This window comes from Leuresthes tenuis, unplaced genomic scaffold (genome assembly GCF_036924035.1).
Source record: "Leuresthes tenuis unplaced genomic scaffold, fLeuTen1.0.hap1 SCAF_17, whole genome shotgun sequence".
Lineage (NCBI taxonomy): Eukaryota > Metazoa > Chordata > Actinopteri > Atheriniformes > Atherinopsidae > Leuresthes > Leuresthes tenuis.
Genome location: NW_027325371.1, coordinates 20,749,686 through 20,891,405, shown reverse-complemented (window position 1 = coordinate 20,891,405; position 141,720 = coordinate 20,749,686). Strand labels below are relative to the sequence as shown.

General features: G+C 42.0%; 10 protein-coding genes and 2 non-coding genes across 15 annotated transcripts; 5 read left to right on the top strand and 7 right to left on the bottom strand.

Annotated features, from left to right (window-relative positions):
• The first annotated feature begins 2,117 nt into the window (after window positions 1–2,117).
• Window positions 2,118–14,940, top strand: LOC140273106 (programmed cell death 1 ligand 1-like). The gene is made up of 4 exons (XM_072368626.1): window positions 2,118–2,199; window positions 2,331–2,693; window positions 3,124–3,236; window positions 14,794–14,940. Exons 1-4 carry the CDS (start codon window positions 2,118–2,120, stop codon window positions 14,938–14,940), a joined length of 705 nt encoding a protein of 234 aa, XP_072224727.1.
• Window positions 3,692–3,765, top strand: trnan-guu (transfer RNA asparagine (anticodon GUU)). Its single transcript has one exon. It is a non-coding gene; the product is annotated as a tRNA-Asn (tRNA).
• Window positions 7,138–7,211, top strand: trnan-guu (transfer RNA asparagine (anticodon GUU)). The gene has a single exon. It is a non-coding gene; the product is annotated as a tRNA-Asn (tRNA).
• Window positions 14,941–18,209: 3,269 nt separating the features above from the next.
• On the bottom strand, window positions 18,210–26,596 carry tspan34b (tetraspanin 34b). Of its 2 annotated transcripts, XM_072369530.1 has the most exons (9): window positions 26,295–26,596; window positions 26,144–26,216; window positions 24,306–24,383; window positions 21,237–21,452; window positions 19,781–19,855; window positions 19,580–19,687; window positions 19,365–19,496; window positions 19,182–19,274; window positions 18,210–19,076 (listed from the first exon to the last, which is right to left on the bottom strand). In XM_072369530.1, exons 3-9 carry the CDS (start codon window positions 24,360–24,362, stop codon window positions 19,017–19,019), a joined length of 741 nt encoding a protein of 246 aa, XP_072225631.1. In that variant the 5' UTR covers window positions 24,363–24,383; window positions 26,144–26,216; window positions 26,295–26,596; the 3' UTR covers window positions 18,210–19,016. The 2 variants fall into 2 exon arrangements, with proteins under 2 accessions (XP_072225631.1, XP_072225630.1); XM_072369529.1 differs by having other exon boundaries at window positions 26,144–26,596.
• Window positions 26,597–32,052: 5,456 nt separating this feature from the next.
• znf653 (zinc finger protein 653) lies at window positions 32,053–37,240 on the bottom strand. The gene is made up of 10 exons (XM_072369092.1): window positions 36,917–37,240; window positions 36,722–36,762; window positions 36,064–36,381; window positions 35,408–35,952; window positions 35,154–35,331; window positions 33,747–33,831; window positions 33,482–33,599; window positions 33,256–33,370; window positions 32,876–32,975; window positions 32,053–32,301 (listed from the first exon to the last, which is right to left on the bottom strand). The coding sequence occupies exons 1-10, from the start codon at window positions 37,198–37,200 to the stop codon at window positions 32,124–32,126; spliced, it is 1,962 nt and encodes a 653-aa protein (XP_072225193.1). The 5' UTR covers window positions 37,201–37,240; the 3' UTR covers window positions 32,053–32,123.
• Window positions 37,241–37,283: 43 nt separating this feature from the next.
• Window positions 37,284–39,482, top strand: swsap1 (SWIM-type zinc finger 7 associated protein 1). The gene is made up of 2 exons (XM_072369093.1): window positions 37,284–37,806; window positions 38,502–39,482. The coding sequence occupies exons 1-2, from the start codon at window positions 37,543–37,545 to the stop codon at window positions 39,036–39,038; spliced, it is 801 nt and encodes a 266-aa protein (XP_072225194.1). The 5' UTR covers window positions 37,284–37,542; the 3' UTR covers window positions 39,039–39,482.
• Window positions 39,483–39,892: 410 nt separating this feature from the next.
• epor (erythropoietin receptor) lies at window positions 39,893–45,104 on the bottom strand. Its single transcript, XM_072368484.1, has 8 exons — window positions 44,839–45,104; window positions 44,469–44,604; window positions 44,193–44,359; window positions 43,160–43,311; window positions 42,908–43,064; window positions 42,687–42,774; window positions 42,450–42,537; window positions 39,893–42,325 (listed from the first exon to the last, which is right to left on the bottom strand). Exons 1-8 carry the CDS (start codon window positions 44,936–44,938, stop codon window positions 41,585–41,587), a joined length of 1,629 nt encoding a protein of 542 aa, XP_072224585.1. The 5' UTR covers window positions 44,939–45,104; the 3' UTR covers window positions 39,893–41,584.
• Window positions 45,105–49,439: 4,335 nt separating this feature from the next.
• rab3db (RAB3D, member RAS oncogene family, b) lies at window positions 49,440–59,756 on the bottom strand. The gene is made up of 5 exons (XM_072368351.1): window positions 59,468–59,756; window positions 54,939–55,175; window positions 50,629–50,747; window positions 50,132–50,256; window positions 49,440–50,035 (listed from the first exon to the last, which is right to left on the bottom strand). The coding sequence occupies exons 2-5, from the start codon at window positions 55,173–55,175 to the stop codon at window positions 49,848–49,850; spliced, it is 669 nt and encodes a 222-aa protein (XP_072224452.1). The 5' UTR covers window positions 59,468–59,756; the 3' UTR covers window positions 49,440–49,847.
• Window positions 59,757–64,197: 4,441 nt separating this feature from the next.
• tmem205 (transmembrane protein 205) lies at window positions 64,198–67,245 on the bottom strand. Its single transcript, XM_072369228.1, has 4 exons — window positions 67,145–67,245; window positions 66,080–66,186; window positions 65,831–65,994; window positions 64,198–65,671 (listed from the first exon to the last, which is right to left on the bottom strand). Exons 2-4 carry the CDS (start codon window positions 66,177–66,179, stop codon window positions 65,369–65,371), a joined length of 567 nt encoding a protein of 188 aa, XP_072225329.1. The 5' UTR covers window positions 66,180–66,186; window positions 67,145–67,245; the 3' UTR covers window positions 64,198–65,368.
• A 1,523-nt stretch (window positions 67,246–68,768) lies between these two features.
• elof1 (elongation factor 1) lies at window positions 68,769–71,634 on the top strand. Its single transcript, XM_072369151.1, has 4 exons — window positions 68,769–69,022; window positions 69,519–69,641; window positions 69,719–69,789; window positions 71,063–71,634. Exons 2-4 carry the CDS (start codon window positions 69,526–69,528, stop codon window positions 71,125–71,127), a joined length of 252 nt encoding a protein of 83 aa, XP_072225252.1. The 5' UTR covers window positions 68,769–69,022; window positions 69,519–69,525; the 3' UTR covers window positions 71,128–71,634.
• Window positions 71,635–73,517: 1,883 nt separating this feature from the next.
• Window positions 73,518–83,738, bottom strand: cnn1b (calponin 1, basic, smooth muscle, b). The gene is made up of 7 exons (XM_072369150.1): window positions 83,450–83,738; window positions 78,397–78,518; window positions 78,231–78,297; window positions 77,685–77,822; window positions 75,939–76,055; window positions 75,612–75,758; window positions 73,518–74,023 (listed from the first exon to the last, which is right to left on the bottom strand). Exons 1-7 carry the CDS (start codon window positions 83,507–83,509, stop codon window positions 73,778–73,780), a joined length of 897 nt encoding a protein of 298 aa, XP_072225251.1. The 5' UTR covers window positions 83,510–83,738; the 3' UTR covers window positions 73,518–73,777.
• A 9,369-nt stretch (window positions 83,739–93,107) lies between these two features.
• Window positions 93,108–108,452, bottom strand: tlcd4b (TLC domain containing 4b). Of its 3 annotated transcripts, XR_011907984.1 has the most exons (8): window positions 108,130–108,452; window positions 104,631–104,783; window positions 103,231–103,320; window positions 98,247–98,305; window positions 97,254–97,348; window positions 97,074–97,147; window positions 94,653–96,995; window positions 93,108–94,481 (listed from the first exon to the last, which is right to left on the bottom strand). XR_011907984.1 is itself a non-coding variant. In XM_072368383.1 (7 exons), the coding sequence occupies exons 2-7, from the start codon at window positions 104,774–104,776 to the stop codon at window positions 96,647–96,649; spliced, it is 813 nt and encodes a 270-aa protein (XP_072224484.1). In that variant the 5' UTR covers window positions 104,777–104,783; window positions 108,130–108,452; the 3' UTR covers window positions 93,108–96,646. The 3 variants fall into 3 exon arrangements, 2 of the variants coding, with proteins under 2 accessions (XP_072224484.1, XP_072224485.1); XM_072368383.1 differs by having other exon boundaries at window positions 93,108–96,995; XM_072368384.1 differs by lacking the exons at window positions 103,231–103,320; window positions 104,631–104,783; window positions 108,130–108,452 and adding an exon at window positions 102,931–103,224 and having other exon boundaries at window positions 93,108–96,995.
• Window positions 108,453–141,720: the final 33,268 nt, after the last annotated feature.

Here is a 141,720-nt window from a genome sequence, read left to right as displayed (position 1 = left end):
TTAGCCTCTTAAACTGTTTTCTAATCATTGCCTTTTCGGTACTTAACTGGACAAAAATGCTCTGCTCCCCATTCTACTTTTAGAAACTCTGGGAACCACAAGTAAACCTGTAGTCTGAGAGCAAAGTGCTTTGTTTGGAAAATAGGGCACCATAAAATATCTAAGATATGATGGTGCTTGGTTATTAAGAGGTTTTATATGCGAGGAGAAGAATTCTAAATTCTATTCTGAATTTAACAGGGAGCCAATGAAGAGAAGCTAAAACTGGAGAAACATGATCTCTCCAGTTAGTTCTCTTCAGATCTCTGGCTGCAGCATTGTGGATCAGCTGGAGGCTTTTCAGAGAATTTGTGGGACAGCCCACTAATAAAGAATTACAGTAGTCCAATCTTGAAGTAACAAATGCATGGAGCAGTTTTTCTGCATCACTCTGAGACAGGATGTTTCTAATTTTGACAATACCACGAAGGTGAAAGAAAGCAGTCCTAGAAACCTGTTTTATATGTGCGTCAAAGGACAGATCCTGGTCAAAAATAAGTCCAACGTTCCTCACTGTAGTACCAGAAGCCAAATGTCATCTAGAGCAACTGTTTGATCCTGAAGCACTCAGGCCCAGAGGCAACAACTTCAGTTTGGTTTGAATTAAGACCAACTCTTTATTTGAGTATCATCAGCATAGCAATGAAAATGTATGCAGTGCTGTCTAACAAGTTTACCTAGTAAAAGAGAAATTCTGATGAAGGAAACAAGTTGGGGGGATATGCAAAGGAAAAATTTACAAAGATAAATACAAATATATGAGGTAAAGATACTAACAGAATAATATGAATGTGATCAGGGGGCCCAAAAAATACTGAGGTCATGAGTCAGAACTCCTAGGCGGGTTCAGGGGCATGCTTCCCTGGAAATCTTTTTAATTCTGTTATTTAAATCTGGTCACTCTTAAGGAGCAAAAGCAACATCATGACTTGTAGGCCTATTTTGTTTTGTTTGTTATCAGAGAACATCACCCTCATCCTAAATGATTTGCAAATGAGTAAAACTGGAGAATGAATTTCATCAAGTCATGAATTAGGAATAAAAAGGAATGAATTGTCCTGGGACAGAGGGATAATATACTGTATACAAATGCTTCATATTTCCTTCAGTATTTAAAATAGATACCCAAGCCCTATTACACTATCATGTTGATGATAGTGCCTAATCTGTGAATCTTACACAATACTTCAATTATCATGCATTAAACAGCTGACTTTTAAAACGTATACAGGTCTGGCATAGTCTCTTCCTTTTCTAGTAGCTGCTCTCCCTCTATCTCTGCTCCTCTTCTTGCTGCTTGGCCCAAAGATGAGCTTGGTTTGGCTCAGCCTTTTCCACCCTATCCTGTTTTCCCTTTAGTGAAGAATATAAACACAGTCAGATACTAAACTGATAGAAATGAAAACAACACACCATTTCAACATCATGTTTTCAGATGTGACAGAAATCTTAAAAAACCCTGAGGGCGGCGCAGAGCTTTTGAAATTTAAGGTAAAAATGGGGCATTCTGAGGCTTTTTGAAGGACCATTATGGTGACTCATGAAGTAAGGGCAAGTTACCACATAAAATGATTTAAATCAACACTGAATAAACGTTTCATTTTCAATCGAAGACGTCGCTGACATTTCAGTCGCAAAATGAATGTTGACTCAACCGGTGGAAATTTAACCAAAATGAAACTTTGATTTGATGTGTCCTTCCTATCTGAGTAGTACGCTGGGCTGCAATAAAAATATCTCCACATTTTTCTCAAGGTCATCTACCACTTAAACTGCTCTCCACCTACATTTTTAGCTTGATGTGCTCCTCTTGCAGTGACTGGTGAGACTGACTGACTCACTCACGGTAACAACATCAAAGTTCGACTTGTGTGTGGTAGTTACCATATAGACAGTGCAGGTTGTTGATGACGCGCAGCACGTATGCCCAAACTGGGCCACTGTTTTATTAAACAGCGCTACTCTTGGCTCTTCAAATATAAAATCACCACAATTTAAGCAATTTTTTTTTTTATTTAAAAAATACCGAGGACACGGTGAATTGCAGAGCAACGTGTTCCCTCGACCCACAACTTTGAATGCTCAACGACGTCTCCTCTCACAGGGAGAAGATGATCTGCAGCATCCTGCTGCTCATCATCCTCACTTCATGTGTCTGTGGTCAGTTTCCATCTTCACTTTATCAAGTCCAAATACTTTGATCATCTTCTGTGTTTGCTTAGATAGTGCAGATTATTGCTATCACATGTGAAAGAGTGTCTGCTCCTCTCTTTCCCTCTCTGTCTCCTCAGCAGCAACATTTGAAGTGAATGTGCCACAGAGCTCCTATCAGGCAGAGGAGAAGCACAACATCACTCTGGAGTGGATGTTCACATCCAAACCTGACAGCTCCTGGAGCTCCCTGTATATCATCTGGAACCTGATAACTGATCACAGAGTCTTATTCCTGTATCATGTTCATGAAGGTGTTGAGGTGTCAGAGTCTCAGGATGAACAGTTTGCAGGACGAGTCCAGAGTGACAAAGACGCCCTCAGAGAAGGACGAACCAGACTTCATGTGTCCAGGCTCAGGACTGAGGACTCTGGTCTGTATGTGTGTGAAGTGAAGACTGATGGTGGCTTCAGCTTTGGAAGATGTCGACTCAGCGTCACTGGTGAGTTCACATCGTGGATTTAATCTCCTTAAGATTTTTACTGCTGGTTCTTGTTCATTTGGAGTTTTTTCCTGCTGAGAGTTAACATGAGATTTAAAGCTCAGATGTTCCAGTAGTTAGCCATGAAGAACCACTACAGAACTAACACAGTTTATCCAGCTCAGAGTTTAAAGTAGCTGAGAACCAACAGTCTCTGTTTGTGTTGTTGTGTTGTTCATATAGACTCATACATATGAACAGTATCCACAACATTTTATTCTGTCAGCTGTTAACACAAAATCCAAAACTCAAAGCAAATGAAGAGAAAACAGACAAAATGCAGCAGAACAACAGTTTCTCTGACAGCAGATGAAGAATTACTAACAGCTACTAATGATGAGGGAAATGTTTTCTGTTTCCATAAATCACCTTCATGTTTTGTCCTTTACAGCAGCTGCTGATCACTCCCAACCTCAGAGACCGACTGAGAGTCCACAGCCAGACATTTCAGGAGGGATCGGACTCTACGCTGCAATGGAAGTGATAGGAGTAGTAGTACATGCAGTAGCTCTGCTGGTTATACTCCCTTGTCTTTGTTTAACATAATCCAATAACAAGAGGGCAAACTTCAGTAGTTATTTAACAGAACCCTGAAGCTCCATGAGGCTGCTTTTCCTGCACATCCAGACTGACCTCTGACCTTTTCACCTCTCAGACTGTCTTCATGTACTGAGACAAACAAACTGGATGAAAGATAGAGAGGACCAACATCTGAATAGAGACTAAGAGGACTCTGTAAAGTATTCTGCAAATATAATCACAGAAGAAGAGAAAAAGGCATCATTATCAGTGCCTGAGAGGCTGCGGCAGGAAAAACTCCAGCAGCTTAATAATCAGTCCAGTAGATGGCAGTAATGCTCCTCACACAGCTGGAAGGCATGAACGGAAGTGGTCTCTGTGGTGATAACAATTCGGTGATATGTTTTCATATTATGCATTGTTAATTGAGTTGTGACAGAGTCTCTGTGGCGCAATCGGCCAGCGCGTTCGGCTGTTAACCGAAAGGTTGGTGGTTCGAGCCCACCCAGGGACGAGTGTGTTTACCAACAGATCGTTGGTAACTCAGAAATACTGCTGCCATGTCTTCAGAACATTGTCTGTGTATATATCTCTTTCTATGGGCTGCGGTCCTTCACAACCAAACTGTACATTTTTGCTATCAGCAACCAGTTCTATGTTTGGTCGTAAATCGAAAGCCGCCGGTGTAACGTGTCCCACTGTACCCACAACCTATCAGGCTCTGTGGTTAGAGTGGGTCCTCCAATAACTTCCATTCCTATTCTCACTGCTCTGTACCCCCCATGCTCCCCGGGCGCTGGAAGTGGCTGCCCCACCGCTCCAGTGTATGGCATCTGTCTCCATGAGTGTGTCACCCCGTGCATGTGTGTGTTCAACAGGTGTCAACCTGGATGAGTCAGATGCGGAGAGTCATTTCGTGTGATAACATGACAATAAAGTAATCTTAATAAAGTCATCTTAGTTACTTACATTGATTCAAATGGTTATTAGTATGCCATGAGAGACCAAGAGGAAAAAAGTTTTGCTTTTTTTATATCTTTATGATAATTTAAGTATTGCGGTTGAAAGAAACATACTGCAACAATTTTTTTTCAAAAACATTGTTTATTTATTTTTTCTGGACTGTCCCTTGTGGTGGACATCGGGTCTTGTTTGATATAAAATGTAATGATGTAATGTTATAATACCGAATTCATTTTCATGTGGATTTCTTTTAAAAAATCTTCTTATTTCATAAACATTAAAATAGATGAAGACATCTGAATGATCTGGCTATTTTACATGAGGGAGGAAATCAGCACATTTCTGTCTGACCTATACTATCGCAATTTCTCACTGTCAACTCTTCAAACTACCAAACAGGGTTAGTTAAACATGGCACCAAAATAAACACATATTTACTGGAATATCCTTACTGGTACTCCCCACAATAAACATTTGAACAAGAATGTAAACTTAGCAGAACACCCAACAATGTTTGAATACTCAAATTTACGGCATCACACACAGCTCCAAATCACAGTGTATCATGAATGGTACAACAGGAAACAGTTTTTGGCCTTTGAAACACACAGAAACATGTTATGCTCGATGCACTTGACAGATGTTTTTCCTTTGCATCCCTCTCTTCTGCACCGTGATGAATGAGAAGCCTCCTCCATCTTTGGCAAATGGACTGCCCCGTATTTTTGGACATTGGCATTGGGCTGAGGTTCAACAGGCCTCCTCTTCTTTGTTGGAATGTACTCTTCATCAGTACTCATCTCTTCATCGTCACTGGCCACATTGTCAGCCTTGTGATCTCCCTGTGCCTGAGCAATCATCTCCTCAGCCAGCAGCAGCTTGAAGTCGAAATACTGCAGCCTCTCTTTCTTTGGTTTTCCAGAGACTTGGTGGTCTGACCTGTACTCGATCCAGCTGCCAGGTCAACAAAATGCAGGACTGTACGGATCCATTTTCTTGTGCGGCTTGACATAGGATAGAAGCTGATCATGCGGTCGCACAAATCGTAGCCGCCCATGTTTTTGTTGTATTCAGCTACAACAGCTGGTCGAGGTACAGTAACATGGAGCTTCTCTTTTGCTGACCATCTCATGCAACTGTCCTGGGGCTCTATCCCACGGACAGTGGAGGCCATCAAGACAGCCTTGTTATCCTGCCACTTTGTCACGGCAACCTCAGATGGTTTTTTAACAACTATTTCAGATTTACCTCTTCCTTGTTTTTTGTTGTTTCGTTTGGTGTCATCTGACATCTTTGATTTGCATGGTGCAGAGATTTGATTCTTCATAATGGTCCCCGTACCCAGGAGACCATTTGTTTTCAAGCTACCCTGTAGCTTGATGGAGGTGAAATACCTGTCAAAATACAGGTGTGTTCCTGTTGAAAGAGACTGTGCCAACCTGGAGATTGCATTCCCTCTGATTCCAAGTTGTTGGTCAACAGTGAACGTATTCTTGCCTTTGTACACTTCAAACTCCAGTACCAGACCATTGGGACTGGCAAGGAGAAATACTTTCAGTCCTGTGGGGTTTGGTTTTCCGGGCACAAACTGTCGTACAGGACACCGGCCTGTGAATGGAATTATCTGCTCATCTACAAATGCCTTCCCTGGCCTAGGCAGATTAAACAGACACTCTGTTTAAGAGAGGTCTCACCTTCCAGAGGGGATCACGCTTCTTCTCCTCATCAGAGACATCAAGATCATTTGTGACTTTGATGGACTGCCTGATCTTGAAGAATCTGTCTCGACTCATTGCATCAGCTATAACTGGGACCCTTGTCTTTGTCGCCCAGTACATCCGGATCCTAGGGTATCCGAGGCATGCCATGTACATAGACATGCCAAAGAAGGTTTTCAGCTCCTCTGGTGTGGTTTTTAGACTTCCTCCAGTGATCAACATCTCCTGATTGTTTGTTCGTTCTGACATTTCTTTAAAAACTTGGTCATCGATGTGCTGTTGGAAGTAGTCAGAGGGCTTCCAGTTCTGATGGATGTGTCCAGTGTTGTCATTAGAATTACTGTCTTCCACAATAGGGTTGAAACTTAAGTGATAAAGAAAGGAGAGGTATAAGTTCAATGCTCTTTCAGCAGATGTATTATTGAATATTTAAATCAATATGGTCAGTAGTTTGCCATATCAAGTTTTTAACTGATTGTGCACTGTGCCTATGTGTGTGTTAGAACAAGAGTGTGAACTAAAACTGCTCTCATTTCCATTGCTACAAACTGTAATAAACTTCAAAACACAATGGGTGTTTCTCGGCTCAGGCTCAGGCTCAGGCTCCTCAACAGCTGCAGTATCCTCCTCTGAACATTCATCTTCCTCCTCTCTCTGGGCCTCATCCATCTCATCAAATCTGAATCTCCCTCCACAACTCTTAGCAAAATCTTCTCTGCCTCACTTAGCCCTCTGCTCCCTGATGTATTAAAAATGGGGGTTAGTAAGTCCTGATGTCCACTACAAAGGACATTACATAGAAGTTATGTTTTGAAAGGGTTAAAAATACTGTGTCTTCATAAAAATGTTACTAAATTGAAGTAAAGACTTTGATATTAAAGAAAAAATAGATTTTTAACAATAGAAACATGATATCTGCAAAACATTTTCAACTAACCTCTCTTGTTGCTGTAAAACGTGGACGTTGAAATTCCCGCCATTTTCAAAAGACAGTGCATGTGATGTGTTGGCCACATCCCCACAACTGGGGCATCAAGACAGAGCCCAGGATGTCCTCTGAGAGTGACAGTAGGACTCAGATAGATTTTATAAGTTATGCCTGACTTAGAGGTCTCAGACTCATGTCCTGCACAGAGGACAAAAATGAATTGCCGGGTCTCGGGAGGATAACGATTTTCAGACACAATTATTACACTGTCTATCGAGTCTCTGTGGCGCAATCGGCCAGCGCGTTCGGCTGTTAACCGAAAGGTTGGTGGTTCGAGCCCACCCAGGGACGAGTGTGTTTACCAACAGATCGTTGGTAACTCAGACATATTGCTGCCATGTCTTCAGAACACGGTCTGCGTATATATCTCTTTCTACGGGCTCGGGCTCCGGCCCCGTCCTTTACAACGGAGTAGGAAACTTTTTCTATCGACTGCTAAGCAACCAGTTGTATGTTTGGTAGCAAATCGAAAGCCGCCGGGGTAACGTGTCCCACTGTACCCACAACCTATCAGGCTCTGTGGTTAGAGTGTATCCTCCAATAACTTCCATTCCTAATGTCGCCGCTCCGTACCCCCCATGCTCCCCGGGCGCTGTAATTGGCTGCCCCACCGCTCCAGTGTATGGCATCTGTCTCCATGAGTGTGTCACCCCGTGCATGTGTGTGTTCAACAGGTGCCAACCTGGATGAGTCAGATGCGGAGAGTCATTTCGTGTGACTACATGACAATAAAGTAATCTTAATAAAGTCATCTTAGTTACTTACATTGATTCTTTATCATTCAAATGGTCATTAGTATTCCATGAGACTGTGTATATTACAGTGGTCTCTTGAAGTGAAAGAAAGTTGAGCTGTTTTGACAATAACTAAAACCAGATTTATTCTGCGGGAAGCTCCCTGGGGTTGTAATTGCAAGACAGTTTCTCCTGAAATGCCTCAAGTCAAGATGAAGCACTGGTCTGCTACTCAGGCTTTGTGGACTCTTCTTTTATAATGAACCTTTACACAGAAAAATGTGAAAATGTGGTTAAAACATTTTTGAGATGCTTCATTATATTTTCACCAACAACTCCTTATCATCTGAGACTTTTAACTGTGATATCTCTGGTGCTCCCGCAGGAATCTCTACACTGGCACAAGGTCTCCATCTTCTGGAGAGAGTGCTGCAGGAGTGGTGACAGTGCAGCTCAGATGAGGTTTCTCTGGAGAATCATGCTGCTCTGCAGCAATCTTAGGAATTTTCTGAAGTAATACATGAATTATGGACCTCTATTAATCATTCAGTCACCAAGAGGTTAATTATGTGTATGTAACTTGAATCTTTATGGAAGTAAAAATTCTGCTCAGCAGCACTTCTCCCCTGGTGAAAAGTAAATGTGCCAAGAAAACATCAACTTTAGCACATTTGACAGTGACAACTGGGGAAACCGGGAATGTTCACTCTGACTTTAAATGTTTTCTGAACAATCAGGGATTCCGTGCAGGAGCTCAGTGGTCCTGATCTGTATTATTGATACAAAGAGCAGTGTGACAATGGCAGGTTCATACAGAATAAAGACACATTTAGATCCAAACACAGTCTGTAAACATACCTTCATGCTGTCTGCCTTGATAGAGAGTTTGGACCCAATATACTACAAATTATCATGTCTGACATTCCAAATGACGCATTATCTTAGAAATCTAATGCTGCTGAAAAGTACAGTACCTATCCAAGACGGGTGATAATGACAAAATGACTCACACATTAGTTGGATATATTTGCTCATAATCAAAGGCGCAAAGGAAAAAGTTTGTCCTTAGCGTTCAGTGTTCAGATGGGCCTGAGCCGTCTCTTCTTCCTGAGACGGCTCATGTCTGTAGAGATATGATATGCATGTTTGATCACTCCAATGCACTGTTCAATGCTGTTGTCTGCTGGGGGAGTTGCACTTAAGACAAAAACTGTAGGTGCCTGGACAAACTGGTGAAAAAGGCTTGTTCTGTGGTAGGCAGAAGGCTCGACCCTCTCGGTGCTGTGGTGGAGCAAAGGATGAGGAGGAAATCATATTCTGTTTTGGAGAACAATAAACATCCTCTCCACAGCATCCTGGCAGGACAGAGGAGCAGCTGCAGTGAGAGGCTCATCTCACTGAGCTGCAGGACTGAGAGGTTCAGGAGGTCCTTTGTCCCCACAGCCATAAGGCTTTTTAACAGTGACTGCTGACATCCATCCATTTTCTATACCTTCAATCCGTCGGTCAGGTAGCAGGTGGGCTGGAGCCTATCCCAGCAGTCATCGGGCGAAAGGCCTGGTACACCCTGGACAGGTCACCAGTCCATCACAGGGTCACATAGAGACAAACAACCATGCACACTCACACTCACTCCTACGGACAATTTAGAGTAACCAATTAACCTAACATGCATGTTTTTGGACGGGGGGAGGAAGCCGGAGAACCCAGAGTGAGCCCACGCATACAAAGGGAGAACATGCAAACTCCACACAGAAAGGCCCCAGCCAGGGATCGAACCTGGAACCCTCTTGCTGTGAGGCGATGGTGCTAACCACCACACCAGCTATTTTAATACCTCCCCTCATTGGGGGATGAATAAAATATTTTTCTATTCTATTCTATTCTATTCTATTCTATTCTATTCTATTCTATTGTAGCCACCTAAAAATCACTTTTATTTTGAGGCTTTTTTTAAATGGGGAAAAAGAGAACAAAGTGAGGAAAGGTGTGACAGATGAACCCCAGCAGTGTAATCCTATAGCAGCTTAACTATGGGATGTTTCAGGATCACCTGAGCCATCCCTAACTATAAGCTTTATCAAAAAGGAAAGTTTTAAGCCTAATCTTAAAAGTGGAAAGGGTGTCTGCTTCAGTTTGAATGTGGAAAAAGGTTTATTTTGGAAACATTTTAAAAACTGACATTATTCTGTCTTGGAAAACACTGCTAGTGGGAAACATTACACTGGTTGCTGAAAAACTGGCAGAAATGGACCTTCCAACGTGACAGTGACATGAAGTATTCAGCTGAAGTCGTCAAGTGATTAACAGAGAACAAAAATCAACATTCTGGAATCCGGACTTCAATTCCATTCAGAATCTGTGGTTGGAATCACAGACCAGAAGAGAGACAGAACAGAGGCCTTCAAACCTGCAGATCATCACACAATGAGGTCCAATTTTCCAGTGGAGGCATGAAGAAAGCAGTCGTGAGTACCATAACATACAATGAATGCATTAAAACTGACCTGGACAATAATATTTTGAGATTTCACAGAAAAAAAGTTTAAAAATGTATAATCATAAAACTGAAAAAGAGAGCAAAACAACACACAAGATGGTGACTGAGAACGGAACGCCATTGCTCTTTTTTAGTCTTATCACTAAATTGTGATGTCATCACCGATGACATCACAGTCTCTCTTCTGGACATCACTGATGATGACATCACTGATGATGACATCACAATTGATGTCACCACTGATGTTGTTTGACATCACAATTGATGTCACCACTGATGTTGTTTGACATCACAAATGTTATATAGGCCAGACATTTTCACTCCTTTTTCACAGTTCGTCAGGAGTTTATCTGAAGAAACACGTCCAGTTTTCAAAGCAAATTTGAAAGTCACAGCAAACGGTTTTCACATCGTCTAAAAAATCAACACTTAGTTACTATCTTAAATAGTAATTTTGACAAACTCTTAGAAACAACAAGCAAAATGAGTCAAACCAAGATATCATCTGCTCCACTTCAGTGGTGTGACATGGTAGAGGACGATTTACCTGAGGATTTCTACACATATACCATTACTTTTGGCGATAAAGAAAGTTATGAGGAACCCACCAACAGGTTGGAAAAAGAACAATGCCAGGCCTCTGAGGATTCCACGTCTCCTCAAACAGTAAATGACGAAGAGGAAAAAGAACCATCCCAGGTCTCTGCTGCGGCTGTGACTCCTCATTCCGAGGACGTCCAGCTGGTGCAGGATCATCCCCAGGCCTCCAAAGTACGTTGCGTCACGTGGAAGTTTCCAAATTCACAAACCGACAAACAAGCCCAGGCCTCCAACAAATATAACATTACTTTTGGCAGTAATGAAAGTTATAAGGAACCCAGCAACAGGCGAGAAATTTTAACATCAAGCCTAGAAAATGACCTGTTTGAAAAAGAACAATCTCAGGCGTCCTACAAATATAACATTACTTTTGGCAGTAATGAAAGTTTGGAGGAACCCACCAACAGATCAGAAATGTTGGACGTGTTGGAAAAGGAACAATCCCAGGTCTCTGCTGCGGCTGTGACTCCTCATTCCGAGGACGTCCAGCTGGTGCAGGATCATCCCCAGGCCTCCAAAGTTCGTCGCGTCACGTGGAAGTTTCCAAATTCACAAACCGAGGAGATTCCCTCTAATGCCTCTGCTGCCAACGAAGATTATGGATCAGAAAAATTACAGGAATCTTACCAACATAATAAGGACAAGATCAACTATTTATACCATCGGATGGATATTGTCAGGACTAAGCTGCTGAAAAAGAATTTCTTTCTGACACGAGAAAAAGACAGAAGAGTCGCAGCAGAGAATAGCTGCTCCATTTCTGAGGAAAAACTCAAGGACCTGGAAAACTGTTTGACGTGTGAGCGTCATCTCCGTGAAAAGTGTGAGCAGGAGCTCAAGGAATGCAATGACGTAATTGCAGAATTGATTGAAACACCAGTATCTGAAACTGAATATCAGTCAGTTGTAAAAGAGGTAGAGAGCTTGAAAGAACAACTCAAAGAAAAGACTGCCTCCAATATCGATCTTGCCTCCAAACTAAAGGCACAGGAGGAGGAAACAAAGACACAGGAAAAGAAGGTGGCAGAACTTATGAAGGCTGTATTTCTATCCGTCATCATCAAGCCAGAAGAAAAAACAGAGCTGTACATCCTCCCAGAACTCCATTTAGATCAGATACGTCTTCCACCAAAGAACATAATTGTAGAAGAGCTGGCTTCACAAGTGGAAGTATCGAATCCAGAAGTGGATGGAGTCAACAAAACAGAACCACAAGAGATCCCTGAGCAACCAAAAGAGAACGTTACATCAAAGAAGCGTCGGCGCAAGAACAAAAAGATGCCAGAAACCATTGTAAAGAACCAGCCTGAAGTCATCCAGGAACCTCAAGACACGGAGGACATTTCATCAGCTTTCGTTGTCCAGGAACCAGAGAAGATTTCTGAACCCGTGGAAGAAAAGGAAATAGAAAGGGCTTCTGAAGACTCACAGGAAGTGATTCCATCAGATTTGGCTCATCAGGCTGGAGTGCCACAACCAGACGTGGTCCCAGAGCTGGTGAGTGACATCGAAATGGAATTAGTCCCACAACCAAAAGATGTCTCAGAGCCACCAAAAGAGAAAGTTTCTTCTAAAAAGCATCGGCGCAAAAGCAAAAAGACGATAGAGACCATTATAAAGAACGACCAGCCTGAAGTCATCCAGGAACCTCAGGACACGGAGGACATTTCATCACCTTTCGTTGTCCAGGAACCACTTCCAAAGCAAAATCAAGAAAGAACTTTCATTGTCATCGAAATGGAACCAGCCTCTAAACAGTCAGAGGACTCTCCAACATCAAACCCCTCACATGCCACAGAAGACTTGTCTCTTCAACTTGCAGTACCAGAACAAGCAGTGGACAAGTTTAACCCCTCAGAAGAAAGACCAGAGCTGCCTTCAATGTGGAGGCGCTACAAAAAATATATGACGCCTAAACATCGCTGACAATACAAAGACAACAACATCAAGAGAGAAAGTAGCAGCAGCGTTTAGTTTCGCTCACAAGACTAGTCACCCAATGAAATCTCTATACATCCTGTTACAGTAACATCAATAAAAATACTTCAAATGTATCTATCTTTTGTACGACTCTATCTTTTCATCCTGAACAACTGCACTGACTGAAAGTATCAGTGCATTGTTCTCACATCTGTTCAGAGCATTATTGTGTCATTCAAATAAGAATATGAATAAGATCCTACACAAATTATTATTAAATTGATTTATGTGTTTAAATAAAATAAAACGTGAAAAAAAAAAACTACGCACTTGTTTGGATTCTTTTATCAAAATAAGAAACAATTAAAAGGTCATTTTCTTCAAAAGTTATTCTTCCAAAGACAAATAAGGTATTTTTGATATTGTTGAGGGTTTGATTTCCCCTTTTATTGTACATATTTATGCACTGTGCTTACATAGAGTTGATACACTCCTTTTTGAAAGGAACAAGCATTGACCGCACAGTGTGAAGGGTTAGAACACTACATGCTTACAGGGGGAGTCAAAACAGGTCAAAATATTAGAACCATGAATAGATTTTACTGGTGTTAAAAGATGAGTTTCCCTGTTTAGTGTCACGACAGCTGGAATGTACATCAGCATATGAATTAGTGTCTAACAGGAGGACTCCACTCTGGACGCAGCAGAGGACATCTTGAGAAAGTGGAGCCAAAGAGAGTAAAACCACCAAGCTGCTTAAAGCTGCTTGATCTGACTGCTCAGGTGTTTTTTGTGTGTTTGACCCATCAAACTCACCTCCATCCTCTTACACATGAGGAAACTCTGGTGCTCTGCTGCATTTCTCAATAGAAACTGAATATATGTATACATGTGATTTTGTTTAAAAAGTTAGATAACGTATGTGTGGAACACTTTAACTGCAGGAGTATTTGTTGGAATGAAACGATGCAAAAAGTTCAATAAACTTTTAGTAAATTGTTGCTCGTGTTCTTTAGCCTCATCAGAGCCATGTTTCCTCTTGCCTGCGGAAGGATTAAAGATCTTGGACTTTCTATATAAAGACGGTGGAACAAAGAGTAGATTTTATTCACCAATCTGACAACATCATTCACAACAAAAAGTACTCTTCAACAGGCCTAAAGTGTAAAAATTTACAATATTAACAATATTATTGTAATATATTATATTAAAGGGAAAACAGGATAGGGAGGAAAAGGCTGAGCCAAACCAAGCTCATCTTTAGGCCAAGCAGCAAGAAGAGGAGCAGAGATAGAGGGAGAGCAGCTACTAGAAAAGGAAGAGACTATGCCAGACCTGTATACGTTTTAAAAGTCAGCTGTTTAATGCATGATAATTGAAGTATTGTGTAAGATTCACAGATTAGGCACTATCATCAACATGATAGTGTAATAGGGCTTGAGTATCTATTTTAAATACTGAAGGAAATATGAAGCATTTGTTTACAGTATATTATCCCTCTGGTCCAGGACAATTCATTCCTTTTTATTCCTAATTCATGACTTGATGAAATTCATTCTCCAGTTTTACTCATTTGCAAATCATTTAGGATGAGGGTGATGTTCTCTGATAACAAACAAAACAAATAAACCTAAAAGTTATTATGATATTTTTGTTCCTTTAAGACTCTGAAAATGGCCAGATTTAAATAACGGAATTATAAAAAATGTCCAGGGGAGCATGCCCCTGAACCTCAGTATTTTTTGGGCCCTGCGTACGGCCCTGGTTAAGATGCTATAGGCCTAAATTGCGGGAGCTCCCGCAGCTTTCTTGCACTTTTCTTTACTAATCTCTTTACTCTTCATTTAAAATAAAAGTTGCGATTAGGAGCTTTGTAAATAAATAATGATCAGATCAGATCAGCTGTGCAATTGGCACCATATGCGCCGTGCAATGTATGGTTCTGGGCCAATAGAGTCTGCGTGGAGTTCAGGAAACTGGAATGAAGGGTAGGGCAAAACAGCAGCATTCCTGTCGTTGCCCGAGTGGAACCAATGTTCCCTTCTCCCGTCCCATGCTGGAGTTTTGCGAGCAGAATAAAGTGTCTCTTCCTGACTCTATTTGAACTCTATTTAAACAGACACTGGGCCGAGTTTTTGCGGAAAGCTTTCTCTGTGTGCGGAAAGCTTTACCAGTGGACGATACAAAACTGTTTTCCTGGCTCTATTTGAAGACGGATGAAGCTGACATTGGGCCGAGTGGCCCCAGTGTCCCACTATCTCGTTGATATAGGCATGTGATTTATACACTAAGTCTAAATGCAAAATAATGAAGTTGAAACAGAACTCCTTTCTCTTCTACTTGTGTTGATTTGATGGTAACATGAAGCAGTTTTCACTGCTGTCACTAAAGGCTCTGCGGCCGATGCCATTAGGAACTTAGGGGCAGAACAACAAACAAACAAGAGAACATCTGCACAGTAAAAAATAGAAGTACGGAAATGTACTTAAATGGGTACAAACCCATGTCGCACCAGGCGTACCTTTTTGAGAGAATTCTGTACCCATTGGTGCCAGTACACTTTTGTAACTCATCAAATTGTACCAGTTCAAGCACAATTGTGCACCTAGCATGACAAAAATGTACCTTCATATGATAAAACAAAATTGTACTGATAAAAGGGTACAATAATGTACTTAAATCAGTATCCCCCTGTGACAAGCTGTTCTGGACTCTAAAGAGACAAAAATGTACAACAATTTCTTGACTGTTCATTGCCATTTATTTCCTCAATTAAAACGTTGTGAAATATAGTGTAGCAAATAACAATTCTTGCATAAAATTGTCATTTCTTAAAAAAAATGTAAAGGCTCATATAAAAGTATAAAGGAAAAAAAGTAAGGTTGACCCATGAATCCTTACTCCTATTGAATGCTTAAGATGCAGCAATTACTCAATTAATGTGGCATATTAACATTTTCTGACCATTAAAAAAAACAGACCACACACCTGACCAATAAGTCAAGGCCAAGGAAATTGACTTGAACAAAAAACAAATCCTTAAACTGAGTATCTCAAGACACAAACAGTCTGTCATCGACTAAATGCGTATCAAGAGCTTGGTGGTCTAATTCGTTTCCTGGACTGAGAAGAGTCCAGTCCTTATCAACTCTGACGTGGTAAGCATGGAAATGACTTTCATAAGATTTAGGAACCAACAGTTTTCCACACAACACCCACAATGTGTCCACATTCAGTATGTACTTGGTTTTAAAGAACAAAGGGATGGCTTCTGTGTGCTCATGCCCTACAACAAAAAAGTGCATATTTGACAGCATTGATAGATACAGATGATACACGCTGAAGCACTTTATCCTCAAAGTGAACATTTTCAAATCTCTGGTTCTTCTGACTTTTCCTTGCGGTTTCCGGAGTTTGATTCGCGGAGGCGGGGCATGACGTAGGCCTACGCTACACTTTCAGCCAATGGTAGGCCTGAAACTGTTGTGACGTCTGCCTGGGCGTATTTTGTAAGGCGAACTGCAATGAGGGTGCCTCAAAGCAGCTCGACTCCTGCATTCCTCCGTCTCATAAACATTTGTTCAGAGGATTCTAAAAGCACCATAACTTGTTAAGATATAAAGGTTAAAGATATAGCATAAACTTAGGATATGAAGACATCAAAAACAATATAACATAACATAACATAATGATTACGAGTCTCAAAATTCAGATGGATATCTGTAAAGTTATGACATATGAATAACGAACCAATCAATGCTATTTTCCTGTGTTAAACATGGAATACAATAAGAAACAGCAGGAAAACATTGGTTAATGGTTGCATTATTTCATATAAATGTCATATGAAAGTTGTTCTCTTCATTTTGGGTTTAACTATTCAATACTATGGACCACTAGGGGGCAATGTGGCTCCATAAACTGATTAATCATTTTCCAAAATAATCACTTCTTTGGTATCCTTCCACATATGATCATGAAAAGGGTATTAAAATGCAGCTTGTGATATGACTGAGAACATGAAAGAACTTGTACAAAGATATAGAACACATTTAATACAGTTTTAAGATTCAGCTGAAAGTGAATCTCAGTGCGGTTATTTCAAAGGTTTTGGATTTGGGCTAGTGTAGACTTTATTTTAGTCTAATTATATATTATATATAATATTATATTATATATAATATTTTAGAGCTCTACCTGGCTCCTGTGATTTCATTCCGTGCATGATCAGGGATGTATTCCAGACAGGAGGTTCAACTACACCTTTGATAAAAAATGACAGGAGCGCTTTCACAAAAAGGAACATTTCAGGCTTTAGTATTGCAAAAAAGTGAGATTTTGTATCATTTTCGTATTTGCAATTACTGAATTAGTGTGGGGGACATCTGATTAATATGAAAATATTATTTTCTTTAGAAATACATTTTATGATCATATTCAGAGAGCTTCCATCGTGTGCATAACGGGGTTGACGAATAACATTGCCCAGATCTTGAAATAATGACCAATAATAATAGAGAGCTAATGCCTGAGATGGGAAAATGTGTTTTTCTGATAGTTAAAAATATCCATAATGCTGTGGGATATACATACAAATTATACATCTTTGTAAAAAAAATCAAATGTCAAAGTATGCTGTATGCTGTATGCTGTTATCAGAAATATATACGTATAATCAGTAAAGACATTTTTATTCAAATACAATTCAGAACCTATGACATGATCAAATAATACATTCACGATAAATATATTATCAGAGATACATGTTTGGTCAATAAAGTTGAAAAACAAAAAAAACACAAGCAAACAGGCCTTCTCCCCCTGCTGACTCACTAAAATAATGGCCCTCCGATTCGTCTATTGAATGGACTGAAAACAGTAAAATCGGGGTTTTCACCATGAAACTACAGCAGCCCGATTATCCAACCAGAAATGTGTGGATTCCAGCAGGAAAGTTAAACTCCTCCCTCTGCCAGCATATACTAAGGCACACTGAACTATTCTGTACAGACACTGCTGAAGATCTTCTGCAACTGTCACACATTGTTCATTCCACTCTGAAGTGGATTCATCATTATCCTGACAGTGGTAGACTGGTTCAGTAAGATGGCTCACTTTGTGCCTCTATCCAAGCTCCCATCAGCCAAAGAGACTGCTGAAGTAGTTCTGCTATGGATAGGACATCCTATCCATAGCAGAACATCCATAATATTTTTGACCCACCATAGAAAAAGGGGTGGATGGATGTTTTGGCCTCAGGTTCTACCACCGCATTAGGCTACATTTCAAGCTGAATTAAACTATTTTACAAGTCTGAGGAGGAAACATGGCAACATTTCCTTGGCGGTATACCCATATCGTTTGCTTTAAGCAGGCATATCAACTCTCTGAACTGTAAGCTGCACATTTCAAAGATCAAGTCTTAAAATAGTAGGAGGAAGTTTCTTTCCAGACAATGAGCACAAGATGAAGCCAGAGTCCAAACTGATGTACCACTAACACAAGCTGAGAAACTGCAGCTTCCTTAACAGAAACTCTCATTGGTGTTGGCTGACGCAGAAGCAAAAGCTCTCTTATCTAAAAAGAAGATATTATTATTATTTGCCTCAACTCTTACTGATGCAGTTTGCTTTTAAACTGGAGCTCATTCATTTCAAGTCAATGACGTTCAACTTGTATGCTTGAACTTCCTTTAAACTTTAGCAAAAGATGCTCCTTTAACCTTTATGCTTGTGCAAGTATGACGGATGTGAAAGGTTAGGGGTTGTAGATCTTTTGTCTGATTCTTTTCCCTCTTAAAGACTACTCTAATTTCCACAAACACAAGAAAAAAGTTCAAGACCTCTCATCAGTCCACAAACACAGGCCTTTTTCATGGAAATATGTACTTTATTCCAAAATCAATCACTTTTCAGGAAAAAACAAATTAAACAAATGATGCATCTCGGTTTTACAAGCAACATCATGGCAAAAAAAAAAAAACTTTCACAGTAATGCTTTCTGTCTCCAGCACTAGCGCCAGCTGTGCTTTCATTACTACAGTAACTGAAACATGTAACTCCTCATTAGCTGACCAGGTGATGAAGACGATAGCTCTCCTTGACATTTACAATAACTGTTTAGTGAAGTGCTCTTAAGAAATAGATTATTCATATTTATAAAGTGATTCTATTAGATCGATTTAACGGTAGAAAAAATATATGTTATTGCATTCAGTAGTTCTTGATTGCACAAGACCTGACATTCAACGTCTTGAGTGACGAGGCACCGCAGGAGGCCATATAAGAAGTGTAAAGACTCCGGTGATTAAAATGATCCTTCCGAGGCCTTTACTGTGGGTAGCTAGGCCATTGTGGATTTTATTCTGCAGTATAGGATCATTGAGACAGCCATGGCACATATCTGAGAGGGAAATACATATTAGTAAAGAAGCAAATGTGTATCAGAAAACATCATCTTCATCCCTCATATAATTCTTTGTAGCGTGCTGTGAAGTTAGTGTCATACCTCCAGGGCTGCGATCCCAAGGGCCACTGCCACAATAACCACAGTGTTTTCATCAAGAAGTTGCTTGATCATTGGAAAGCAACCTGAGACCATCTAATTGAAACAAAAAAGTCAAGAGAATATTAACATTGAGTATTTGAAAACAAACATTTTTTGCGTCATCTGTATGGAAGATGTGCCTACCTTGCTTTCTGCCATAGTTTGATTACATGGGTTAGAAGTCAGACAGCACTGTGGTGGATATTTCATCTCGTGGTCTGTATAATACGGAGAACCCTGAAAGTCTGAGTGGTTGTAGAATCCACAACATTTTAACTGCAAAGAGAGTCTGTGTTACAGAAAGCTTTGGAGTTGTGGGGTCAGAGAGAATTCGTCATTAGTTCAGAAGAGTTTTGTACCGTGCTCATTGTGGTATTCCACAGTCCCGTGATGTCGGGATTTTTCCCGTAGTCCTTTTTGATGTTTTTAACAGCTGCCCTCCCAGCCTTCGAAAACAACTCGTCTGCCTAACATAGAAGCATATAAATGGTATTTCATTCATTGTCTGGTTGATTATCTGCGTATGATTAAGTGCTTCACCAAGGTCCTAAATTACTTACCAGAGGTCTGAATGCCAAAATCACGATTGCTCCCGCAACCTCTGCGATGAAGACCAGCAAGACTATGATGAAGAACTGAGGAAAAGATCACAATCGTGCATGTTACTGAAGGGTTGTCATAGCATCTCCAACAGCGAATATGATCTGAACTTATTTCACAGACTCATTTTTCATCATTCTATAGAACTTTTCCAAGCTGTGCATGTGACAACATGTACAACAACATGTGAAAAAAAGGTCTTTTTCAAAGATGCTTATTGTTTTTCTTTTTTTATAGAATAATATCAGTGTCATCATAGCTTAGCTTAGCACAAAGAGTATTTTTGCTAGGTGAAAAACGTAAATTGTAGTCAACAGTTATACTTGATGACCGTGGTGCTTGTATATTAGAGATGTTTAAGGAAAAAAATGAGAAGCAGCTCTTTCTTGGGTACCTAAATGAAGAGATTGTGTTGTTCTGTCATGCCATGAGAAGCTTTCTGCTGCCCTGTGTGCTCTCCTTCTGCATGCTCTGGAAACGTTTCCACATTCCAATGACGAGCATGTCAGGTTAATTGAGAATTCTAAATAAGCTGTGCTGTAGGTGTGAATTTGAGCGTGCATGGACGGGATAAAGTGGACACAGAGAATAGATGGATGGTCCTTTAATGATATAAATGATCTGAATTTGATCTGAGAGATCGCCTTTATCCTGTGATGACACATCCTGATGGGAGTAGTCCCACCCAGGATGACTTTGGCTTTGGGTGTGGACTTTCCTCTTTGTGTACCTTTTCTGTCCAGCAGGGGACGCTACTGTCCTTCCCCCATCCCTGGCTCACCATTACCCTCATCTGCTCTCTGCTCAACCAGCACACCTGCATCCACTGACTCAGTCACCCTCAGCTGTATTTACATCTCCAGTCTTAGCCAGTTTCTTTGCTGAAACTTCTGTGTTTCTAGAGATGTTGCCTTTGAGTTCTTGTTACCTGTTTATATATCTAATTTATTGTATTTTCTTCACTGACTGGTTGTTTTGTGTTTTATAAACATGATGAGCGACGACTGTAGATTACATACTCAAAACTCTGGCGTGTGCTTTATAGTTACTGTCCAGCGTAATACTTCCCTTTCGTCCTCTGATTTGATTGATTGATTGAGCAAGAGCCCAATTTCTCTACCACAACCAGAGCAAAAGGAGGATTTATGTTGGTCAGCAGGATTAGGAAAAAAGTATCAAGATGAATTTCATGACCCTTGGTGGAGATTTTAGAGATTTAGAGACTGCAAAGTGAGATAGCCAACATGCCTTAGGAAAAGATGGCCTCTCCAAATCTCCCTCTGGTATTTAGCATGCACACATGAAACTGGTATAAATCCTCTCATCTATCTCTCAGCAAGGAAGTGAATGATAAGTAGGTATAAAAATGGCTGACTATTTGTTAAACCCTTTGAACAGCAGCAGACAACAACTTACCAGCAGCAGCATACACTTGTTCTCTTTGACGGCTCCACAGCAGCCAAGAAAACCGATGACAACCAGCAGAGCACCGACTGCAATCAATAGGTAGCCCACATTGAGCACCTGACTGAGCTCTGCTGGTGCATCTTCGATTTTCCCGAGGAAGTTGAGAATGGAGCCACTGTCCACCTTCACCCAGATCCCAACACCCAGGATGGCAACCCCTGCCAACTGAAAGGGGAGAAATGAGGAGAAAATGATTAGTTCCTCGGGGTTAAAGGAGCACTCCACAGATTTAATATGCGACGGCCGGATGACTTGTCATAGGGAATGCTGTTAAGCTTAATTTGTGTTTCCACATTAGATCAATGCAAAACCTACAGTGTAACCTATGATAATAGGAGTTTTCATATATTTGTGATGATGTTTCTGCAATTGTCTGCTGTAACAGCAAAATGCTTCTTTTTTTTTTGCAGTGGGGTTTCCGTGCCTCAATGTTGAACTTTTACTGATGTGCTTTAATCGTGGCAACCAAAATCAGACATGAAAGGACGTAACTCCAAGTCTGTGAGTATATGGGGAGCTGATAAATGTGAATCGACAGTCAGTTTCACTGAAATTCAACACAAGAAAAGTGTGATGACTGGGGAGGTCAAGAGCATGACCGTTGAAAAGGTGTAAATGTAGCAGCTCTGCTGCTAGAACACAAGAAGTTACATTAGCATTGAGAGCTTGTCTGGTAAAATTACTGCCATTTACATTAAGATTTCCCGGAAGAATGATGTCATTGAAACAAGCATACCAGCCACCATCTAATGTTAAAATTTTAAATGACTTTACTCCCCAGTTGCTTCTGGTCTCAGCCAGCAAGCAAGAAAGTCATGCACCTGACCAGCATTTTCCCAAGAATAATTTAAAGTCCCAGATATTCTAAGAGATTAAAGTAACTCCTAAAAATGTTTCTCTTGTGAATGTCCACCACAGCTGTTGTTTCTCCTCCTGGAGGTTTGTTTCCAGTTAGGACAACTACCGAGGCAGCATAGCCGAGACTACTCCTTTGTGACATTACGCTGCCTAGTTTATTTTCTTCTTCCCAGTTAATGAAAGTGTCTTATTCACATTTTCTTTTTGAAAATATCCCTTTAGATCTGTTTTGTCAATCGATGGAAATGGAAACTGTAGGATCTATCATTTATCAGTTATTCAATTTTGAACGATAATATTAGGCTCGCTCAGATTCTGCCTCTTGAATTTTCTGTCTCTTTTTTTTTTTTTAACATTTAGGCTGTTTTTTTTAATTGACATTTTAGTAGTTTAACTCTGTGGAAGTTGAAATCTGCTGTAGTGGGCTGTAGTGGGTATTTAAATAGTAATAAGGATAATTTCCAATGCAAATTCTTCATGCTTTGGTTTTGAAAGGGGCCATTGATTTATGTCTGAGTCTCTGGGTTAAATATGTTCTTTCACTATATTTGCATGTTTGTGTACATCATTCACACTGCAACTTTTTTTCCTTTTTTTAAATCAAGCCTTTTTAAAACAGGTATTCTTATTGAGACATGGGGTCTCATTCTCAAGTGAGGCCTGTTTTGAACAGAAATTCAATTGAACAAAATAATCAGATAGGTGTAATTATCAGTACTGTACATTCACAATCTTTAATTAAATTGCCAGTTAAAAGGAGCATAATATACTGAAAATATGGACAAGTTTCTAGAGATGTTTTTCTTTTTTTTCCCCCATTGTCCTTAAAATTTGTTTGAAATCCTAACTGGAAAGCTTCAGATTCTGTTGTATCGTATACGTGACAAGCTGCAAACACAGGAAACAAAAGCAAACACCAACTGAAATATTCACAGGGGAACTCAAAAGTGACAAACAAGAGTGAGACATGCTTGTTGTTCCTCAGTTTTGAAGTTAGTGATACAGTTATTCTTCGGTGGTGTTTCTGTTCAATAAGAGATCCTTAAATTCATTCATTTGGGAAACCTATGGAGCCAAGATTAAGACATTCATTTTGTCATTTTTATCTACATGTCTAAAAAAAGTGAAAACAACTCTAATCTATCTGTCAACAAGAACAAATCAGATCAAGTCTCGATCAGTTCTAGTACAAAGCTTTTATCCTACCTTTTACAGGCCTGACTGAACCAGTGAATATGCTCAGTTTGATGCAGCAATCAGATTTTTCTAGTAGCTAACCAACTGCTGCTGACCCACAGCTGTAGCTATGCTTCTCAAACAGGGTAATGTTTGATTGCACCTCACCCGCCCCCCTAATTCCAGATTGGTTGGTGATTAACTTCCTTCAACCTGGCGTCCAAATATGTAGACATCACATTTCTGGTTATCAGACAATACTCATATTTGGACTGTTTTTTTTCAATAAAGAGCTTCATGTTTAAAGATAATATCTGGGTGTTTATTGCTTCCTCCTAACTCCAAATAGTTAGAAGATATCTAAAATATAAGGTCTTAGGTCTTAGGTCTTTTAGGTCTTTTACAAATGTGCTTGGTAAGTCAAACTGTGCTTTTCTATTAGAATTTACTTTTATTTTCAGACTTGCAGAACTGATCTGAACTGGAACGTTTGATTTGTACTCGTTCTTGTTTTCACAAATACATATGTCACTCCCTTGGCTCCACCATGGCCTTAACCGTATTATTCAACCATGGCTGTATTGTCCAACCGTGGCTGATATGACCGACCTTAACTGTATTATTATCCGCAATTGAACAAAATAGTCAGAAAGCTATAATTATCAGTACTGTACATTCACAATCTTTAATTAAATTGCCACCTAAAAGAAGCATAAAATGCTGAAAATATGGACAAGTTTCTAAAGATGTTTTTCTTTTTTTCCCCCATTGTCCTTAAAATTAGTTTGAAATCCCTCAGTGGGATCAAACTGGAAAGATTCGGATTCTGTTGTATCGTATTCCAAGTCAAAGGGGCGGAGCAGGAAAATGCCTTTTCGTGTGTACATACACACAGGAATAAACTGTACAGATGTCTTTGTTTACCCTGGAAAATTAAGTCTGAGCTGAATTAGTGCTAATTAAGAAGGGAATTGTGTTACTTACGAAGATGATGCCATTGAAAGCAAACATCATGACTTTGAGGAATGCAAAGCATCCCATTTTTGCAGCTGATAGTTCTTCCTGTAGTAGGGGGGGAAAAAAGAGATGGATTAAAGATGTTTTACATAGGTCACCATGGATTTCACATACTGTCAAGTGTTAATGAGTTAGAATGAGGGTCGCTGACAAACTGTAGCAGTCAGCTCAGTGAACTTCTCATTCAGTTCGTTTATTTTTGGCTGTTTTTTATTCACACAACCAACACCTGTACAACAACATATCTGAAATGAAAGCGTCATCATGCAGTGCCATTCCTTTATGAGGTTGGTGGAGAAAACAACTGCTGCTTTCTCAGTTTCTCTCCTTTTCCCCTCATGAGCTTTAATAACTTATCAAACCTTTGGAGGACATGAAGCCATCAGGAAGTTTATGGTAAAGGTCAGTCGTCAAGGGACACAGGTGAGCGATTGTAGCAAGGTTGAGGAAGTATTCTTCCCGATATTTCCTGAAAAGTTTCTTTTTTTCCCCCCTCACAAATCAACAAGCTATCAGTATGCAAATGATGGAGCCAAACCCAGGAGTAGTAGATCAAAAGCAATGACATTGAAATGTTTTCTTTGCCTGCAATTTTTCATCTGTAAAACAAACACTTTGTTATATTTAAAATCTTAGACTTGAAATTGGTGCAGACCCAATATGGGTCTAAATACTTTACATTTAAAAAAAAACAAAGACTTGTGCTGATTTGCATAGAAAATATAGTCAGCCTGCCCATCCATTTATGGCTCAGAGGTGACATACTTGTTATGCAAATGGTGAACAATGGTACATTACAACAATACAGCCCACCTGTGTATATATGGACAGGTTCACATGCACTTCATTCTTTTTAGAGAGTTCTACAAGTCTGAGCTCATATGGACATATTTTAGACCATCCGTTTTCACAGAGTCACTTCAAGATTGGCACTTTCAAATGTGGGTGTAAACCTCCAGGAAGAGGCACATTCCCTTTACTGTGGTGCGACAGAACAGATGGATTGTGCTCTGAATGACAGTGACAGAGCACATATCTATATATCTATCTGTGCATAGCAACATGCTTTATTTAGCCCCTTGTGGCCTCACTGCAGCCGCTGTGTTTTTTTGTTGTTTTTTTAAATTCATCAACATCCTACGCAAAAACACCAAATTATCCAAAAAGAGGAAGTGGTCAGTCAGTTCATTTCACCCACTCTCTCCTACAGTCAAGCTGCTGCTGCTCATCAGGTTAATCATATATTTGGGGCCAGGATGTGAAGTATAATGAGCTGTTGCCTTGACTCCCCAAAACTCCCACTACCATTTCACTACCCAGGGCTTTTACAGCTTCCTTCTGGTCAGCAGTTGCACTCTGACACAAAGGAGTTAGCTTGGTAATGTATTAACAAGCAAATCTCACATGTCCCAGCAATAACTGATAAATGACCCATCAGGTTTTTTTTGTCACAGCTTCCAATAGCAAATACATTTTTAACACTTAATTGTAAGTTTTAGTAGACAAAGTTGTTTATATTTGGTTGTCTTAGATCTATGAAACCAAACTGTGTTTAACAAAGAAACCTCCATCCAAAAAAATAGAAAAGGGAAAAAAAAAAAAAACACTGACAGACAAATCTCAAAGGACTCCATTGAAGGGAATAATTGCAGGCAGGTCTCACGAGACAAAGAATCATTGTTGGATGGATCCTTCTCTATGTTGGTACAGCACTAGTAAAAAGACAAGACCCAAAACTAACAATGTAAAGCCCGTGTATAAGTTTCAATCACAATCAGCCAAAGTTAAGTCATTCTTCTTCTTACCTGTCACAGGAGAAGCCCGGGGAAGCGCTCTGAGGCTGGTTTAAAGTCTCGACCTTCACTTCTCTAACGGAGGCTGTTGTTGTGAGAGAACACTACGAGGTCACAGTAACAAAGGGGTGTATTATTCTTCTGCCTTCAGCAAATTACTCACAATAAAAGCAGTCTTTTACTTCCAATGGCTGTCACTCTTAAACATGTAAGACTCTCTGAGGGACTTTTTCATCAGTGTGTTCTTATTTTAAGGCTGCCTGCTTGTTATAAGCAGTGGGAAGGGAGGAGGAGTGTGTGGGTGTGACCAAAGCAACTGAGTAATAACATATCACCATGGAGCCTGGCTTCTGGTTCCCGAGGGAGGGAGGGAAAGAAAGAGGGAGATCACCTGAATGTAGGAACATCAGCACTCTTACAGTACAACAAACCACTCCCAAGACTTTTAAGCTTCAGCAATTAAGTACTAAAACTGTACATGAACAATAGGACAGCGCTTCTTCCAATTGCAGAAGATGCTGTGTGTTCCAGTGTGAATTCAGATTTAGCTGGATCCACTGAAATAGCTCAATAAGACATGCAAATGGTCAAAACAAGTGAAAAACAAAGACATTTCTCCACTAGTTTGCCAGAGAAGGCTCAGGACTTAGACCTTAGACCTTAGGACCTAGATGCTGAGTGATGCTGGAGGTTAAGAAAATACAACCAAATAACGCGACAAGCTGCAAACACAGGAAACAAAAGCAAACACCAACTGAAATATTCACAGGGGAACTCAAAAGTGACAAACAAGAGTGAGACATGCTTGTTGTGCTTCGGTGGTGTTTCTGTTCAATAAGAGATCCTTAAATTCATTCGGGAAACCTATGGAGCTAAGATTGAGACATTCATTTAGTCATTTTTATCGACATGTCTAAAAAAAGTGAAAACAACTCTAATTTATCTGTCAACAAGAACAAATCAGATCAAGTCTCGATCAGTTCTAGTACAAAGCTTTTATCCTACCTTTTACAGGCCTGACTGAACCAGTGAATATGCTCAGTTTGATGCAGCAATCAGATTTTTCTAGTAGCTAACCAACTGCTGCTGACCCACAGCTGTAGCTATGCTTCTCAAACAGGGTAATGTTTGATTGCACCTCACCCGCCCCCCTAATTCCAGATTGGTTGGTGATTAACTTCCTTCAACGTGGCGTCCAAATATGTAGACAACACATTTCTGGTTATCAGACAATACTCATATTTGGACTGTTTTTTTTCAATAAAGAGCTTCATGTTTAAAGATAATATCTGGGTGTTTATCGCTTCCTCCTAACTCCAAATAGCTAGAAGATATCTAAAATATAAGGTCTTAGGTCTTTTAGGTCTCTTACAAATGTGCTTGGTAAGTCAAACTGTGCTTTTCCATTAGAATTTACTTTTATTTTCAGACTTGCAGAACTGATCTGAACTGGAACGTTTGATTTGTACTCGTTCTTGTTTTCACAAATACATATGTCACTCCCTTGGCTCCACCATGGCTTTAACTGTATTATCCAACCATGGCCGTACCATGTCTGATATACCCAGCCTTAACTGTATTATCCAACCATGGCTGTATTGTCCAACCGCGGCTGATATGACCGAGCATGCGTGTATTATCCAACCAGTGTACTGTCTGACCGTGGCTGATATACCCGACCTTAACTGTAATACCCAACCATGGCTGATATACCCGGCCTTAACTGTATTACCCAACCATGGCTGTAACATTGCTGATATACCCGGCCTTAACTGTAATACCCAACCATGGCTGATATACCCAGCCTTAACTGTATTACCCAACCATGGCTGATATACCGGCCTTAACTGTAATACCCAACCATGGCTGATATACCCAGCCTTAACCGTATTATCCAACCATGGCTGATATACCCAGCCTTAACTGTATTACCCAACCATGGCTGATATACCCAGCCTTAACTGTATTACCCAACCATGGCTGATATACCCGGCCTTAACTGTATTATCCAACCATGGCTTATATACCCGGCCTTAACCGTATTATCCAACCATGGCTGATATACTTGATCTTAACTGTATTATCATGGCTGATACACCCGACCTTAACTGTATTACCCAACCATGGCTGTGCAGTGGCTGACATAAAAATAATTTTCCTTGTAACTCTGATGAGTAACTCTCGAATTTGACACACTTGGCTTGATTTGTTCAATAGTTGATCAGATAACTATGGTAATTATTTGAACATTTAGGGAGGATGTCGACATCGTTCTGGATAGTATGAGTCATAAATCATCAAGACTATCAAGGTATCAAGTTATTTTGGGCTCTGATGTGAAATTTTAATTTCATGTTAGTAAAGAGACTGAGGCAGCTTTTGTTGTCACTTCAAAACCAAAAAGAAAGCAAAGGGTGGAAAAAAGATTCTATCGTAGTCTGAATTGGACAAAGTGGTTCATTCATCTCGCACGGAACAGGTCAGATTGCCATTAACATACCACACAGGCAGGGATACTCTTGCGTGTTTTTTCCATGGCATGCCACTATTAGATAAAAGCAGTTGTTTACCTTTGATGACGTGCTGGAGGTTTGCTGATTTGTACAAAGCCTTAGCACAGAAAATGCTCCTTTTGATGTAGAATCCAGACAAAAGAGAGGCTCATGCTCAGTCCAAACACAGCTCAGTGTGCACACAAACAGTCCAACGCATTAGCGCCATTAGTCAAATCATTTTACTGCAGTATTTTGTTGGCGTCTGTTCAAAGAGGTCAGCGACATGTTGGAGGATTCATTTTTCTTTAGAGCACGGCCAGTGAGTTGTGATGAAATGTCAGTGTAAATGGGCCTCACCTGAAGCAGAATCTACTTACTGCCCCCTACGAGCTCTCACAATGTGAGGAGATCGAAGTCAAACTAATAAGACAGCAGTGATCTGAGAGCAGAGTCAACAACAGTGTTGAAGAATATCACCTCAAGCTTCTTCAGGGCATCATTCATGGACTCATCTACAGCCTCATAGGCAAACTGCCTTTTAGTACTCCTCAGTCTCTTCTCCTGTAGTTCTGGCTCTATGTTAAGGGCCTAACAATGTTCCTTGAAAGTTGACTGAGCATCAGCAAACCCAGTCTGTCTGTACTCAGAGGTTTTTGCATTTTCAGTGAGTTTGACAGCAATGTCAATTTGCATTGAACTTGACTGAAGCAGCTTGTTCAACTGGTTTATGGAGGTCAGAATGTCAAACCACACAACTGAGCAAATCAAAAACCCGTAGGAAGCCACCTCCTCTGCCAGAGCCTGTGCCTCTGTGGCTCCAGTGGCGCAATAGGTCAGCGCTCAGTACTTATAAGACAGTACGTTGTAGAGCAATGTTGAGGTTTTGAGTTCAGGCATCACCTGGAGCATTACTGTAATTTGCTTGAATTTCCCTGAAGGAGTCATCCCAAGGGATAAATAAAGTTCAGTCTAAGTCTAGTCTACTTTAGCAGCGGCATCATCTGGAAAATTGAATCTCCAGTCCACATCTAGATAGAATTATTCTCTCTTCTGTCTCATGATTAGCAGGCTCGCAGCTGGGGTATTTATGCCACAAAGTTTTTCTTTTTTATTTCAACAACATACCCACCTTCAAGTGAAGCACAAGCCTTGCTCAGACCTTTTCTTTCGCGTGCGCTGTCAGATCACTCGTCTCTTTTTTTTTTTCTCCTGCCTCTGACTGACTTGGTGCTCTTCGCGTGCCTCACGCGGGGCGCCACGCACAGCGCGTGTTCCGCGTCGGGAGGAGCGGCGGTGCATGTGGGGAATGGGCCAGGCTCAACAAATGTATGTTGAAAGAATCCTAAAATTTCAAACTGATGTTTAAAATCCATTTCTTTAACCCATCGTGTTCAAATTTCAACTTTAGAACGTCTCATTTTTATCTCAGCACTTTAATGTGACCTATAAAAGTCAAACCCCATGAGGTAAGCTCCTTTTTTTTTGATGACACGGACACTTTGTCACACATTCCCCACAGTGCATGATGTCAGAGGAGGAAGACTCACAGCATCGTTTATAAGACACATTATAAGGAAGAAGCCAACTTAAAAAAAACAAACCCACATCTTTTAATGATTCACTACTTAACAACTGTGACATGTTTTTTTTTTTAAGAGGAAAAAGTGCATTTGCTCAGAAACCAAAACAGAGGAAACAAAAAAGGACTTGAGGTGAATTTTCCTGAGAAGTGTCAACTAAATTCAACTCGTATGCCTCCATAACTCAGCCTGTGAGTCGGAGCGCTGGGCTGGTAAAAATAGTCAGTAGGAATAAACATGAAAATTGTTTTTCTGGCCAAAACAACGTGTTCAATAGAAATGTTAAGAAATGTTACAACTTAAAGCAGCATAATGTCAAATCTTAGTCAGTTTCAAAGCAATAATTTTGCATTAACAGACTCAGGTCATGTAGTCTTAATACTTCACCATCACACTGGTTTGTAATCACTAATCTTTCCTGGTTGTGTATTAAAAGGACTGAACAGCCGTCTTCAAATCATGCCTAACTCTTTAAAAGAACACACCAAATGTTGCTGCAGAAGCCATCCCTGAAAAACACCATCATCATTACCTCGCAAAATGGAGGCTTTTTTTTTTTTTTTTTTTAAGTGAAAATGGGTTTAAAATGCTGTCATCTTGAGATAAAAATGGCCGTTTTGTTCTGATAATGGACATGTTTAAGTTGTTATCTTGAGTTAAGGCGGCTTCTTTTCTCGAGGTTATTAGACTTCATTCATTTCACCGCAAACAGCTGCTGGCTGAATGTTGCGGGGTTGGTTAAACTCTCATTCATGCCCACTTGCACCACTGTCTGTGCTCAAGAACAGACATTTACCCAGTGCAATAAAATAACTGACACATTTAAGCCTTAGGGGTTAACACAGGAACCAGGTAGTTTTAAAGGAGAAGTTCTCTTTTTTTCTTTTAAACCTGGACCTTATATCTGGCATAAAATATGTCCACCGATAACAGTTTGGTGAAAGACGGAGTCCTTCGGAAGATATTTAGAGGCTGTATTATCTATGCCCTGTTCTCTCCCATTATATGAATATACGCAAATGTAGTGATCTAAATATCTGCCAAAGGACGCTGACTTTCACCAAACTGTTATCGGTGAGTAGATTAATATATTTCATGCCAGAAATAACGTCCAGGCTTTAAAAAAAAAAAAAAGAACTTCTCCTTTAAGCTCGTCACCTTGTGACTTCGAGAAACAAAAGCTAATTTTCTCATGAGAATAGTTTACTATGTGCTGTTATCTTGAGAAAACAGAAAGGCCAAATCGTCAAGAAAACAAGATAAATTCACTTGTTACAATGTGACAACTATCTCAAGTTAACAGAATAATCATCACGTGGTGTAGAGATAAAGAAGGGCTGCTCTCAGCTTCTGTACCAACAGAAAGGTTTAGAGGGAATCATTTTCAATGAATGTCACTGCTAAAAGTAGTCCCACACAGGAGAAATGCTAAAATATTACCAAGGCGTGAAATGCCACCAGGCTCGAGAGTAATAATCACTCCTGCGTGTAATAATGTAATCGGCTGTCAATGCCGAGATCTGCAGCTTACTTCAGAACTGACACTGTTGGTTTTATAGTTTTGGTGATTAAAAAAAAAAAAAAAAACAGAAATCCACAAGGATAAGTTTACTAATGTTGCAAAAAAGTTGCATTAAAAAAAATCCCTCAGGAGGAGTTTAGTAGTTTAAGAAAAGGTCCAAAATGATCAAGCCACAATCAACCTCCAGTCTGCCACAGCCTGCGTCCTGCACAGCTGTTAGCTCCTCCCACAACCGCCTCATCCGAACGCCGACGGCGTTCACGTCACCGTGGACATGAGCGGTGTGACACACACCCACACACACATCAAAGGAAGGTCGCTGTCTTCGCTCGCAGTCTTCCTTCGGTCTCCGGCGACCAACCTGCGCTCGCTCAGCTGCCCGTCTCCGAGGCCCTTCAGGTCGCCTGCTTTTCTGGGTGGCTCTTCAGCTTGTGGAATTTGACACTGTCCAGCTTCTCGAACCTCTTGTCGCAGAAATCGCAGGTGAAGTTGTAGTGGGCCTCTGGGGTGTGTTTCCTCATGTGCCAGTTGAGTGACGCACGCTGCCGACACTGATAGCCGCAGATTTCACATCTGCCAGATGACGATGTTGATGCAAGGAAAACAAAAACGTCTATTATTTACCAGAAGTGAAAAGTTGGAAAAAAATGTACGTCAGATAAAGGGTAAAGAAGAGCAGAGTGACGATCATGTAAAGATGGTTGGCCCTGTCCTATATGCAAGTAGCTCTTTGCTAAACATTTCTAGGAGTTTGTTCGTATAACAAAGTTTCCGTGTGGTAAAAGTTATTATGAGTCTTCATAGTTAAAGTTTATGTTGGAATCCTTCTGTGTGGTACAACTCCACCACCTACTGGTGTAAAGTGGTAACTGCATTGCATATTTGCTAGTAATGAACAACTATTACAAACAGTTCAGGCTTCATCCAATCAGAAAACAATTGTGACACAGTACCTCACCAAGTACAGAAGCTGCTCTGCTACTTTCAAGACATAAATTCACCAATCAAAGATATACATTTCTCAAGTTATTGATCATAAAAAGAAAAACAAACAAACAACAGAAACAGGGAATTTGTGTCTGAACTTTTTCAAGTCTTGAATCTGCGAGGTCAAGCTCCAAACCGGATTATAACACTGGTAACTTACTGGAGTGGCGTTTCTCCTGTGTGGGTCCGCCTGTGAACCTCCAGATGATTCTTTCGCTTAAATGATTTTCCGCACGTCTCACAGATGAAGTCTCTGACCCCTGAAGAAAGACCCAAATTTTTATTCAGCGTTTCTTTCAAACTATGAGACGCACTTTTCACTCACATGTTATGATGTGCAATCACGTGTAATAACCTGCTTCATAACTGAGGATCTTTTGCGTCTATACATTTTTATTTAGTTAAACACCATCTCTGTGTTTTTTGTTATAAATATATATATATATATATTTTTTTAAACATGCTGCTCTGTGACCAGTGAAAAAAACCCCAATTAAAGGTGCCATTTTTGACAAGTCACGGCAGTCTTTGGGAGCTCACCTGAGTGGATGATCATGTGCCGATGCAGATGGTTAGACAGGTAAAATTTCTTTCCACAGCCAGGGTGAGGGCAGACCTTGGTCCTGCCTTTCCTGTGAACTAGATTCACGTGATTCTGCAGACAACAAATGGTTAATTTTAATCATTTGCAAAGGAACAGAAGTTGAAATGTTAAGTAAGTCATTTAGAAAATCCAGTATAGCTTATATAAGTGGGTATAATTTACCTGAAAGCTGCTTATTGCTACATAGACTTGACTGCAGCCTTCGTATGGACAGTGGAACATCTTGAGCATCCCGTCAGCCTCTATCACTGGGCCTCGTCTGCTTCTTTTTGACTTGACACTACAAAACACACACACTGTGGACTTATTGCTGGATGACAAGAGGAGAGCGGTTTAAAAGCTGGATCACATCTGCCGATCACACGGATCTTGGGGCATTTCTCAATTTTAACAAGAATACATCATGTGACTTATGGGAAGGACAAACCTGCTCAGACACCTCTGCATCTCTCTGTCACTACCCAGCTCTAAAGTATCAACAGTGGGCTGCAGCAGCTGTTTGTCACTCAAACCTGCAGAAAAACAGAAAAAAGTTCCATAGAGAAGACGTCAGAAATCGACTTTTATCACATGGGTCATTGTGCTGAGAAAGCTCCGCATCTTTTAGAGATTTTCTCCTGAGCTTCTTTTCTGGAAAAACACATTCTTTAAAACAGTTTGGATGTCGTGCTTTTTTAAACCAGGCACCAAATCCAGGTCAGTAAAAGAAGAGATGTCGAGGACACAGAGCACGAACAAAACTAACAAAAAGAAACGGGAGGAGGAAGTTTAAACCATTTCTTCCCTTGACCATTATAGGCAATGTGAGGTCACTGGCAAATAAAATGGGCAAACACAGCAGGTCGCGAATACATGCGGCCGAAATGGGTTTCCTCCGCAGGGTGTCTGGCTCTCCCTTAGAGACAGGGTGAGAAGCTCAGTCATCCGGGAGGGGCTCGGAGTAGAACCGCTGCTCCTCCGCATTGAGAGGAGTCAGATGAGGTGGCAGCTGGTTAGGATGCCTCCTGGACGCCTCCCTGGGGAGGTGCTCCGGACACGTCCCACTGGGAGGAGACCCTGGAGAAACTGTCTCTCGGCTGGCCTGGGAATGCCTCGGGAATGCCCCCCGCCACCCGACCCCCGGAGAAGCGGCAGATAATGGATGGATGTCACGCTGTGTCTGCACTCATCAAGTTGTTGCCAAGCCACAAAAACAACACCCCACTCCATTCATGGCGACCTCTGAAGATTTCTACCACACCTGCGTCACCACAGCTTTCTAAATGTTGTCAGCTCATTTCAGTTTTCTATTCATCTTGTTATCTAGCTCAATAGCATTTCTTTTACAATAACTCATACTGCAGCAATATCATTTCATTTCCCAGAGTTCCAGAGTGGGCGCATTAATACAAGAAGAAAGGTGCACAAAGTGCTGCGAGCATCATACCGAGAGCCTTCTGTAAAAGCTGTCTTGGGGTTGCTTCACTTGGAGAGGTTTAGAACACTGTGCCAAAAAAATGGGTTCAGCTACCTGAATATACAGAAAGTTTTGTTTAATAACACATTCTTTCCCCCCTGATGACACGGGCTCATTCGAAGACGACATTGTCAGGATACATCAGGCTGAAATTGTGAAAGCGTTGTTTAAAAAGTATGAGACAGTTTTTCACAGTAGTATTGGCCACCACAGAGTCCAGACTTTCTCCGCAATGAGAATCTTTGGCGAGAATAGAATGCAGCTTTGGATAGAAATAAATGTTATTACATTCCACAAACTTATCAGAAGCACACCAGGACTGTATACCATAATCAACGCTAAAATACACTAAAAGTTTTAACTCAAACTGCAGCACACCTGTGATGGTGTCTTCGTCCTCTTCTGCTCTGATTTCTGAGTCAGGTGCGCACGCCTGGTTGTAGGTGGCTCCCCCGATGACAGAGCAGGTGACTTCCTCCACATTTCCATTGCCCATGTTGAGCTGGATTCCCTCTGATGCCAAGGCCTCATAGCTGGGACCGGTGATGATAATCAGCTGGGAAAAACAATGGCAACAATTAGGAAACAAGCAATCGTAAAGCCCTTAATATCTACGGTTCTCTTTCACCTACCTGTGAGCCATCCACAGCCGCCCTCTGGTGAGGGATCTCACAGCCACTCACCACTGTCTGCAGAGCCTGAGGGTCAAACAGTTCAGGCTGCTCGTGTACCTGCATGGGCGGCGGGACTGACAACTCCAGCTGAGCATCCAGCGGCACTGAACCATTTAAGCTCTCTGACAGCACCGAGTCCTCATCCCCCTTCTCCAGATCAGCTAAAGAAGCCGTAATGCATTGGTAATCATGCCCGACAGACTGGATTTCTTCTTCTTCTCTGAGTTTCTCCCCCTCTCTTTCCCTTCCTTTCTTGATTTGCCTCAGATCCTCAGCCTCCTCCTCCTCCTCCTCCTCGTCTTCTTCCTCCTCCGCAGGCATGGAGTCCAACTCTGCCGTGAGGGAACCCTGCTGTTGCACCATCTCCATCTCCCAGTCAGGCCGTCCTGCCAGAGGAGCATCCCTGGAAGAAGCCTCTGGAACCGGCTGGTGGTTTAGAGCCACAGTTTCTTCAGTCTGGCACATGATCGTATGCTGTTCCTCAGAAACATTTTCTTCAACATCTACAAGTTAAAGGGAATAACAATGGAAAGAATTTAAGATTCACCAGCTAGTGATAAAATAATTAACTACCATCAACAACAGTACAAGGCTGCACAAATGTCATCCTGCACCTTTGAATTTCTTGTGAGCCTCCTTTCTTCTCTGTCTGCTCGCGGTGCCTTTGGACAGTGGCGTGTCTGTTTCGTCTGCAATCTCTCCATCGCTGTCCAAGTTTTCTGTCTCCTCATGCTCAGAGTCACTTGCCTCCCTCAGTGGTGAGTAAAGGTATTGCACAAAGGAGTGATCAGAGTCACATTGCCAGATAGCAGCAGTGGAGAAGCTGGCCTGGGGCTCCAGGGCTCTGAGCTGGGGCTCGTGGGGGCAGGAGCGCGTGTGCTCCTGGTACCAACACACAAGGCTCTGGAGGCTAGATACACACTGCTTCCTACCTGCGGGACAGCAAAATTATTATCAGCGATCATTTTTGGAACTGAGGACTATTAATTGTCACAATCTGTGTCCATTCTTGCTGAAATGCAAGTTTTCAGCTGCTCAACAGTTGTTGCAGTCCAATTCCCTTCTTCATCATACTTTATATGTGTTCGGCAGGGGACAGATCCGGGGACAGAGCTCCTCCTAAGCAAACGTCAACCTCAGGCTGACAGTTTAGTCTGCTGAGAAATAAATTAACTGGCTGCTTGCATCCACTTTGCTCTCCTGTCATGTAAGAAAACAGGTCATATAATTTGAATACAACCAGATATCCCCGTTCTAAATGAATCCACACACCTCTTTTCTGTTTCCCCGAGACATCTGGTACCGTCTTCTTCCTGTAAAGCATTAAAAAACACAACATTTACAATAAAACCATGTGTTTGTATCTGCAGGGTCCAGTGGAGTATACAACATTACAGTGGCGCTGTCAAAAGCTAAGCACTCACATTTTAGATGCTATCTCAAAGAAACAAGAGTATCCTTTCCTACCCGCAGTATTCTTGCTGGTATTTTTCTCCGAACGTGGAGTTGAGCAGAATGAGATACTCTGCCAGCCCGGCATCACTCAGACTGGTCCGTCTGCGGAGCTCACTCCACAGCTTATGGGACTCTCCGAGGTACACCCTCCTAACGTCGTACTTCTTTCGGGATTCAAGACGCCTCTGTGCCCGGTCGGAGTCCGTGAGTCTGGGTCGTCCCCTACAACGCCTCAAAACACCTTGGTCCCCGGATTGGTTATCGTCCAGGGGACCGTCTGCCGGGCGATGCGCCATCTTGGCATTAACAGCTGATGTTATTAGCCAACATTCCGGAAGTTGTGTCAAGCCTCACAGGAAACGCTAAAATATTTGATTTTTCTGCTTTTGGCCACCAACTAACGAGCTTGTCAACCGAACGTCAGTGGTCTTAAAATTATACTTATACCAAATGCTAACGTATAGACCAAAATGCTACGACAGAGTTGACCGAGGCGGAACATTGCATTAAAAAAGAAACGTATTCCACCCGGACCACGGCAGCACGGACACTGATGTGCAACACGGACACAGACGCGGGAATCTTGAGCTTGAACCTAATTTTCAGATGTTGAAAATGGTATTGTCGCAGTGTCGGCTATGTCAGATATTTTAACACTCGTGTTTAGGACATTTATGTCACAAACATGTGTGAAGAAGGAGCTCCCAGTCAGCCCTCCGCCACCCTGCAGCGCCCTGATGGTGGGAGACCGCCGCGTCAGCCGCTCCGTGCTGCTGCTGGCGGCCGTCACCGCCGCCTCAGAGATGGGGGTTAAAGTGGTATTTTTCGCCCAAACACAAATCCAGAGCCTTCCAGTGTCACTGCAGAGATGCGTCCCTAGTCTGAGCCCAGAAAGTCTAAAGGTAGAGTTCACTTTACGCTCAAGCGATACGCATTGGTTCCCATTTCTGTGAGTTGGAATTAGTTTTAGCCATAGATAGAATTACACGGATTATTTTCCACTGGAACAGCTGGCGCTTTATTGAGGATATGTTTCGAGGTAACCTGGTCATAAAAAAATTCGATTCTCTTCCTGCAGAATACTTGCTTTGTCTTTTTTAGCTGCAGTTTATCTGTACTACCACCCCTTTATTAACTGTTGATAGACTTTCACAGCAGCAAACTTGCATTGTTGTAAAAACTTGCATCCCTGACTCAAGGCTAAATGTAAAGTACACACTTGGGAGCTCAGTCTTGGTTAAGCTCAGTCAAATCCATTCTCATGGTTAATAAACATGTTCATGTGTTCACCAATAATGAATATAACGTGATCTGGGCACAAAATAAGACCTGGCAAGGATCAGATTAACATCATTATTTGTCTTTTTTGTTGTGTCATGATACGTAAAACCTTAGAAATGAAAGACGATGGTCGTATGCTTCGTGACTGCAGTTGACTTGGTAATGTTTGATGACTTATTACAGTGTGAGAAATGCGCTTCTTAATTAGTTCATTCACACAGAAATGCAGAATTTGTGGTTTAGATTATCGCGATTATTGCTATCTGGAACTGTAGCCTCAACTGTAATCTGATTTCTGCCTATATTTACTTTTAAGAAAATCACATTTTGCTATCCTCGGACACTGGACGAGCTGCTCCAGCAGGTTGCCAGCCTGCATGAGTCCCCCACACCTCCCTCAGTGATCATCATCAACGGACTGGAGGACTTCCTTCACAGCCACAGTGGATTTCAGTCCGGGGAGCAGTCCTGTGCTGCACACTTGGCTGCCCTGCTGTGCGACACCGCAGCTTTTCTCACACAAGTCCTGGAACAGCGGGGGCCGAGCTCAGCCCCCTGCCGCGTCATCGCCTCCTTCCTGTCAGAAGTCGACACCGGGCAAGACGGCAGGGATGCTTCAGCCACAGACCCCACTCTTGATGTCCTTGACCGCTATTTCCAGGTCCGTTGCACTCTGGATCAGGACAGAGGCTATGAAGCTGCAGCGGCCGCAGCAGAGGAAGCGTGGAACATTTACCTTTCTGAGAGAGGAATCACAGAGCTTCCTTTTGAAAAAGACGATAAGCCACGTTTAACTCAAGAGTGGCAGCTCTTCGTTTTTCCGGACGGTTTAATGCAGTTCAAGTTAGTTTGAAAAGACTTTAGCAGATGCGGATTAACTCATCTGTTACAGCATCACATGAAAAAAAGCTTTTTAGTTCTTATTTAAGCTTATCTCATCCGTTCTGGCTGTACATTTAGTGAGCTTGATTTCTGTGTTACATACTGTAGAAATATATTCACCAGATTAATAAGATCTTGAAAGTATTTCCGTTGGTTATCTTTAACTGAAGAATAGTTTCCAACATTCCAAGGCAGGACTCTTCAAAATGAGACCAAGTCTCCTTGTGACACTCCTAAAAAGGAGATGATAGAAATCAAAAAGCCTGAAAATTACACTCTATATAACAAGGCACACTTTGTTTAGCAAGTTCCTGTTTGTCTTCCTGTCTTTAATCAACATGTTCAAAGTATTTGCCTGATGAAGCCCAGGAGTCATAATACCTTTGCCTATCTGCTCCAAGAATACATCAGCAACACTGAGGATGAGTTACCTTCGTCTCGCTACATGTTTTTGTGCTCTATTAAGTGTGAAGGAAGACTTTGTACGTATGTTTGTTTTTTTTTATTGAAAACACTTATTCTGTAAGTCATCTATAGGCAAAAAAATCTATGTGGAATATTTCAGAAAATGAAAAACATGAAAAGAAAAATATTGCTCTTTGTTTTAATTTTACAAGTTTGACGAACCACAAAATTGAAATGTTCATCTCGGCAAGGAGGTAAGCGCCATTTCACCGTGACAAAGAGATAAGTGTACGGTAGGATATGAAAATATATTCTGAATATTCATGAAGTATGTAACATTGAAGGAAATGGCTATTAAAAACTGCCAGAAATTTAAAGGAAGGATTTATATATATATATATATATATATATATATATATATATAAAAATCTTTGTGTCCGTAATGTGTCACGTTACTAAAAAATAAATCAACAATGCTTAGAAAAATACCGATATTCTTAGAAAGTATTTACAATGTCAGAACTACATATTTTTCCTACATCACAAAAGCAAACAGGCACTAAAAAATGGAATTGCTTGAGGCAAAGATCTGGAATGTTTTTGCATAGACATGTCGTGCACGTTGTGCTCTTCGGGTGGCAGTGTTACCTCGGAAAAAGAAAAGAAAAGAAAAAAAGACCTGACAAGAAAGAAACTTACATTGTGCTACAGTTACCAGAGATTGGATATGAACTTAAAACTTAAAAGCTTGCAGCACAGCCTACAGTAAATTTAATTTAATCTGACTTAATAATAATTCTGTAGTAGAAATGAATACAACTTACTGGTTTGATCTAAAACTCTAAAACAATTGTGATAAAACGTTAAAAGAACCTTGTATTATCTACAGATACGGTGATAGTCAGATTTCGAACTGACACTGATGTGGCTGTTGGGGGGTTGAGTACAATTAAAGGTTATTCAAATGATCAGACTGCTGCTGTTCTATATTTTCTCTAAAGTCAACAAATCCCATGAAGAGACTAAAAACACTTTGTTGGTTCCTCTGCACACACTTTTAGGCTTTACCGAGTGTGTCGGTTCCCACTTGTAAAATAAATCCCTGACTCAAATATGTATGGGTCACAAATAGTTTAAAGTTTAGTTTTAGTCTAGTGTGGGTTAGTTTTACTTAGAATGGTCCATCACTTTGGTCCAGGTTAGAACATCTTAACAGCGAATGGACAAATTGCTGTAACTCTTTGTACAGACATACATGACCCTACATTTAACATTAAAATGTAATAAATCAAACTTTTCTCTGGCACTAACATCAGAAAAAAAAGTTTTGCTCAGTACTTTATATCTAATGCTATTCTCATTAGACTCGGCTTTAGATTTTAACAGTCAAGAACCAAATGTTAACATGCTAACATAATGAATTAAGGATGTACATCAGGTAAACCTAACAAACTTCAGCACTGTCGTTGTGAGCATGTTAATAATTAGCTAAACACAAACTCTATATGTGTATAGCAGAGAAATATGCTAGGCTATTCTATATCAAGCTTTGGACACTAAGAAGGCATTTGTGACATGATTGCTGGTTTCAGTCTTGTAAAGGAATTGGTTGACAACAAGAAAACATAGGAACAGGGAAAAAGTATTTTACCTACACTATTAACAGTCTTTCAATTCAGGATGTTGGCTGTGTATTTGAACCTCATAGCAACTTTGTCAGTTAAGCTAAAATGAGAGCACATTCGGCTCAAATTTGAATACATCACTGTGGAAGCACTTTGTGGAAGGAGTTTGTTCACTCAACTTGAATTGACAACAACTAATCTAATCTGCAGGATACATTATCAATGGATCAACGTGCAGACTAATGAATATCAGTATTTGGTGTCAAACACAGCTGACATTTTCTATTTAGTGTCCTGTACAGATCAGATCCATCCAGTGAACCCTTCTCTCTGAGTCCTTTAGCTTAATCTTTGGTATCGGTTAGCTCGTTTGCTCTTTTCTTAACAGTAGATGGCAGGCTACGTAGCCTGAGTGGAGATTCAACAACTCTTCACCACATCTGCTTAAAGCTTCATCCTTGTGCAGCCTGTCCAGTTTGGCTGTCTCTCATCTGTCATCATGGACAGGGCACTGCCTCATCAGGACGGGTCTTCTCTGAGCAGGGATCTCATTTTTGTACTCATTGGCATAGACAACCACTTTGCTTATGTCATCAACTCTGGTCATTGGGCTGTAATCCATAGAAACCCCAGAGTCAGCCACTGCCATGTAGGTGTACCCTGGGCCTTTGGACATCCAGGCTTGGTTTGGGTACTCAAAGCTGGACTGGGATGAAAGACGATCTGAGCCAGAGCTCTGCTGACCGGACCCCAGGTCAGAGTGAGACTCACACAACGCTGCTTTTCTAGTGGCAAAAAACACTTCAAGTGGTAAGGTCTCCTCGAGAGTGTCATCCATGTGCTCATCTTCACTGTGGTTATTCGCACTGAGGGTGACGTAAGTGTCTTGAGATTCCAACAGAGTAGAGTGGGAGCATGGGAGGGGGTGCTGCTGGAACACCTGCAGGCGTCCCATCATCCAGTGGTCACGAGGTAAGGCTCTCCACTCATCTGTGAGAGCTGAATCACCCCTATCCAACAGCTCTCCCCCAACCACCACTTTATTTGTATCCTTGGCCTCATTTCTGACTGCGGTCAAAGCTTTAGAGGCCTTGGGTGGAAGAGGTGGAGAGGTCAGAGAGGGACACAGACTGAGTTCTGAGAGTACTTCTAGGGGAGAAGGGCATTCTTCAGAGTAGATGAAAGCTGGAGTCAACCACATGCCTCCACTTGTCTGCCCTAACCACTCCTGTACAGAAACAGAAAGGATTATGAGAACACTAACTTCGAGCATGAGATTCAGTTTAAAGCAGCCTTATAAGTAAGGCCTCACAGATGCGAGCTGGCCTGTAGATGTGTAGTCTTGTTCTTACCTCAAAGTTCCCACCATAAACAGTGAAAAGACCTTGGAATTTGCTGTCAGGAGTTGGAATGATTGGCCAAATCTTTTTTATAAGGAACCTGAAAAGAAAACATCAGCAGAATACAGATTTTCAAATGTGTCCAACGAGTCTCTTCTATCTGTTATTTCTAAAGATTTTCACCAATGCAACAAATATACGGTGGATAGAAAATAAATCTATATGTTTGTGTAGACCTGATTCACAGACCTTTGATGGGACAGAAGTATTGTAAGAAACAGCACAATGAGGATGAAAGAGATGATGAGGGTCAGGGACACAATGAGTGGGTCCAATTCTGGCAGAGGCACAGCAAGATGAATATGTTTTAGATCGTTGAACATAAAGTAAAAATGTGGCACAACATATACTGTTCCATGGCATTCCTGTACTGCTGGTAAAGCAGGATGACACAGTGTGTGCATATTCACCTGCAGGGAGAGTTTCCACGAACACGGGGTCACTCCAGGCACTCCAATAGCCATTGTAGGAGAGCCCGTCCAGCTTTACACGGATTTGCACGCTGTAATTTGTACCTGGCTGAAGGCCTGTCAGAATCAACTCAGAGCAGGCTCGCGCCACCTCCACCTGTATAAAGACGTATCCCAACTGCAGCCTTAATCTGCTACCTGAAGTTAGCAACATTCATGATATTGGTGAAGCCGCTAAAATAAAAGCCATACCTGCCCAAGGTGATTGTCTGCTGGAGCATAGAGCACCTCATATATCATGCTGTCATCCATGTACTTGAGGGGAGGAGACACCCAGCTAACATTCAGCTGGCATTTATGACCAGTGCGGCTCACCGTTACATTAGTAGGAGGGTCCAGAAGAACTGCCAGACCGACAAAGAGTCGTGTTAGGGAAGATTGTGGCGGCAGTCAAGGGAAGTTTGTCATACCCTGAAACAAACGGTAGTTCCTCTATGCGCAGATACCCTGATATCTCTTGCAGACTGGTTTGCTGATTACAGCATAATCTAGCAGACATTTCTAGTGTTTCTTTTTCAGCAGATGCATAGCAGGATTAGCATTCATTTTGAAGAGTGTCTGTGTCCACTCAGGACATGTGAATTGTGCATTGAAGCTCCTGTTTTCGCTGTTTCACACTTAGATCTATGCATTTAGCAGACACATTTATCCAAAGCGACTCGCAAGGAAAAAAGGAGAATTACCAAGAATTTACAATAAACAATTATGGCATTGTTTTACCCTCCACAATCTCTTGCGAACTGCTTGCTTTACAGATTTCCAACCCTGATGAAAACAGTGAGGCCAAGCCCAAAAATTAAAGTCATTGTATTGTATTTACTTTTAATTGTTGTCTGTTAGTGTAACTTGTTTTATGTTGTAGGACCCCCTCTCCCTTTCCCCCTCAAAGAGCCTTTGCTCTTTGGCCTCAGGCCGCATTTGTAAATAAGAACCTGTTCTTACATTGCTTGCCTGATGAAATAAAGGTTTAATAAAAAAAAATAAAAAAACAATGAGCTTAAAGATGCCAGAATGCTTCTGAGAGGAGGGTCGGATTGATTGGCAGAAACAATCACATCAGACACAGTTATTTGAGTAGTTTTTAACACAAAATATTACATGATATATAGCAGATTTTTGGAAAATCTATTGTTGCTGAATCCAATAATTCAGAAACAAAAATTTAGCTGTACTATTTATTCAAAGCTGAGGGATGTTGCACGCTAATAGCAGTAGAATCACTCACAAACAAGCTCGGCGAGGAGACTGCGATTGTGAATCAGCCTTCCGTCCCGACGAACCTGGATGTCCATCTGGACAAACATCTGAATCCGGTTCAGATGGCAGACAAACAATCTTTTCCCACCTGCTGTAGAGACGACTTTCAGCGGGCACATGCTGCCCTTTTCGTTTCTGCTCAGGAACAGAGGCAGACATGTGGGTTGAGTGAAAGGATATTGCGCTTCCATCACTCAGATACTGGATGGCACAAAAAGACTGAAAAGGGACATGTTTGACTTACTGGTAGCTGTATGTGAAGGAGTACTGATCCACAGAACCAGCCCTCTCCTCATCTTCCTCCCAGAAGCAAACAAAGTTTTTCCTGCCCTCAGCAAAGCACTTGGGATTTTCTGGTTCCTCTTTCAGAAGCATGGAGGCTGATTAGATGAAACAGGGATGGCATCGGTAAAGTGTGAGCTCACCATGTGGAATCATGATCATTCTAAAGCCTTTAGTTGCTGTTGTTTAGTTGAAATACCAATAAAAATGACTTTCTTTTACAAATGTTTTTGTACTATTACCGTCAGTTTGCCCATTTGTTCTAATAAGTTTGGTTTTTTATTGCCACCCAGGACAAAGAGGAAAAAAAAAGAAAACAAAAGTTATCCTACCTTTCTTTAGAAAATCTCCTGCGCCTGGAGAGGAAGCCGTCCCCATGGCGCAGAACATCAGGTGCAGTGCCAACAGAAGGTTGAATTGATCACATGTCATCCTTTTGTCCTCTCTGTGAACAAAGACTTGGACCCTTTGCTGTCCACCTGCATCACTGGACCAACGACCTGCCACACACACGCCCGCCCGCCGCAGCTCTTTGCCAGGAGTGAAGCTTGTTTTTGTTGTTTTAGTTATCACGGATGGCGCAACGCGGTTACGCGCCTGCTTGAGAGCGATAAGATGCGCAGTGGGGCTGTTTACTTTCTCCAGTCAGTGAAGAAGAGGTGGAGCAAAGAAAAAAAGCGTAAGAGAGCTTTTTACTCTCCTCCTGGTAGGCGGGAATCACGCGCTCATTGATGTTCACGACTGTTTGACGTGTGTGAGAAAGCGAGCAAATTGGGTTTGCGCAAAACGCAGATAGATAGATAGATAGATAGATAGATAGATAGATAGATAGATAGATAGATAGATAGATAGATAGATAGATAGATAGATAGATAGATAGATAGATAGATAGATAGATAGATAGATAGATAGATAGATAGATAGATAGATAGATAGATAGAGTTAACTAACTAACTAACTTAATTAACTAATTTAAACTTAACAGGGGTCAGCTTAATCCCTGCATGGAGCCGGGGGCACTAACAGAAACAGCAGCGTGCGTTCAGTCTGCACTAGGCAGACCTAAACGGTTTCTTATCTCCTTTCTGCACTCGCATGTTTTTTCGAGCATTATCAGTACTTCAGACAACCACGTTTCTTCTACCATGATAAATAGCCCCGGGAGGCGTAGCGGCCCATCCCTGCCAGTTCAATTGCATTTCAGCGTTTATTTACAAGCTTGTTCTGAAAGAAGTAGTGATGTAAGGAACAGTGGGATTTAGTGGACATGAAGGCTTCCAGTAAAAGATGACACATTTCAGACAAATTCAGTCAAACATCAGCTGTGGGACAGATGACCTTACATTCAGCTCTAGAATACTTTGGTATACAGAGGAGTTCATGGTGGACTCAATGACTGCAAGGTGTCCATGTCCTGTGGCTGCAGAACAAGCCCAGATCATCAGCCCTCCACCACCGTGCTTGAGTTGGTTTGAGGTGTTTGTGCTGATATGCTGTGTTTGGTTTCCTCCAAACGTGCTGCTGTGCATTATGACCAAACATCTCCACTTTGGTCAAGTGTATCGAAAGGACACTGTTCCAGACGTTTTGTGGTTTGTTCAGATGCAGTTTTTTGCAAACCTAAACTGTGCCGCCATGTTGTTTTTAGCGAGAAGAGGCCTTCTCCTGCAGCCCTTCCAAACAAGCCATTCAGTCTTTCTTTTTACAGTCATTCCTTGTTCAGTCTTTTTCTAACTGAATTGTCATGAACTTTAACATTTAACATGCTAACTGAGGCCCGTAGAGTCTGAGATGTAGCTCTTAGGTTTGTTTGTTTTTCCGCAGTTTCTCTGATCATTGCACAGTCTGACCATGGGACAAACTTGCTGAGACGACCACTCCTGGGAAGATTGACAGCTGTCTCGAATGTTTTCCACTTGTGAATAATCTTTCTCTCTGTAGAATGATGGGCTCCAAATAGTTTGGAAACGGCTTTATAACCCTTCAAAGATAGATGGGTAGCAAAAATTGCTTCTCTATCGTTGCTAATGATCAGTTAATCAAGTGTATTTGACAGCAGGACCTGGCTGCTACCTACCCTTTTAATAAGCTGGAAGGGTGGGCTTAATTCTTCAAACACAGCTTCTGCTTGTCTTTTTTTGCTTAGTTTTTGTCAAATCAGTAATGACATTGTGTCATATGTGTTGTTCATCTGAGGCTGTGTTTACCTAATTTCAGGGCCTGGTAAGGATCAGATTTTCTTTTTCTTTTTTGTGATGTGAAAAGTCTTAACATTGCAAAATAGCATACATTGTTTTTCACACGACTATATTAATGTCCACATCTTCTGAGACCGTTTAGTGACAAATTAAACATTTGAGTTGACAGCCGAGGTCCTGCACAGGGGGAGGAAGTTGTGTTTCACACGGTGACAGGAAGAAGATGATGAGGAAACATGTATTAAGAGGGGGTTTCTCTGGCTATTCAGATAAAATGTGAACGCCTGGGCCTGATGTTTGGGGTTAGGAAGTATGAATTATATTTCTGATGTTGTCATGACCACAAAGATTAACCAACCAAGTGTGCACGCTTCAGGTTTTACACCATGGGACTGATTTATAAAATACACTCCCTTTTTTAATGAATATACTCTTTATTTTCATACACATGTCAACATATTCCATTTATCCTTGTTAACAATGCTTTTATCCAACAGGACCTAAAACAATAGGGAGCAAGTGGTCTGATCTCCTATCTGTTAGAAAGCTATCAATAAAACACATAAAAACAAAGATCATAAGCATAGGAAAGAAAGAGCAGATCCAGAACTAACAGCTCTGGATGCTACAAATGTGTTCACACAAGAGTCATTCGTTTCTCAGTATTTTACTCATACCAAAGCCAAGTGGTTCAAAATTCAGTAACTGTTCTGAGTCTTAGCACATTCAGTTTGTACTGAAGCAGCAGCCACCTTTAAAAGCTCCTTTAGTCCCAGACAACGCTCTGAGACGCCTCTTCGTTGTTTTAATACAGCGCAGAAGCGCACAGATTATGGAATACAGGTAGTGTTATGAGAATATGACCCCACACTGAGCATCGAAGCTCAGTGTGGTACAGATGACATCTCAGCAGCTATCTGTAAAGACCACATCGCCACTCAGCAGCCGACACTGACAGGAGAGATGAGTGGGCTGACCACTCGCTGTGTCCCAACCCCTGCTCGGGGTGAAGGGCTTGGACATAACACCACACAGTGCTATCACTGCACAGTCGCAATGGCCGACACTGACAGTTAGTGGTCTGCACATGAGGAACCATTGTGATAACAGTTAGTCAAAAGGTATTGCAAATCATAATGACGGAGCGGTTCGAAAAAATCTGTTACACACTCCAGGGAGGAGAAGGTTGAAAGATATCATAAAGGAAAACAAAAACTATTTATGTACAATCAAATTGTGGCAAACATGTGGAATGGATCTAAAACCTAATTTCATTGTCTTCCAACGATAACAAATATTACATTAATAAAGTGAGAATAAAGTGAATAAAATGCTCCTCCTGATAGCTGTAATAGCACATCTGAGGCCTCGACTTATCAGTCTGAGATATCAGTGTTCTTCCCTTTCTGAGTGCACACACACGCCATGCTGCAGTTCTCCAGAACAGCTTTATGTTGGGAACAAATTAAACATCATTTACCACTTTGTAACTACTCGGTTATTACAAGCAGCATGCTCTTCATGCCCACGGTTCTGCCATGCTGCAGTGTGTGTTTGTGTGTGTCGTGGTGAGAGCTTGTGTCCAGGAGAAAAAGCGTTGAATGGTAGACCTACGGTGGGATGATTGAGCATCTGAGGCAGGATACGTGACAAACAGTTTTTTCATACAGCGTCTTGCCGGCAGCAGAGAGGAACTCTGGCAGGGGAGCTAAGCTAAGAGCTTCTCACCACGTGCCCAGAAGAACTCATTTTATCCCCCCAAAAATAACTTCAACTTGAAAAAATTCAAAGCAGTTCACGCAAACGCTGCATATAGTGAACGTTACACTGTGTCGCTTTTGCATCAGATTGTTTACATTATAGCAAACTCCATGTTGCTCCATGTCATATCCTGCTGTGACTCACAATCCTGCCGCTCCGATCCCAAAAGACCAACTCCAAGACAGTAAAACGTTATGCCCAGCAGTAAGCTGCCCATCAAGTCCAGCATCACTGATTAGTGGCAGGATGTGTTGGGAGCTAACGGGTGTGACTCATAGCAACATGGACGTTCTTCATTTAAGAGACGAGCTGTCCGATGATGCTATGGTACTTAGTATATGTAGCTTTCCATTGAACTGCTTCTAAAGTTTCAAAGTTTCATTTTGCTCTTTTATGTGAGTCCCTTATTAGTAGTTCTTAGCTTGCTCCCCCATCAGTAGCGCCGTCTGATTATCCAAACTGACAGCGCTCTGACATCTGTCTACTACTTTCTGGATAATCGCATGTACTTCACACAAAGAAAATCCCTTTAAAAGGAGGCCAACAGCTCATTTAAACTGGGCTTAAAGGAATGGTCAGTAAACACGATACTGTCATCAGCAGCTGTCAGCTTGGCCTCACATTTACATTGGAAACAGCTCAACTGCTGCATCTGGTGGATAAATTCCCATAATGCTTCGCTCCTTTAATCATTAACATGAACGGAGCATCCCAGATATTCAGCATCACTTTGCAACTGTCAGTTTGGAACCAGTTAAAATCCGTCAGAAATTCCTCTGGAGGAATTATAGACACATTTCATTCCTATACTATGTAACATGTTAAAATACATGCAGCTCACACGAATGAGGCTGTAACTGCCATCATCTGTGGAAAACTACAAAATCTTTCCAAACAAGGGGATTCATAAAGGGCTGAAGTAGCTCTGTATGATTTCCAGCCATCTATTCGTGTTCCACTCGCTTGCTGCCATCTGTAGAGATATTTGTCACACAAATATACATTTGCACACAAGTATTTTCATTTTTGTAAAGATCAAATGCCGGATGAAGCGGCAGCTGTCAAGGAGGTTGATGTGGGGACAGAGTACGGGGCAGGTTTTAGTGGACAGTCGTTATACCAAAGAGCCGAAGGGTTGAGAACGCAGAGACAGAGGGAGACAGAGTGCCTCCTTATAAGCCGGGCCTGGGGAGTGGATGGATCTGACGGAGCTCATGAAGATTATCTCCACCAGCTGTACAAAGCAGAAGATAGAGGAAGAGGTGCAGCACTTTCCATGGTTGAGGCACAGAAAATCATTTTTTTTCTCTTCAGATGAGGATCAGTGTGTGTGTGTGTGTGTGTGTGTGTGTGTTGGGAGACTCGAGAAAAAGGCAGGTGACTTAACAAGCACAGCCCCCGTGGCTCTCTGAAGGTGAGTCTTTAAAACTCTGGCTCCTGTGGTTGGAAATGAGGTTGGCGTCTCCTTCAATGCTCTCGTTCATCCTGTCGCAGATGACGTCCACCAGACATTCAAACACCTGCTTCACGTTGATGTTGTCTTTAGCGCTGGCCTCGAAGAACTGAAAGCCTGGGAGCGAACAAGAGTACGGGAGAAGCTGCGTGTGATTTCAGTTGATTTACAGTGAACACACGCGTGCTCGGATACGTGAATGACAGGCCTTACCCAGATCCTCTGCCAGGCGGTGGCCATCCTCAGTAGGTATAAGCCGGTCGTCCTCCAAGTCACACTTGTTACCAACCAGGATCACCTGAGCGTTGTCCCATGAGTAGGTCTTGATCTGTGTTGCCCTGGGAGACAGAAACATATTCACTGAAGGACACACAATTAAACGGTTTCAACAGACGTATGAACGGTAGAGTTCCAGTTATGGCAAAATCATGTTAAACATTTTTCTTGGAGTTAAATTAAGCAGAAGATTTGGTAAAGATTGGTTTAGATCTTATATCTGCTGGGGTTGGGGAGTAAATGTGTACAGAAATGAATGCACACGGCTCATATAGAAAGACACAAAGAGGACCAGTGAATCCAAAAGAAGAACAGACAACTTATGTTAACACGTGACACTTCCTAACAGGCCACACGGTGGGGCTACTCACACCAAATATATCTGCTCTTAAGAGTCGTTATTAACACAAAAACCTTTGGAAACAGCTGCTCACCAGTCCTGCACTGCGTTGAAGGAGTCCTGGTTAGTGATATCATACATGAGCAGGAAGCCCATGGCTCCCCTGTAATAGGCTGTAGTGATGGTACGATAGCGCTCCTGCCCTGCTGTATCCTGCAAGTACATACAAAAAAAACAAAGCACATTTTAAAAATAACGAAAGGTCTAATGCACTTTATATTTATCAAAGTCAACAAAACAAGTAAAATCACTCATTTCTGTTCAGTCATTCTGTATATAATTGTATACCACAAGGGGGCCATGTTGTCCAAAATATAGCCGCATACATGGCAGCCTTTAGCTGGCAGCCTTTAGCTGCTATGGTGCATGGCAGCCTTTAGCTGCTATGGTACATGGCAGCCTTTAGCTGCTATGGTGCATGGCAGACTTTAGCTGCTATGGTGCATGGCACCCTTTAGCTGCTATGGTGCATGGCAGCCTTTAGCTGCTATGGTGCATGGCAGCCTTTAGCTGCTATGGTACATGGCAGCCTTTAGCTGCTATGGTACATGGCAGCCTTTAGCTGCTATGGTGCATGGCAGCCTTTAGCTCCTATTGGTGCATGGCAGCCTTTAGCTGCTATGGTACATGGCAGCCTTTAGCTGCTATGGTACATGGCAGCCTTTAGCTGCTATGGTACATGGCAGCCTTTAGCTGCTATGGTACATGGCAGCCTTTAGCTGCTATGGTGCATGGCAGCCTTTAGCTCCTATTGGTGCATGGCAGCCTTTAGCTGCTATGGTGCATGGCAGCCTTTAGCTGCTATGGTACATGGCAGCCTTTAGCTCCTATTGGTGCATGGCAGCCTTTAGCTCCTATTGGTGCATGGCAGCCTTTAGCTGCTATGGTACATGGCAGCCTTTAGCTGCTATGGTGCATGGCAGCCTTTAGCTCCTATTGGTGCATGGCAGCCTTTAGCTGCTATGGTGCATGGCAGCCTTTAGCTCCTATTGGTGCATGGCAGCCTTTAGCTGCTATGGTACATGGCAGCCTTTAGCTGCTATGGTGCATGGCAGCCTTTAGTTGCTACTGATACAGTTCAGGTGGAGCAAACAGTGACTGAGCGATTCGAATAACTGCGCTATCCCGAGTAAAGGTGGACCGGAGAATAAAGTGGTGTCGTTCGTTGGTTCCTATAAATCCTTTACCATTAACAGTTAGACATTCCTGCTGTGTAAAACATACCTCAAAAAAATTTAATCCTTCTGATTAATAGCTTTAATTAACAATCAAGTAGAGAAAAAAAATAAAGGAAACATCTTGTAATTTGCATTTCTAAAACAAGCTAAAAGACCTAAATATAAAAAATGAGTCTGCGGTTAAAAGTGTTTCAGAGCTTAAGGTGATGTGGAACCTGGCTGATTGGCAGGAAGCATGGCCCCGACAGGAGAGCTGTGAGTGAAAACTATGGAAAGGATTCTAAAACTTCCTCAAGAAGATCACTCAACTCAGTGTGTGGCAAAGGACCCGTCTGACTCCTTCATTTGCACCTCCGGCCTGTTTCTCTGATGTTTCCCTCATTTCCAAAAGGAGCAGGAATGAGTTGTCCAGGTAACGGGAGGCCAATAAGGGTCATGAATGTTCTATTACAGCGAGGACTGCACTGGGCAAGAAAGCTCAAATCATCCTATTGTAGAAATCCTCCCAGCGGAGACGGCAGAGCCGGCAGGTTTTATTTTTGTTTTAGTAAAGTTTAAATCATTCCACCTCCATCTTTATCTCATCCATGCAGAAGCGGTCAAATATTTGGCAGCATAATGGGATGTCTAACCAAACAGACAGTCTCCAGGGGAGCTACAAACAGGCCCAAACACTAATGTGTGCATGAGTGATGACAGATAGGAAAGAGCTTAAATCAGCTTTCTGCGCAGTCAGACATTCTGACGTCACTGGGCCCCCTGTTCTTTAAACATGCGTCACCGGGGTTTGTATCAGCTGCCGACGCAAAGCTGTGGAGCACATCCCCTGGGACACCACACACACACACACACACACAGCAGACGTGTGGATGCGTTCATGCAAAGTGTGCAAAAGGTGTGTGCATGTTTGCTTAACCATCAGAAACACACTTCCATTGACAAAAAGGCGAGACTCTGTGAATTCACTGTAAAGGGCCACGGCGGCGCCTTATCTGGCAGCTGCCACAGTGGGCTCATCAATAATGCTCTTTGTCTAAGGATCTGGTGAATCCTCTCACAGATGGTCGCTAACGTGAATTTAAGAGTCAGGACATTTGAGAGTTGATCATTAACAGCACATGAGAGGGAGTTGATACTAAGACATGGCTGCTGCTCCCACACCCTTTAAACACACTGCTACTCTGGCGCTGCCATAAATCTTCATTGTGCCTCTGTCAGATGCTGATAGGGTACTTCCTCTGCTTCCTGAGGTTCGGAAATACCACGTCTCTTTGTCATTCGAGGAGTTAGTGACGATGTCAGGGCCAGGCGCACACAATAAGCCCACCTTCTCATAACCGCTCTGAGGGCTCCGCTCTCTCCCTCCTTCTCAGCTGTTGGAGGATATCACCAACACTGCATGTCCTTTATGAGTGACACATGTTTGGTCAGGTAGGTAACTGTGTGTGTGCTTTGGTGTGGGCTTCTTAGCTGCTGATGAATGTTTGTTGATCACACAGCGGCTAACAGATTGTTAGTTCAAATGCATCATCTGTTTGAACAGTTGTATACAATAGGATTTGTTGTGTGCTACGGGGAGTGCGCTGGTGGGGGGAGAACATTACGGATATGCATTATCATATTGTATAAACTGTGTTACGCACACATGCCACCCTCATGTAAGTGATTATAGATTAAAAACAACACTGAAACAGCAGAGATTCTGATAAGCGGACTTTTTCCGGTTTGGAACGACAGAGCATGATTTGTGTTACATTTATCTTACATTTACTCCCACTTTTACTCAAATGCAGACAGCACAACCCAAAGGTAGTCTTTTTTTGCTGGAATGTAATAAATCCAAGTACGGATAGTAGTTTGAGAAGGATTGATGGGCGGAGGATCTCCAGATGTAATGTTTCACAAAAAAAAAAAACTGGAAGGGACTTGAATGTGTAACAGTGCAAAGTATCATTAAACAATTCAAGGAATCTGAAGGAGTTTTAATTCATAAAAAGGTGTACTGAACTGAAGCTGGACACCCATGATGTTTTTTATCCCCTCAGATGCCACAGCAGCGAAAACCATCACTCAGCAATAGGTGATACGAGCACATGGACCAGGGATCACCGTGGGGAGCCTTTGTTAAGCACCACAATAAAGGGGTTATATTCACAAATGCCATTTAAAAACTTTACTGTGCAAATCACACTGTGGTAACGTGTACTGTGGTCAGACCAATCAGTAATCAAGATCTTCTTCTGGGAAGAAAAGGACTCCTGTGTGCTTTTTCTAACAAGAGGCTGTGCACACGTTACAAAGACATGGTTAAGGAAGGTCCACGGCTCCGACCTGAGCCCGACAGAGGATGTAAAAATGTACTGTCTTCAATGAAAGAAAATAACTGGGTTTTTTCTTTTTTGCTGTGTGAGTGCTGCCATGCCCTACACTGCATGCCCGTGTACAATAAACATTTCACACTATCTTATCCTAGTTAACTCTTGACATGTCAGTTCCATTCAGTTTATTTATATAGAGCCAATTCACAACATTTCATTTCAAGGCACTTTAAATAGAGATTAAACAAGCCCAGTTCAAGTCCAGGATCCAGTTCATTGAAATCCAATTAGAATCTAAATGAATTCAATGCAAATCAGCCCAATTCATTACAGTTGTATTCATATAATGCTAATTCATGAAAAAATTGCCTCGTGAATGAATAAAGTCCCAAATTACATCCCTTTGACCCGGCCTCACATTAAGCTCTGTGACATACAAAGCCTGAAAACCGAGCTTTACCAGTCATCTCCTTCAACCATTTCTGTGAACTTTCAGCAGATGCCAGGTAAAAGTAGGAAGTAAGAATGTGTGCAAAAACACGAGGAAGTCATGCTTTTTTTTGCACTTGCACAACAGCCAAACCCACAGACACAAACACTGTCTTAGAAAATTGTCTTTTAATCTTTCCATCTCACGGCACAGTTGATCAGTAAAATGGTGTTTCACACACTCACATTCCTTCCTTTTCCTTTTAAATCTACCAAGCATGAGGAAGTTTATTAACTAAGGCTGTAATCTGACAAGCAATGCCGGCTGATTATGCTTTCTGTTGGCCAACAAAGGGCAGTGCAGCGATCGGGCGTTATACAGAAAATTTAAAAAGCAGAAACATCTTTGAGCCACTCACCCAAATCTGCAGCTTGATCCTCTTCTCATTACGGAAGACAGTCTTGACCTTAAAGTCGATGCCCACGGTGCTGACGAAGGCCGAGGTGAAGGAGTCATCTGCGTAGCGGAACAAAAAGGAGGTTTTCCCCACGCTGCTGTTACCAATGATCAGCAGCTTAAACATGTAATCAAAGTTCTGGTCGGCCGCATCCTTCTGTGAGGGTTGCTGCTGGAGCCGTGAGTCATTTGATGCCATCTAGATACAGGGGAGTAGAAATCAATCTCAACACCAACGATAACATGAGGAACAGCTCGTCTGCAGACAACATATGACAATGGCTGACACTCCTCAAAACCAGCAAGGACAGAATCTAACAGTTCAAAGACAAAACACAAGCACAGCGAGTACAGCCATCAAAGAGGGTGCATAAAGGCAAGTAAGTGCAGGTTGGGTATGTTAGGGTACCAGAGGTGTGAGGAGAGGAGATGTTCCCTGAACAGAAGAGTCTTAAAGAAACTTCTTGAAGGTAGAGTGATACCCCTACTAGTGGTAGCGGTAGTAGTAGTATGTGGTAAACCGTTCCGCCCTCATGTAACCACAACTGAGAACAGCCTGGACTGAGAGTGCCTTGTGTATTGGGGACTTAAACCTGTATGACTGAGCTGAGATAGCTGGGACTTCAGAAGTCACCGTGTATGCAGCATTAGTGACTTGCATCTGTAAGGAAAGAGCACTGCAGTGATCAAGGTGAGAGACAACTGTAGCACAATATCACCAGGAAACAGGTGTATGGTAAGAGAAGCACAACTGGTCATCAGGCTCAACACCAGGTTTCTTGCAACCTTTGCTGGGATAGTTAAGGGTATATTTTTTTCTGCTGTGCTGAATGGATTGATTGATTGGCTGGGATGACCTGCAACTCTGTCTTAGATAAGTGTAGTTGACGGAGGCTTTCCTCCATCCACGTGGATATGTCAGAGAGAGAAGCTCCGATTCGCGATGAAACAGGCACAGTTCGGTATTATCTGCATGTCAGTGATACGAGAAGCAACGCAAGCAGGTGACCTGGTGCAAGGAGGTGGAGTATATTGCAAAGGAATGGGGACCCAGTATTGAACCATGGGGGACCCCAGCAGAAGAGCAATGGCGTGAATGGACTTTTTTCTTCAGAAACTATTGTTTAATCTCCAGATAGTCTGATGTAGAAATATCAAGTCAGTGTCAGTCAGTCTTATTACATGACCTATGGAACCTAAGTCATGTAGCAAGTGGTGCATGGTGATGGCCAAGGAAAGAGTGAGGGTTGTTCCCACCACCTTTTATCGTTTACCTTCACATCATCAGTAAGAGAACTTTCAGCACTGAGAAAAGCTTTGAATTCTGACAAGTAGGAAATGGATTTTGCAGTTGGATTATTTAGTCAAGCGCTTATCCAAAGATGAAGACTCAACTTTGACGCTTAAAGCTGATTTTTAAAAATAATTCAATCACTACGTGTTAGAACAGGCCTCTGAGCATCACTGACGATGTTTACATTGACAAACATGTTTTCTCAGTTTTGCTGATTCAATTCTAAATGTGTCATTCTGCAGAAGACAACAGGCACAGTGGCAGTTTTTTTGTGGTCGAATCAGGAAAGCCAACAAGACGCAGGCCTCCTTCTGCTGCCGTCTACAAATGTAAAGGTTGAAAATGGGCCTCCGCAGCTCATTTCACTGTGCCTCGTTGAGGAGAAGATCAGAAGTGAGCAAGAGTTGTCTTCTCTGAATTTACCCCTCGTGAATGGAGCACTGTCGAAAAACTTGTTGAAATGTTTAACAACCCTTAACTCTGCGAAGATCTCCAGAAGTAAAAGTGCCCATCAGTATCCTGTCGATCAGGTTTTCAGATGATTTGCAGTGCTGCTCTTGATCTGATCAAACTTGTATTCTGACTGAGCCACACTGGTTCAATCTAATCTGATTAAGCTGTTTAGATAAGGCACTTTAATTCTGATTGGATGAATAATCTGATCAAAATCTGACCATGTAAACGTAACTACTGAGTCCACTCGCAAGCTCGATCAATGTCAATCGAGTAAAACGCACTGCTGCCCTGAGGAATGTCGTTCAGCATATTTTACTCTGTGACTGCTCAGCACCACTACGAGATCCTAGAGTGCACATAAAAGGGAAAACTCAATGCAGAAACACCTGGCATAAAACTGCATCTCATCCCAGCAGCAGTCGAAAAAAAAAAAGAAAAAACAAGAAATCTTCTCTTTAAAACTATATTAAATTTAGAAAAACTCACATCTGAACAGCAGCAAAGTGTTTGTAGGTGTGGCCAGTCTGAGCCCATTACTCTCACAGGGGTGGCACATAGCTGTGGGGTATATCATTCTTTCGTGTAAGCCCCGATTGATCAGATGGGATCAGGAGTGGTTTCTTATGTCGTGCTATTCATTTCTTTCTGGATTTATTACAAAGGAATATCTATTTCAATGAGGGATTGCACGCCTTATTTAGATGGTGGCCCCGCCCCCTTTTTTCCCCTCAGTAAATGACTTGAAAATGTAGGAAAATCCATTGACACAAATATGAAGTTAATTGATGTAAAATTACATGGGGAAAAAAAGGTGTCTACAAGACATTTAAATCCACATGGTGCAGGTCCTCTTTTCTTTTTATGTCCGTACGGTAGCCCAGAACGGAGGAACCGAACAAGGTCTTTCTGAGTTTTATCTAGTGGGCGTGGTTAGCTGGTTGAAATCTGCAACTTACCACCGACCAGCAGAAATCGAGCCATTTCTATTACAAAACGGTTGTTGTTAATTGGTGTTTTGTGCTTTGCAAAGAAGCGATGGCCCCTGGACAGATGTAGCTGTTCATGACTGCTGTCCTGTGGTGTTTGACCACTGGAGTTGTTAGAAGATAATGCTTTTATGAAGTGGTAGTAACACACAAAGACACACCAATGTGTCAGCAAGGATATGTAATGAATAGATTAAAGATTTGTTATTGTCAAATAAAGGCTTTAAACTGTGACTTGTAAAGTTACAGGAAGTTATGCCATCTGTCCATCTGCTCCATTTTAACCATTAATCTCAGTGTTATCTCTCCTGGGGGGAGGGGGCAGGTATGAAATTACCTTTCAGCAGCTGTACAGCTTTGGGTGTGAAAAGGAGAGCAGTGAGCTGGTCGTGTGTATCCTTTCAACCACAAAGCCTGTGTGTCGGAGCCCTGCCTCTGTCTGGCGAGACCCGTCTCCGTGGAGACCAGAGTAGGACTCAGCTGCCTGCAAGACCCATTAGCGGTCAGGGCAGGCAGTTGTTTCAGCTTTTAAATGGCCAGATGGAGGTCTTCAGAGTGTGATAGATATATCTATGATCTCACTGCTACAAAGATTAAAGGAGAGGATCATTAGTGAAAAATGAAAGGTGCCTGTGTGTAATATCTACTGCAGAGAGGATAAAGTACAAGAGGATAATAGTACAGTAGTAGTCCAGTTTGGTGTCAAAAAATAACCAAAATGATCTTATGTATACTTCACAAAACACATATTATAGTGTGATGGATATATGAAAACTTTAAGACCCACTGAAAGCCATGAGCTGCAGGCATTTCATCATTACGCATCAACCTGTGCTATCTTGTTTGCTCGTTGATGTTGAAACGCTGCTGCCTGCCGACAAAAAAATAACACAATGCTCTTTCACAACCTTGCCCGGCCGCATTTTCTCTAAACACAGCCCATTTTAGACTGAAAAGTGTTCTCTAGGTATTACCTAAAGGCCTGCGCTCGAGTCAGAACTCTGGAGCCTTTATAATCGCTCAAGACACTGGCTTTGAAATCCCCGATCACATGATGCCGCCGTGAGGGTATCTGAGGTACTTCTTTATGTGCTTTCAGATCAGACACCGAATCAAACCCAACTCGTGTGTCCTTTAGGTCTACTGCGGCGCTCGGGATGTCCACAGGCAAAGAAGTAGAAGCATATGAGGACACTGGCAACAACAGCATCTCTTCTCTGGCTGAACAGATTACACTGGGCACTTTGATAAGGAGTCCCACATCAGCATCTGCCAGGATATCATAACAGTCATCTCCGAGGAGGCAGAGAATGGAACTCTTTTATGGCACAAGGCGGCATCAGTATCTCCCATAAAACAAATGCAGGCCATTATAGTGTATAGAGTTTAATGATGGTGCATTCAGGGCCCTCAGCTGGCACTGTTTGCAGAGCCAGGAGCCAGCAGGCTGTCTAAGCAACAGGAAATGACCACAATCGATTAGCTGACAGCTGTCACATCTGCTTTGTAATTAGGAGGATTGAGACATCAATATAACTTTACCATTAGGACTCAGAAAGTACAAAAACAGTGACCCGAGTTCAACCTAAACATGTTTTATTGCATCTTTACAGACCTACTTTCTTTTTTTTTTTTTTAAGAAAAAATAAATAAATAAAATGGACTGAATGTGAGTTTGACTGAGGCTTAAAGAAGCAGTCAGACATGAATGAAGCGTGAAGAAAAAAAAACCACCCGCTGAACCCAGAAACTTACCTTCTTGTGGGGGGGAAACACACGTCCAACTCGGTTCCCTGTTGGCTCTGGACTCTATCTTCCGTCCGACCGTAAGGTGCCAGGAGAACTAGCTTATCAGAAACTGTTCTCAGAGCGCTCCTTGGGAAGAAAAAAAATCCTTCCTGCTCCAGAGTTAAAGCCGCAGTTGACGACGTGCTTCTCTTCCGCAAGAGGCTACTTACTAGCCAGAGTTTGGCGGAGCGGAGCAGCTCACGGTTTGTGTACAAAGCTGGTATCGTCGCCGGGCTTCCCTCTGAGGCACAGCTGAGGCGGACAGTGAGGCGAACGTTAAAGGTTACCGAGCTGCCAAACCGTCAGCAGCGCGAGGGGCAGAGAGGGCTGTCCACGGGGCGTACGTGTGCGTGCGAGCGCCACTAACGCACACACCCTAAGCAAAAACCATGAGCGTATCTTGGAATATCTCTCCGCAGACTACAGGTGTGTGTCCAGGATATTGGGTTTAAGTCTATATGTTTGTTTTACCTCTCCTTCCACTATATATTTAGTTACAAATACTTTACCACACTATCCCTCTATGGGCAAAAACAAGATGAGTTTTCAGTTTAGCCCCCAGTTCCTCCCTAATTTTGCATGTACCCTATTGAATAATTCTCATTTTAACATTGATATCACTTACGTCCATGGCTGTATATGTTTACTACCTTAAACTGCATATAAACTTGTTCTGAGGTAAGTGCAATAGCTACTTTCCCCCCCATCTTTATTTACAACTAAGGATCAGTGACGTAAATAGAACACTGGAATATGGCAATCATCAGGGAGAGCATATAAAAGTAGGCCATAAATGTAGTTGGTTTAAAGGAAAAGGGGGCGTTTTTCAGATACATTAAAATAAAAGTTCTCACATACATGTAGACTACTTAAGCTGACAGCAGCATTGTCTATTTATTATTGAGATAGACTCTAATCGAAAGCTAATTTTTACATGACAACAAGTTAATTGATCTTATTGTCTTTGGAACTCAGCCTTTTTTCTCTCTAGATCATGGCATAAAGTAACCTGTTATGAGAAAACAGGCTTTGGTTTCTCTGAGAACAGAAAGTGAAAATACTGTGAGCTCCAAAATATGTGGTTCCCAAGTTACCGCCTAGTTCATAGTTCAAGATGTATATTACCTGTAGGCTGTAGCTTGTGTTCTCATGTTTTGGGAAATAAATGTTCACTAAAAGGTGCACAGTTCTGTTTTTATTTATCCATAGTGCTTCACACACATACATGCACATGCTATTACATCCACGGAAGAAAAGAATTACAGTGCACAGCAGGAAACCTACTATTTAACATAGTACTGCAAGAAGCAATTCTATATACCAAATAAACCTGTGCATTGGCAACATCCAGAAGGTACACAAACAATGAATGGATAAACAACATATTTAAAGGGATGGTTAAGGTTTTTGGAAGTGGGGCTGTGTTAAGTACTTTTGAGTCGTTACCTTGCCTGCCGCAGGAAGCAGTCAGAGCGCTCTCTGTTTGGAGAAGCTGCGAGGAATTCTCCTGAGAGAGCCAAGCTAACAGCTAACAGCAGGAACAAAAGAAGTTTTCACTATCTAAAACAACTAAAACCTCAAAAACTTCATAGCAGTTCAGTGAACGCTGCATTTTAGATTTTTTTGCAATGCATCACTATCACCTCAGACCATCGTTTATTATTTTCTTAACCAAACCACTTCCACATTGTTCTGTGTCACTACGTACCGAGCTTATCCTACCGCTGACAAGCTAAGTTGTCCAGAAGTTGTAGCAGACTTGTTGGATATCCTCCTCCTGGGCATTACTTCCTCAAAGACTTACAAGGTGGTACTTATTTGTGCTTTCCAGGTTGTTCCAATGCTGCAACATCCTTTTTGCCACATACAGTTCAAAATCACTCAATATCAAAAGGTGTTTCCTGCTAAATGTATATTGATGCAGCAAGATTCTGCTGTCACTCACGTATTATTCCATTTTCTTTTGTCAGACGGCTAAACATGACAGAAATTGTGATTAAAAAGTAGCCCGTTAAGACAGCGTATCAACTTGTGGTCACTTGAAACATTCTCAGACCGTTGCTCTGCTCCAGTAAAATCTATATATCATAACCACAGCATTATCTGCGACAAACACAAACATCATTCAGGTGAGCTGAATGATGAGTTGATAGCTTCCCTTTGCACTCATGTAAGGTGTTACAAGGACGATGGTCCAAATAAATGGAGATTGAATGTGGAGAATTCTGAGAGGAAATCTGGCGGCAGAGCAAAGCAAAGAGCTACTCATGGCACCACAAAAGAGTGAATTTTTTTAACTTAAACATTTTCGTAGCTGTTGAGACAAACAGATCAGACAGTCGTTTACTTTGTCATTAATTTTTTCAACTAAAGAATGTCCAATGGTATTTCATGTCATTGCATGGCTGCCCAACCTATCCAGCCACAGATCAGCGGAGTCCGTGAGGAGTTAGACTTGTTGTATGGCTTACTGCTGGATATTACTTTTGCTTTTATTCAAAAGATGGTAATTATGTTTTACCAAGCTTTTCATTCCTTTTTACCATCTCACATTTAGTATTTTGTGATTAGACAAGCAGAAATGTTAGTCACAGCTGATCCGCAGAAGGTTACATTGGAAACCCACAGTGCATACAATGACACACAGCAGCATGGGCGTCCTTTGGTTGAGGAAAGTGTGACAGAGTAAACAACTGTCTAATGCAAATGTGGCACGATGTAAATTTCACTTCAAATAGTATTCATTCAACTCACTATGAAATTTTTGAAGAACATTTTTTTTGTTGTTGTTTTGGATGCCCTAAATTCCCTCTGCTGTGGCCCCTTAGCCAAACTAAGAGTAGCTCTAAGCTAAGATCTCCTGTTAGTGTTCCTCCCTGATCCTTCAAACAGAACGTGCTCTGACTGCTGTCTACTGCTTGCTAGTCACCAACTGCTCATAGGTGAATCATACAACCCAGTTTAAAAGAAAAAATATATATCACTTTCACATTTAGTGAATTCTAACAGCTCTTATCATGGCTACCGCTTAGATTCTTCCTGAAGTCTTGGATTTTCTGTTGGAGTTGTGTTCTTAATAATCCTAGGCAACATTTAAACTGACCTATAGTTTCTACAACTTCCACTAGAATTGTGCAAATGAAATGAAAGAGATTTAACAGAACCAGGTTCGCTGTTTCCCCCTGTTTCCAGCCAGTATGCTAATGCAGCGAACAAGTTGCTGCTGCTAGCCAAACATGTTTACCCTATAGAAAATCTGTCTTATTTTTTCTTGCAGCTTTTCCCATTACAAACACCACAAAATCACTTGAATGACCATTAACTTAATGTCAAACAGCGAGGCCTCAGGACTTTCCTTTAGTCAAGCTAGGCTGCACCTCAATTGTTAGCACCACAGAAGAAACTTGTTATCAGTTTATCTTAGAAAAAAAAGATCCCAATAAGTATGTTTAAAATTTTCAGTCAGTCTGAGGAAAGTAGTCCTCTTATGATTTAGTCAGTGTTTATATGTTGCACAGGTCCTTGATCCATTACTTAAACCAGACAATTATTATGAGTCCACGTTTCCTCATTACACACAATTGAATAAAGAAGCTTACTCAAAATGAATTTAACACAACAGATTGCTTTAGGCCCGCTCTGCAGCTACAGCACTAAACAACTGACTTTGAACAAGCAGCAATCTGCTCTAAGTGTACAACTGCGTCTTTAACTCTCACCTGCTCACAAAAATGAGGAATTCACTTCCTTGTGTGAGTCAGGAATGAGGGATGAATGATCAAACTTGTCTGCTGCAAGTTGTCTTGCTCCCACACTTCCTCGTGTTTTGATTTTGGAGATGAAGAATATTAGCAGCTCACACAGCGCTCTTTTCATGATCTATTATCATATCCATGTTTTAGTTGTGTTTTCGTTCTTTTTTGGGGGACTTTTGGGTTCTTTCCATGGTTTGCTACTTTTCAAGCTGTATTGAGGGTGTTCACAGTTCATCTGAAAGCTCTCTTCCATGCCACTAACAGCAGAGTGGATAAACTTGTTCCCTGGTTAAACATGGCTTATTTCCGGATGCCACTGCGCCAGGCACCCTGTGGCTTATCTTCTTCCTCAAGACACCCTTTTAACTTCCTTGTAGTGTATGTGACCAGACAAAAGGTGCACTGACATGCCAGAAAGGTGACATAAAAACCAAACCTTACACTATTCCCATAGAGAATTCTTGCTGTTCATACCGTGCAGTGTGTTTATTGGCTATGAGGCAAATAAAAATCATAATAGCAGGCTCAAAGCAACAAACTTTAATTAGCATTTGGGAAAACCATTTACTTTTTATATTAAAATGACTCCATTACAAACCATTAGCGCTGGTATAACTGTGAAGGGGGATAGTAGTTCCCTGATCCTGTAGCTGGCCAATAAAGCACTGTTCTCTGCCTTCAAGGCCACTTCTCTGAAAACCTGATTTGCATCACTATTAATTACATTAAATCCTGCCTATTCTGAATCCAGGCACAGTCTGTTAGGTCTGGCTCCACTCAATAGTGTGAAACAAAAAGGATTAAAAGGACAGCGTCCTTCCAAACGCACTATGGTAACACAGGTGTTTGGTTGAGAATATATGGATCCAAATCACATGCATCAGTTAAAGCACAAAAACAAAGGGTCGGAACATTTAAAGCGATTAAAAAGAGTGAGTGCGATTAAAAAGATACAACAACACTCTGTTTATTCTCTCAATTATAATGTTAATTCAACAGTGTCAACAAAAATAAAATACATTTCTGTTACAATATCAAAAGGCACAACGTTGTAGAAATTAAAAGTCTGTTATGCTGTGCTAAGCTAAATGTCACCCCCTGCTGGAGACGACAGGAATTACACATAACAGAAGTTTGGGGATTTGTTTCACTGTATTTTTTAAAAGGATATTTTCAAATGCACAGTGATTCACTATGTCACCTAAAATAAAAAAACAACATAGAATTGCAAAAAAACCACACCCTGCTTTGCAAGACCCGTTATTCAAACAAGGACCAACAAACTCACAAGTTCCTTACTGCCAGCCAGGAAAGTGAGCAGCACTTAAGAGTCATGTGAAAAAGAGAGTATAAACAGTCAGTTCTAAGGTGTCATGCATCAGGACATACTTTAAAAAAATTATATAAAATCTGGTCCTTAACAGGCCTTGAAATAAGGTGAATACACCTCAGATTAATAAGGTTTGATATTAGAAAGGGTCTTAGAGAAGCTATTGTTGCTGCCCATCAATCTGGGAAGGGCCATTTCCAAACTATCTGGAGTCCATCATTCTACAATGAGAAAGATTCAATTCCTCCACAGTGATGTTAGAAACTGATAAACATCATCCAGAGAAAAATTCATTCAAGTTATTGATGCTAAAGGTTACTGAATCATGGGGTTTCTCAGTTGTTTAACACTTATTTCTGCATTTTGACATTGCTTTTGTTGAACAAATGACGGCACAATTTATTTATTTATTTTCTAAGTCAAAGTTTGTATTTACCTAATCTAAAGACCTTGTGAGGACCAGCTGATATTTTAATAAATCCTGACAGGTGCAACCTTAGAAATAAAAGAGGGTAGGGTTAACCCCCGCCATAATCGCTGGATTCGCTCACTTACAGGCACACTGAGACACTTTCGGTGGATGAAGCGATGCAAAACTACAATTTATAGAATGCCATTCACACTTTCATTTGAGTCCATCTCTTTGCAAAAATGATCTTGCACATTTTTTGACAACTTTTAATTGCTTTTTGAGTCACTCTTGTGGTCGTCCTCCATCCACAACGACAGGACTTTTAGCCGATGAAGGTCTGAAGACTTGAAACACTGCGACTTTAACCTTCTCTAAATGGTGGATAAGCTCAAAGCTGTGTAGATTAAATTAGTAGTGGTGCAGATGAAGCCTATCAGGTTGCAGAGATTGGACACCCCGTGGTAACGGCCAAACTTGCTCTTGTAGGCTCTGTACTTGGGGTCCTGCTCTTTAAGCTTGGCATACTGCTCCTTCTGGCTGCTCAGACCAACCTGGTTCCCCAATCCATGCTCCTCCTCCACTTCCCTCATCTGGAACATCACCTCGGTGGCTGCTGGACCGAACCACTGGGCATTCAGACCCGACATGATCAGTGCCACAAAGAAAAGAAGCATCTGGGAGTTAAAAGGAGGACAAAAACCAACGTCATTGCTCATGATCTCACAAGGACTTTGACCAGAATCACCCACGTGACGAACGGCACTGTGTGGTATTGTTAGCGCTTCTATGCTAACAGCTCTTTCTACATGTTGAGATGGAATCCATGTTCAAACCTGCAGGCTTTCGTGCCAGTCCAGCAGCTCTCTGGGGTGGTACACAGCATACACAGCCAGGCTGACAAAATTACTTCCCAGCAGACAGTAGAAGTACACAGGAAAGAGCTTACTCTGGACCAGGCCGAAGGTGTGCAGCGTAACCTGCTGCACCAGCGCAAACCCTGCAGGCCACAAAAAAAAAAGAAAAAGAGGTCAAAATCAGTTTTGAAACGGAAACGCATAAGTCGGAGCCGTGACTCCTCTTACCTGCAATGAAGGAGACCCAGACCTGCATGCCCCAGGTGAAGGAAAGCACCAGCAGGTGCAACACTTTGACTAAATCCGTTGGCTCCCCTTCTGTTGCCATGGCGTCGCTTGAGAAAAAAAAAAAATATGGTCAGCCTACATGATCCTGTTAACTTATCATTGTTTGAGGTTCACAGATCCCATTGCTATGCAAGCATATGCAAAAATACAGGAAAGACAACACACTTCTGTTACTAACTAAATCTTAAGTAAACATTTTGTGTTGCTTTATGACCAGCTACCTCTTAAATAAATATAATAATGCTTATTATATATTGGGAGTCAAATTTAATAATGAACTCCAATAGCAGGAACCCAAACAAGTCAGTATTTCAAATGTATGTTTTGCAAACTTTTCACTGTGGACAAGGGATCAAGTTCAAACTCAAGTTTTAATAGGTTTTCTGTGAAGTAGTCGGTTATGTGTAGACACAACACTGGCTCATGCCTTCAGCTAAATGCTTCACATGCCCCTGAAAATGGTGCAAGGACAGGCAGACAATGTCAACAGAAAAACGTTAACAGTCTGGAGAACTATGGCTCAAGAACACATTAAAAATATTATAAGAGAGCCTGGCTCATTGGAAGCCGAAATAGAAAGAAATGATGGGCGGATGAAGACTTCTGCACAGCACTGCATGTATTTCAGGTCAGCAGAAACAAGGTTCAAAGAGATAAACGCACTGCGTGTGGCTCTCCACTTCTGCAGCAGAGCCGATAAAGTCCTCAGCATGAGATAAGAGAAAAGAGTTAGAGCGCGAACTTCCCTTCAGTGTTCCTTAAGAATAGAAGCATCCTGTAGGCGACATTTTGGCAAAAAAAGGAGAACAGTAAAAGCATAAGAGAGTGGAGGCAGACCTGTAGGGTGACACCAGCTGCTCACACTTTGCTAGTCAAGCTAACCAGCTTTAGCCCCTCAGCTATGACAGTTACATAAAGTCAGCAGCGGTGCTGGCTTCATTTACGACTTCAGCTGGATAATTGCAACCATAACACGTTACACCTACCTCCAATCTCATTGCTTACCTTGTTTTCAGCGCGTAATTCCGAATGAACTACTTCCACTTCTCAACGTGTGTAAGGTGCAGAAGGTGCCTCGGAGCTGCCTGCCTTTTCCTCTATCATACAACTGTCCAAACGCCCCGCCCCTCAACTAAAGAGAGACCAATGGGAGTCTTTGATAGTTAAAACATTATTGTTATGTAATTTTTAATTGGTTCATACAACCAATTAAAAATTCTACATATATATATTTATATATCTATATATAAATATATATATACATATACATATCAATATATTTCCACGAATATGTTTTATATCAAAAGAGTAGCATCTTTTTGAGGGTGCTGGAGGGGAGACTGCAGAGCCACAAATGTAAGCCTTTATGGTAGAACATTGGAAGAATAGGCTACCGCTATCTTACTTTTAAAGTACAAGATTATTTCAGTTTAAGTATGACCAGTATTAAAAAAACTAAGTTTCAATATTGTGGGCCCAAGTAATTTACTTATTAGGATACAGGATAAGTTGTTTTGAAGTTAAACCAGTCATTATAGGGTATTAGCTTAAGGTTTCAATGTATCATGTTCCTTAAAGTGCCCCCAATAAAGATACTACTCTTAAATAAATAAGACTATTCAAAGGAATAGAAATGTTCAAACAGTGGCTTAAAATATGTGTCTACCCTATAGCTTTCTCCTTGTTTAATACAGTTTTAGGTTACATTTTTGGGTGCAGCAAGTGGACTGTGTTTAGTGAAAAAAACTGTTTTCCAAAGTACTCATGAGCCCATGTGGCTATAATCATGACAGTGGTATGACAATTTATCATACATTATGTACTATGGAGTAGAGAGACTGTATTTATTTGCAATATTACTTTGAGTAATGTTTGTTTTGAACTGATCAATAATTCTTGGACCAAGTTTTGCATGAAAGTTTGAGCCATGGTCCATTGGTGGTTGTAAAGACTAAGCCTTTGTTGGATGCTCCTTTCATACCCAATCCTGACACCCTCACCTGCCACCAGTCAGTCTTCTGATTGTAGAATCTTTCAAAACACTGTTACTTGTGTATTCCTATATATTTTTCGTCTTTGTTTTTTTTTTTCAATACGATGATGTTGGTCAGTGAACATAATGAAGGTAATTTCTTTGGACATGTGTCAGATTGGGGATTTAAGTTTTTATTGCATTTCAGAAAAAAAATTCCAACTTTTCTGGAAATTTAGTTTGTAAAGTTGGCAAATGGATATGTTGGCAAGTGTTTCATTCAGCACTTTCCCAAGTGCATGCATGATGAGAGTCGTATGCTACATTTCTGTTTATAGATGAGCGTTTTTGTTTTTTTCTCTACTGACAGACAATGGTTGATGCCCCAGTTTCCAACCAAGAACCAGCAGGACACTTGTGTTTCATTGACCTAATTTTGGCTCCTTTTGAATCCTATATGGACACAGTGTAATACTCAATACTGCTAAAAGAGTCTCGCCTGAACTGTTTTCTGTCTCGTAATGCAATATTAAATTACAAATGTCATATTTTATTGAATAATATGAATACTAATCTATGAATAAATCTTTTCAGACCTTTTGACACATACATCTGTAGCAGTAACTGTCTGTAATTTCTCTTCTTATTTGCTTTGTTTTAATTGTCTTTTTTAATGAAAGTCATAGCATGTGCACCGTTATGAGTATTTTCATCTCATCTGAAGCAGGTCTGTGTAATATCTCAATGGGGGCGGGAGTTAGACAACGGGATTCGTTATTGGATTCTTTTGAACCAACCAGAGCGTGCTCAAATTCTCAAGCAACCAATCAAAAGCGTTCGTTGAGATGCAGCATCCGGATCAATTTGCAAACGAATCTCACGAGCATCCTTCGCTGTTAAGCATCTTTTAGGTAAGAAAACCGTTAGATTGTTAATCAGGGGCCGAAAAACGGCGACATGTTGACACAGGTGCGGGGCATTTCGGCTCCGATATTCATGTGCAGGATAAACGCGAAAAACCATTTTTAGGTCAGGTTGTTGTTGTGCACATGCTAGCAGCTGTTAGCCTTTAACGGCCGCCCAGTGGAAGCTTTTGGTGCCCGAGTGCAAATGTTCTGACGCTACCTGCCGAGTTTGAGCTCTGTAGAAGAAATGTGAGCTTCGGACAGGACTCACGGTGAAATTAATACCAATTTAAGTGTTATTCTAGAGTCTGCGTGCTGTACAGGTTACTATTTCTGAGGTGGCGATGAAATATGTTCTTGTTTTTAACGGTTTAGACCTCGAGACAACTGTCTGTGAAACAGGTGGTCAAATAAAAATGAGCATTATTTAAAAAAAAAAAAAAAAAAAAAGCTAAAGTCTGTTAAAGAGTTTGAAAGGCTGTTTTTTTTTTCTTTCTTGTAGTGACAAAATGGGGCGCAGAAAATCAAAGAGAAAGCCGCCTCCCAAAAAGAAAATGACTGGTAACCTGGACACTCAGTTCACCTGCCCGTTCTGTAACCACGAGAAATCTTGTGACGTCAAAATGTGAGTAACCTTTCTGTCTAACTGCTCTTGAAGTGCATGCATCACAGGCATCATGATTTGAAGTCACTGTTTTCCAGGGAGCGAACCCGCAACACGGGGATTATATCCTGCAGCGTCTGCCTGGAAGAGTTCCAAACTCCTATAACCTGTATCCTTTGAAACAACAAAAGACAAGCGTAACTGTTGCCACTTCCACTGAACCCGGGTGTGGAGGATGGAGCTGATTTGATTTGGATGTAGTAAAAATATCATGTGGTTCTCACCAGGTCTTAGATTTAGGAAAGTACAGCCGCACATGACATATGACACAGTGTTATTATTCGTATAACAAAAAAATAAACCAAAGTGTAGAAGCAGAGTACAAAAAAACCCCAGCATTGGTTTATGCACAGCTCTCTTAAGGTCCCATCTCAGCATTTCAACCAGGTTGAGGGCTGGACTTTGACTGGACCTTTGCAACACCTTGATTCTGTTCTTTTTCACACATTCTGTTTTAGATTTGCTGCTGTGTTTGGGATCATTGTCCTGTTGATGATTTAGCTGTCAGACAGATGGCCTCACATATGAATGTAGACTACTTTGGTGTACAGAAGAGGTCAATGACTGCAAGGTGTCCAGGTTCCGTGGCTGCAAAACAAGCCCAAAGCATCATACCTCCACCACCGTGCTTGACAGTTGGTTTGAGGTGTTTGTGCTGATATGCTGTGTTTGGTTTCCTCCAAACGTGCTGCTGTGCATTATGACCAAACATCTCCACTTTGCTTTCATTTGACAAAGGACATTGTTCCAGAAGTCTTGTGGTTTGTTCAGGTGCAGCTTTACAAACCTATGCTGTGCTGCCATGTTCTCTTTAGAGAGAAGAGACTTTCTCCTGCAGCCCTTCCAAACAGACCATACTTGCTCTTTCGAAACATACTGTCATGAACTGACCTTGGGGTGAACTTGCTGGTACATCCACACCTGGCAACAAATCTAAACTGTGATTTCTCATGAATAATCTTTCTCTCTGTAGAATGACGGTCTCCAGATAGTTTGAAAATGGCCTTATAACCCTTCTGAGATTGATGGGCTTCTCTAAGGTCGTTGCTGATGTCTTACCTCCTTGATATTGTGTTAACACACACCTGAATGCTCCAGAGCAGCAAACGTCTGCTTTTATAGAGGTGCTCTCACTGATGATGATCAGTTCTTCAAGTCCATTTCATTAGCAGCACCCGGCAATATTTATGCACTAAATTCCCATGAAAGCAGTCAGGATAGATTTAGTTTTCCTGTTAAATTAATGGTGATACAGTTGAATATGTCATGCGATGTTGTTCATCGAACATGTATTGATTGACCTGGTTGAATTGAAAATGACTGTAAATCATTTAGAATGAAGGCAGATGCAAAGGTGGTTTTCCTCAACCTTTTCTCCACAGATCTGTCTGAGCCAGTGGACGTCTACAGTGACTGGATCGACGCCTGCGAGGCAGCCAATCAGTAGTCGCGTTTGCACAACACACCTTCTCCGTAACTTCACTTTCTTCTCGGTGAACGAGTTCCAGTCGAGTTAACACAAAGCAGCAAAGCACGTCATTCTTCTCATGCGTGTGTCACGTTCCTCGTTCTAGCTCAGCTCCAGTGTGGCCTGCAGACTGCGACACATTCCTCTGGCTGGGTCAGAGTGGCCGTATTCACCGCAGACCGTCTGCATCACAGCCCTTTATTTAAATGTCTTCACATGTCAGTGATTTCTATGTTTTTAGTGCTGATTTTTTAAAAATTTTATTTTAATTTCTTTTTTTCCGTTTTGGACCAAATTATCACCTAAGTCCCCATCCTCTGATGGTAGGTTTTTGGTTTCTAGACAAAGAAAATCTTATTACTAGACGCTAATAAGATAACGTTACTGATGTGATGTGTCGTCTTTTTTTGTTCTACCCCGAATGCACTGAAGACTTTCTGTTGCTTTGGACTAGTGTATATATCTATATTTGTACTGTGAGAAGAAGATCACAACCATGTAATTTCTATCCCTTCTCTTGTCACATTTGTGTACCTTTGAGGTGCTGACAATGATTAGAGAAAAATAAAATCACAATAACCATTTTGAGGTGTTTTTTTTTTTATTGCACAAATGTCATGTTTAGTGAAAGGCGTATAAGGAAAAGAGGGTTAGAAACACAAACTAACACGTTAGGGTGAACTGGTCCTTTACATTCAGCCCATCAGGTTTTTTTTTTCAGGTGAACAGATGGAAAGTAAGTATCAGAAATTCTACATTCCTATTTTTAATTTGGTGAATTGATCATACGGCAAATGAAAACCCAACTAAGAAACTGATGGTAGCAACACTAGATGGCACACTTCTGCTAGTTCTATGTGGCGAAGCTGCATTGGGACAGGATCGAAGTGTGAATGGCTGTGTGTCCTGTAACAGTGAGAGGGATCCAACCTGAGGATAACATGACAGTCGGTGGGTGTACAGTATGATGTAGTCATTTTTAAATGACATTTATCCATATTTGGCATGATTCACCTTACTCACTCTGACATTTAAGGAGCAATGCCACAGTGTAGAAGTCTCTCTTTTCAAGCCAATTTATGGTTTCTTGCTGCACGTGAGGCCCGTTTAATTTAATTTGGTCATGTGCACCATTTTGTGAGGGTCCACCAGGTCCCTCTGCAGCTGCCTGCGTACTACCCAAATATTTCTAGCATATAGTTGGCTACTATCAACCTCTCATTACAGAAATACAGAATGAAGAGACGGCTTCGGAAGAGCAACACGGGTGTTTGTTCTGAGGAAAATCTTTGCAGGGGAGTTAGTGTTATCCACAGTCCTGCAACAATGTAAACTGAGAACATGCACAGGGTTGGAGAGGTTTGGTACAGCACACCCAAAAGATGGCGATGCCGAGTCCCAGTTGACTCCCAGTCGTTATCCTACACGGGTGCAGCTACCACAAACTGGCCTTAAGAATCCTGCTTTTGCAAAGTGGTCACCGAAGTGTTACATTTTATTCATGTTCTAGTCCACTAACTAACAAATAAAAACAGTATTAAATCAAATATCAAATTTTAGTACAGTAGAAGTATAAGTGGCGTCCAAATAAAAAAAAAAAAAAGTCACAAGGTGAAGCCAGGTAAAGTGCAAAAGAGCAACAACCATAAAGCCAAAGTCCACTGAGGCGAGAAGAAACTGTTGCCAAAAAGATTAAAACTCTCAGTTCAGAAACTACGGATTAAAAACGTTTATACGGACCTCTAACTAAGCTGGGTACCACTACACCTACATTTGCTCCTTTATAAAAGCAGCGAACTGTACGTCACGCAAACCTACAGTTGGAAAATACTTTCCCACAAACCAAAGACTCGTACGCTCCAAACAAACCATGTCAATCAGTGCTGTGAAATGGCAAAAAAACACAAATGCAAAAGAAAAAAGACGGTCATTTATAACCGGCAGTGCAGGTGCTCATCAAACGAAGCAAATGTCCGCACATAGCTACAAGTCCTCCTGCGCTCTGATCAGTCCGTGTCTTCCCAAAATCCTCGAGCCCGCAGAGCTCTAATGTGGACGCGGGCTGCGTTCCAACTGGGCCAAAGTTCAACAGCACCAACACGGTCACGCGCTTCCTCTCGAGGATCTTTCAGCTTCTGCCTCAGTGTTCACGCTGCTTCAGAAGGGCAAGGAGGTTAGAGGGATGAAGAGCAAAAAAACCCTCTAATTACAAGTATAAAAAGCTGTCGGAAAAAAAAATATATATATAAATAGCAACCTCTGAGCACTGTGTGGGTATCTTCTAGCAGTAAAAACATTAACAGAGGCGACAGAAGTTGGCCACAGCACGACATTTTCCCCCCCAAACATAAGGTCTGTGTAAACACAACTTCTTCTTTGCTAATGGAAAGGCAAACAGTAAATTCCTAAGAGTAAAAACATGTTCAGAAAAGAAGGGGAATGAAGACGACACAGATGTCAGTCAGAATTAAATAACAGTCTGGAAGGGTCTCCTCGTCACAAAGACGGCTGTGGCTGGTCGTCTGGAGTTAAAGCAAAGGGGAGGGATGGGGGTGTAAAGCTGTCCGTGGGTTTTTTTTGTGTTTTTTTTTCCTCTTTCTTTCTACTTTTGTAAAATTTCTTTCTTTCTTTAGTCAGAATACTGGTTGTAGCCGTCAAACTCCACCTCGTTCCCATTGTCAAAGCAGGCCTCAGTGGGGTTGATGCAGTATTTGTTGTCGAAGACCTGGCGGGGGAGGCCGTAGGTGGTCATGCCCTGCTGGGAGGCCACTTTGTTGGTGCCCATCTGAAGAGAGATGGTGGTGGTGTCACAGGTCTCCAGCCCCAGGTTCTTGTCAAAGATGTGCCTCCTAGTTCCTGGCGCCGTCATGCCGGCCTGAGGGACAGGGAGCAAGTTGTTTTAATAGGTGGTAGACATGGTATAGGTCTATGAAAAAGTGTTCAAAATGAGCACTGTGGTTTGGTCATTTGAACATACGACATGAGCCTGCTTGGACGAAATGAACAACTTGCCAGAGCGATACATTTTAGCCTGACAGCACGCCTCGTTCACACCACCGAACATGCTGCAGATTCATCTGACATTATTAGATATTTAAAGGGTGGATGTTGACCTGAGTCGGCCATTTATCTCCCACTAGAAAACGATGGAAACATTTTAAACAATACCCATGTCTCTATATATCAGCACAGTGAAAAAACCATGTGAAAACAATGTTATATTTGACTGAAAAAAAAAAGTGCAAAGAAAACCTAAAATGTTGAAACAAGAAATGGAACACAGGCCGATTAATGACTTAAGCCCACTTTGCACCTCCCCAACACAACTGCAAAGTGGTAATTGTGACCACATCCTTAGAAAGATGGAGTATTACTCTACTGGGGGTTTCTTCTTTTTACCAGATCTTGGGACTGAAACAAGCAACCTGACCTATGAAAAACAACTGACAGTCTGCTTGGAAAGAAGAAATGTAGCACATACTAAGCAGACCTGGCAACATCGGAGATTAGAGCCATGTGTTGGAAAGCAGACGTGTGGGTCGAAAGACGCCTCGACAATAGATGGGATGTCATCGTGTCATTGGGGCGTCTACATGTCCATACAATGCGTGTGAGAGCAGCACACAACACACAGCTTCATGTGTTTATTGCTCAGAAAATGCTGTTTACATGGCAGAGTCATAGTCAGAGTCAGAGTCGGATCTCAGTTGGATTAGTGTCGGGCTTATAAATGTAACCACTGTGAAGGAATTCGTGAGCAGCTGAACAATTTGAAAAAATAATTATTGTAGAATTGCCAAGAATGTGGGGATTTAATCAAATTTGAAGGTACACAGCTAAAACCTGTATTTTCAGGCCCTCGGTCAGCTCAGCGCTGCATTAAAAACAGATATGATTCATGGACTCAGGAACTCTTTGGAAAACCAATGTCAGTGAACACAGTTCATCAACGTGTTCACAAATGCTACACAAACTGCCATCCCAAGGGGAAAAGAAGTCTGGTGGATTCTGAATTATTTTGGGGAAACATTTGTGCTGCAGCCTCGAGGCTGAGGAGGAGCGGGACCATGAGGTCTGTTATCAACACGCAGTTGAAAGGCCAGCATCAGAAGGTTGGTGCACATGACACGGGCAACCTGCACGTCCAGCTTCACTGAGAAGGACGCCATTTACGTTTGACCCATCAGAGAGAACCAGAATATAAGCTAATAATCAAGCAAAACAGTTCTGAACTGTTTAGACTTCTCACATTTTCCTTGTTCCATTTTGAAATAAATGTAGATGGTTATCCTGCAGATAAGTGGATTGTATTTAAATGTTCTCATTACATCCTTACTTCTTTGAAAAAAAGGTTGCAATTAAAAAAAAAAAGAAGTAGTAGTAAAACTGTCCATCTAATATCCAGAATCTTCTTTGTGTCACAGTGTAAAAGGCATGAGGATTAAAATAAGAACGCTCTCCACCTGGCTGGCTCCCTTGTTTGTGCCCATCTGTAGGCTGATGGTCGATTGGTCCATTGGGTTGTCCATGCCTATCTTGGCGTCGTACAGATGGCGACGTGTCCCGTAAGAGGTCATGCCCTTTTGGCTGGCAAGCTTATTGGTGCCCATCTAAAGACGGAACAAAATGGAAGGAGATGAATTTTCCACGTTTAAATCTATGGTGACAGAAAAATGTACAATCTAGCCATTACTACATTGTTCCTAGCTCACATCTGAGAAATCAGAGCAGCCAATCCACAATTCAATGTGAAGTCTGACCACAGAGTGATACATTGCAGGTCTTCTAACCTGCAAGCCGATGATGTTCCGTCCCTCCCTGAGCTTCTCGGGAGCGAAGTGTCGCTGCTGTTTCTCAGCATACTTCACCCCTAAATCATACTTAGAGCGGAAACCTTTAGACTTGGCCTGAGGAAAAAGGAGCAGAGGCCAAGGAAAATGTGTGAGGTTTTTTTTTTACATCCAAATTATTTTTAATATAGCCCTGCGATTCTGTAGTCCTCATCCACACAGGTACAGTTGTGTCAAAAAACAATCAATTAATAGAAAGAATATCTGGTCCTTAGCAGGTTTTAAAATCTGTTTAATACAATAACAGATATATTACACTGTTGTTTATTCAACAAAGCAGAAACAGTATGGGAAAACTCCCAGGTCCACCCTTGCTGCTTCCACAGGAATTATGAGGGTAAGTAGCAGCCAGGTGCTGCTAATGAAATAGACTTGATTAACTGATCATCAGCAGGTGTGAGCGCCTCCATAAATGCAGACGTTTGGTCAATTTGCTGCTCTGGAGCATTCGTGTGTGTTTTAACACAATGCCAAGGAGGAAAGACATCAGCAATGTTCTTAGAGAAGCCCATCAATCTGGGAAGGGTTATAAGGCCATTTTCAAACTGTGTGGAATCCATCATTATACAGAGAGAAAGATTATTCACAAGTGGAAAACATTCAAGATAGCCGTCAGTCTTCCCAGGAGTGGACGTCCCAGCAAGTTCACCCCAAGGTCAGACTCTGCAGGCCTCAGTTAGCATGTTAAATATTAAAGTTCATGACAGCACAGTTAGAAAGAGACTGGAAAGTATGGCTTGTTTGGAAGGGTTGCCGGAGAAAGCCTCTTCTCTCTAAAAAGAACATGGCAGCACAGCTTAGGTTTGTAAAGCTGCATCTGAACAAACCACAAGACTTCTGGAACAATGTCCTTTGGACAGACCAGACCAACGTGGAGTTGTTTGGTCATAATGCACAGCAGCACGTTTGGAGGAAACCAAACACAGCATATCAGCACAAACACCTCATACCAGCTGCCAAGCACGGTGGTGGAGGGCTGATGATTTGGGCTTGTTTTTCAGACACAGGATCTGGGCACCTTGCAGTCATTGAGTCCACCATGAACTCCTCTGTATACCAGAGTGTTCTGGAGTCTAATGTGAAGCCATCTGTCTGACAGCTAAAGCTCGGCTGAAACTGGCTCATCAACAGGACAATGATCCCAAACACAGCAGCAAACCTACAAAAGAATGTGTGAAAAAGAAAAGAATCAAGGTGTTGCAAAGGTCCTGTCAAAGTCCAGCCCTCAACCTGGTTGAAATGCTGTGGTGGAACCTTAAGAGAGCTGTGCAGAAACAGCTGCTGCCAACCTCAATGAAGTGAAACAACACTGTAAAGAAGAGTGGAGCAAAATTCTTCCACAATGATGTGAGAGACTGATACACATCATACAGAAAATGATTACTTCAAGTTATTGATGCCAAAGGTTGTTCTACAAACCACTGAATCATGGGGTGTACTTAGTTTTCCACACAGTTTTTCTGTATTTTTGCTTAGTTTTTGTTCAGTGAATAATGTAAGGGGAATGTGTCGTGTCTTGTTTCTCTGAGGTTGTATTTATCTGATTTTAATCTGATCCAATATGTATGGACACGCAAAACCTTAGCCTTAACAGTGAATGTTGCAATGAAAAGTGTACACAAACTGTCATTTGTTTTTCTGTTGATGTCAGCAGAGTAAAGTGTGTGTCTGCAAAGCTGTTCTCACCATTCCAGCCAGAGCAATGAGTGTGGACTGGACCTGAGTGTGGTTGACGTTCTCAAACAGATCGTTGGCCTCAAAGAGGTCATGTGGCTTCAGACCGTACTCTGTGATGGCACGGACAAAATTCCCTATGTTTTCCATCTGCGGAAGACAGACGGCAGGATGAAAAAAGTGGAATTAGTCGAGAAGAGGCATAGATGAAGTCATTTCTTCAGGCGTCACCATGAATACAGTTTTACAGTCTGTTATGCATGTTGTTTTAACACAACAGGTTATACTTTGGGAAAATACAGCCATGATAAATCACAGCTGATCAGAGTCACAGGACTTTTTCCCATCCATCTATGCATTGTCCTTAAAGTTTATGACTCTGACAGCGTAAATTCCTTTTTGAAGGGTGCATTAATCAACCCATAGGAGCTTCGTTTGTTTGGGGGTTTTGTCACTCCTGTAAAATGTAGACAAAGATATGGCCTCAGGTGTTTTATGGAATGCAAATAGAACTCTTTGTTGGGAGTGCTAATGCTGTAGTTGGAGCTAGCGCGTTACCTTGTGCCAGTTTTGACTGGAGCAGTTGACCTTCCTCACCGAACCTGGCTGGAGGACATTAATGAGTCTACAAAGACAGACAGAGAGATTTTCGAGCATCAGTTTGCTAGTGGATTTCTGATAATGAGTGATAATGAGCTGTGAGAACCAGTGGCTATCCACTCACTCGCATAACAGGACTCCGTCCTTCAGACTCTCCATGAAGTTTTCCCCAATTCTTTTGCCAGTCACATCCTCAATCCACAGCCTCAGCTCCTCTTCCTTATGTGGGTCATACTTGCCGGCCAGCTGAGGAGCACAGATAAAAGAAAGACACAGCTACATTATTAGTATTAGCATTTAAAATAATATCGTCCCCTCTTTAAGCACTTTAAGGCTTTGTTATCAACAGTAGTTCCTCGTTCAAACTTGAATATTGCAGTGTTAAATCTGAAAATGTAATTTTTTTCCCTCTCTTTGCAGTTTGGGTCTGGGGGAGGGCAACAAAAGGGCCAAAATGGACAATTGAACTATGACACAATCATTCAATTTTGTCATGTAGCTAACATAACACCATGTAGCTAACTTTCTAAGCTAACTGATGCATATTGGCCAAGCGAGTTGGCTATCTAACAGTATGTAGCTATCTTTCGTAGCCAACTCATGTATGGCAGACTGCTTAGTAAAAATATTCTACCTGGCAATTAAGTTGAGATACAATTTATGGATATTTTCTGCTACAATAAAACTCTACTAGCATAGTTAGCATGCTTGGGTAGAAAACTGCGTCTAAGTTGTACTCTCTGACAACATATCAAACACATTGTCTTTAAACCAGTATTGCCAAGTATTTTCTAATTTAATGTAGCCAAAGTCCTCTCTGCGTTAACATATACTTTTTCTTAATGCAGCCAAATTCCCAAATAAACAACCAAACTTTGACGAACTGTGACTGAAGAAAAGCCCTTAAAGATCAGTCGTTTGGCCGCAGTTCTTTTGAAAGTGCTGGGATTTTGACTGCATCTGCTTAAGTGAAGCTGCCTTCTCTGATAGCAGAGGCAAATGTACAGAATACACAGATTGATATTTTTGGATATTCAAGAAAAGAAAAAAAAAAGAGAAAAAAGAAACAAGTTAGATTCCAATCAAAATGTCATCATATCATGAATTTCTCTGCAATAATCAACATGCATATGTTCCAAACTTCCATCTATGTTTTTACTTTTCTAAGTGAAAATTAAACCTCCTTCCCTCCTTCTCTTCCCAGGGAACTAATAACCTACATATTATCTTTTCGAATATCAGTGGCATACATTTGGGAAAAACATATGAAATAGAACAAAGGCATGGACGATGGGGTCAGTCTTAAATCTTACACAAACACAAGTATCTGCTTTTGTTCTGCGATACAGCATTCTGTCTTTCAAATAACTTTGGTTTCATCTTTTCTCATAAAGGATAGCACACCATAACTGAGAGTCTTACTGTGTAATAAAAAGCACTTTAAGATGAGGAGTATAAACAGAAGAGGCAGAAAAATGAAAAAGGCCTGTGGACATTCCTGCATGCAGAACCACACCAGCCTCCCTCTCTTCTCTCCATGCATTTCCTTACTGGCACAAACACGCTGCCCTAATACTTTGAATTCTGGCATGGGGTTTAAGGCTGCACCCCCACCCGCCTCCCCGCCCGCAAACACACACTCCTGCACGTTCTCATCCCCTTTTCCTGAATGTTATGCAGATAAGTCTTCCCAGTCTGGGATCAGCAGCCAACACAAACAAATCTTTCAAAAGAGCAAGGATAGAGTGGCTTCCAGTCCATCACACCAAACTTGGGAGAAACCGCTTTCTTAAATACTCCTCCCTCTGACTTTCTCGCTGCCCTTCTCCTATTGGCTCAGCTCATATTTCTCTCTCTCACTCTCTTCTTCCCCTCTCCCTGTGGGCTTTCCAGAATCTGCCCTTTTAAAGCGAGCTGACTATTCAGACAGCCCACCGCTGATAAAGGCAGGCCAAGATCAATGGGTCCTGCTTCCATGAGGTGGTTTCACAGAGTTTTAATCAGATGTGTTGTTTCTTGCAGAGCTCAGGGACACGGACCTGTTGTTTTCTGTGCTGTGGAAAGCATTTTATTATTTTTTTTAACACGTAAAGCACACAGACAAATAGAGCATGAATATAAGAGCAACATCACTTTGACTCAAAACATCTAAGAAAAATAAAAAAAACTACAGCAGCCTCCGAATATAACAACTGACTCACAGACATGTTGTTTACGTCGGGTTTCAAACCACAACCAAAACCAGTTGTGAAACAATTGCTCAAATCATTTATTATTTAACAACAGTGTGGCTCAGACTGGTAAAACCGATTTTAAAAAAGTAAAAGATAAATATTTGACTCTATCAGTACATTAGTCTGAAGTTTGCCAGTATTCACTCAAAATAGCCACCATAAACTACTGGTCATACCAGACCAAGTAAGGCTGGCCATAAAACTCCGGAGTCTACTGAACTCAGCTATGGTACATGTCACTGCTTCTGGCCCCAACTTTTTATTTGTTTGAGCACAGTTTTTCTTTTCTCCAATATGTTTAAAATACTTCAGCATGACTCAAAAATAAAACCTACATGTTCAAAGGATTATTGGCTAAAACATCATCAGGCTCTCAGTTGTTGTAGATGGAAAAAATGGAGCTAGTGTGACCGACTTCACACACAGACGGGCCAGAAAAACCGCAATGGCTTCCAAATTAGGTTAATAGTTCTACATTGTGGAGTGGACAACACATCACACCCTTTACACAAAGCGAGAGATCAAACAACAGTGCACCTTCAGTCAGAGGCCGCCTCAGCTCCGCTGTAATAATAACCGGTAATAACCCTATTAATGACCATTTCATTTAAAGTTACACTTTGAACTCATTCTTTTTATTCTATGTACTGTATATAAAGCAATCATTTATTATGATACTGTAACAATATTATCTTATAGAAAAATACTCTAATATATAAATAATGTATCCTTTGTTGCTGTGGGTTCCTTTTTTAAAAAAAAATCTAATTACTCACAAGAACAAAGGTTTACAGATTTAGTGTTGATGCTTGATTTATTGGGTCAAATAAAAACAGAAAATTAGTTGGAGCTTGAGTCCTCTCAACCGGAAAGTGAGCCTTAGTGAGCACGTCTGCATGTCTCATGTTTGGATTTTGGAGGTCATTTCTTGCTTTCCCAGACATTCGTGACCTTGGGAATGCTCCGAAAACTTGAAGACGAACTCTATCTGGTAAGTCGCTGTGAGATTCTGGTTTTTATTCATCATTAATATGTGTGTGTGTGTGTGTGTGTGTGTCAATATCTCTTCAAACATGTCAATCACACGGACCCTCATGAATAACCAAATTATGTGGAGAAAAAGAAAAGATTATATTTCAGAATGCAGCATTCATCATGTCCTCTCTTTGCAGATCACAACCAATCCATAAAATGAGCCGACAAATGCATTTTAAATGTAACCTCACCGAACGGAAGCACACCGTGTATCACTGGAACGTAGAGGTCACTGACACTGGCCCCCGTGAGCTACCTGCTCTGCCCGTACCAGACCAAGTAAGGCAAATGTCACTCTGTGAGCTGATGCAAGTGATATATTCTGAATGCTGAGTTAAGTTTGCAAGAGAGAGATTATCTAAAAAGCGAACCACAAACAGAACGAGTGTGAATATTTTCCATCTGTTTTTTTAAATGTATTTTTTATCTGATGAGTGGAATTATGTACGTACACAAAGAAATACTTTCATTGATATATATTTTTACTTCTCGGTCTGCCTCATCTCTGCCTCATCTCCCGTCCTCCTGTGTTCTGTCAAGACAGTGTTTTATCATTCTTGACTCCCATGTAAACTGTTTAGAATGAAGACACTTTCTCTTGTTCCAGGCCACTCCTTAAAAGGCCAGCAGATGTACCTGTCGATCTTTGTGCTGCATCCCTGCTCCTCGCTGATGTCATCCCTCTGGAACGACCCATCCCGGGATCGCCCATCATGCCCATCGGCTCAAATGAAAATTCAATTTCCCCCTCTGTTTAACTCCTAAACTTCCACTTGCTCTACTTGTTCGGCTCGGTGACGGTAGCAAAGCAACACCCTGCTGACTGTTGAATAGAAGTAATGAAAGGAATGTGAGCTTCACAGAGAGCAGCGGAGTGAAATTAAAGCACTGCTGAGAGATGGAACTGTTCAGAGGAGAGGTCTCATCCCTCCAGGACAATGATGATGATGATCTGCATGCTGGAAAAGTCACGAGCTGACCTTTTTCATCCTGAACACAGACTGTCAGCAGCTCTGACTCATCCACACAGAGACAGTGAAACGCATGAGAACAGTTTGAACAATACACAGCTATCTGATAGTTTGATGCTGGGATATGTCACAGTGCAGGTTTTATGTTTCGCTGGGTCCAACCCCATTTAGAATCAAGCATCTTTACTTAAGAATAAAAGTCCAAATTTGCCCTACTTTCCATCGCCGTTTTCATTTTATGTTGCTTGCAATTCTTCCACTACTGTTAGTTAGCACCAGCTGCTTTGCAGACAACTATTAAGAGACATCTGATGCATTTATACAATAACCTTATAACAATAACTTTACTATACAATAACAATTTATACAATAACTGACAGAACTTGGACCACACTCATCCCCAATAATCATCCATCTGTTCCACGTTTGGTTGGTTGAATTTTTCCATGGAAATGAATGAGCCAGCAGCAGAACACCAACACCTCCTCGTGCTGCACTCCCACGGACCAAAAGCCCTGACCCTTCTATAATCGCATGAATAATTTGGCTACTAAGGCCTACTTTCAGCTCCAATACAATCACCTCCTTCACCGTGTGATCTGTTACCAAAAGACAGGAGAGTGTCACCTGAGCTGGAATGAGACTTCATCGCAGCTAATGCATCATGCTGCTGTAGCACAAAGGCTGCTTTAAGAGTTTCTTTGCAGCTGTTTGATGAGGGCTTCAGTATATCAGAACAACAACAGTACACCCACTGTGCAGGACTCCGTTCCCATAAGTTCCCAAAATATTCGAAGCAGCCACATTTGAGGTGTTTATACAGTATTCGTTACTGACCCTTGATGGGCCCCTGACTCCACCTGAGGAGTCAATACTGCAACTGCAGCGTGTCTACATGCTGTAACGCTTCTTAACGACATGATGAATGAGAACGTACCTTGCTCTTAACCTCGGCAGAAAGTCCAAAGGCTGGGCCGCTCCTGAAATGTGTTGTCATTCTGTTTTTTTGGGTCTATTTACAGAGGAGCTGGGAGAGAGCTTTGAAAACGGAGAAGCAGGTTGCAGCACTCTTTCCGAGGTAGGGGAAACGCAGATAGAAAGTCCCCAGAAATTCCGTCGATATTTTATTTTTCTCTTTAAATATACAGCCTGTGTAATTAGTCGCAGTCGTGCTCGGGCCAGCTGGTGAGGGTTTCGGACAATTTTCCAACACTTTTCTGAATCTTTTTAAACTCTTCCCATGTGTGTGCTCTCTGATTGGACGAGGCTGTCGACCAATCCGGATATAGCGTCCTCATCTGGGGGAGTGATGTCACCGTTCGGGCATTAAGATTTAATCTGTGTCACTTTTTCCACCTTCAGTCCAGGCAGGGATGATTCTGGTTTGTGTAAAGATGTGATTTGCTGAAGTTATGTCACTGTCATGTTCAGCCGTTGTTCTGTTATTAGTAATAGTTTTCACATGCTTTATATGAGCACTGACAAATGATTGTTTGGCTTCATATTGTAGTCCAATCTGTCCTGTGAATCACCAAATATTCATCAAATGAATGAACTCGAGAGAAATTTATTTTCAGTATAACAGAAATATTACCGTCCTATTTTTGGAAAGAATATACTAACAATTTTGACATAAACAGCAGTAGCTCTGGTGCTTATGATAATCTATGTTGATATGCATATACACTACTACTAACTATTGCTAGTTAGTTACTTAGCTAATCATCAGCTTTTAAAACAAAACTCAAAGTGTTGGCAGCTAAGCAAATCCTTGTGATGAACTCTGAAATGTAACATTGACAAAGAAAGCAAAGTTTTATAGATTACATTTAGGCTGATCATGTACACAGTAAAGCCTTTTACATGTTAGCATATGCTAACTAGCATTCAACACAAAGACAGAGCCTAGTTTGGTAGACTTAGTCTAGTTTGGCTTAAAGTGTGTTACATTTGAACAGAAATCAGAGGTTTCCATGGCAGCAAAACTCAACTGGAACAAGTTGGATTTCCACCTCAGAAAGTTGGAGTAACCCCACCAGCTTCCACCTCAAAATCCAATTTGGCAGCATGAGACATAAAAAGTGATGATAGCTGGAGTAATAAACAGTTTATTAGTATGAATAAAAAAAGGGAAATTCAAATGTTGTAGAATTTTTATTCCCCCCACCAATTCATCATGAGTAGTCAATGTGTATGGTTATTGTTGCAGCCAGAAATGACTTCCTGTACCGTTTTTTGTTGCAGCCTCTGACTGAGCACACTCCCTTGTTTCGTCACTGCATTGTGGAGAGGATGAGCAGTATTGTCCATTATGTCCATCAACCTGTGCAGCGTTTTTTTTTTTTTGCGCAGTCAGCTGCAGAGGCTCCAGGGCAATCCCCAGCATGTAGCCGGCCTTCTTTATCAGTTTGATGAGTTTCTTTGAGTCACTGGCTCCGATACTGCTGCTCCAACAGATGGCTGCAAAGCAGATTGCGCTTTCCACAACAGAAGATATGAAATGATGTTTGTTTGTCAGTTTATGTTTCTTTAAATCCGTCATGCACATGCTGTCCAAAAGCTGTCAGTGAACACATTACTCAGGTATTTGTATGCACAAAACAGAAAGAATGCTTTGTTATTAGCTTGTATCATTCAGCTTATATTAGCTAGCTTGGTCAGGTAGCACTTAGATCGATAGGTCCTTATGTGCAACATTTTTTAGGAATAGTTGTTAAAAGAGTTCAGTTCAGACAGAGAAAATAGAAATATGTGAGGCTCACAACTAACAAGCCATCCAAGGTGTTATAGCATACAAAAATACATATAATAATACATAACAAGTCTTATCTTTACTGTAATGAATTATTACTGTATGCCCAAAGTGTTTTCTTACTGAGCTGATCCTTTTTAACTTAAATGGCACTAAAATTGTATAAGTCTTGACACCTAAAGAATGAAAATTGAGGATTTTGTACCGCATGACTTAATTAAAAAGAATAAAACCTGTTTAAGTCTATGGCGACATAGCCTCCTTAAAAATTTGTGAACCAATCCTGAGCAAAGTTGCTTCAAATTACATAGGTATAAATTTGACCAGAGCTACCTGACTACATCAGAATTGATGATTGTTAGCTTCCACTCTTCCGAGCACTTCAAAGGCTAAATCAAGCTAAAAGAAAGAGTAGCTTTTGGTAGCTGTTCCAAAGCGTTTGTCATTTGATTGTTTTGATTTTTGTTGTCATGGCAACATGGACGATAAGCTTTGAAAATCGTGCTCAGTTATATTCAAACTGCATAGTGTAACATACACCCACACAGCTGTGGGACTGATGGCAGCGTGTCTCACATGTGTTTGACTGTGCATGGAAGCTACTGTAGAATGCCTGACGTCACTCTGGGAGCAGTGAGGTGGTTTTCCTCTTTTACCACAGCATGTTTCTCGTCTTTTCCTCCACATTCAATCTTATGACAAGTAAAGGAATGTAACGGGTTCGGGGGGCTGTCTAGAATAGATTGTGTGTGTGTGTGTCGGGGGGGGGTTGCAGAGGCTGCTTCCTGGACAGCATGATTCATCTTCTGCTCTTTGTTTCTCTGTCACAGCAGGCATGATATTATAGCCAAAGGGGAACATTCTGGAAAGCATGTAGGTGGATGAAAGAGGAAGGGACAGTGAAAACTGTTACAGTTTGACATATCTAGCTGCAATGTTGGGGGATGCATAATGAATGAGTGGAAATGATAACTGGACGTCCGCTGTTACTCTGCAGCAATGCAGCAGGCTCCAGTCAGCCGGTGGTGGATTTGTATGCACACAGCTACAGTTCATTCCGGCAGTACAAGTCAGCATGATGGGCTTTCACTAACCACAACAATCGAGTTCTTTTCACAATGCGGCATACTGCAGCGATGATGTGTCACTGGTACTCAAGGAGTAACAAATGCTAGGTGACTGCAGAACAAAATGACACATTACATGCAATATGATTCTCTGCAGAATCGTAGTGCATGCAAGTTCTTTTCAGTTTCAGGAGTTCAGCACCTGATTAACACTCATTCCACCATAAAATTCATGAGAGAGCTTATACGATGAAAGACAAAAGTAATAAAAGGGAAAGTAGAAAGTCTAAATAGTAAAGTTTCTAGGGTTTGTCCAGTAATAGATTTGAGAGATATGATAAAAACATAAGCCTGTAAGGCAGTTACAGAGAGGTTTAACTTCAAATATCCCAGTAGGGTCCAAGATCCTGACAGTCACTGAGGTTGTGATGTTAGACTGTATCCTAAACTGTATCGGCACTGAGACAGCTGATAAGTGAGAGCTGATAAGAGGTGAAATGTCAGTTGGTGTGCTGACAATGTCAGCAGTTTAAAACCTCACTTACAAAAAGCTTGGAGTGTTGTCCATCCATCGATTTTCTATATGTCGCGGGGGGGCTGGAACCTAATCCAGCTGTCATTGGGCGAGAGGCGGGGTACACTCTGGACAGGTCGCCAGTCCATCACAGGGCCACACAGAGACAAAAAACCACGGGAGGAAGCCGGAGTACCCGGAGAGAACGCACGCACACACGGGGAGAACATGCAAACTCCAGTTGGAATGATGTGTAAAATGTCAATAAAAACAAAATGCAATGATTTGTAAAACTCAGAAACTAATATTTCATAGAAAACACAACATTGAAAACATATCAAACGTTGAAAGTAAGATATCTTACTATTTCATTAAGAATATTATAAACTGGACAAACCCAGACTTCTATTCCATCACGGTAAAAGTTTTATTTTTGTCATTTCTGAGGTGAAACCGGATTACAGTGAGTCACCAAAAAAAAACAAAAAACTCAGCTGATCATCAAAAACAGCCTACAGGTGTAAAGAATTCTGCATTAGTTTTGCACTCCTGGAGACATACTCATTTATGCATGTTTGCACCCCCCCCCCCCTCTCTCTCTCTCTCTCTTCCACACACACATACTCACGCAGGCAGACATACACGAACCAAGCAAGGGTCTTGTAAACATCTCACTGAGGGAAGAAGCACACACATGGAATTTGGACACTTTATTTGGGCAATATGAGAGAAGGGAAGGGCCTAAGCTGACTGGACTTGAGATGTAATATCTTTCGAAGGAGGAATCCCTCACACTAAAAATAACAGACTACACTCAGACATTTACTGCATGGTGGACATTACTGTTTACGTTGGCTCCACGCTCATCTCACACTTGGGCTAAATGGACCACGTCAGGGCAATTTTATTGTGCTACAAAATGTCATCCAGATGATAGCAGATGAGTAAAGAAATAATTAAAATAAATATGTCAAGGTTTGATCAACTCTGGGGAGAAATTTAGCAATAAGGACCTTTGCATTTAGAATATTTTGACTATTCTAGATGACCGTGTTTCATGCAAATGTCCTTTGAAAAACTTTCATTCAAGTGTCTAAATCCTATGCAATCCATCACTCCAAACATAGCAGCATTTTAAGTGTACATTGATTTACAGCACAGTTTCTGCTGGGGTTGAGGCATACTGAGCGCATGACTCATTTCAGAGAGCGCATTTTAAAGTAAACAGACACGCAATGAGACAAACATGTAACATGCTTCATGAATATAATACATGCTTGCAGACAATTTTAAGGACAAAAACACAAGAATGAAGGGGAGAGGAGGAGATTTGTGCAGTTTGAGAAACTGCCGTGAGCCATTTGTCCCTCCACCCACCAGCCCCTCTCCTCACTCCACTCTGGCTATTTATGGTAGAAGACCTCATGATCCTACGTAACTCAGAAGAGTTCTGAAGGCTGAGTTCATGGCATCATAATTCTAACCTGAAGCTACAGTAGGACAGGAAGCTTCAAACAAACCTGGATTTGGTCAGTAAAACTACACTCAGACCTATGCGGTCACTAGGTCCAGTCAGGTTCTTTTACAGTTTTTTTTAATATATCACTTCAGTTTCACACAATTTTGTTTTACCATTCGACATTATTAACTCAAACCCGATGTCTTACCTTTTGTGCCTTACTTCTGCATGACACACTTTAAGATCATCTTTAAACAATGGAAATCTCCTACAACCTTGTAGTCTTTTTAGCATTTATGATCTTCATTTCAGCCGATACGTCTCAGTTAATACAATTCCTTAAATACAAAGCCGACAAATCTAAATTCTAGAGTCTTATACACTGTCTTGTTTTAATAAATGTTTTTTTTTGTACATATTGCTCAGGGTAACATGTTCTGCACTTGAGCCACCACTCTTCATTCGTGTGGTCTTAGCAAATTCCAGGAGAATTGATAACTTTCTCTTTTAGTGTTTTTGTAGTGTTCAACTATATGATTTCAACTGTTAAATCAACTTCACACATAAAATGAGACAAAAAGCTATAAAATAAAAGTTCTTCTCCAAACTGTTACGAAGGGTAAGCAATGGAGCAAGGCAAGCATATATCTAGTGTTCAAGTCTTGTACTTGTTTTGATATTAACATAGTAGCAACAAGTGTAAAATGATTAAGTTTGTTTTGGTACAATGTATTAAATTTTCTTTTTTGTGTGTGTGTCATTCTTAGATGGTTAATCTTAAAACGTGTGTTTCATTTCAGAGCACCCCCCCATTCTCTGTTCCCCGCGTGGTCAGAGGATGTTAGCATAAGCGAACTTCCTCAAACAAAATTCCCCTTTTCTGGAAAACCCTAGCCAACGTAGACAACAATCTTTGACAGCTCTCCCTTCATGTATCGCCCTGGTCACACAATAACCTATATATATATATATAACCTATAATATTTGTTGATGCTGATGTACTAATTTTAACTACAGACAGCTTACGTTAATGTTTGCTGTAAGTTACACTGCCATGCTAGCTAACAACATTAGCTTAGTCTCGGGACTATAACAGACCCTCTTAAATCACCTAAATAATGATAGCATACTCTTCAAAAATATATCATTTCATTTGAGGATTGTTGCTATATCATTTTCCTTTGGGGATTTAATAAAGTATTATTGTATTTTATTCCATTCTCAGCAAATACAGTCTTTTTTAGTTTCAACTTTGTAACTCAAATGAGTCTCAATGACCGATGATTAGCGTTACTATTGAACTTAATGTGAAGTGATGACCAGTTCCTCACAGCTCTCTGTTCCCTTTGAACTGAGCTTTTCTGCTCCATGTGGTTTGGATTCTTTCTCAACATAGTTGAATACCATGTGTAGTCTACTTCACAAGGAACCCAAAGCTTCAGGCCACATTGGGTTTTCTAAGATCAACTGCATTAACTTGTTTCCACCATCACCACTGCTTCATAATTCCCACATATAGAATTTGATGTCACGCTCCTTCCAAAGTTTTTTGTTTCAGCAGACATTTATATCATGACAGCTATATTTTGTCAAAACACACATAGTGTTCTTAAAACTGACTGTAATCTCAACAAGCATTTCACCATTTATGGGCTGGTGAATTAATTATAGAAGGTAGCCTATAGGTGTGATTATCAGATGCCTTTCATTACAAATTATCTTTAAGAATAAGCCGCTTTACTGGGACTGCACTTGAATGTCATTAGTAAATAGAAATTCTCCAATCTTTGCTGTAATGAGTCCTTTATCAGTCCCTACTTTTTGCTTGTAATAGCACCATTGTGGGTTCTGATGTTTTGGCAGTTTAGACTTGGATTACTTACGTTTAAGTGTTTTTGTAAAGTTCCTGTTCAGTTTTTAGCTCGTACTTGCCTCATTTCCATGTTCTGTATTATAGTTAACATTATTTATGTTTAAAAAAATTCCTCTGTAGCTCGGTGGGCTTTGCTTCTCTTGTGCACTCTGTTTAGCTGTTTTCCTGAACCTCTGATTGCCACACATCTGAAATTTGTCAGCTGTTGTCTTCTTCTGAATATATACTTCCCGGTTTCCTTTGTTCTTTGCCAGATCATTGTCACACCTAATTTTTTGTTGAGTTTAGTTTGGTTGTTTTTGGTGTTTGTGGAACATTTTTACTTTGGTGTACCTTGATTGTTTTCTTCTTCCTCCTGCCATTAAGTTAATAACGACTAATTAATACTAATTGAAGTTCTGCCTGCGTTTAGGCTATCACTCTATTTACCATAACAACTAGAGAAATACCTCAATAAAGCTGTAGACTGCGTTTCAGTTCAACTTTTATTTCAATTTTGGCGCCCTTGTGGAATTTAAGTAAACATTTGTTGAGTCCAGATTGTTATCATAGAAAGTTAAAATGACACGCTGTTACGCACGGAAAACCTGTCAGCAGGATATGGAAAATGTCGAGAAAAACGTGATATCCTCTGGTCTCCTGGGAAATGTGTGTCCGCTTACCTTTTTTTAGAATCAATACAAAAAAAACAACTGATTTTGATCACGAATGACTCACAAACATTTTGAAGTTTGATTTAGATCAAAGTTTAAGCAGAAAAAAAAGCGCATTACATAACACAGCAGGTATGGCTCAGATGTTAGAGTGGGCTGTCCACTAGTTACAAAGTTGACGGTTTAATCCCTGGCCTGGTCACAGAGGAGCCACATAGACCACTTAAGAAGAACCATCTGGTTTAGCATTTCTGGTTTTAGGATATTTTAATACAAAATATATATGTGCATTAAAGCAGAACCTACATGGGCTCTTTAGTCACATAACACCTGTGGCTGAAGTATGTGTTGACAATTAGGTGCCGCCTGTTAACAAGCTGGCTTTAAAGTCAATACTATCAACTCTTGCCAAGAGTTTGAGCCCCTTGTAAAATGGGGTCTGTTTATAGCTCCTGCAAAGTCTGGAATGTTGATTTCTTTTTCTTTCTTTTTTTCCCCCTGTGTGTGTCTCAGATATGTTTTTGTTTCTCCATGTCTGGGAAAAGTCTTCTCAATAAATTCCTCTTGAAACGGACATATCTCTATAATCTATTTATTTTTTCACGACTGCGAATATGCGGTTGGCTTGTGCTGCGTGCGAGATACTGTGCGAGTTCATGCAGCTGAAATGTGGCCGCCGACACGAGGCAAACGCCACCTTGCAGCGACGGCAGAATGTGTGCTCTACGTTGAAGCGACAGATGCTGTATTTTTGTGACGCACAGGCGTGTTCCTCTGTACAAAACACGCAGGTGAGGATGTTGAGCTCGGCAGAAAAGACTACGCCGTGAATGTGTGCTGTGGTAGCAAGAGGAAACTTTGATTGAGTCTCTGTTATGTGACCATGTTTGGTAAAGCTCCTCAGGCACGGACTCTGACCAAGCCCCTTGACCGGCTGGTGCACACACACACGCAGGAGATGGTTTCAATCAGACCCCCCCCCCCCCAAAACTTTTACTTTCCACTCTCCTTCATACCCTTCTTTCATCACTATTTCAGGCAATCCTCGTTTCACCCTTTCATCTCAGTCCGAGTGTCTCGGCCTGTACTTTGCCTTCTCCACTTGTTAAATATCACTTCCTCCCTCACAAATGCATTTTTAAAAGAAAAGTCAAACACATAGCAGCTGTGACAGCCTCCAGTAGCTGCTCTTTGTTGCCTGGGTCGAGCTGCAGACGGATGACTGGGTCGGTTCAGAATGCGGATGCCTGCCTTACACTGTGTAATACAGGTCTATCCTACGCAGTCACCAGTAAGTGCACCAGTATGAGAGATGTGCTTTAGTGTGGTCTTGCTGAAATGAGCAAGTTCTGCACAGGGAAAAGAAGTTGACAGGTGCAAGTATGAATGAAATTTACAAGCCGAGCATCTCTGCCGTGTGTTCAGTTACGTGTAGATTTGATTTATGTACATTTTCGCACATTCAAATACGGTAGGACAAGTTGTTGAAGCTGCGTCTTCCCGCCCGTCCAGACTTTCACTACTGAAAGACTCGGGCTCTCTGAAATGCCCATTTGACCTTCAGTCCGAGCTGCGAGACGCTCCACCGGAGCAGTTTTTGAGCGTTTCGGGTCTTGTGTTGCATCCTAAAACACGTTTCTGGTATTAAAATTCAAACTAAGCACACCTTCTTCTTCTAAAAAAGAAAAAAAAGAAAAAAGTAAGTCTCTTAAAAATGTCAGATTGTTTTTTTTTTTAACCATTTTAATCAAATACAGAGCCCACCATTTATTTTTCTTGTCTTCAACTTTATTGAAGAGCAAAACTTTCAAGTAAGTCTCAGCTTTCAGCACTACAATTATGTGATCATTAGTAGTGGTCATTGTAGACGACAACAGTCCGAGCCACAAGGAAATGCTCAGACAAGCCCCCCCCCCTGAGGGCTTCGAGTAGTGTAGGCCGCTTCACATTAAAATCTCCAGGAGAAAAAGAAAAAAAAAAAAGAAGAAGAAGATCATAACAAGATATTGCATTGCATTAAAAGACAAAGAGAAGGAAGGGAGCCACACTGGCAAGTCATTCACTGGAAAAACACAACAACTGATTATTTTTACCAAATGTCAGGGTTGAGATTCGATCGGTTACATTTCATCGAAACAACAATGAATCACAGTTGAAATCAGAGCTTTAAGAAACGTAAAACTGGGGCAAAAGTAAGAGCTGCCTCCAATTTTGCCATGTAGTACCTAAAAGATCAATAACTTAATGACAGGACTGGGTATTAAGGTCATGTTTACCTTTTAGATACATACTTAAATACTGCATGTTCATTTTTAATGAACTGTGGCCTCCCAAAAAGAAATCGAGGCAATCTTGGTTGTCCATAGCTGATACAACACTTTGTATAGAATACAAATCATAGTCAAACTCATCATTAATTCATTGTCCAAATTCATAGTCACATTCACATCTGAACAGCCCGGGTTTGGAGATAGAGAGAGGGGGGGGTGGTTTACTCCGTAGAACACCCTGATGAGTACAGAAGCTCAGTTTGCCGTGTACTTTGTGCACGAGAGCTGTGCCCGAAAGCAGCCTCGGTCTAAATGAGATAATGAGATGCTGCGCGAGGAGTGCATCAGCACCGCTCTCAGTGAAGTCTCCCACACTCTGTTGGCCGAACATTCACAGCACTCAGCTCTGGAGGTTAGACATTTGAGATGAAAGACCCCCCCCCCATATCCTCCCCTCATCAAATACAGCTTCAAAGAGTCAACACATGCTGATTGCCATTCTCATCCTGGACAACTGTGAGATCATCGTAATGCCACTAAATCACTCATCATAACATTCAGAGATATGCTCTTCTCTTCAAGAGAGCATAGAACACACAAAATTTAAAAAAACAAAACAAAACGGGAGGGATCAGCTTTGGGTTATAATACTTGGCCGGATAATCATTGTGCAGGCAGGTTAGAAAAATACACACAGAGTATACACAAGGAACAGAGGACATAATCGATTGATAAAGTTCATGCGTAACCAAAATCTGACTGCATCACATCCACCGTTTGTGGAAAGGCACGAGATACTGCAGCCCCCCCCCCCCCCCCCCCCCTGTGGTGACAGACAGAAATCCAGGAGGTCCCAGAGTTAGCGCTCCGCAGGGAGTGTGCTTTATATTTCCACAGTGAAAACACCACCAGACTTTCTCCCACTGCTGAAACTAGCAGGTACAATGGCTGATTTTACACATGGAAGCATGTATGTGTAGGTGGTGATGAGTAGTACTGCGTGTGTTTAAAACAAACAAAAAACACAAAAGATCAAGGCTCGATGGTCTAAAGGAAGCTGAGAGGCAGCTCCGAGTGACATCGGAAAATTTGTGCTGGAAACATAAAAGCTCTGCAGCGCGCGCACTGTTTGAGACTCGACTGCAGACCTCAGAGCTCCCTCTAGTGGCCAGCTGATGTGCCGACACTTCTCCACTACAGCCATGTAGTGGAAAACATGAATTCATTTAATGACTTTGGAGGCGATTTAGTGAATATTGTGCTACACGGGGATGGAAACCTGAGGAGTGTACTGCGAGGTGGGATCAGGGAGTTCTTAGGGTCTGGGAAACTTGTGCTGAACTCTGAAACCGTTTGTGATCAGAGTTTGGGATGAAATGGTCTGTAAGAAAGAAAAAGAAAAAAAAAAAAGAATCAAACTGGTTACAGTATGAGATTCAGTGTCCGTCTCAAATATGGCACATTTCCACCACCCAACACTTGATCCACCGTGGATCTTCAGACATCAACAGCGCTCATAATTCGCAGCTTAGGAAATGCTTTGTGTTCCAACCTGTTGAGGAGTTCCGCCTCCATAGAAGCAGAATGTGCTTACAGTAAATCAAACTGTAGGCTGCGTGCTGCCTCGTTCTGCAGGAGCCATTCGCTCAGTCGGCGCTCCACAGTCTGCTCCACCTGCAGCCGAAAAAAAACAACTACTGTTCCAGCTGCGTAGCACACCCCCCAGGCTCCGGCCTACGTTAACCTGTTTGAGGAAATATGAGGAAGCATACGAGCGCCAACCTTTGACGAACATCTCGTTCAATCATCCGCCTGTGAGGCCAAAGCTAAATCTGTCAGATCCCGTGTTTCTGTCTGTTATGATTCCAGCTATGAAGTTACTGGTTCTGCCTTAAAGATGTGTTAACAAATAGACAGACGCTATGCAGGGGGCACCTGCATAGTTACTGTGTGGAAAGACTGTAAAGACATGCAAAGAGGAGAAATCATCAAAACTACATTAAGTTCATGCGCTGAAAATGCTCTCCGAGGGAACACTTTGGAAGACAAACCCCCGCTACCGGCATTAGATTAATGCAATTATTAATTAGATGGTGTTCATCTATGTTGACAACTCACTAAGGCATCACAGAAATAAGTCAGTCTTATCATGCTCTACGATGACCATCTACTGTTTATACAGAAAAATTAAGCATGCACATTACAACGTGCTTTCAACAGCGACTTCTGGGTTTATGGGACATAGCGCCATAGCATTCCTGCTGCTAACATTCTGAAAAAGGATGAGATTTTTATTTTTAAAGGACGCCGGGCTCGGTGTGAAGATAAGGCGGCGGCGAGAGAAAACGGGGCTTTTGTGTGCGACTTCCTAACTCTCTTAGTCTGGTTCTCGGAGTCTCTGAGAACAGAGGAGATAAATAAGAGCTTAAGCCTCCGGCGGTGGCGTTTCTCGGGAGCGAGACGCTGGCTGAAGCGACGCCGCTGCCTTTCCACGCCATACGCTCTGATCTCAAAAGAGACGGAGACCGAGAAGTCTCTCTGAGATGGTGATATCGTTTCCATGGATGAAAGTCACTCTTAAGTGCATAAAAAAACCAAACAAACAAACTAAAGGGCTTCTTAATCACTGAGGGAGGGGTTCGGGGAGTCTCTGAAGTCGGGGGCAGAGGTAGAACGAAAACATTCGAGCTGAGGCAGAGGGTTGATGTAACATTACTGTGAAAAGCACAGTGATGCCAACAGGATGAACGCTGAAACGAGTAAGCCTCAAACACGTTTGTGTTACATATAGAATCCTAATTAAAAAGTGGTTGGAGGGGCATGGCTGGTGACACAGATAGATGCCGCTTGTTACAAGGAGGCCACAGCAGGTATTACTGCAGGAGAGGCATTACGGTGTTTTTCTGTCTCATTCTGAGGTTACATGAGTTTAAGACCTAAAGGCTCGCAAACACCGCGTCCGTCTGAGAGTTCGTCACTCCGTAGGCCCCTTCGTAGGCCCCTTCGTAGGCCCCTTCGTAGGCCCCTTCGTAGGCCCCTTCTCCTCAAGTGTAGACGGAGAACGAATGAGAGAAAAGAGCCTCCAGTGGTTCAGGGGCTACAGCGTGTGTGTAGAGATATTCTGAGGGGGCTCAACTTTGTGATCTTCTTCCTCCACTATTATTGCTTTCCTGTTTTTCCACAGGCACTTCAGAGGATTGGGCTTTGGCTGGAGTCGAGTGCGAGAGGAGACTGCGGAGAGATGGAAGAGGATGGGTGGTGGAAGAGGAGGCGAGTAAAAGTGTGCTTGTGAGCTCTACCTTGTCTGCAACCAAAAGCTAACCCCCCCCCCCCACAGCAGTGTAGTAATCAGTCACTGAAAAGCGTGAGGTTGCGAACGCTGGTGCTTTGAGTGAGTCAATGAGCACTCTCCTCATCCCCTGCTGGGGTCAGAACCTGAGGGAGGGGGCGGTGCTCAGGCTGTCAGCAGAGGAGGGAGGCGCTGAGGCTCCTGGGTGTCCTGCCCCCCCCCGCTCATACCTGCGTCTGAATACTCTTCGTCCTACGTTAGTCCGTGTGGTTGTTTGCGTGCTTCTTGTCTGCGGGCGGCGACGGCTCGGCGCCATCCTTAACCTTCCGCCCTCCTCTCCCGGTCATGACTTTGTAGCAGCCGCGGGCGATCTTATACATCCAGATACCGTTCAAGATGTCCAGAGCGATGCAGGAGGTGATCCAGGCCACCTGGGCGCCCAAGCCCAGCCGCTCAAATTCTGGGGTGCCAAAAGTGGCGAACACACTGGCCCAGTAGGACGGCATGACGGCAATGCGGACGAGGAAGAACACCACCGCCATGGCAACGCCGTTTAAAACAACCATCCGGTGCGAGCGGGGGTATTTTAATGCCTCGAAGAACCACCTGCAGAGAGAGAAATGTCAGGAAGGTACGTCCTGCCACATGCTAACACATCCAAAATCATTCACAAGAGGCTCTCACCTTTGGTTTACAAACGGTGTGGACAACTCTGAAATGAGACGGAAATTGGCAAAATAGGGAAGCACGCCACGCGTCTGCAACGATCAAACACACATTGTAAACTTGTGATGCCCACAGACACGCACCAGATAGCAGATGCCTCAAAGTGCAAATGGGTCCACTGAAGAATGATGGACTCACCAACACATATCCGTAAGCATAGAGCGCCGCCAAGTGGTGGCAAACAAAAAAGCTGTCTCCCATCGTGCTCCAGTTACACGCCAGCAGCACAAGGTCTGGAAGGGGAAAGAGGACAGGCATGTCTACATTTCCACCACGTTGTTTTATTCCATTATGAAAGGACCATGAAAGCTAAACTGTGGATGTTAAAACTCCAGTTCAGGGTCAGACAAGACGTTACCAGTCTGTTAAAAAAAAGTCGACCTAAGAAACAATTTCCCTCCCTTAAACAGGGAGTAAAGCATCAGTTGATTCAAAGTGCAGATCTTTTAATGACTTTCACTTCAAACAACCTCCGTGCAGTGGTTTCAGTAACTCTGCAGAGCTCCTGATCACCAAAGCTTGTCTGAGAGGGTTCAGGCTGTGTTGAAGAATAAAAGGTGCTCAGACTTTCAAGTTTGTTCAAAGTCTAAAAAAAAACTCTTCCGTTTTTTTCTGTAATCTGATTGGATTTGCATGCACCCACTTCCTGTTGCTTGAGGGCTAGTCCAAGACTTTTTTTTTTAACATACAAAAGTTACATCAGCACCAAAAAGAAGATAGCGTGCAGTCACAGGACTCAAGTGGACTTAATACTACGCTAATTGCTAATTGCTAAATGCCTTGACTTATATTGTTCTGTTTATTTTTTAGCAGCTGGTCTCTTCAGCCCCCAGATGTTTACAGACTGTTGTTAAAGAAGACACGTTGCTGCCGTCACATTTAAGATGAGCTCATATTTCTCGTGATTTGATCAAATGTCTCACTTCCTCATTTGAACAAACGAATTTTGTTTTATGGGATTCCCAAACGCGACATGTTGCACAGCGTCCTTAAGAATTGGGATTGGAAATTCGAAGGACGCTGCTTCTTTTTGGTGTTGGAAGGAAAGACAAAGACTGACTGGTTGCCATGGTTTGCGCATGCAAGAGGAAATGATCAACAGAGATTTAAAGAAAAACAAAAACAACTCACCATAAAGGAGGTAACCACAGGTTATGGCTACATTTAGTTTGACTAGGCTCGGGTCACCCCTGTGGAACAGCAAAGAACAAAGTGTAAAGGTCGCTGCAGCACAGCTGTAACACACTCACATTCAAAGTCCACAAGCTGAGAGGGGAGAGCTGCTCCGCTTCAGATCGATAATCTACTTCTGCAAAGAATACACGATGCAACCTTGCAGACTAATTAATGTGAGAGCGCTAAACACGCTCATCATGAGTAAAGCAGAGTGGCCGTTCAAGGTTGACAGTCTAATGCTGATGAGGTCGCTGTAACACTCTTATGCTGTCAGAGCTTTATTAAAAACAACAGAAAGAACCTCTGCGTTACTTTGCCCCCCCCCAAACACCCACACCCTACTCTGGTGAACGCTAGGTGTCCTTGCAAATGACATCTGTTCAAAATAACAATGACGCTGACATCTGATCCTGGTGTCGGTTACAAGTATCGTGTAGCCAACGACTGGCTGACGGTTTGTGTAACAGGACCTTTGCAGCCCACACGCTGTGCAAACAAGCTCACTAAAAAACCAAACGCACAAGTGTGCCCAGCTTTCCTTATAAGGGCGCTGCATTGACCGCCTCTTACCCAAACCGTAGCACAAGCAGCCCTGACGAGGTCGGCTCATACTCGCTCCAAAAAGCTAACAAAAGCTAGTAAAACACACCGTTGCACGCTCCACTGTGCAATGGCTCACCAGATAACCCCCGGCACCCTTTTGGCAATCTTTTTTTACCCTGTCAAATGCCCATTTGGCAGGAGAAACACAACATACAGACTTGCTTTGCTTGAAGCACGTGAGCCGTGTGAAAACTGACACATTTAATTCGTCTCCTCTTCCTACAGAAGTTAATCAGCATTTTGCAACAGCATGGTAACAACGTTATATGTGCATTTGGCCTCTTTTTCTCCCTCTTGTATCCCATTAATGTCCATTCCACCCCCCGAGCTCCTCCTGCAAAGCCATCAGCTGTATCACTTTACCTCTGCACTTAGAAATGCATCAAGCAAATATCAGGTTGAGCAGCACCCAACCCGACTGATTGTGAGATAGCCAGAGAGCCAGCAGGCTGTAGCTGCAGAGTCCAAAGACTTTTCCATAATCACATCAGTGGGCTCCAGCTTTGGTACAGTAAACCCGTGCTCCTAGCTCCTCCTACGATTAACTGAGTGGAGTTTACCCTTGGAGGAGATACAGAGACAGTTACACAGGGAGTGTCAGGATGACCTCGTCTCAAAGGGCTTCACCTTTGTATCAACAGATCTGCTGTAGAAGTCTTTTTTGTGCATATACAGCCTCAGATTAGCAACAACCATGGCACATGTTCCACTGTGGGATTATTAACTGCCTAAAAACTAACAGAGTGTGGGAAAACATGATTCAGTAGCTTGTAGAACCACCTTTAGCAGCACCAACCATTTTCTGTATGATATTCTCAGTCTTTCACATCGTTGTGGAGGAATTCTGCTCCCCTCCTCGTTTATGCACAGCTCTCTTAAGGTCCCGCCACAGCATTTCAACCAGGTTGAAGTGGTCTGGACTTTGACTGGGCCTTTGCAAAGCCTGGATTCTTTTCTTTTCCAGACATTCTGTTGTAGATTTGCTGCTGTGTTTGGGATCATTGTCCTGCTGATGACCCAGTTTCAGCCAAACTTTAGCTGTCAGACAGACAGATGGCCTCATATTTGACTCTAGAATACTTTGGTGTACAGAGGAGTTCATGACTGCAAGGTGCCCAGTTCCTACGGCTGCAGAACAAACTCAAATCCACACCCTTTCACCATTATGCTTGACAGTTGGCACAAGGTGTGTGTGCTGATATGCTGCGTTTGGTTTTCTCCAAACGTGCCGCTGTGCACTATGAGCAAACATCTCCACTTTGCTTTCATGTGTCCAAAGGACACTGTTCCAGATGTCTCGTGGTTTGTTCAGATGTGACTTTACAAACTTAAACCAAACACAAACAAAAAAAAACTGCAGCTGCTCTTTCCCTCCACTGTTTCTGGCATATAAAGCGACCAATCAGAGCAGACTAAGCCCTGCACTAGCGGGGGGGGGATCCTGCGAGAGAGCAACAGCAGGGCAGTTAGGACAGAGGGTGACAACAGGTGCTGCAGTAGTTTGGCGTATGAGAAAAATAAAGTGCTTTTTTTAATCATTTCATCACGAGAACATATGCTAGAATCAACCTAAAATAAATACATGAGGCTCAGTCAGCAGTTTCTACCTGTGGCAGTGTGGGGGTGCAGGTGTTGGTACTTTTTGCCTCATCAAGATTTAAAGTTAAGGTTATTTTCTTGACACGACAAGCAACAAACTGAATCAACTTTCCTGTCCATCACTCACATTCACATACCTGTCAGCCTTCATGCTGCTTACTGCCAGTTCTGCCCATCGCGGAACAGACTGCAGAGAAGCAGCTGGCGGCCACATTTACATGCGACTAAAAATGTGGCGAATGTGTGGTCTGAAAGTCACTAAATCTAGTTGCGAGGGTGTAAGCGAATAGGTGTTTCTGCCATAGGCGATGGTGGACTGATCTGAGGTGTTTTGGAATGATGTTACACATGTGTGTGTGTGTGTGAGAAATAAAAAAGGCGGTGGGGAGATGAATAGAAGCGCTGCACACATCTTTTCAGTCATAGATTTCCCCATTTTGGACCATAAAAACCTAAATTTGCGACGTTCTTTAAGAGTTACGATCAAATGAATCCCCCATAAGAATAATAATGAATAAACCTGAATAGAAACGGAGTTTAAGCATGTGCACAAAATAGGATAAATATCAAAGAAAATAAATAATCCACAACGGTTTGCTCTTCTTCATGGTTTGGGGTACTTTTAAAAATCTTACAAGCACACTAATAGTAATTCAGTTTCCCAGATAATTAACATCAACACCTTAGTCTTTCTCTGTACTAAACCAGATTATCCCATTCACTTTGTATCCAACTGAAAACTCGTGCAGGCTAAATAGTTCAGGGTGCCGCTTTTCTGACAGCTGAGCTCATTAGCATGGTCTCCCCCCTCAACTTAGAGAAAGGCAGGTCACTACAAAAAAAATTCTACATGTTTTCGCCACCAACTAGAGCTCCGGCTGACTCTGCCGTTGTTTCCGAGTTGGTGTAGAAAAATTGCACCAATCATCTGACAATGCGAGGCATAAACACTGATTTTCCAGCCCACATGGAACCGTTACAGCCAGAGAAAGTGAGAAGTCGTCCCTCCTCACAAACTGCTGTACGGTGTCCAGCTCACACAGCGCCCTGTGGCTGTCAATAAGGCCAATTAGTACTTCATTCAAACATTAATTTAAAGAATACGACCGGTTAGGATATTAATGTGATAAGGTTCTCGAGGCCTGAGTTCTTGTGTAACTTAGCCTTCATGGTCTTATCCACATGGTCCCACACGCATATTAAGTTCATGTACAGATAAGCCAATCAAGAAATGCAGCAGAGGCGCGGCCATCGCACATGCTGCTTGTAAACTGAATGGATTATGATAACAGGGGAGCTGTGCTGCGAGCCAGCTGAGAACAATGCGCGTTTCTAACAGTCTGGCTCTGGCCACTCCAGCACGGCTGATAATAGCAGGCGGAGAACAATGCTGCTGTGTGACAGGTCTTAATGATGCTGTAACACCATCAGATTGACCAGAGAATTACTGCTCACACCACTCTGTTGCAGCAATGAGAGGAGCTTAGGGAAACTGGGGGTGCAGCTGGGAATAGGTGCTCGGTGCTGGAGGGAGCGGAGGACAAGTTGCGAAATTCAACACGAGAAGTGAGGAAATGTCCCAAACTGGAACACCGACACACATTATTTCAACAGAAGAAAAGGACGGACAAAAAACAAAACAGAGTAAACACCTGAACAGCCAGCAGATGAAGACTGTTAGCAGGAGGAAGGAGGGAGCCCCCATCTATTATCCCCCACTCCTCTGCCTCTTAACCATTCCCACCCCCCAAACCACCCCGATTTTCTCTTCTCTCCCCTTTTCTGCTCCATCAGCGATGCTGGCCAGAGCCAATGGAGACAATGAGAGCCGGGGAGGTGTGCTGCATTGATTCGACAGCCGGAGACGTGGGGGACAACGGACAGCTAGAGGCAGGAGTGCGCTCACGAGGGCTGGTGGAGTAGGGGGTTGGGCGGGAGACTCGGGCTGCTGTCAGTGGCTATGAAAAGGATCGTTGTTGGTGGGATTCAAGACAGCCAGAGAGGAAGAGAAACTCGGGAAGAGGCAAACCAAAAAAAAGGAGAAGCAGAAAGAAGTGTTATAAAGATGTAGGGGAGAAGTAAAAGTAATCAAAGACGAGACGCTGAGGGGAAATGTTTTTAAAAGGCTGACAGAGATATCAGAAAGGAGAGGGCAGAGAGAGAAATGATTATTCTCCTTTTTCAGGATCTACCGATGCGAGTAAAGCAGTCAGTGGTGGCAGACAGAGTGGAAGACAGAGACAAGGAAGAGAGTCAAGACCGAACTCAAATGCCAATCCACTGAATCTACAGCTCTCTGGGGATTACCCTGACACGTTAGATCCATCCTCTCCCCTTCCTTCTTTCTTTAGGAGGATGGGACCGCCATCTTTGTCGCTGCAAAAGGTATTAACTTGCTATTAACTTCCAATCCTGACCATTCTCCACTGCCCCCTACCTCCCTGAGCCTTTACCGGTCTCCTCTCTTCCAACACAAGCTTGTTAAGGCTCTCAGTCTGACAGTGAAGACACTGCCAGCGTTCACTTCCTGTTTTTGCCTTCCTGTTGCCTTCCAAAATGACAAGGCACAGGGTGCATCTGTTTTGAATTTTACAAAGAGGCTGCCGAGTCATTCCTTGGTGCTTACGAGGTGTTGTACTGGTTGCATGTTACGAACTGCGTTTCTGTCATTTGTGCAAGAACACCGATGGATACGGATGAATAAGTTATTGATGAATCTCCTTTCTGTTCCTCTTACCAGACAGGGTTGGCGTTGACCACGTCATCGAACCACAGGATGTATAAACAGAACAAGCCCACAATCAAGGCGTGGACAGTCGACACCAACCTGGAGACAGACACACAAACACATCAGCAAACACAGACGACAGACTAAGTGTACAGTCAGGGATTGTAGCTAATGAGGAACCCTTGGTTTGTCTAGTTAAATGTCTTTTCAAATCTGAATAAGTAATTAAATCATACAGCGTGTCCAACTAGGTGCAAATCCTTTTTTTTATTTTTAAAAATCAGACCTGACACAGCATCACCCCTGACCTTTGGAGTGGTTATCTGGGCCACTGAAGAAGCACTCCAGAGTTCCGGTGGCTCTTATCTCCCCTCTGGCAGATTCAGAGTTCTGACACTGTCACCATGCAGCCTCCTGGCAGCCCACAGGCTTCAGCTGCTGGCCTAAGCCCAGGCCAAATGAGCTCAGAGAGACAGACTGCTTTTTGAAGCCATTATTAACATTCTTAAGTAGCCCAGTGTAAAGAGTCAGGGGGAATATTGCTAAAGGAAGCACAACTGAAGGGTCAAATGCATCTCTCAGGAGATACTGGCCCACCCCTTGAGGCAGAGGCCTTTTTTATGCTCATATAATGCATAGGTAAGCGTTAAGTGGCTTAACAAACCAAAGAAACACATTCACTGACAACTGTCAGGTACAAAGACTGGACTGAAAGGGATTAAACAACACAGCCGATGTCCAAAGAAAAACTTCAGACCTTCTGAAAGGAGCTATTGCTTACAGAAGAGCCAAGTTTGACAGGACGATTTCAAGAACCTCCTTTCTGCTGCTTTGTTCAACACTATGCTGTCGTTTCTTTGAAAATGCTTTAACTGTGATCTACTTGCACTTAAGTCAACGTTACATAAACAACACACTGTCACAGTGGGAGCTGGCTGTTATGCAATAGTTGACCACTCTAAAGTGAACCCTCAGTGCTGTGCCTTGTTTTGGACTCCTTGGTCAGTGCACTCCATTCTCGCCGTTATGGACTAACAGGCTACTGTCAGTTGCAGCCGGTTGAAGGAAGGCTTATCTTTGAATACGGGCTGCCAGCAAACAGATGAGACCGAGCACGTAGAACAGAGTCAGCGAGAGATGTTGCGCAACTAGAAATGACTGCCCTCTGAACCTCACCCCGAGGTTACTGACTGAAACTTTAAACCACTCAGCGCTTCGCCAGCTGTTCGCGTCACCGCTGTGGCTGCATAGAAGAAGAAGTTCGCCTGAAGCGCGTCGGGGTCCATCTCAATAGCTCCAGTCCGCACTACCAAAAACACTCGCCTTTTTTCCTTTTCTTTCATAAGAAACAAAGAGTCTGGTTCTGGTTTATACATGTGCATGAGAAAAAGGTTTTCTGTGACACACACCTGGAGTTCCACTCTGTGAGCTTGGTAGGAGGTAGCCTTCTATAACCTGGTGTGATGGCGGTGGAGAGCCACGGGCTGGCCACTGAGAAGAGAAGCTGGAAGCCCACAAAGCTGCCAGCTACCACCGTCAACTCTCTCATCTCCATCCCTCACCTAAACAAAGACAGGGGTGGGGGGGGTACGGGAAAGGAAGGGCGGAGGGCAGGACACACAGAGAGTGATACACATGGACAGGTTCAGTCGATGACTGTCAGTCATCCCGGGCAGCAAGAGAAGAGAAACTGAAGAGGCAGCGGTGGTGGGAGGGTGAAGCTGCATCCTGTGCAGTCCATCCAGTCCACAAAGGCAAAGAGACAGAGGGAAAGAATATATAGCAGCTGAGAACACGGGCTGCCTAATGAAAGTGACATGAGAGCTTTAGCTGAGCAGGGCAGGGAGTGGGGGGGGTGTGAAAGGAAGATGAGAGGCAGCAGAGTTAAGGACAACAGAAGGATAGAGTGACAGAAACAGAGAGAAAAATGACTGCGTCTGAATACAGGAGGTTGCACAGCGTTTTGATCTGAAACAAAAAGGACCCCATTGTGCTTATTTTGCAAGCGGGATTACAGAGAGTTGTTTGGGACACACAAGAAAGAAAAAAAACAACAACTGAGAGGAAAACAAAGAAAGAAAAGAGGATTTTCAAGATGAAGCAAGTAGTTGAGCTCCTGGGACGGAGAAGGCGTTCACTTCAACAATGCTTCTCATTATTCCTCCGTTTAGCTTTAAAGCGTGTTTTGGGTTTTCGCCGTCATTTCGGAAATCAGTGCATCTACAAAAGGGAAACTTTCAACCCGGGGAAACCACTGAATGCGAACACATCTCTAAGCACTATGAAAGGACGAGCTGAGCAGATCGGTTTGTTCTCACTCGGGTCGAGTAACTGGAAGCTCGTCTTTTCAAAGCACAGATAAACAGCGACGATGAAGCTTGTGAAAGTGACAAAAACAGCATTTTCATGTCATGTTGAATATTTTAGACAGGTGAAGACAATTAAAAGCAATCTTCATTTTACACATCACAACTACTCGTGATGTTCTTTTTTTTCTGTTACTTTCAACAGTCCGAATGCAAATCTTTTTTTTTTTTTTTTTTTTTTTAAAAAGAGACCTTTTTTGACGAAGTCCGTGTTTTGATTTTGGTCGGACTTGCGTGTGAGACGGCTCTGAGAACGTTAGTTCTCCTGCAGCTCGCAGACAAACGCGAAGAAGGGAAAAGTGAGAGCTTGCAGGGCCATTCTGGCAACACTCTTCAGTGGAGTTTGTCCAACATATTGCAATATTCAACACTAGTTTTTCTAAAAAATTTAAAATTTAAATTAAACGAGCAGAAAAAGTCGCCTCATTGGCAACAGTGTGGAGGAACCAACTGTAAGTTGCCTGAAGCTCACCTTGTTGCTGACATATATAAAGAGGAAAGGTGGAGGTGGGGCTGCAGAATGAGCAAATTAGACTGGCTTCTCTTACGTGTTGCATCAGATTATACTGATATAACAGGGCGCTGACTAATTCTAATAGCTCTTTAAAAAACAAACAAAAAAAAAATTAAACCCTGCTGTACGTGGAGCATCAACAACTTGTTGACCTCCCCGTGGCCCTCTAACCCCGACAGATGAAATATAAAGCAGTAACACAGTACTGCTCAACTTGGATTAACCCCTAGAAATCACCACACCAATTTCTGCTCGTGTTGGAGACAATAACCGTCCACGGAAACCTCTCCCAACTCTCCCATTACCTGAAAGGCTGACTTACGAGGACAGAAAAGGTCACACGGCTCACGGGAAATACCAGAAACAAAGATGCATTCTAATAATGTGCTTTCTGTTGCTCTGCACTGTAGTATTATCAGCTGTTGCAACACACCATGTCAGCGCAGGTCTGGACTCCTCCCTGATAATACGCTGCAATTCTGATTAAATGACTAACATTATGCAAGTTATGCTAAACCTAATTATTGATGACAAACGACAAGGTACAAGGCAAAGGTTACAGCCGGCTGGCAGGTACAGCAGCGGGATCCTGATATAATGCTGATATGTGGGGATCATTTTGTTTGCAAAGCAATTTAAGTAGTTTAACCTCGAGGCAATATGTGACACTTCAAGCATGTACCCTGCATTAAGATCTATTTTTACTCTAAAAAGGCCAGTGTCACGCATGCATACATACTGTTCTATAAAACAGGACAAAACAAAGCTGTCCAGTATGAAGCCACAGGCCAACCCGTCGGTTTACACGCTGCCATGGTGACTTCATGAAATCATGTAAGACATGATGTTCGCCAACGCTGGTGGAGTCTTCTGAACGGTTTTTCCACTCCAAACGGGACAGGTATGAAAGCCTGTCAACAAATGCACTAATCAAAAGCGCAACTCCTACTCCAACTTTGCTTTCCACAGCCCCATTATCCAGAAACTGGCTTGTTCAACAGGAAAGCTTGAAGCAAGCGCCACACCAGCCTGAGAGGCTATTATTGCCCACAGAAGCAGCTCTGCACATTCCCGAGCCGGCGTTGATCATATGCAGCATGTGCCTGAATAATTCATAGGCATTCTTCACCTGGCAGACTGGTTCATGCCCCCCCTCCCCCAGGGGAAGAGGCAGCACACAGAGCCTCGTCACTGCGGATCACTGCCCGGGCAGGAGAGGTGCTCTGCCGACGACTCTTGACCTTGTTCCGCCAGGAACATCCTGCTGCTGTCAGCAAACCATGACCCCTACTGACATATCGACCAAACATAAATAATAGCAGTTCAATTTCCACTGTTCATTTGGAAATCCAAACCGGCCCCAGTCTACCGCATTGCTACACCCACACCAATGGGTCTGACACGCACGGTCCTTGGCCAGCCTGATCGCACCGATCTCCTCCTGCATGGCTGGATCGTGACGCGAATACTGACACATTACGAGTGATAACAGCAATTTCAAGCTGGGAAGAGATGCTTAGTTTCGCATACAGACCCTAACAATACCTCAAACATCCTTTGTTTTTGGGGAATTATGCACCTCGCAACCTGGAGCAGTTCAAAGTAAATGGGAGGGTAAATAACAGAAATCGGTTTCTTATCTTTCTCTGGTAGTTCTAGCACGCTTAGCGTTGTGGGAGCAAATGGACAATCAAAAGCATTAGCGACAATAACGGAGATGGCGAAATTGCGTGAATGTCGCTCGCTTGGTCAACTAGAAAAGCAGCTTTCCAATACAACCCGGACAGGTATAAAACGAGTTGTAACAAGAAGAGCCAGCTGCCAAGTCGCAACAATCTGAGCCAAAGTTGTTGGCTGAAACGGCGAAAACTGCTACGTGTGCTGTTGTTAGAGCTGCCGAAGACAAGGCAACAGAAAGGGACACAAAGCTGTTGCGGTGAAAAGGTCTAAACTGGGTGAGAAAAGACAAGCATGCGTTAGTCCGCATTATTTTTGACGTGGTGGAAGGAGTAGGGAGAGTTCTGTTACCTGGTACCCGTCGCATAGGTTAGTGTTTGCGGATAAACTCCCGTTCGGCCGGCGTCTTCCTCCACTTTCTTTTAACTTGACGTTAGCTAGCAAGTCGGCTAAAGTGAAACAGCCCGCTGAGTCTTCCAGCGCGAGACCAGGAGAGACGGAGAAAAAACAGCCTCCTCTGCTACGCTAACAATGCCGTGTTCGAGGAACCATTCCAGCCCGAAGCACGATGGCTTTTCTCGCCGCCTCGTATCACCACTGCCATGTGTTTACACCTTAGAGCACGACATAAAAGTTTTTACTCGTTTTATTTTGCCAGTGACAGTAAGGAGCGAGCGGTGACGTCGGCACGTACCCAACTCCGCGTGCACACGCCCCCCTAAACACGGGCTACACCCACCAGGAACAAAGGCCCCTCTGGATTATGATTTATGATAACCTGCAGCAGAAGTGATAAATCTGAAGTTTCCCAAGTTCTATTCCACCTCGAATCATTTAATTGACATTACAGAGATTTTACAAACCATGCCACCCTGTTGGAGAGCACGTGCACTTTCATGTATTTGTTTTTTTGTCTAAAATATCTAAACAGGCTTGCTTTAGTCATACCTGAATTCCAGGTCTATAGTAATTTTTGTCAGGTTTATAGAGTCATTATGAGACAATATAGCATGCTTTACGATTCTCTGTGAATGAACAGTTATTGAATAATTTCAGACCTCATTCACTGATTCACATTGATTCATTATACGACTCAAGGAAATTTCAGCATCATAGTGTTACTTTTAAAAAGCCAGTAAGGAGTCTTCCAGCACAAAGGGGTTTTCATCACACTGTATCATGCAAAAGTCTGTAGTCGGAAAATCGGAAATGAAACATGTGCAAACATGAATTCAGTATTTGGTCTTCACAACCTGAACCCTCTTAGATAAGCTTTGTGGTCATTTATTTAAGTCGTCTGCAGAAAGCCGTCTGCAGACTTTCTGCTCTCTTTTTTTTTTGCAGTCCGTCGCTTTTGTAAAGGGAACTAATGGACCTCTCTTCTCTGAATGCCTCTGAGTCATTTTACAGTTTGACGACATTGTGCTGAGGTTGTCTGTCTGGTTCTTCTACGCAGGCACACACACACACACACACACACAAACTCGCAGACACACTTGTATGATCATATTTATCAGACCATTCATTCACTGGTGTAATGCCTTTCCCTGCACATAACTCTAACTTTAACCGTCGTGACTTCAGCCATTCTCCCTAAAACCCTCAAACAGCCTTTAAAGTGGCAGTGAAGAAGTGAATATTGGCAAAACTGTCCTCATTCTGTCCTATAAAGAGAATATAAATACAACCCGAATTCCAAAAGGTTTCGATGCTTCGTAAAAATACAAAATACAACGATTTGAAAATCTCATAAACCAAAGTTTTATTCTCAATAGATGAGAACATATGTTGCTCCAAACCCTGTATATACCTTTCAACAATGATGGAGCCTTTCCAGATGTGAAGGTTGCCAGTTTCGTGGGCACTAATGCAGCCCCATACTATCAGGTTTTTGAACTGATTACTGATAACAGGCTGGATGATCCCTCTCCTCTATAGTCTGGAGTACGCAGCATCTTCTTTAGATTTAGATTCGTCTGACCACAGAACAGTCCAGGTTGAATGAACTTTTTCCTCAAAGAAGATGGCTGCCTTTGTGGATCAGGCTTCTTCTTTACATGATGGAGCTTAACCTGCATTTGTCACAGTGAACTGTATCCACAGACAGTGGTTTCTGGAGGTCTTCCTGAGCCCATGCAGTGATTTCCATGACAGAATGATGTCTGTTTATAATGCAGTGCCTCCTGAGGGCTTGTAGATCACAAGCATCACAAATTGATTTTCAGCCTCTTGTGTGTGCCTTGAGGTTGCATCGTCTGGTAGATTAAGGTACATTTCATACATTTGACTTAGAAATTTGACATAAAAAGGTCACAGTTTTTATTGAATCTATGTTGACAACAATGCAAAAGTTAATTCTGACCACTGAAGAGGGAGAGAGGTTGAATCATATAACAACAGATAACAACAAATCTATCAGAGACAAATTTGTGAAGGTGGACTCTTCCAGATCTAGAATAGTTTAAAATCAATTTGTGATATAATCTAAAGTTAAAGAGATTTAGATTTTAATGTGAACAGAGGTTTTTTTCCTTTTTCATTTGTGCAGAGATGAAAGAGCATTTAAAGTGGCAGTGTGACTCAGTGACTGACCGAGTTAAAAAGCATACAGAGATGGATGAGGGATATTTGTGTGGACTGAAAGAGTGCGCCGGGATGAATCTAATCCCTTCTCTAACAATAACCAGCTTCGCAGATTTACTAAACATCAGGAGCTAATTAAAGCATATCAGATGCCAATCATGGGAGCGGTGCAGGGAAATGAAAAAGTATGGGGAAAATAATGCATTTGAAAAGTCCTGTCAGGAGCAAGCACACAAGCAGTCATTTACTGTGCTATCACTTAGTCATTTAGCATGTTTCTACATTCATACTACTACAATGAAAGAGAATTGGGTTTTGTTTGTGGTACATTAAGAAGAGAGAATTTAGAAACTGGACATAGAGTGGAGTGATACACGGCAGTAGTGCCATTGCAAAACTGTACACAGCAGTGTTTTTCACTAACTTCCAATATCAGGATGCTTGTAGACGAACAGCAGCAATACCTGCTTTACACGAAGGACATTAAATATTGCATATAGGGTTTCTTACCTGCAAACAATACTGGACTGGCATCGATCCAGAAGGCAAATTGATGGTTGTCAGTCATAAAATTGTAGCAAAAACTCCCCTTATGAATAATCTGACCATTTTTCCTCTTTTTTTTTTTAAACGACGGTTGTGTGTTTTTGCTCTTTTTATTTGACCACGTCAACAAGCTTGATGGTGACATAAGTTTTACTAAGTTCAATAAGTGAAAATACTCTCAACTGAGCAACTTTACAACCTTCCACATTTAACAGAATTCAAACCAACTGTAAACATGCTGTCGAAGGCATCGCTGACAGCTGGCTTAATTAATCTGAGACACTGATTACACTCTTTGCTAAGGAAGTTCTTTATCAAATATACTGAAAATTCCAGGATCCTGATATTAATCTTGATGAGAAATGGCTAGACATCTCTGAGTGAGTAATTGAACGGCCTTTTGTCATTGAGAAATCGCCGAGCATGTGAATCTTGAGATGCACATAACTGTGTTTTCTGTGTAGCTACGAGGGATTTATAAGTTTATGATTTATGAGTTTTATGATACAGCATCAGAGATTTGCATTTCGGGATAGAAAGCGGGCACTGGATTCACAATCCTCTGCTTTTGGCAAATGCACGAGATCCCATTTCATCCATTTTGGCAGATGGTACAGTTAACTGCCTCGTCAGCTCTGCTTGGAGCTTGGCTCTCACAAACAAACCAGGATGAGCACAGCCTTCTGCCTCTTAGTGATACATGTACACAGCAACCCTTTCAAAGTTGACTGTTTTCACCACTTTAGAGTGGGAAGTTAGCACGCCAAGATGTTGTAATATATGCTAACTAGCAAAAAAGGGAAGATATAGTCCAAGTGAATGTAAAAATATACTTTTGAAGTCACACTTGACTGGTGACAAATCCACAGTGTACCCTGCCTCTCGCTCAGTGGCAACCGGGATAGACTCCACGCGACCCTTCATTGGATTAAGTGGTATGTAAAAATGGATTGATGGATAAGTCTGGCATGTGATAAGTGATCCCCAAATTATCTGAATCCCAGAGTTTTATCATGGGATCTGCAGGTGTTGCAAATACACCATTGTGCAATTTTAAACAAACTAGATTTAGAAAGATCCCGCCCTTTGAAATAATGTGCCCTGGACAGACAAATCAAACAGTTGTGTGGCCAATGCGAGCATGTTTGTTGGACATGTCTGAGTGGTTCAATATATTTAGTACACACTAAAGTCAGCTTTTTAGAAAAATAGCCTCATATTGTGTGAGGCAGTGCAAGCGATATGTTATGGTTTGGTGTTGGTTCACTGCCTGAGGGTGTGGGCAGGTTGTAGTAACTTCATTTCAGTTTGTGACTATTCACAATACTTTCAGCTGCACCAAAACTTCTTTTGTATGGGGATTAAATAAGTCTGCAGTACATTGTAGAGATCAATATAATGACAATTTTCCACTAAGCGTCTACTCAAAGCAAGTTTCCACGTTGTTTTTGTGCTCCTCGTCTTCTTTGTCTGGTAGGCTGTTTCTTTACAGAATGGAAATGAATCCTGACACATGCATATCTGATGCACTTAGTCTCGGCCTTACACATGGGTGTATGCTGGATCCCTGAATAGCCTTAAGAATTCTGGTTATTAGACCAGTGGTGTTAGACCAGTGGTTGACTTTTCAGTAGGATGATGACCTTAACCACACTAGCAAATGACTCGGAAAGAAGAATGGCATGTTGTGGCATGACTGCGTCAAAGCCCACTTATAAATGTTGTGGGAGGATTTGAAACAAACAGCAAATGCCCTAAAACATCATGTTACTGAAGGATTTAGCATAATTGAATGAAGTGGGTAAGACCAATAGACAATTTTGCAGACCTGCTAAAAGGGTCAGTATCATCTTTGGTCAAGGGTATACATACAATTATTAATATTTCTGTTGAAGAAATTATTGTAAAAGCTGCTTTTGCTTGTGGTGCTGTTCAGGTATATGTCCTTAATTTGAAGGCACTTTTCCAGAGACAGTCTAATGTTTGCGTGCCCACCTGCATCAAAAGAGCTACTGTAGCTACTGTCATACAGGTGACTTACTGTGACCTGTATGATAATTGTATAAAAAGAAAAGTGGTGTTAATTAAATTACATGCAAAGTTTAATTACAACAGCAGATCACTTCATCTCACCAGAGGTGGGAGGGCTGTTCTCATCAAGTTGTAAGACAGGACGAAAGCCAGGCCACAGCAGGACAGTGTAGAAATCTGCAGGCCGGCTGAGTGTTTGGGTCAGTGCCATCCCTATTGGTTCTATTAAAACCAAGCATCAAGCCCGGGTTGAGCAGAATTTTCATTCAACCTTGAGGGCAATTGCTGGAAGGAGAAAAGTGGCTGGCTTGCAGCCCAAGACAAAGAGTAGTCCTGCAGTGGAAGTACTCAGCCAGGTAAGATACTATATAAAATCAAAGAGGGTTTAGCAGATGAGTCATAGTTTGAACCTTTTGCTTATGGTGAGGTGAGGTAGTAGAACACTTGTTTCAGGAGAAGGAGAACAGAATGCAATAAAGTGAATAAGCAGCCTGCAGAGTCTTGTGCCTTACATCACTGGAGAAAACTATGGCAGGTGTACAGTAACTGTGGGGGTTGCTGCTTCTAATAACTAAAGACCCATGGGGAAAAAAAGGCTCTGCAAAAAGAAAGAAAGTTTACCAGGATCACAGCCTGCTTTGAGCATATTGAAGTTACTCTGTCTGTATTTTTTTCTGAAAACTGAAAGTGAATGTAAAGTAAGTTAAATAATAAGCACCGACAACTAGCTAATTATGCTTATCTAATTTAATTCCGGAATTCTTTTACATGTTAAAGTTTTCTGTATGGGATAATTTAAAGGTGAATCTTTGTTTATGCAGAGTTTTGAATAAAAGTTTATCTGATTTAATCTGAGTTGCAAACATTAGCAGGAGTGCTAAGTAGCATACTTCCTTCTCAGTAGCCCACTCATTCATGACTTCCAGTTGCAGCATTTGATACATACTTGTTGCTGAAGCTTTGGGTTGAGTGTTCTCATTGCATTGCATTTTGTTTTCCATTTTTTGGGGGGGATTTAAACATTTTTGCTTGTCATTTCACATCTTTAAGCACAACTTGACGTGTTAATAATTTGCTAATTCATGAATCAAGGCTGAGTTCTTTGTATAGCGCCATTCGACAAAGCAGTTGGTAATGTAAAGGACGAGATGTTAAAAAAAGAATATTAGAAATACAATATTGATGAAGTTTTAAAAGAAAATAGAAGTTTATTTGAACTACAACTGTGGAGTCTGTACATGAAAATAGTCTGTATAAAAGTTATTTCTGCATTTGACCGTTTACATTGCTCTGTGAAGCTTATATACTTGAGCATTCAGTTCTGCGTCTTTTAAATAATTGAAAAGAGTGTCATAAAAAGTATTCTCCTCAGCGCAAATGGACAACAGTGAAAGCAGAGCCGACACTTTTTTTTGTTTCTTTGTTTCTTTTCTTCTTTTTTTTTTCTTTTATGAAGCAGTCACAGTCAAGAGACAGAGCAATACACTCACAGGAAATGGCAACAACTCTGCCCTGAGGTCATGGGCATTCACTGCATTGATTGGAGCTTTTCTAAGATAGAATTAAACAAAACCACGAGGCCCTGACAAAAAGCATCCAAGGATAATTATCTGAAAGCACCTATAAGAAAAAGTGGAAAAAGATAAATGATAAAGATTTACAGAGAACTACATTTGACATGGATGAATATACTGAATAATGAGGATATACTAAGCCATCTGTTCCAGGCACAAAAGAGCAACCGAATGTCTGAGAAGAGGGAACACTTAAATGCCCACAGTATTTGAACAAATTAGCAGTATTTATGCAGCACGAAGATTCAAATATTTGCTCCGTGTTTTCTGCGTGACAAAGAAGCATATGCGTGTTAGTTTGTGTCAGAGTATAAGGCAAATTGGATTCATAGTCTTGGCTATTAACGTAGCGTTCTTCTTCTGGTCTGCATTTTATGAGGAGAGTTTGGAGCGGTACACTCAAAAAACAATTATGAAGCAAAAATGAGTTGTAATCCCAAGAAAACACTTGGCATAGTAAATCATTATGCTGCCGTCTTCAGTCAATTACAATAATTATTAACCTCCCTTGGGCCCTCTGAGCTACGTTTGAACTTACCAAGGCTCAAAATGTTTCATTATCTCAGGGGGAGACTAATTAGTGCTTTGTTGCAGGTAGTGAGTCAAAAATGGCTATTATTCAAACAAATAAACATACAGTTTAAAGTTGTCTTAAGTTTAATTATTGAGTTTCAGCCACGGGAGAGAAGTCCCGATGTAAGAAAAGTCTTCCAGAGCTTAGGGTTTAGGAAACCCCTCATTAGATTCTCAACTCCCCACACATCACAATACATGCAGCAACATTTTCCGATTGTTTTGACTTTGTCAAGATCTTGTTACTCGGTAGCTTGTGACTTGTACATACTATACGTATTCAAGCTTTCAGTTCCTTGAATGCTGCTGGGTTTAAAACATGTAGATTGAAAGTATGCATATGCATATGGCACACAAAAAAGATCATTTAATGTTATGACTGTCATTTCTATTCAATTAATTTCACTTAATTGCAATGATCATATTCTTCCTTAAGGACCACTACCACATTATTGATCATTTGTACTCCTAAAACAAGTGCTCATCTGTAAAATGAAAGAGTACAGGGTGAATTACAGGTGACTGCAGTTTTTCATCTATTTGAACTTGTTGTTATGCTGATAATGAACACAAGATGGCAGACTTGATGTAATCCTCCAATAAGAGCATTCAGAGGGCCCAGCGAAGGGAAGCTTTCCCTTTCATTCAGTAGCTGTTACATCAGCGCTGTACTCCAAACAACAGCCTGCGTTTATAAGAAAGTAGAGAGGACAGAGCGAGCAAAAAGTCCTAAAACTTAAAATTCCGCTAGACAACACCCGTCTCCCGCAAGGCTGATTTAAACGTTTAGATTTGTGCCACATTACATAATATTGGTGGTTCTAATGTAAAGCAGTTGGACTCGAATGGGTAGCAGAACAGCCTGTGCCAGGTCCCAGTATGTGTGTGGGGGTGTGTGTGGAGGCGTCGAAAAGGGAGGGGGGGAGAAGGGTGCCATAAGTTTGTGTGGTGCCATGTGCAATCTATTCCATTCCACACCCACACAACCAAACTTAACTACTGTACGAATAACAAAATGCCAGAGAAAAGCTTTTCAAGAGCAAACCAAATGTGTGGAAACACAAACACACATCATATGCATCTGTCACTCTTTACCTGTACTGGCAGGTATTGTCAGTATGAGTTAACCCCACTTGTCCTCCATCCCAGGAAGTTTGACGAGCGTCAGACGAGAAGAGCTGGTCTTTCTTCTTTTTGACATGTGCACAGCTGGGGCCCTCTGTGTTATGACTCCTGCTGCCACATCTGGTGTGTGTGTCTGTGTCTCTATGGGTATGCGTTGGACGAATCCTGCCACATCTGGAAGGCGTTCCAGCTGCCTCGCTCTTCACACGTCTGGACAGCGTCCTGCAGACACCTAGCTGTCACTCTGGGTTACCTGAAGCCCACCTCACGGTTGGAGGCGAGACACTGGTTGCATGTGCATCCTCACCGCCACATCTGCTCTGTGTGTCTGGACGTGTGAAACTGGGTTTGCTTATCGGAGCGTGTGCGCATTCATGTTTGTGTGCAAGTGAGAACCGTGTGTTTGTGGTTGTGTGTGGTGTATGTGTGACACTGGGTACATGTATATCCTCGGGGCTGAGGCTCCAGTCTTCACACCTCTCAGTTAAAAACACTCAGAAAGACACACCAGAGCTGTGGGCAGACGCTGTATATGGGTCAAAGACTCTCTTTCAGAAAAGAGATTTTCGATGACCCTGTCAAATTGTAGGAAACTTGTACAATTCAGAAAACAAATACATTTAAGACTTACTAATGTAAATATGTACCATGAACATATAAAAGCATAAATGAATGCAGTCCTGCAGAATGTGAGCAGGATTATATGTGAACCAACTGAAGCCAGGTGGATAATAAAGGAAGTCTTCTGTCACCCCTAATTTGTTCTAGAAAAAATAAAGGTTGTTGCACCACGCATTTACATAAATAGAAATACGACAATATAAAGTTTGTACAATTCAGTATGACAACCTTTACTCTTCAACACAGCCTGAACCCTCTTAGACAAGCTTTCTGTCATTTCTTTAAGCAGTTTTCAGGAATAGTTCTCCAGGCTACTTGAAGGACATCCCAAAGCTTTTCTTTGGATGTTGGCTGCCTTTTGTTCCGTTCTCTGTCAGATGATCCCACACTGCTTCCATAATGTTGAGGTCCGGGCTCTGGGGAGGATTCATCCCTCCATAAGACCTGTTGCCACTGATTTTCAGTCCACTTCTTGTGTCATTTGGCATAGCTCAGCCCTTTCTCCCTGTTTCCCTTCCTTAAGAATGGCTTCCTGACAGCCACCCTTCCATGGAGACCATTTCTGACGAGGCTTCAGTGAACAGTAGATGGATCAGCTGAAGGTCCAGATGCATCTCTCAGGTCCTGTGTCAGGGCTGCGCTGGATTTTTTTCATCTTTTGTTAAGGACATCACTTTCCGATGCTGTTCATCTTCTGTACATTTTTTTTCTTTTTTTTTTAGACCTGTCATTTCTTCTTTTGTCCTCCACTTGTCCAGTTTTCTCCCATTTTTAAGGACACGCTACACACAGTGTTGAGACATGCCTGGTTTTCTGCGAATAGCTCTTTGGAAATCACCTTGTTGGTGGGTTAGGATCTATCTATCTATCTATCTATCTATCTATCTATCTATCTATCTATCTATCTATCTATCTATCTATCTATCTATCTATCTATCTATCTATCTATCTATCTATCTATCTATCTATCTATCTATCTATCTATCTATCTATCTATCTATCTATCTATCTATCTATCTATCTATCTATCTATCTATCTATCTATCTATCTATCTAGCCCAAGTTTATATATCTATAAAACTTGACATTTCAGTTTCAAGTTTTTTTCAATGCAGATTAATACTACATCTCTGTCTTCCTTCAGTAAACAAAGATTTAATAACTACATTGAAAAGCTATTTTCATGTGTGCTTTGTCAAGAATATATTATAAATGTGCTGAGGAGTCAGTCAAAATGTTTCTTTGACCAACTTTCATTAGTCCTTTAACCTTCATAAGGCATTAGGGAACTTCCTTTTACAAAATTTTTAGCACAAACTCAACTCAACTCCTTTGTTTTTCTTTTTAGGTTGGAACTCAGATGAGCTGCAATGACTGATGGGTAATCTTGCTATTTAACTTACTGTGAAGTGATGAGCTGTTGTTCAGTTCTTCCCTGCACAGTTCACAGTCCTCTCTTACTAAGTTTTACTGCTCCCTGTGATTTTGAATCTTATTTAACACGGCTGAATACCCAGTGTGGTCCATTTCACAGGGAACCACTGGGTGATTGGATCACCCATAGAGTGGAAACGTCTTTAACAATCATGCTAAACGACATGAGACAAATATCGCAATATCATAACTGCAGACTTGAATGCTTATTAGAGCTCAAACTTTTATCCCATTATTATTTGATATTTTTACAACCAAGTATTGGTTAATTTACTGAATAAAAAGAGTGAAAATGTTTGCTGCTTGATTTTCTTTGTCTGAGGAGGTAAAGCCCTGACTGTTGTTCTTTATACATCTGTGACACCTTTGTCTCTGATGCTCTCCTTTTTAAAAGCCATCACTTGTCATCATGCCTGGATGAGTACAGTAAAAAGCCCTTGGAGTGAGATTGTACTTTAGCACATTATTGTTTGCTGTGCCTGCCAGTGCGTCTCTTTGTCTATCTGTGCGGAGTGCTGCCAGTTCTGTACCTCTAGATCAGTGCAACATGCATCTCTCCCGAAGCAGCACTCCACCACTGAAGAATCTCCACTCTAATTAACTGAGATTACAGCAATTAGCAGACCATTAATCACACCCTTATTAGTTTAGCCAGGCAGAAAGAGTGGAAGAGTGAAGAGAGGGATGGAAAGATGGAAAGTGCAATTGGATGGGAAACAGAGTCGGAGGAAGGATGGAATGGGAGGAGAGAGGTTCTCCTCTTGGCTATGGAGTCGCCTGTGATTTCACGCTGCTTTCTGTGTAGCTTCAGGAGCAAAACAATGTTTCCCTGTTTAATAAGTGTCTTCTGTATTATGTAGGAGGCTTGTATTTGTACTTAAATGCATGTAAGGTGTTGAACAACAATCACGAAGCCGACACACACTCACACTTGCATGCAGACATGCCGTCATGCTATTTCAAACACACCCTGTGCAGATTTTACATGTGAGAGGAGAAGTGTAGATTTAAAGTGTAATGTGTTGAGTCTTGAAGACAACTGTTTGTGTGTGTGTGTGTGTGTGGTGGTGGTGGGTGGCAGAGTGTGAGTTTGGGTTGGCACAAGTGCTGGTATGTTAAAGCATTGACAGTGTGTGCATGTGTGTTTGAATCTGTGGTGTTACAGTATCAGTAAGAGTGCGTTTGTGTGTGTGTGAGCCAGAGGGAAGAGGTTGTGTGTGTTAAGGAAGGAGTGAGAGCGAAGCGGCTTCAGAGGATGAATGTCTCAGTGCGCTCACATCTGATACCATCCTCTATCCACTGTTCTCTCCGTCTCTCCTTTTCTCCCCTCTGCCTCCCCACCCTCACCCCCACCCCAACACGCCTCCCCTCGTCAGCGAGCAGGGTCAAATGTTATTCCCTCCTCGTTGTCACGGTTGCCAATCACCTCACATTCTGTAGCAACTGTTTCCAAGGCAACGGAGAGATCCGGTTGCCAGGCACCGAGAGCAATGCATGTGATTGTTACTTATTTATTTAATTCTATCTTTATCTATTTGTTCATTCTAAATGCGTCGGCACTTGCATTCACGTGCGCACACTCCATGCATCACCAATACACACATCTGCAAGCACACTGTTCCTCACACATTCTATTGCTCCCACATCCACACGTACGTGAACTGTTTCCATTTTTTTAAGCACACACACATGCACACCACACATGACTGGCACGCTAACTAACTAACCCATCTGCATTTACCACAGGTGTGAAACGTGCGCAGTAGATGACAAACAGTGATTATCATAGCAATAAGGATCCTAATCTGAGCTCTGCTCTCCTCCTGGCCTTCTGTTCCCTCCTCTCATCTGCCACATCTCATCTCATAGGAGCTGCACAGTGATAAAGACAGGCCCTAATGAGAGGACTCTTATTGCACTGTGATTCCCTCCCTCTGTCCCTGCATCCCTCGCTCCTCTTTCCTCTATTTCACATCCATCCTTTTTTATCTACAACATCTTCTCCGTCTCTTTCCATCCTTCCAGCCTTGAGTTGCCCGCATCCACTCCTGCACACACCGGGCCTTTTGTTTGTCTGGATAAATAAATAGTACAGAGTAATTGTAATGGAGTGACCCATCGAGGAGGAAATTACCACTATCACTGAGTGGCCAAATCCCAAAACATACTTATTCATTCAGTATCTATTGTCTCTGTTAACTTTATGGCTGTGGTTATTAGAGACAGATGTATATGGGAGCAGGATGAGAAGGAAAAGGGATGGTGGCTTTGAGAAAAAAAAGGAGCTTAAGCGAACCAGGGTTCACTGCGTTCCTGAGGACAGGCAGCTTTTTGGAGGGTAGAAGCAATACTGTAGATTTGTTAGCTCTATTGGAAGTTAAGAATAAAGAAATATGGGTGATTTGAGTGCTGGCTGTGAAGGCAGTGATCCTGATAATACATCACTTTAGATGTGCATTGTGGGCAGTTGAGTTAAAGCAGAAGCAGATCTGAAATATATGAGATAGCATCATGGGTATATGGATTGTAATAATGCTCTGTTGGTCAGTTTTCCAATAATTTGGTGCTTATCTCTGCAGTGTTGTACCAGTCCTGGGGAACAGTCTGGCTGCCGTGCCTTATCATTCTTGCACAGGGGAAAATAACACAGGCCACAAGCATCTGGGGCTGCACTGAGCCCCAAAGTGCTCTTGCAAAAAAGCGTTGAAGGGGGGACATGTTTTGGTAGAACCAGTTAGAAAACATGCAAGAAAACACATGGTAGACCAAAAGTGTTGGAAACATATTCTTTGTTGGTCTTCACAGATCTTCTTTAGCTGGGTTTCCATTCATTTGCAAAGCAAATCTGAAGTACTTTTATGAGGATGGAAGTATAGGTTACGTTTGCTAATGGTTGTAACTCAGTAGAAGAAGTAGTTGTTCTAACAGGAAACAAACTGAAAGGAGGAAAAGACAACTGTAGTGGACATCTACATGAGGAAAATGGATAGAGCTATTTTTCAGGAATTATTGTCATCTCTGGGAATATCTGGGATATCAAAGAATATCTGGCAGGATGTCAGTCAGTCATGCGTGTTTATATTTTGCCAACACGGTCCAGAAATACCTGGTGAGTTACATAATTTCAGTCTTTGTAAGGTCTGACACATTTCACAAAACTGCTTCCATTCCGCGTTATGTGTACCAATTCTTCTTTTAAACAGACAAAAACCACCTAAAATAGGCGTATAAACTTTTTTTTGTGCATGAGTGAACATTTGATTTTCTATTCTGGATCTTGGACCTTTTTCATTCACCATTTCTTATTGATATCTTCTAAATGTGAACCGTAAACGGCAATGGAAACCGAAAAGAATCAGGTGGGCCTACCTGGCTGCACAACGTGAGTCTTCATGAAAACTTGCCTTTTTTACCCCATGTGTAGGTTACTTTCTACAGATAGAAGAAGCTAGAGCAATTGACAAGAGGTAGGCGGTGGTGGTCTGTGGTGCAGACTGAAATTTAGCCAATATCTGATGGATGGAGATTCAAAGAAAAAGAAAAACATTATCTTAATTAGGTGATGAATCTCACTGACTTTGATGTGCTTGTGATATTTTCCCTTCTTGTGCCACGAGCAGCAGCTCAAAACCTTAACCGTTAACTATAATATCCAACATTTACACCCATTTTGCACCTTGTTAATGACTTTTGATAATGTCCTGACTTCTCCCTCAGTGGCTTTGTGTACTTGTACAGCAATATATTAACCACTGATCTTGTTCTATATAAGACAGTATTCTAATTATGGCATTTATGTATGCATGTGTTACAGACCATAGTTTGATTAATGAATCACACCCACCTTATCCAAATCCACATCCTGTATCCATATCCTTCAAAACACAGAGCATTAGTCTCATCAGGTTTCTGCTAAGCCCCAAAAGTGCATCTTCTTTTTAGCCACAACCTTGATGTTTTGCACTGAACTCTGTTGTTGCCAGATCTTGTGACAGAAACAAGCAACCTGATCTATGGAAAAAAGCCGAAACAAAACTATTGGGATCTTAAAAACGAAAAAAGCCAGTCCAAAATGGTTTATATTAAGTAGACTATTTTTACATGCATGGGAATTTTTGCATCAACCTGTTTAAGTTCTTACTGTCAATAAGACACTGCCATGCTAACGGCAAGTTTCTGATCACATTAAGCTGAAGAAGGTCGTAATCAGAGTAAGTGATAACTGAATGAAGTTATATAGAATCTGTTGACCTTAGTTACCTCATGTAGACATGTATACACTTTAATCGCAATATAATATCCTCCCAGAGTTGTTAGATGAGCTTGTGACACACACAGCCATTTTACAATGTAAGTTTCAGGCTCCAAAGTTGCAAATTCTGTCTGTTTTAAAATCTTTTTTTTTTTTAAGAACATCAACAATTGATTTGGGTTTGTTTTCATAGATAGAGTTGCTCATTTCTGTCATAAGATCTGACAACACAAGAGTTCAGTGAAGAACTGGAAAGCTGCTATAAAAAGGTCTGTTACCATGAAATCTGACATATATGGCTAAATTGGAATGAAAAAAATGGCTAAAAAAACCCAAAAACCCTGTAAAATCATGACAAAACTAATTATTTGCCCTTGCAGTGTTGTCTTTTTTTATGTCTACGGAAGACGGTCAAGTGGTTCCAATAAAGTGTTATGTCTTGTAATGAGTAATAAGACTGTTCGTACTTTTATCCATTCTTTATTTCCTATAAGATGCCTAACATGCCAAAATATAATTCAAATGTACAATATGGTGAGGGAAATTCATTAGGACAAAGAAATGTTAACGTTTTTCCATTCCCAATGGCATAAACCACTAATGTTTATCAGGAGTGCTGAAATACATATTAAAGGTTGCTTAATCCACTAGTCTTTTCAACTCTATAAATGGCAATTTTAGAAGCCTTTGTACTAGAGGTTAAGGTGCTCATGTTACTTCATCCAGCCCTGCGGGTACATTCCCGGTATTAATCAGATATCATAGAAAAACCAAACTAGTGAAGCAGGTAATCAGTGTAGGCAGGGAAATCAATTGGATCTTTAATTGCTGTGTGGAAGAAGAGACAGAAAAATTGCTCTCACACACATGCACAGATTAACACGCACTGACACACACACGCATGCCCAGTGACAGAGAGACAGTGGTGCTGATGTGAGTGGAGTCTCTGGGGAGTGGCGTGGAGAATCCTCTTGGCTGGGAATTTCCAGGGTTTAGCACACAGACACAGTTTCTGTCAAAGGGCCCTTTACATGGATGAGCCCCAGCATCACATTCGCCCACTGTGAAATAGAGGGATTTGAATAATCTTATTACAACCTATTACAATAACACTAATATGATCCAATGCCCCGCAAACTATAATGGAATGTGGAAAATTTGACAATTTGACCACCTCACACGGCACCAGAGCGTTAGGCAAGTAAATCACAAAAAAACTACTCACAAATAGTTTTACATTTAAGTAACATTAAAGTTCCAAAAACACGACTAGATTAATTATCTGACTCAGAAGTAAATGAAAGTTTTCAGGTCTTTTAGTTAATGTACCAACTGTGGTGTACATAGGCAGAAATCACAGGCATGGCGAAGGGGATCTGGATCCCCCTTCCTGGAAAAAAGAGAGTTATCCCCCTCAAAATCTCATTGTAATCTGTACAACTTTATCATTTCATATGATCCAATAATATGGAATGCATTAAAAATGTTTCTTTTAGTAATTACAGATGTAAAATAACAAAAAACTGTGCACGGGAGCTGACAGGCTCAGAAGTAGGATGCTGAAAATCATTTATTACGTCTTTTTTTTTCATTTGAAATGGGGTTGTGTGAAACACTTATGAGTTGTCAGTGTCTTACCTGCAGCAGACAGTGGTCAAAGTGTGGAGAATCAGAAGTTTTCCCGATGAGCAAACTGAAGCTAAAAGCTACTCAGAGCAGGGCCAAAAAGCCAGTCTTTTTATGAGCAAGTTTTAAAACAAGTCAAACCTAAAAAAAATTCATTGCGGTTTCAACAATACTGTGGATATTTACACTGTGTCACATCTGCATCAGATCAGTACACAGAATGAGTCCGAATAACTTGCCACGTATGGCCACATGTGTTGCTCTTTAACACGCCCGGAGCACCGAGTTGCTACACAGAAGCTCTGTGCTGGAGGGAGTGAAAACAACCGTTTGATGCCAAAGTGAAGCAGTGTAAATCTCCACAATATGGTATTTCCACTAAATCACTATTTATTTAAGTTTGAGTAATCTTAGATAGTTAGATAGATAGAAAAGTTGCTCTCTTGCTGGGCCCGTTCTGAGTAGCTTTAGTTCACCTCTCAGGAAAGCTTCTGAGTTTCTAAATCAACTGCTGTTCACTGCAGGTAAGACACTCATAAGGATTTAACACAATACAGTTTTTTTTTTAAAAAGAGACCATATAGTTCACTTAACAGGAGAAAAATGTGCTAAAATGATCTAAAAGTAATGTTTTACTTGATCAAAAAAAAATTGTAAAAAAAATTTAAGCTGTATGCGGTAGGCTGGCTTTTCTGGGAAATTGTTACTAAAACAGAAGTCAGGCTTGATTAATCTCATCCGTATTATCAATTCAGAAATCTAATTTCTGTTGTTTCCTTTGATTTATCCCAGTTAGAGTTCAGACAGTCCGAGTTCTCATGGCCAGCAAATGTAGCACTGGCACAGTGTCTCCCTGTTTGTCTTGTGACTTGTGAATATCTACTTTGTAAGACGTTACATTACTCTGCTCAGTAGAGTAAAATAACAGCTGTCTCTCCCACATGTCCGTCTCTGGAGATCCACGATAAAAGCGATCATAACTTGCTGATTTTAAATCTAAATTTATACAGTTCTTGTTACATATTCCGTTTAATTTTGAAATAGGATACTTTAAGGAATAAAAAAAATAGTCTTTCCTATAAAAAATACTGAGTTTAGTGCTAAACTAGAGTTCTTTTCCTTTTTCTTTTTCACACTGCACATGCTGCCCCAATTTCTAAGTGACGTTTCCACCTATAGTATGATGGAGCAGCAGTGTGAAATATACTAAAAGTCTGATCTGATGAGTGCACAAAAGTCTCAAAAGTAAACGTACATCAACACAGCAGACTGAACCCCTGTTGATTTATTTTATTTTAACTTGCATGTCACAGTAGATTACTAATGCGGTGTGGTGATACGTCAACCCTCTTTATACAAACAAATGTGATATATATCTATTTTTTAACCAAAGCTTTTGAACATGAAAACATCTTAAATTTACCTTTTAACTGTCACTGCACCCTCACAATTTTGTTTCAAAGATTCAGTTGTAGACTTGAATCTCCTGACAACTAGCACTGTTGTTTTTCCATGATTTTAGAAGCTTCTTGTACGTCTTCTATGAAAATCTCAGTGCAATAGTAAAATATTTCACTCTGAAATGGAGTGAAATACTCCAGATTTTGAGTAAATGTTCTTGTAAATGTTGCTTTCCACCACTGGTCTCTTTTCTCACTGATATTGTATTTGCCTGCTGCTCCCTGTTTGTCACTCTTATTGTTTCTCTGTCTGCTTCTCCGTTCGCCCCTCCTCCAGGCAGCTTGGAGAACAGCTGAGAGTAGACTGAGATTTATCTCCGACTTTCTTAATGTGCTCCTGCCCGTTCCCCTACCTGCCCGCCAGCCTGTTTGCCCGCCCGTCTACCCGCCAGCCTGTCTGGATATTGGATTTGCTCTTTCACTGTGACCTTATACGCGGCGAGCCACAGGAGCTACTGCGACTGCTGGCCCTTCTGTCCTGTCGTGCAGAGTCATGTCTTCCTGCCGTCGGGGGCCCAGCCTCCCTCCCACCATAGCCTCAGCACACACCCCAGCACCGCTCCGCCATGTGCACTTATTGGATTCCCCTCTTCACTCGCACTCTGATAAGGGCATCTGTCAAGCGGATGAACAATCAGAGCTAAAAAGGTGTGTGATGCACGCTTGGAAGGATCTTACTTCCTGCAGAGGCCGAGACGATGCTGGGTGGAGGTACGGGGGTGATTGGAGGGCCACAAGCAGGACTTTTGAGGAGGATTAACATCAGCCCAGCTGCTCTTCACATCAGGAGGAGAAACGTTTGCTGCTGATGACGATGGCTTCCGCTCAGCTACGCGTATTCTCAAGCAATAACATCGACATCTGTATTATCAACCCAAGAATACCCGTGGTCGAGACGGGAGCAAACGGTCACGCCACCTCACTCCCCTCCACCGTCTCTCCTCTCTCCCGCTCTCTCGCCTCCCATCCCCCTCGTTCTGCGTTTCGACGCTGTGCAGCAGGAGAGAGCTGGAGGGAAGGGTGGGGATTTTATAAGCTGCTGAAACTGCCCAGGTTCTGCAAAAGAAAGCAGAGAGAGTGCAATTCTTACGGGACTGATTCATCAATTAATTAGGGCCGAAGTCCCCATTTGAACCGATGCGTCTGCAGGTGATTTGTTTTCATTAATCATTTAATCATAAAATGTCAAAGAAAAAAAAAACTGACACAATGCCAAAAACGGCAACTTCCCAGAGTTGACATTTTTCAAATGCCTTGTTTTGTCACATCAACACTCCCAAAGATTATCAGCTCACATTTCGTTTAGTACAACAACGAAAAAAAGAAGAAAAAAAGCAAATTGTTACATTTTTGGACTAGAAATTAAAAATGTTTCCCTCCTCGTTTTTAATCAAATCATTCAATTCATGTACTGCTTGATTATGTGACAAATCATTCTACCTTAAAACCAGTTCAGTGCCATTGAAAATCCCTCATCTCTGTCTGCAGAGGCCATGCAGATATAAAAAGGTTGCATTTGGTCCAGATTTTAAGGGTTTAATTAGGCTCTAACCTAATTGGTGTAAATATCTCATGCGTTTTCATGGCGTCAGCTACAATGCGACAATAAAACTACTGTTTCCTGTAACTACTCTCCACTCGCTACTTCTTCTGCAACAGCGACTGTATCTGCAGTCAGCAGCAGGCGAGCGACGAGAGGAAGAAAAGAGAGAATGTGATGGACTGTCGTGCTTACACGAATAGTCGTTTTGTCACTTGCACGCCGGGGTGCAATAAAGTTTGTTTTTTCATTGCTTGGAACACCTGACTGAGCGCGAGTAAGGAAGTGGGAGATGTGAGCCTTTGCCATCCCCGTGTTTATCAGTGAGCGCCACAGTCGCACGCACACATCTGAGGGAGTGAGGGCTGCCCCCGCAGTGCTGTGAGCTCGAGCCCCCACGCTGCACACATGAGAGAAATCAGGAGAAAGGGAAGCAGAAAGAACGGAGCGAAAAAGATGCACGGAGAGAGCTGATGTGTGCACGCGCATGGGAGAGGGAGGAAAGGAGGGAAAGCATCCCGAGAAAAAGAGAGAAAGCAAGGAGAGACAGGAGGAAGGAAAATGTCAAGGAACACAAAAAGAGGAAAAGTGTGTGTAATTTCCGAAGAGATGACTGAGAGGAAATGGATAGATGTGGGGAGGGGGGTGTTTGTGTGTGTGAGAGAAAAGGAGAAGATGGTGGTGGGGGGAGTATCAGCTGGTTTCGGACTGTCATTCAGCTACATGATTGGCTGTGTCGGGAGGAGATAAGCAGCCCTCACATCCCTCTGCCCTCGCATCTTCAAGGCCCTGGAATCAAACGGTGGAGAACACCGCCGCATGCTCGTCTGCACTGAAAGAAACTACATGAAAGGAGTGATTCCTTCCTATTATTCTAAACACCTCTGCATGTGAAATACCACACTTTTTCAAAGGCCGCAGGGTAGGGTGTGCGCGCATGTGTGTGTGTGTGGAGGAAAGGATGAAAAAGTCAGAAAGACAGAAAAAAGGCTGGGTTGAAAATGTTAGGATGTAGCCTGATAGCACCCTTGCGGTTCTGGGGGCCCTGAGATCTGAAATCCCTCTGTCTTTACAACTCTTTCTTCCTCCTTCACCCACCATAAGCTCTCACATTAGACGGCATTAGGGGAGGGGATGGAGCAAGGAAGAGCAACTCCCCATACTTCTCTGTTCCTGTAGGACTTAACATCTTAGCTCTTAACTGTCCCGGTGGCCCGTCCGGCAGGTCTCCTCTGATTCAGCCGACCACTTCCCACGTGCCATCTGAGAGACATGCTCGAATTAATCCTTCACCCATTACTATAAGCTCTGACACTCTTGTATAGATCTGTGGGATTATAGAATGGGTAGGTATTACAAGGCATTACTCGGAATTAGCTTTTTTAAGAAGCAGCTTAAACCTTCACATCTGGTGTCGGAGTTTCCAACGAGAAATTCTATTGATACAAGAAACTATGAGACTTAGAGAATGATGCACAGAGTCAGACCCAATATCCATTAAAAAAAACACAGCTAGGGCTGACATATTGAGGATCGATGGAGCAGATCTGAGCGCACATCGGGGTAAGAGTAAGTGTTGTAATGTTTAGGCCCTGTGAGGATAGAACACACATGCCAGCCTGGTCTAATACAGACAGTCTGTCTGCGAGGCTGCACAGGCATCACCAGCAATCTCTGGTGTGCTCCCAAACAGCTCCCTACTATGCGCCGCATCAATTATTCAACATATTTATCTATGCAATTTGACGGCCTCTCCCCTCCAAAGCTCAGAACAAATTGCGGAAGCAGCTAATATCGCTTCAGGGTCTGTGGCTCAAATCACTGCGCTAGCAAACCCCAGCGGCTGAGCACAAGAGGCTGTAAACAATCACTTGACACTTGGCACTTATATTTTTTGATTTGTCGGGCTAAATGCAGGCTGTGAACTCATACACACCTCCGCTTGGAGCCTTTGCGTGCTGCAGGAAGGATCTTCTTTTATGAGAGAGACAGTGGCGGTGAATGTGTGCACAAGAGACCTGTGGAGCTTTTACAATACCAACAAATCTAAGCATCCCTTCCCCCATTGGTTAAGATGCACTCGCAAATGCTTGCACGCACACACACAAGAACACACACCCCTCCTCATTTCTTCCTACCAAACCAGCATTTAGCATGACACACGCCGAGGAGCCAGGGTAGCCAATTATCAAACAGATGTCAATGTATGCGTTACAATACTAAGGGGAGCCCAATTACCACACAGATGTTTTGTTTTCCTCCTCTCACTCCTTACTTTTTCTTTTTTCTTTACCCAGCATCCTCCCTGCTCAAGGCCCTCTGAGGATGGCCCAGTCCCTCCCCCACACCACCACCCAAAAAATAGAAAAAACACACACACACCCTCCACCAGTCACACTAACTGCGGTGCACACATGTACACGCACTCACCCGCAGCCTTTAGCGAGCCAAATGGAGAGCATGTGGATGTCAATCAACAGGGTGGAGGAGAGGGATTTGAAGGGAATGATCTGGAGGGAGAGTTTGTGTGTGTGTGCACATATGTGTGTGCATGTTAGCATGTGCGTGTTGGTGGTGGGTAGTGGGAGGAGGAGTGCAGGGCCGCGGATCAGAACCAAGGACAGCTCCCAGTGGAGAGATATGTGCCGCTTTGCTGCGTTACTAAATGGAAGTCTCCTCTGTTCACACACACACACACACACACACGCACTGCACTACAGCACACATGAGCCACACAAACATACTTGTGCGAGTGCACAACAAGAAATGCTTCGAATCAAATGCATTCAAGCACACACACACAAACAGGATTCTTGTCTGAGCACTAACAATTTAGTAATCAACTATTAGCTCATTCCCATTTCCCCTCTTCATCCATCTCCACTAATGGATTCCCAAAGCTTCAACCAATCTTTTTGTATTTCCTCCTCCTCCCCTCTTCTTCGCCTCTCCCCTTCTCTTCTTGCTATGGGGGCAGAGAGCCCAAAAAGACAGAGAGCGGGCTCCAAGCCGAGCCCACATGAAACCGAAGAGATGGAACTTTATGTCTCTCTCTGCTGCTTGATCAATAGGAATTTAATGGACAAGGATTGAGTTCAGGGAGTTCATGCTTGCCAACGTGCCTGAGGGCCTGAGCACATGCACACTGTGAAGCAGGCAGGGAGGCTCATGCACACACACACACACACACAGACACATACACTCATTCAAATTGATGTTCTTTCTCTATAGCACACAGATGCACGCTCACACACATACACGCTGCCAAATGCTCTCGCACAAGCTGCGAAAAAGCTACCAGCTGAATTGCAAATGCAGTAAATTCAGTGGATTACAGGATACAGGCTGATTTTACTTTGATACAGACTGAAATGATAATACACTGACTATTGAACTACACAGCGAGCGGAGGAAAGGGGGGGTGTGTGTGCAGGAGAGAGCTTGAATATTTCATTGAAGGGAGCTGAGACCAATCAATTGAGGAGGACATCACATTATACAAGCCCTTGTGTGTGAGCAGTGTTTAGTCCACAAAGCCAGAAAACTTCTCCTGGATAGCTGCAAGGCATAAAAGAGAATGCCAAATCAAGGCCTGAAGTACATGTTTATCCACACATGTATCTGACTGTAAGTGTTGCAGCACCAAATGATGCTAAGAGAAGACACAACTCTGATGATAAAAAACAGAAGTGGAATAAAGTCCAAACTGGTCACTCTTTTGTCCCTCCTTTACTTTTTCTCCAATTTCTACTCTTTCAAAGTCTTTCCCTTCTGCAACGGAGTGCAGGTCGTTCAGTTTGGAACAAAAGTCGGTGCAAACGCAAGCAACAAGCGAAGTCCAACTCTTTATTTTCACTGAAGTGTCACCGGGAAAAGGGAGAGAAGAAAGAAAGAAAGAAAGAAAGAAAGAAAGAAAGAAAGAAAGAAAGAAAGAAAAGGAGCAAATAGCGGGCGAGGAAAAGAATGAATGAATGATTAAATGAATGAATGAATAAAGAGAGTGAGGGGGGGAAAAGGAGGGAAAGACGTGATCTCACCGGTGTCGGCGATTTGACGCGACCATAGCGCCCCCCCCCCCCAAAAAAAAAAAAAAAAAAAAAATAAAAAATACACCCCGCGTGGATTTTAATGTGACAATGAGGATGAAACATTTTAAATAAGCACCTCGCCTGACATAACTGACAGTTCTCCGCTGTGGCCATATTGGCCGCACATTTCTGCGTGAGTTCTGCATTAATTCTATTACACAGCATTTAAGTGAAAACGGATTATGAATAGAATGGCAGCGGCGACGGCGTCTCTGGAGGATTTATTCCATACTCACCTCATTGTTGGAAGTCTGTCAGTGCCTCTCCATGCAACTCAAGCCGACGACAGTGCATTGGCAATATCTGGAAATCACACTGAAGAGGGGGAGACAGGGAGAGAGAGAGAGAGAGGGAGGCAGGGGGAAACGCCCCCTCTCCAACTCCCTCTTTCTCTTTTTCTCTTTCCATCCTTCTGAGGGGGTAAAAAACGCCTCTCCCTGCGAGGAAATGAAGGGAAAAGATGACAGGGGTATTACAATAATACTTAAAGAGAGAAAAAGATCCGAGAGGCAGCCACTCTCCACCCTTTATCCTCCCTTTAAATCCTGGAATCTGAGGATCTGCTCCTGCGCTCATCTCACCCCTCCTTTTCTCTCCGTCTCTTTCTCTCTCCTGTCCTCCCATTGTTGCGAACCGAGCGTGGTCAAAGGGGCGCGGCAGCGGCGACTCAACGATTCAGGATTCACGGAATGGACTCAGCATCACACATCACGGTTTTCTGCGCACTGATCGGGGTACAGAGACAGTTCAGACACTACATGGAACACTTCTTGGGCGTTGGTCTACTCCTCTCAGGCTGATAATGACACTGATATGAATATTCAGTTCAAGATCCAAATCCAAAACTTGATTGATCCATGCTGTGGTTGACAGGAGCTGCGCACCCTCACTTTTCTCCTTTGTCTCAGCGCTTTAATTCCTACAACAGGCACATTAAACAATATCTCTAACTAAGGCTTGGAAATTATTCAAATGTAACCTTCACCAAAGTGTTCAAATGATAAACCTGCGCACCGGGAGACTCTCATTAGGCAGTGGCAGGCTGCCCGGAGAGCTCCACTTTGGAGCCGTTTGCCCTGAACATGACCGCGTTGCGGGTTAGGCTAATTAACTTTTCAAAATTACAGATGGTCCAGCATTTGAATTCTGGCCGGAAAGATGAACAATTTCTGTGATTAATTCTGGGTCCCGCCTCACTCCCTACCAAATCATAATTGTTCATAAAATCAAGCCCATGTTGTGTCCTTTTTTTTCTTTCTCTCTCAAATTGTCTTTTTCATCAGCAGCTCATAATGGGAACTACTGTTTACTGTGGCGCAAGTAAAGGAAGCTTCCCAGACTGTCCATACAAGAGGTCCCTCTCTTTTTCTGAGTGTGTGTTTTGGGGAATTGCTGAACCCCACACGTTTTTTTTTGTGTGTGTGCGTGTATTTGAGGGTCAACATTTGCTTTCAGGATTAGAGTTAAGAGTTCAGTTTAACCAGGGTTAGGGTTATGCGTTCAGTTTAAATGGAAAAAGGAATGTTTCTTTTTTTTAAAGTGTGGTTGTGTGTTGCACTTACAATCAAGTTAGTGTCAGTCGACAGCAGAGAGCAGAGTGCTCGCAGTTTGGAGAAACAAAAGTAAAGCTGAAGTGAAACTTCAGCTAAAGCTAGAAACTTCTCAGATGGGGCCCACAATGTTGGGAAAAAAACATTTGTTGCCATCTCAACTCAAACATTGAAAACTTCACAGTAGCTTGAGCAAGTGCTCCATTGTGGATTTTTATAGCGCCTCATTTGCGCGTCAGACAGTTGTTTACTTTGTCACAAAATCTTTTCAACCGCAGACTTCCCCCAGTTCCAAAGTGGGAGGCTGTTATGCAGACCTGGACCCATACCGAGCAGCTGCCTGATGCAAGTGACGTGGTGTAAAAATCCTCAATTTGGTGTTCATTCAAACTGCTATGGAATTTTTGAGGTTTCAGTCATTCTCGATGGTGAAAAATTGTCTCTTCTAATGCCCCGTTCTAGCCTTTAGCTTAGCTCACATGTTTGAAAATCTTATGATTTGTCTCATTGAGAATGTCCTCGCTGCTGTCTACTGCAAGTAAGACACTGACTACTCTTACACTGCTCATAAATAACATTATGACCACCTGCCTAATATTGACTTAGTCCTCCTCATGCTGCCAAAAGAGCTCTGACGAATTAGGGCGTGGACAAAGAAAATCAGAGGTTATCCTGTAGTGTCAGGTACTGCAATGTTAGCAATAAACCCTATGGGCCCTTTTGGTTTTGGATTGGGGTCTGTAGATTATAAATAAATAAAATTGAATTGAATAGATTGGGTTTGCTCTTGATAGATTCCAGCAGATCTGTAGCTGAGGAGTTTTCCAAGGTCTGCTGTCTGAAGCTATATTCACAATATCAGGCTGAAGTGACTTGAATTTTCCCATTGAAAATTCCTCATGATAGATGTATTTCAGGACTGTGTCAATTCTGAAGAGTGCACACATACATATCCAATATGTATCTGTGACATGAGCGATATTGGATTCAAAGCAGCCTTCTGCTTATACACAAGAGCTGAATGTTGCCGTCATAGACCTACAGTACTGCCACACTGTTAGCAATAGCTGGTAAAACAGCATAAGCTAGCTTTCTTGTCCATCTCAGTCCTTTTTTTCCCATTGACTAATTGTTATCCACAAATTTGTGTGTTTCTTTGAGTATTTTAATTTAGTCTCCTGAGTGGATTCACAAATATGACAATCTCCATTGTTGTTTATACAAATGACGCTTGCTAAAAGATATCTTGTGCACACGCCTGTAATGTCAGTGTGCAGTCGAATTTACATAAAAGCCAGATACAAGATGCTTGTGGTTATGATTGTGAACAGTCAAATCTGATCTGTTCTGAAATGAACGATGTAGCTGCAAATTTTAATGTATAACAGCCATGCAATATTGCATTGTAACAAGATAGGCATTGTTACTCACTTTAACTGTCGCTCATCATAATGCTATTGGTGATCAGTGCATATACTTCACTCAACCCCACTTGGGGAAGAAAAAGTAACATCCCTTTAAGGTCATTATAAAGGGCTGGGAGGGATGAATCAGTCAATGAAGAGTCCTCAGAAAGATGGTAAGACAAGAATGTGTGGCCCACAGTGAGTATCGCAGCTCCCTGACAGCAACTTCTCAGTGACTGGCTCTATATCCATCCTAATCCAATCCCATGGGATTTCCAGCTGTTGAATTTCCCCAGCAAGAGGACTGGCAGCTTCAGCAGGATCTCTGCTTCCCAAATCTCCCCAAACCTTGCCTTATCCGCCGAGGGATTACACAGCTCAGCTCCCTGGGCAGCAGTAAGAGCAGAGATAGTATACTCCAGAAGTAGTAGTAATAGTAGAAGTGAGGTGGAGGATGTGGCAGTGGTGTTGCTCCATCATTGCATAATGGCTCAGTGTGGCTGACGAAGTGGGCACATTGTGGGACTGCGCCACCATTTATCATGGTTTTATTATTTGTCAAACAGTAACAAGATGCAGAGTTTTACTGGGCTGACAGTGAAGGCACATTTTCTTTAGAAGTACACGCACCTTGTCTGACCATCTATCACTCTGTGACTGATACAGCTTCAGTGTTACATAATACTGCTGCGTGGTACCTGTCAATCACTCAAAGGTTACATTTTTCCTCTTATGCAAACACATGTTAGCACAATGCAGGCAGACGTTTTGAAGAGTATGTGTAATGTGGCTTCTCTCAGGTGGCTCCCACCCTTCTTCAAAGTGGCATCCCATGCCTGGGGTCACTTTTTCATCCTTCGATTTTAAAGGTGAGATGACTCCGGTGGCAATGAGGCGGTGTGAGGAGCTCAGACAGGACTTACAACTCAGCTGTGCCTGTCCTGTTTTCTGGCTCTTTATGCTCTTTGGTTCTCTAATTTCTTCTCTCTGTCTTCCCTCTGTCTCCCCTCTCTTTTGCAGTCTGCTCAGATCCCCGTGGTATGAGCACATTTCTCATTCCCTCTCCTTCTCTCCCTCACCCTCGCTCCCTCAAGATTGCTGCTTTATTAAAGACTCTCCCTATCTTTCTTTTGACACTGCTCGCCATGCTCCCCACTTGAAATCTCTTTTTCTTTTTTTAATCTATACTGTCTTTTGCCCCCTCCTCAACAAACACATCGCACTGGCTTTGCATACATCAGTGCATTGCTCTGCAGACATTTCTGTCTGTACTTTTACCACCGTATTCTCTCTTTAGTGCAGCTTACCAAACGATTGACAAATATGATACTGAAAGAAGGGAAGGCTTTTCACGATCCGTTCTATGATCCATATTCCCATCTCTCCTCATCCTACCTCATCTCCTTGTTTCAGTCTGTACATTGCCACTGTGTGCTCCCTTCATCTCTCCCCCTCTCCCTGTGCTCCCTCCGTCTTTCTCAGACCCAGGGCAGCTATATTTAGCGGCAGGTTAACTGCTCCTGTCAAAGGTCTGATTTGTATTCTCTGCATGCAAGTCTGACTTGGGCCTCACAGCAACACAAACAAAAGGCCCTAGTTTGAATATGCGCTGAGCCCACTGGCTTAGCAATCAAAGCCCTCTCTCTGCCCCTCTGCCAGTGGCGCCACCTGCTATGGAAGGGGAGGGGGGGGCGGCGTGAGGAAGAGGAGGAGGTGATGGTAGTGGTGGGGGGTGGGTCATAGGGAATCAAAGTCAAGCTCAATTCTCTCCAAATGCACACATTCATGCAGGGAGGAGCACTCCGGTGCAATAGGCCTACTTCACTCTGTTGCGCCACACATCCTGAATGTGCAATGTTTAAGCAGGAGAGGGGAATAAGGAAAAGGGTCTTACTCCTGATCCTTTCTTCCTGAACGACTAGAATATGGGACAGCAGGAGGCAGGGACAGGACTGGAAAATAGGAGGCGGCCTTGAATTGAGAATAGAAATCTTCCTGTCCTCAAAGTCAGCCCCCGGCCTAAGTGACAGGGGAGATTAAAGTGAAAGGCACATACATTACACGCTACTGTACATGTAAGGACTCATGGGGAGCCCATGGAGTTGAGCTAGTGGAGAGGTGTGATACACCCCACTGCTTTCTCCTCGCTTCCGCTGCCTGGTCTCATCTGGTTCGGCAGCAGGCAGTGGGTGACAAGCTGAAATGGCACCCTGCTACACTGAGAGATTCAGTCACTCTGACCAGAGGCTCTGAGCATGATGTATCCCACATACCAAAGCACGGCCAGCTTCAAATAAGCCCTGCCCGTCTTAGTTACTGTTAACTCATTTGTCAAACTCTTCATTCTTACACTGGACATTGGATAGCGGTGACAGATGGAACAGTTTAGGATTTTTCAGTCAATTTCATCTATATATGCTGAATGAATATTATGCCATGGTGGCCTAAAAATACAGATAATAGCATTTGATTTTTGCCAGTTTTGTGAATAAAGTGCCTTTAAAACTCTGAGCTTTCACAGTGGTGTCGTCACCATCTCCTGGGGCAAGACTCATCACCCGGGTCACCAAGTCAATGGAATAGAAGCTTTCTTGGTACTGACATAATTCTAACACATTATATACCCTCATCAAGTAATATGATGTTAGGAGTTCATACTCTTGTATTTCTGTGAGACCAGGCTGTCAAAGGCAGCTTTTCATTTCCACACAACTACTGTCAGTTTTGACAGCTCTAAGCTAGCAGATGTTATCAGCTGTTACTAAAAAAAAACTTTGCTGGATAAAAGCAAAGTCTTTGATACACTTGTATCATTTAGATACCTTTTTTTTCTTAACAAAAAACAACCTTGAACTACACACATCAGTTTCTGTTGGTATGCATTTAATGGTCAGCTACATATGAATGCTTGCTAAACAATAGAGGCTAATATACTAATGCTAGCCTCCAGTCTAACACCATTTTCCCATTCAGTAGTGAGACAAATAGATTTTTGTTATGTGGGCAGGTTAATTGCAAACAAAAGTAATGCACATAAATGAAAACACCTGCTACCTCACAAAAGTACATAGAGTGTGTCATATGAAAACATCTTTGGCTTTCGAAGTTGTAAATAAGTAGAAAGCGTTTTAGCAAAATGTGGTAAATGACTGAACAGATTACATTCAAAAGTTACATTTTTCACGTTGTATCTCTGGTTTTTGAATAAGACAAATATTCCTCACAAACAGTTCCGCTCACATTGTAAGTATATGTGCAATGTTGTCATGTGCAGGTACTGCCGCTAATCTAAAATGCAGTTCACTTCAACTTTCGTGATGATATAAATTCTCAGCAGTTGAACCCTTGCTACATCACCCTGAAACACCCCATTACCCCAGGGAAATTCCCTGTTTAACCATGTAACAAGCTTACATGCGTGGGATAGGTTCACAATTCTGGTATTTTCCATACCAAAACATAGCAGACTTGTTTAGTTTCTCTTAAAGTGTTAACAATGATTTTGAGTTACTATTTTGACCAACTGTAAAATGGCAAAAGTCTGATCTTTATTACCATGTATTTTGACCATGTACTTTATTAAATATTTTGAACGCAAACAGTGATATTGATGCCCAGTCTGCTCAGCCTGGTGCCGACAGCTGATTAATACCAGTAAACACAAAGGTGATTGCATCGTTCAAAGAGGAAATTATCCAATCAAAACCAAAGAAAGAAAGAAAAAACCTTCACATAACTGTCTCTGAATTGTCCATTATATCCAAGTGGCACCTTGCTCTCGGACAAGTGAAAATGTGGTTTGAAAAATAGACCAGACTCAGACATGTAATGAATACATTTCCTGGTTGGCAGAAACATATTTGAATATAATTTCAAATAAGCTGTCGTGCACTTTGTATTTCCCTCACTGAAAATAGCTTTGAAAAATAAATGAATAATAAATCAAGCAATTTCTTCTTCTCCCAACTAGTTAAAGAGCTTTGAAAAACCCTGTATAATATGTAGATATATTTTAGGTAGTCTTGGAAATGAATCAAGGACCAAGTATGTTTAATTTACTGTACTCAAAGTAATGATTACATGACACAGTCATAGCGATAATAAGTCTCTCAACTGAAACAGTCATGTAAGTTGTTTGTTTGTATACCTCAATACGGCTTACAACGGAATCCTACAAGCAGCAGATGAGAAATACGACTCAAAAATATAAGAAATATATATGTGTCTAAGTTTAAGTTAGAAAAAAATCGTGGTGAGGGCTAAAATATGTCTTTTTACGATACAACTGTCATCCTCATGTAAGTCATTTTGCTGGCTGCCTTGCGTACACACAACATGCTACGATAAAATGGCAAACTTGGTTGGTGTTAGAAATGAAAACTTCTCAGACAGATAAATATCAGGGTAAGAGCTAAAACCCATTTTTATAACGCAACCGTACCTTTGTGGATATTATTATGTTATTATTGTCCCAATTTGCCAGCAGGAACAAACGCTACATGGGCGTGCTTTGGTGAACAGGACAGTTTCCATAATACTGACGAAAAAGGAATAACTTGTAAAGTAGTGTTTGAGGTGCACAGTATACCACGCTGTTCATGCTTTTGTTCATGCATTGTCTGTCTTAAATTTCTTTTCATTTTCCTTATTTTCTTTCCACAAGTGTGCACGCACACATGCTCGAACAGGCGTGTTCATTTACTGTGCCTCTACTTACGTCACACATGCTTGTGTTTTGTTCTGGGGTTTCCTGGTGTGCGTGGCACACATTCATGCTCCTGTATGTGCATGCGTGTTCTTTCTGGGTGATTATTATGAACAAACAGTCCAGTCTTACAACGAAATGTATCCAAAGTGTAGCAGTGTCTCAACGAAGGTGCAGAAATTTTTCCATTTGCCTGCTGTTTTGTATGCGGAGGGTTTCAGAAATATGGTGCAAACCTGTAACCATCTATTCATTAAATTCAAGAGTGTTTTTGTCTAACCCTAATCAACTTTAAGTGACAGTTAAGTGGAGAAGGACTATACTGACCTGCCTTTGGGCATCTATGTAGCTGCTGAATATTTTGAATTTCCCTTGGGGTTAATAAAGTATCCATCCATCCATACGTCCATTCCCTTGTTCCTCCTTGTAAATATTTTCCAACATATTATCATTTTGAAAAATCATCACTGTGACAGTTTTATGTGATGCAAAATGTAAACATTAGGATGTAACGTTTTTGCAGCCTTGAGAAAGTCTCAATTTTTAAAATTTTTCATTGTGCCGGGCAGTTTCATGGAATGAACATGACAGTTTTGCAGCCCAGATGATATTGTAAGTTTAGACTTAAGGCCTTTGCACACCAATTTTTCTTCATGATTTTTTTCATGTTATGCACAGAAAAGCTTGCACTCCAAATCCCATGCAGTTCATAAATCTATCTATCTATACATCCGTAGGCAAAATACACCTCTTGTCATGTGATCAGTGGCCTACCTACCATCTCCAAGTCGATGATGTTCCTCTGTAATCTGCCACAACCTGTCTTTAAATTCCACGCCTCTGTTTTCTTTACATTGTTTGTCATAATGTGCTTTGTGATGAGAAATCAAATGTTTCGCAGTTGCCATTTTGTATATTTACATTTGTATATATGTTATCCCTAAGCAGTCAATCAATTTTAAAAAAGCACTGGACAAATGTAAAAAAAACCTCACAAAATCAAACCTATTCCGAAAAACCCAAATGACGACGAAAGTTTCGAAGCTAGCGCGTAAATATGACCGAAATAACCTGACATTGTATTTTTTACTGAGGACCAATGTACCTGGGTTAAATTAGAGTATGGGCTCTGCTATTCCACCAATAAACCTTTATGATATAACTGTTTTTAAGTACCTCCTAAGCACTAATTTGTTCCCTTTTTATTATTACAATGGGCACCTAGAAAGTATTTTATTGGCACTCTGGATGTACAAAATATTTCAGCTGTCCTTCGCTTTGTTTAATTCAGAGTGAAACCATTTTTGCAACATTTGTTTTATGGGAGTCTTCGATGTCAAACTAGATAGTGTGAAGACTGAAGCCTCATCCCTCAAATCCATGACAGGCCAAGCTTCACCAACATCTCAGAGGGCCAGAGGCAACATACTTTGACAGACGTATGCACCGATATTTACAGCATTTTTAAAGATGTTTCTGTTCTATAAAAGAATTCACCAGTTGTTGCATGCCATGTCTTCCTTGCTCATCCTCTTTGCTGTCTGTCTTTGTCAGTGCGTCTGTCTGTCTAAAAAGGCTGAAATGAACTGCAGAGCCTACAACCGTAAACACTGACCGATTTTCTTATTTGCAGCTGTCTTAAGCAGACTGGGAGGTGTTTTCAGTTTTATGGATATTGACTCCTCCTCGGGTCTTTGATCCTGGCTGTCCACCTTCAGACCGGAGCCTCCCAGCTGCCTGTAAAGCTGCTGACAGCTTCAGGCAAGCAGCACCAACATAAAAGTGTGTATACACGTATTGTCCAGACCTTGTTGGACAATAAGCAGGTCTGTCAGACAGGCTTGTCATGTGAAGGTTTTGTTTTCAGATAGACTTGGGGAGAAGGGTACGGCCACAATAAAAGCATGATCACACGTAACAAGGCTCATGATGTACTTGGTTTTCGTTTATCCTGATAAATAGGTTGAAATAGTGCAGATATGACAGCAACAGTCTTAGTGAGCAAGGCTTTGTCTCATCTTGACTGTACTTACACCTGTCAGCCTGGCCTCCACTTAACAGATCACACAAGGGGAATGTCCTCATTGTCTATTAGCACGCTGTGTCCATGTATTTATGTGTGTGTGAAAAAGGTCCCAGGCCTGTCATCGGTCAGATTTACTACAGCAGCAGCAGTGCAGTGTTGGCAGTCAGGCAAGGGAAGGGATGTGAGTAAGCTCAGTTTGGCTCAGTCCCTCAGGCCCAACTGTATGTGTGAGGATGTATGTGCGTGTGTTTTTCAGGTCAGCACCCCGCGCACAGCCCACTGATGATGTCGACGCCTTATGATGTCATGGTATCGATCGGCAGGGCGTCTGTTGTTGGATTTGGTGTCAGTGTCCAGAGAGACAGATAGAAGGGGGAAGAGGGGATTATGTTGATGGGGTTAGGGGCAAAGTGATGATCGGCAGGGGAAGAGCAAAGAGGAAAATATGAAACGGATGAAACAGATTTGAGTAAAAATAACATTAAAAAGCAAAAATGGCAACAAATAAGCCAACCTTTGTCAGGTGAAGGTTTGTTTTAAGAAAAAGATTTTAGAAATGATAATGATTCAGCTAGCTTGATGTCCTGAGGCGGTTTTCATCAGGACCTTGGGGCGATGTTTTACAGAGAGCCTGTGTGGACTCATGGGGCAGGGAAAACACCGCTGCCTGTTGATTCACTGTGTTGCACTGTATAAATTACCTCAACCTGCTACACCAGTTAATGCTGCTAACACCTCTTTCACTTTCCTACTGAGAGTTTGATGAGACCTGTGTAACTCTTGTGAAGCTTGGTTTATGGTT

Coding starts and splice junctions, on each gene's coding strand:
- cnn1b (XM_072369150.1), bottom strand. CDS start 83,509: ATGACAACACATTTCAGGAGCGGCCCAGCCTTTGGACTTTCTGCCGAG. Junction 78,519..83,449: donor CTGCCGAGGTTAAGAGCAAG/GTACGTTCTCAT, acceptor TGTGCTCCTCAG/CTGGCCGGCAAGTATGACCC. Junction 74,024..75,611: donor CAAACAAGGGAGCCAGCCAG/GTGGAGAGCGTT, acceptor CCTGTCCCTCAG/GCCGGCATGACGGCGCCAGG.
- tmem205 (XM_072369228.1), bottom strand. CDS start 66,179: ATGGCAACAGAAGGGGAGCCAACGGATTTAGTCAAAGTGTTGCACCTG. Junction 65,995..66,079: donor CTGGGTCTCCTTCATTGCAG/GTAAGAGGAGTC, acceptor TGTGGCCTGCAG/GGTTTGCGCTGGTGCAGCAG. Junction 65,672..65,830: donor ACTGGCACGAAAGCCTGCAG/GTTTGAACATGG, acceptor TTTAACTCCCAG/ATGCTTCTTTTCTTTGTGGC.
- tspan34b (XM_072369529.1), bottom strand. CDS start 24,362: ATGGGATGCTTTGCATTCCTCAAAGTCATGATGTTTGCTTTCAATGGC. Junction 19,856..21,236: donor ACAAGTGTATGCTGCTGCTG/GTAAGTTGTTGT, acceptor TCTTTTCCTCAG/TTCTTCATCATAGTCTTGCT. Junction 19,497..19,579: donor GGAATACCACAATGAGCACG/GTACAAAACTCT, acceptor CTCTCTTTGCAG/TTAAAATGTTGTGGATTCTA.
- epor (XM_072368484.1), bottom strand. CDS start 44,938: ATGACATGTGATCAATTCAACCTTCTGTTGGCACTGCACCTGATGTTC. Junction 44,360..44,468: donor TCCTTCACATACAGCTACCA/GTAAGTCAAACA, acceptor GTTCCTGAGCAG/AAACGAAAAGGGCAGCATGT. Junction 43,312..44,192: donor TCTCCTCGCCGAGCTTGTTT/GTGAGTGATTCT, acceptor TCGGTCTGGCAG/TTCTTCTGGACCCTCCTACT.
- swsap1 (XM_072369093.1), top strand. CDS start 37,543: ATGTCAGATATTTTAACACTCGTGTTTAGGACATTTATGTCACAAACA. Junction 37,807..38,501: donor TGAGCCCAGAAAGTCTAAAG/GTAGAGTTCACT, acceptor TTTACTTTTAAG/AAAATCACATTTTGCTATCC.
- elof1 (XM_072369151.1), top strand. CDS start 69,526: ATGGGGCGCAGAAAATCAAAGAGAAAGCCGCCTCCCAAAAAGAAAATG. Junction 69,642..69,718: donor AAATCTTGTGACGTCAAAAT/GTGAGTAACCTT, acceptor ACTGTTTTCCAG/GGAGCGAACCCGCAACACGG. Junction 69,790..71,062: donor GTTCCAAACTCCTATAACCT/GTATCCTTTGAA, acceptor TTTTCTCCACAG/ATCTGTCTGAGCCAGTGGAC.
- tlcd4b (XM_072368383.1), bottom strand. CDS start 104,776: ATGGAGATGAGAGAGTTGACGGTGGTAGCTGGCAGCTTTGTGGGCTTC. Junction 98,306..103,230: donor GTCAACGCCAACCCTGTCTG/GTAAGAGGAACA, acceptor GCTGTTCCACAG/GGGTGACCCGAGCCTAGTCA. Junction 97,349..98,246: donor CTGTGGTTACCTCCTTTATG/GTGAGTTGTTTT, acceptor TTCCCCTTCCAG/ACCTTGTGCTGCTGGCGTGT.
- rab3db (XM_072368351.1), bottom strand. CDS start 55,175: ATGGCATCAAATGACTCACGGCTCCAGCAGCAACCCTCACAGAAGGAT. Junction 50,748..54,938: donor GGATCAAGCTGCAGATTTGG/GTGAGTGGCTCA, acceptor ATGTACTTGCAG/GATACAGCAGGGCAGGAGCG. Junction 50,036..50,131: donor CCGCCTGGCAGAGGATCTGG/GTAAGGCCTGTC, acceptor GTTCGCTCCCAG/GCTTTCAGTTCTTCGAGGCC.
- LOC140273106 (XM_072368626.1), top strand. CDS start 2,118: ATGCTCAACGACGTCTCCTCTCACAGGGAGAAGATGATCTGCAGCATC. Junction 2,200..2,330: donor CCTCACTTCATGTGTCTGTG/GTCAGTTTCCAT, acceptor CTGTCTCCTCAG/CAGCAACATTTGAAGTGAAT. Junction 2,694..3,123: donor ATGTCGACTCAGCGTCACTG/GTGAGTTCACAT, acceptor TGTCCTTTACAG/CAGCTGCTGATCACTCCCAA.
- znf653 (XM_072369092.1), bottom strand. CDS start 37,200: ATGGCGCATCGCCCGGCAGACGGTCCCCTGGACGATAACCAATCCGGG. Junction 33,832..35,153: donor GGACGAAGACACCATCACAG/GTGTGCTGCAGT, acceptor GTTTTTCTGCAG/GTTTGAGTGACAAACAGCTG. Junction 32,976..33,255: donor GCACATGATCATCCACTCAG/GTGAGCTCCCAA, acceptor GTCTTTCTTCAG/GGGTCAGAGACTTCATCTGT.